Below are 144,179 nucleotides of genomic sequence, written 5' to 3'. Positions count from 1 at the left end.
GGGGAGTAGGGGGACATTTCAGGACATCTAGCAGGGAGCTGCTGGAGAGATTCAGATTGAGGAGACAGAAGTATATACATACTAATTTCATACCAACGTACAGGGGGTTTGCAAAAAAGGATCCTTCAAAAGAGGGTTAGAAGGATCTACCAGAGGAAGGAAGAAAAACTAGGACAGAATGCTTTTATAAAGATTCAAGGAGAGAAAGTGTTTCAAAAAGGACAGAATGGCTGTGGTGTCAAATGCTATGCAGAAGTCAGTTAAGATAAGAAGCCGAACAAGTCCCATTGGATTTTGCAGTGAGGATGTTGCTGGTGACCTTGGCCAAAGCACTTTCAGTAAAATGCACGGGGCTGAACCCAGATGCAGGGGGTTGAGGAGTGAATGGGAAATAAGGAACTGGAGATAGTGGATGCAGACAGTTCTTTTAAGAAGAATGTTAGTGGAAGGGAGGGTAAAGATAAGGCAGATGCCAGAGGAAGATGGAAGACTGAGGGACAATTTAATGTTTTAAATTTAATACAGGTGAGACTTGAGCGTGTTAAACACTGGTGATGTGAACTAATTAGTGGAGAGATGAAGTTTGCAGATACTGAAGGCAGGGGGTTCAGTCAGTAGAGGGGCATCCCTGAAAAAGTGGAAGATGGATCTGCAGTATTGGCTAAGGGACTGGAGAATGGCTTCAGTGTCAGGAATGCTTTCAACTGCAAACAACAGAATACCCAACTACTCATCCTGCCTCACTCAAGCAGAGGTTTATTTTTCTCACGTGACAGTATTTTTCTCAGCTAAGCAATTGCTGGCATGGCTCCAGCAGTCAGTGATGTCAGTACTAAGGGGGTGAACATCCCTATATTCGTCTTGGCCTTTCCGCTGTGAGCAAGGCAAAAAAAAAAAAAGAGGGAAGGGATGGTGTTGGCTACACTTGGTCCCATAGTAATCACTAAAGTGTATCCAGAGGCCTCCAGGAGACGTCCGCGTACATCTCATTGGCCAGTGCTGTGTCACTTGACCGCGCCCCTCTACAAAGAAGCCTGGGGGCACTTTCCCATCCTCAGGTGGAAGGGGTCACGGGAGACAGGACTTGGGAATGGCAGTCAGATCGGCCAAATGTTCTACCACGGAGCAAGGGCAGTTTTTATCAGTTTGAGAACATGTAGATGGAAGACTTGCCATCTGATGTTTCTGTTTGTTTTGAACTTGGAAATGAGGTCGTCTGCTCAGAGAGTAATGGAACATTTGCAAGTGGTGAGAATAGGAAACGCCCTCTTTGGAGATTTAGAGATACTGGGGACTGGGGATTTCTGAGCAACTCTGAGGCTCAGTTGAGATTAGAGACCCTGGAGTCCCAGGGCACTACTGGAGGATTGTGTGACTTCTCATTAAGTGACGACGGGACAGGAGGAATGTTATTCTTCCCTGTGTATCACATATTTGATGCATATAAAGTGATTGCCCTATTTAATCATTTTTATTTTGAATTCTGCTTATATGAAATGCATATGGTTACTCTTTTTAAATTTTTAAGATTATGCTGTATAAATCATTACCTCCCTGTAGGTATGTCTGTTATAGATTTACCTACCGATGTTGGAGGAGGTTAATAACATATACATTCCTGTGGATTTTTTTTCCAGCTTTTTATTTTGATAGTTTTCAGATATATAGAAAACTTTAAAGACTAGTAGAATGAATATCTTTATCACTAATTAACACGTTCCCACATTTTCTCCTTTCTCTGTCTCTTTGTCCTTTCTCTCTCTCTCTCTCTACACACACACACACACACACACACACACACACCCTGCACACTTTTTTTCCTGAATCATTTGAAACTATAAGTTGTAGACAGTGAGACACTTCAGCCCTAAACACTTCCGCATGCATCTCCTAGTAATTGGGACAACCTCCTGTGTGACCACAGCGGCACAATTGCACCCTGGAGAATTACCATTAATGTCATCGTCTGATCTTCAGTATGTGTTTACATTTCCCGGTTGTCGTCAAACTGTCATTCAACCCAAATAGTCTAAAGGAAAATATCTGAAAACGATTGTTATTTGTTAAATTACTTTAGCAGATTTTGAATTGCCTTTTAGCAGTTGGTTTAATGTTGAAATTTTGTTGCCAGGTGTCGGGGCTTCCTTACAATCTTTGTAGGTTTTCATTTTATTTATTTATAATTTAATTTATTTTGGGGGGGAGGTAATTTACTTATTTAATTTCTTTATTTTTAGAGGCGGTACTGGGGATTGAACCCAGGACCTCATGCCTGCTAAACATGCGCTCTACCACTGAGCTATACCCTCCCCCACCCTAGGTTTTCATTTTAGATGCATACATATATATATCTAAAACCTACATCTATATCTTTCCAGTATCCTTCTGCTTCCCAGTTTAATGATCCACCGTTCCATCCTCCATTTTTGACTATGGATGAGTATTGTGTGTTAGATGTAAGTTATCAACATTGTCTCTTCAACCAAATAATTAAAGCCTATACGTGAGTGTATATTACAAACAGCTACTTCTATTGTTCGAATGATAAATGTGATTTAATATCTGCCCAAGTGGATAAAGTAGCTATTTAATGGTTATATTAGAACTATTAATAAAATCTAACCCAGCACTTGAGAGGAAGGCATTTCACAGATAAAATCAATTTATGTAACATTGAAAATACTAGTGGTTAATGTCCCCTAGATGAAGGACACTGTAGAAAACACTGGGTTTTCCTAAATATAATAAAAACATAACTCCTTATCAAGGAACTGGACTTTCTAAAACAACATGGAAATGAACATGTAAATAAAAGAACTGATTAAAAAATGGAGCCTGTACATTCAGGCTGTCTGCCAAATGCAGAACTGAAATTGAGGATATTTAAACAGGCACAAGTGCCTTGACTTGCATTGTCTCCATTGAGTTTTCACTTTTGTCTGTTCTTCCCATTTTCTTTGCTATTTCTCCTTTCTCACTGCCTCTCAGTGTTGGAGAGGCCCTGGGTGCACACTGGGCCAGCCCCACCTCTCTAGCTGTGTACCCCTTAAGCTGAGGGATTCTTAACCTGGAGTCCACAGTCCAGGCCTCAGTGGTCTTGAAAGGGAAACACTTCTTTATTTTCACGAACCTCTAAATGAACTTTGCATTTCCTGCCATTGCAAGCATAGACAACCAGACTACAGTAATGTTAGATGTATCTGTGACTTCAGTAAAAAATTGCAGATATTTTTATCTCATTTAGCTGTTACAGAGATCTTGAAATATTTATGCTCATGACTTCTTTGAAGTGACTGTAATTATTATGCTCACTGTTAGATTCCATTATTTAGTTATTAATAAAAAAGATTATTTTACCATAGTGTTAACTTTTAAAATATTTTGATGGCGTATTTTATTGTAATTGGATTTCTTTATACCAATTATATACATGAAAATATATTTTAAATATACTTTATTTTATTCATTTAAAATGTCATTCAGGGAAGGAATCTGGGGGTTTTAACTGACTTTCAAAGGAGTTCACGGCACAAAAGCTTTTTAAGAGTCCATACCCTAAATTGTCTCTAATCGCACAGCTTTCAATGTTATGGAAAATTCTTGCCTCCCAATTTATATTTCTTGCCGCAACCTCCCTTTTCCAGCCACTAAACTCATATCTTCAGCTGCCTGCTCAGCATTTCCTCCTGGATGTCTAATTATTACCTCCAACCCACTGTGTCAGAAACCAAGCTCTCAGGTGTCACTCAGAACCTCTTTTATAGTCTTCTCCCCTCAGTAAAGGGCAACACCATTTTTCTAGTTGCTCAGGCCAAAACCCGTGGAGTCACCGTACACTCTTCTCTTCCATGAGCCACATTGATCTAGTGGCAGTTTCACTGACTGTATCATTTAATGTACGTAGGCGCTAACCACTTCTTACCAGCTCCACACTGTCCATCCTGGTCCAAGCGATCACCTTCTCCTGCCTGGATTTTTGCAGCAGTGTCCTAACAGCACTCACGACTTCCACCGCTGCCCACCCAACCCACAGCGTAGACGTGTTCACACGTACATGCATACACATACACACACACACACACACACACACACACACACGTGATCAAAACAGCAGCAAGGATGATCCTGTTAAGACATACTTTAATCAGATTATGTTGCTTCTCTCTTTGGAACTCTCCAGTGGCTTTCCTACTCAAAGGAAAAGCCAAGCCTTTACAATGATCCATGAGGCCCCCATCATTTGGCCCCTGACTAACTCCGTGACCCCGAGTCCCACCGCACACCCCTCATTCCACTCCCACCACTTCTTGTCATTCCTCCCATACACCAAGCGTGCTTGCACCTCGTGGGCTTGGCGTTTGGCGTTTGCTGTTCCCTCTGCCTGCGTGGAGTCTACCACACTCATTGCCTTTTTGGTGCTTTATTTTTCCCATGGCACTATTATGACCTGAGAAATTAATTATGAATTACAAACTAATTGCTTTTTTTGTTGTTGTTTGGTTGGTTTTGCTTGTTTATATTTTTTGGGGGGAGGGGAGGTAATTAGGTTTGTTTGTTTGTTTGTTTATTTATTTAATGGAGGTACTGGGAATTGAACCTAGGACCTCATGCATGCTAGGCATGCGCTCTACCACAGAGCTATACCCTCCCTCCCAAATTAATTGCTTTTTTTTGCCTTTCTTCCACCATCAGAAGAAGGTTCCGTGCAGGCAAGGACTTCGGTCTCTCTTGACCACCGTTGTATCCTTAATGGCTACAGCAATGCCAGCCCCTATAGATACTCAGTAAATATTTGTTGAATAAATCATTTCTTCTCTTCCACACAGATTTTTCACTATCTCTAGGATATGAAGAATATGAAGGTTTTAAAATAAATTATTACTGTTTTAAATCATAGTTGTTAATTGGGAACACACTTCCATATTAACATTTTACTCAGCTCTACATTCAAGTATAGTGTTTCCATAAATAGGATTTATTTTTTCAGGCCAACTATTTTTCGCTTAAAGCTATGGTATAGGACCTTAATTGGGGTCTTATTAAGAAAAGTTTTAGATAGGGTCCTGGGTTCAATCCCTAGTACCTCCACTTAAAAAATACATACATACATACATAAATAAACCTAGTTACCTCTACATCCTGGTGGAAAAAGGAAGGAAGGAAGGAAGGAAGGAAGGAAGGAAGAAAGAAAGAAGGAAAGAAAGAAAGAAAGAAAGAAAGAAAGAAAGAAAGAAAGAAAGAAAGAAAGAAAGAAAGAAAGAAAAGAAAGAGAAAGAAAGAAAGGAAGAGAGAAAGAGAGAAAGAGAAAGAGAGAAAGAGAAAGAAAGAAAGAAAGAAAGAAAGAAAGAAAGAAAGAAAGAAAGAAAAGAAAGAAAGAAAGAAAGAAAGAAAGAAAGAAAGAAAGAAAGAAAGAAAGAAAGAAAGAAAGAAAAGGAAGGAAGGAAGGAAGGAAGAAAAGAAAGAAAGAGAAAGGAAGGAAGAAAGAAAAGAAGGAAGGCAAGAAAGAAGGAAGGAAGGAAAGGAAAGGAAAGAAGGAAGGAAGGAAGGTCTTAGATATTTGAATTAAAATTGGTGTCCTGAAAAATTAATTACATTTTAAGTTAAAGATAACCTCTAGAAATACAAAATTAAAAGAAAATCAGTTGTTATGATCAGCCCATTGCTATTTTAGAACTCTAGGCTGCTCACAGAATTATGTCCCAAGGGAAAAAAAAATGTAGTGAAGTCTTGTTCATTCTGAATTTTTCTGTGAACATAAAAAATGAGTTCCAATTTTGGCATTTTAGCATTTCTATTATAATTACAACAAGAAGCATTAGTGGCAGCTTGTGATATTCCCTGTGCTTTCCTTGATTCCAGCCTGCTCAAGCTAGAGCAAACCAGATAATTAGGTTCTGTTACTCTGTGATCTCTTCCAGTTCTAGTATTTTGTGATTAAATGGTATCAATGAGTAATGTGCCTTTGGAGAAACAGGATTATACACCCTTAAGAAAAAGCAATGTGCCTGCTTTTTGTTAGCTATTACTCATCCTCTTTGACATGAAAGTGCTAAAGTATAGCAAACTGTAAGATTCTTTGTATCTTTTCAGCCGGGCCCTATCAGTGCTGCCTCCAAGGCTAACCACTTCTTACCCACCATACTCTATGCTAAACTCCAGTCTGCGTCACTGTCCTCTCTGCCTGGGTTGTTTTGGAAGCCTGTTGATTTCTTAGTGTCGCTCACTGCCTTTGCAACCTTGCATCTTGTCTCTATGTAAGTTCCAGAGTGAGCTTCCCGCCATGTGGTTTTCCACGACCATTACAGCAGAATACAAACTCCTTCCATGGCCACAGAGCCCCTCTAGGGGACCCTGCCCATATCCCTGACCTCACCCTACCTCTCACCCCATGTTCCCTGCCTTCTTGCTGCTCCTCAGACACGCCAAGCTCAGGGCTCTTGTTCTTTCTCTTCTGTCCTGACGTCTTCTCATGAGTTAGGTCTCAGCTCAGATGGACCTCCCCAGAGAGACTGTCTTTAACACCACAACTGAAGCAGCAGCTCCCCTGTCACTCTCTAGCCTGTGACCCTACTTCCTGTTATCATAAAACTTACTCCTGCCTGCAGTTACATTATTTGTCATGCTTTTACCACCTTCTACAGTGTCAGCTCTTAGAAGACAAGTGATTGTTATCATGAACCACCAACTCCCAGCACCAAGAGTAGTGCCTGGCTCACAGCAGATGTGCAGCATATTTATGTTCAACGAATGGGGGAAGGAACTGGGTGCAAATGGCAGCAAAGTGCTAACTGGGAGAATGTATCACTCTAAGCCCTTAGTCTTTAATATGATGGCTAATTCTTATAATAAAATAATTCCATATAATTCATTATCTTGATGCAGATTAACAAGAAAAGATTTTAAGTGAGTGTCAAAACTCTAAAGAAAAGCCAGAAGTAGATTTTGGCAAATACACACACACACACACACACACACATACACATATGTATACACACACACACACATACACATACATATACACACATATATATTGCTTTACATTACATCCCTGTATTCATTTTTTTTATAACTGGAAGTTTGTATCTTTTGACTGCCTTCATCTCAGTCCTCGCCCACCCTCTCTGGTTATCACAAATCTGATCTCTTTTTCTGTGGTTGGTTGGTTGGTTGGTTTTTGAAGTATAATTGACCTACAACGCTATGTTAGTTCCTGTTATACAACATAGTGATTTGATTTTTCTGTGCATTTGAAACTGATCACCATGGGAAGACTCGTCACTAGCCATCACCATACAAAGATGTTACAGAGTTATTGACCACATTCCCTGCACTGTACATTTCATACCCGTGACTCATTTATTTTGCAGCCAGAAGTCTGTACCTCTTAAGTTTGTGCTCTCTTACTTTAGACACAGAGGAAGAATTGAATCGGCATGAGCACATACTGGAAATCATTCTTAGATAGATACATTTCTTAATAAGCAGTGCCAAACTTGTAAAGACCATAGTTGGTTGTCTATATTTTTGATTGTTCTAAATACTTTAAAATGTTAATGTGATATTTTTGCTTTTTGCCATTTCTATGTATTTTATTTGCAAACAATCATAGAACCCCACGTGACCTGGATAACAGGAGTGTGCGACGGGGACTTACTGTTGGGAGCTGAAGCAGAGTTCTCAAACTGTAGAGTATTTCACTAATAGGAGGAGAGTAAGACAGACCCGCTGTTGACCTTCATTTCACATGAAAATGACCGGAGTTTGACACCAAAATGACAGCTGGTTAAAACAGCTTGAGATTTCAAAGTGCTTGAGTATATATAAATATTATGACTGATCTCTCAAGTTTGTTGGAAAACACTTTAAGAAAGGTCCTTGGTTTAACAGTTGGCTACATTCTCCCCTTTTGTTTGGAGGGAAATATCCTTCCCCCTCCTCCAAAAAAAAAAAGTTTCATCTTCTGGACTTAAAGCAAGTAGAATAATTAAAAACATGTAGTTAAACTCTACAGAACCAAGACTGGAGGTTCATCCTGTGAATGTGAATGACCACCTTCTGCTCCAAATTAACTTTATGTAAAGAGATGCCAATAGCAATAGTATGTAGAAATATTTATTTTTGCTGCTTCCTTTTTTACAACGGAACCTGTTAGGGCAAGGAGAAGTCTCAGGGACCAACTGTATGTCATGACAGATCTTTCCTATAGTCTAGTCTCATGGTGTGCCAAAGGGCACACCTACTATCAAACCTATGCTCCTTAAAGTTATCTGAGCTTTTAAACAAAATCTCATTCAAGCTACTGTTTATGGTGAATATTACATAATATCTACTTGGGGTCTTCTGTGCAGTTTTCTGTGGACACGGAAAGCTTAGGATGACAGAGTGCAGCGAATAGGAAGCAAGAGTGATAAACAAAAGCCAGAATGATGTAGTTTTGTTAGTAGACAGACTAGATTATCAGCAGTGCAGAGTTCAGGCAGAAGCTTTCCCATGAAGCTTGTAATGTGTCTAAAAGACGTTCGCATCAGTTAATTCAAGAAAGTGGAGTCTGGCTAGAGCCATGTAATCAGAGTGAGTGCAGATCTGAGGGGCAGAGAAAAGGCAGGAAGTGAAAGAAGAGGGAGACGGCATGGCTGGCTTCGGCTGAGATGCACAATTTTACTTCTGTGTTTACTGAAAAAGATAGTGAGTCCACAAGGGACAGAATTTAAACAATACAATGGAAAGTAGAATGAGAATTGTCAGCTTCCCACCCCAACTCCCAGTCCCTGATTGCCCTCCAGAAGGTAACTCTTTCTTGTAAATCCTTCTATGTTCTATGTGTGGGAAGTTTATATGCATTTATATACAACTTCTTTTTGGAAAAAAAGTAGTATTATGTACAATGCCTCCATTTCTCACACAGATAGCATGCAAGTCATTGCTTTTTTAGTCTAATAGATTATATTTTCATTCTTCCTAATGTCCTCAGTTCCTTTTCACAACTACATTATATTCTGTCCTATAAATGGGACAGTCCCCTGTGATGGACATTTGAGTTGTTTCCAAGTCCTTTGATCCTATAAATGGTGCTTCAGCCATAGCCTTATATGTACGAGGTCATATGTTTTTATGTCTCTGCTCAAAATATTAAGTAGAGATGGAAAGACCAGAAAATAAAAAGTTGTCCTAAATAGATTGGACAGGCCTATTTATTCTGAGACCTAGAGAAACTAACATTAGGTGGTATTGACAAGAAAATAAAAGTTAACTAAGATTAATTGAGCTTCCTCGCTCTGTAAGTTGATGGGAGGCAAACAGCAACATGCTTTTTGGTATTTTGGTGCTCATCTTCACAAAAACAAAAGTTCAAAGTTAAAGTAGCTAATGAAAGTGAATAAGCAGCAAATATAATGATCATCATGTAAAGCCAGCTGTTCTTTCAAGGGAAAACAATCCATGGTCAGTAGATATTCACTTTCTAACCGCACAATACATTGTGCGTCCAAGCCCTCTCACCGTCTCCACCGCCACACCACAGGCACTTCGCGCAGGGCTTACTGCATGAGTTTCTCACTTGTCTCCCTGACTTCACCCTTGTCCCATTCAAGGCATTCCCGTGTGCAGCGGAGGTGATCTGCTCTCATTATAAGAGAAATACAAGCTACAAGGGGATGCCTTTGCCACCTCTTAGAGTGGCGAAGTTAAAAAATTCTGATCCTACATTTTGTTGCCAAGAAGTAGAGGATCATAGGCTTTCAACTCATCGGTGGGGGTACAAGTTAATTCACTCACTTTGGGGAACAATTTGGCAATATCCATCCAAATTAAATGTATATCGAGACTTGCTGGCCTGCCTGTTTATTTCTGGGAATTTAGCCTTCAGGTATCTCACAGAAGGGCAAAGTGATATATGCATATTCAATGTGGTACATATATATATACACACATACATACACATATGTGTGTGTGTATCTGCTAAACGTCCATCAATGGAGAACTGATTTAAAATAAAGAATGGTATGACCATGCAATAATATTATACTATGTAGCTTTTGGTCAGCTCTGAGCTGCTGTGAAAGGTGCTCCAAGATGGTTAAAGGAATAAAGTAAAATGCAAAACAATATGTATATTACAATTTTTGTTAAAAAAAAAAAGAAAGGAAGAAAGAAAGAAAGAAAGAAAGTTTGGTCTGGGACAGAACTGAGTAGTTGTAAGACAAGCATGGGAGAGAGGTGATTTTTAATGAATACCCTTTATTGAACTTGATACTGTATGTAGTTCACACATTCAAGAAGAAAATACTTTTCTTTTAAAGAGTGATCTTTAAAGAGTCAAAATATTGGGCCCAAGGCTTCTGTGCTTAGCATCTTTCTATGAGTTCCTTTGCGTTTAAGATTAAAACCCAGTCCAGGGTTTTAATGTCAGGAATGAGAGACTGCACGCACCTTCATGTATATTTCTCCTGTCGCCTGAAATGCTCACTTCCTTTGCTTATGCTCTTCTTTCATCTGTGACTTTCACGGAGAAAACGTCTCCAGTCTAAATTAGGCTCCCTTACTAGTCTCTCTCACAGAAGGATGAAATTATGTATTTATTTGTTCGGAGATCAGTGTCTGTCCTGTGCACCACTTTTTGCTCTACTAGGCTAGGGTAGCGGGAAAATCATTCTGTTAAGTCACAGGAGAGCTGAGTTCTGATCCTACCCCTGCAGAACTGTGGCCTGCAGCAAATCACTTCACTTCTCGGGGCTTCAGTTTTTTTCATTTGTAAAATGGGAAAACCACACTGGTTGATTTCTAAAGCCTTGTGATTGATGGTATTAGAATGCTATGAGTGTGTGGTAATCGTGTGAAATACACATAAATCTTGAATGCTGGTGTGTTCTTTCTTATAATGTGAAATACACCTAAATATTGCATGTCTGTGCTTTATGTTAATGAATGAAAGTTCAGTTAACTTCCTTCTTCAGAGTAACTTAACTTTATGATTACTCTTCCCAGTATAATTGTTTGATTCCTTCCTTACCTTTTACAAATATGTCAAATACCTAGATATCTAGCTAACGTTCCAAGATGGACTTACTATGCAGACAGGATACTCTAATATGCCAAACTCTAATTTTTTTCTTTTAATAATCTCCTTGCCATGTTTTTATCCAGCATCTTTGACTTGAGTTATTAGATCACATAGCTCTTTTCTCATTCCCGTTTTCATTAAATTATAAATCCACTAGATGGTGCATATGAGCAGAGATAAAGAGGAATTAGTTCATTTTTTTCTACTCTAGCTCAAGTTAAAAGTTTCTATTCAAGGGGAAGGCTAAAAATTTCTGATTACATTTTGGTTTTTAGAGCAAAGAAAAGATGTCTCCATCAAAAAAACATAACCATAGTGTGTGTGCTTAGCATGCACAAGGTCCTGGGTTCAATCCTCAGTAGCTTCATTAAACAAACAAACAAACAAACAAACAAACAAACAAATAAATAATCTAATTACCCTGTGTCCCCCCAAAATAACCAAAAATGATTTTCTTTAATAAAGTTTAAGATTTCTGTTGGCTATTAAAATAGTTGATTCTACAAATTGAATACTTGAACATTAGAAGAATGTTTCAAATAAATAAAATTTGACTCAATAAATGTGAGGGAACATTTTTGCCTTTTCCTCTCTTTCTGCTTTCTCAGATGTGAGAACATGATTCTCTTCTGTAAGAAGTTTTAATTGTCCAATTATTCCTCCATTCACTGACTCCTACTTAACAAATTCTGACCGTTGTTTCTCCTGTCATTTCTGAGAACTAACAGCGCCCTGTTGTATTAGAAAATTAATCCTTTGTTCCATGGGGCCACCTGGAGTTATAGTTTGCTACTTTAGCAAATCCTTTTATTATAAAAAGGAAAGTGTTCTAATTTTTCTTTTTCTTCTTTAGCGCCTGGTCTGATGGCAGTGGTTGGAGGACGTCCCAAGGTGTAAGTTTGCTGACTGTACGCTGGGGCGTCTTCTATCTGTCGTTCCCCTTGGCGCAGCTTTCTGGAGGGCGAGGGCAGGGCAGATCAGGGGTCCGCGGCCTGCCCTCCTGGCACATCTTGGTCACAAATGTCCTGAGACTCACGGGAGCCCTGCCAGGGTTCCTGAACAGTGAGCGGGCCTTATCTGAGAATCAACTTTGTTTTTCCTGGAGGAACCAGACAGGTGAACTGGTCCCAGGGTTAAAGTTCTCAGGAGATAAATGGCTTTTCTAAGGAATAGCATAAGGCGGAGGTAATCGATTCTTCCAATTGCTAATTTACAATGAGGGAAATTTGATTTGTTGACAAATGAAAGAGAATTCTTGGGCTTAACATAACACAATTAGAGGAACGTGACCACCTCCCTTAGGTTTCTCCTTCTCCTGCCAGAATCCCTCGTTCAGTTTCTCCTGGCACAGAAGACAGTTCTTTCTGTTTGTAGAAAGTCAAGCACGTTCTTGTACTTCGGTGGAATTTTCCAGGCTGCTTTGAGCTCTGTTCCTTTGGGATAAGGTATGGGGCAGTTAGATGACTGGCTCTCGGTATGTATTTGTGTCAGTTTAATCAGGAACGCGTGGCTTCTCTCTCTTTCTGTCTAAAAGTCAGATAGGGCTGAAAAAGAAGAAAAAGATAAGGCCTTGGAAGAATTGTCTGTCCTGTTTACTCTTTCCTCTCTACTCTCTCCTGAACCCACTTCGAGAAGGGCTTCACCGGCCACCCTTCCTCCAGAAGTGCCCCTCCTCAGGGTCTCCCACAACCTTTGTTTGGTTTCATACCGAAGTCCATTACTGTCACCGGAGCATTGTTTGATACGGAGCATTGTCTGACACTGCTAGTCACTCCTCTCCTCCTTGAAATACTTTCTTAACTTGGCTCCGAAGGTGCTGTGTCTTTTTTCTTTTTTAAAATTGATTAGAGTCATTTACGATGTGTCAGTTTCTGTGTAAAACAGTGTCCCGATCATACATATATATACATATATTCATTTTCGTATCCTTTTTTCATTAGAAGTTATTACAAGATACTGAATGTAGTTCCCTGTGCTATATGGAAGAAACTTGTTTTTTGTCTGTTTTTATGTATAGTGGTTAACATTTTTAATGATGGCCATTCTGATGGTGGGAGGGGGTGTACCTCACTGTAGTTTTGCATTTCTCTGATAATTAGCAATATTGAACATTTTTTCATGTGCCTGTTGGCCATTTGTATGTCTTCACTGGAGAATTGCTTGGTTAGGTCTTCTGCTCATTTTTGGATTGGGTTGTTTGTTTTTTGTTATTGAGTTGTATGAGCTGTCTGTATATTCTGGAAATTAAACCTTTTGCCAGTTGCTTCATTTGCAAATATTTTCTCCCATTCCATAGGTTGTCATTTTGTTTTGCTTATGGTTTCCTTTGCTGTGCAAAAGCTTCTAGGTTTGATTAGGTCCCATTTGTTTATTCTTGCTTTTATTTCAATGGCACTGTGTTTCCGTGGGGGTCTCTCACCTCCTCGTCTGATCCTCCTCCATCCCCTTTGCTGAATCTTCCTCTTCCTCCCTGACTTCTAAACATGGTGGCGCCTCAAGACATAGTCTTTGCACCTCTCTTCTCTTCCAGCGACACATACTGCCCCATGGTCTCATCTTGTCTTTAACCTTCAGATACCACCTGTATGCTAACGGCTTTCACATGTATTTCTCCAGCTTCTCTGTCTCCCTTAACCCTCAACCTCATATATCAGTTTTTTACTTAACAACTCCACTTTGGAGGCCTAGGAAACACTTCAATTTTAACACACTGCAAACTGAAGCCCATCCCACTGCCATCCAACCAAGTCCCCCTCTTCTCAGTAAATGACAACTTCAAGCCAAAAACCTTTGTGTCATCCCTGCCTGCTCCCTTTTCTCGTGCCTTATCTACAATCCATCAGCAATAGTTCCACGCCTGTGTCTTCAAAACATGTCAAAAATCTGCGCCCTGATGACCCCCACCGTGGTCACCCTGATTGCAGCCACTACCCCCTTGGTTATTGCAATAATCTCCTAACTCATGTCCCTGTTTCTACTTCCCACAATCATTGATTCCCGAAAGAAGGTCATCCTTTAAAGGTGTTAAGCCGGACAATGTCTGTCCTTTGCTCCAAGTCCTTCATCTCACGTAAAGTAAAAGCCAAAGTCCTTCAAATGGTGTAGCGGGCTCTGCCCAGGCCCCGATGTCCCCTCCGACCATCTCCCAGGCACTCGCTCTGCTTCAGCTGCCCTGCCCTCCTTTCCAAGCTGCCGGAATGTCTTTGCCCTTTCTCCTCCCTCTGACTCAGGGGTTCACGGCCCTCTGCCTCACTTCAGGTCTTAGCTCAAAGGTCGAATCTCAAAGAGTACAACCTGGCCACACTATTTAATTTTGCCTAAAATCTTTGAACACCTCCTGTCCCCGTTCTGTGCTTCATTAGTCTTGAGGGCACCTGACATCTGTTTTACCTGTTTTCTTCATTATTATACTTCATTATTATACTCTCTGCCACCCCCACCCACCCCCGCAACACACACCCTTAAATATAAGCCCCTTGAGGGCAGAAAATTCTGTTTATTTGCATTCATGGTGGTGCCCTTAACACTGGAGGGGTGCCTGCCACAGAGTAGGCCTGCAATAGATATTTGTAAAATTAATGCATGATTAAAAAAAGTTTGAAATGGATACCCTCTTGTGCTAGGATGGAAACATTCTAAGAGCCAAAACTGTGAGATTGGATGAACTTTTGCACGTTTGGTTGACTGTTCAGCAAATACTAATAGATCATCTACGCTGTGCCAGGCCTCGTCTGGGACTAAGCACAGAGAGGTGGGCAAAACATGGCCCTGTGCTCATAAAATGCCCTCCGCTTGAAATTCTATTTTGCATACAGAAAAGATATAAATAATAATATATATTCTTTCTATCAGAAACATGAAGGATAATGAGTTCTCGTGTGCCCACGTTATACCCAAAGAAATAAAATATTATCAGTGCAGGTAAGTCCTCATTTTACTTTTCTCCAATTGCATCTCCTTCCTTGCTGGGGTAACTGCTATCCTGAATTTGGGACTCATCCTTCCCATGCAATTTTTTTAATTCTTACTTTTATTGAAGTGTAGTCGGTTTACAATGTTAGTTTCAGGTGTACAGCAAAGTGATTCAGTTATGCATATACATGCATTTTTTTCAGGTTCTTTTCCATTACAGCTCATTACAGGATATTGAATATAGTTCCCTGTGCTATACAGTAGGTCCTTATTGTTTATTTTATATATAGTAGTTTGTATCTGTACATCCCAAATTCCTAAACCCATGCATTTTTAAAATGCTTTTGTTATACATTGACCCCTACACCACACATATTATTGTTATGTTTAAATGGTGTCAAAACACAGGTCTTGAGGGGGAGGGTAAAGCTCAGTGGTAGAGCACAGGCCTAGCATGCATGAGGTCCTGGGTTCAATCCCCAGTACCTCCATTAAATAAATAAACCTAGTTACCTCCTCCTCCCAGAAAAGAAACCAAAACCCACAGGTCTTTTTTTTTTCCTCAGTATTATTGTGCTATTCATCTATGTCCATACGTGTAACCATTCACTTACTCTGCTGGATAACATTCCAGTTACTTATCCATTCCCTTGTTCATGGACGTATAGATTGTTTCCAGGTTTTTGATATTATAAATGTGATTGCCTTAACATTCTAGACCAATAGAAATTTCTGCCCGGATGGAAATGTCTTGTATCTGTACTCTACAGTACTGCAGCCACTAGCCACATATGGCTCCTGAGCATTTAGAATATGGCTAGTGTGACTCTGGGACCTAACTTTTAACTACTTAATTTTAATGAATGTGGTTAATGACCACTGTATTGGAGACCACAGTTCTGGACTATGTTTGTCTCTTTGGGTTCATATGAGAATTTATCTAGGGCAGTAATTCTCAATACTGAGACACTCAGTGTACTCATAACAAATATATTTTGTATCACCTCTTTTACTATCTTGAAATGAAATTTGTAAGTAATTTAACTCATTTGCACACATTTAGAAAAATCAAATATATTTATTGTGATATAAAGTAGAAATACAAGAAAGCTAATAAATCAAATAACAGGTATTTCAATACATCAATGGCCACAGATACTTAGCAGTGCATTAGGAGACAAACTGAAGTCATCTGCAAATGCAGACTAGCAGAGGCTCGTGATATTGGAAACTCAAACCTCGAAAGTGATGTTGCTATTGGTGATGTGAAAAACTCTTGATAAGTTTCTGAGCAAGATGAAATACAGTCTTCCCTTTACTAGAAGTTGCATCCCTGGAAAATTTATATATATTAAAATCTTACAAAAATATTTTGGTATTTATACCTAAAACAAAGTTATGTTATAGTCTTAGATAAACGGGTTTCTCATCTGCATGAGTGTTCTAGTAGAACCTCTGAAGTCATGGAGGACCTTGGACAGTTCTTTTTTGAATGGAATGAGCCTTCAAGGTGCAGGACAAATGGGATACCTTGCTCCCACCTACTACCTGACAGTAAACTCTCCATCATTCTTTTTTTTTTTTTAATTTTAAAAATTTTCTTTTTTTTTCTTTTCTTGGGGGAGGTTAATTAGGTTTACTTATTTATTTATTATTTATTTTTATTTTTTTGAGGAGGTCCTGGGGATGGAACCCAGGACCCTGTTCATGCTAATCATGCACTCTACCACTTAAGCTATACCCTCCCTTATATCACTCTTATGAACAAAAATGCCCCCCTGTGTGGCCCCAGTCCTGTTGAATCCTACTGGGACATGTCTGGCACCAAATTACTGGGTCTTAAGAGATGAGCATCTTCAGCTTTATGTAATATATGCTTGTTCTCCAAAGTAACTTCTAATTACACCAAGTTCTCTGAAGTGTTTAGACCAAATTACACTCCTACCAGCAGGATATGAAATTTACCATTTCTCCATGCAGTTTTTACCTCTAAAGTTGCACTTTTCCTAGGTTACAGCTTTGTTGACCTCAACAAAGTTAGTTAGCTGCGGAAAAACATAACTTAGCTGTGCTCTAACTCTCTGTATGCTTCCAACCAAAGTAGGGCGTCTCCTCCCTTTCTCAGGAAGCCCAGAGCAGCATACCTGCTAACCTGAATGCAGGGAAGAGTCTTCTGCCATTTTGCCCACTGTACCTCTGGCAAGAAGTCCGTTACTGGTCCTTGCTCCTCTCCACTAACCCTGAGGATAAATATTCCCGTCTCCTATCAGCCCTTTCCTCAGATTCCAAGGGGGTCTGGTAGGAGTCCCCTGGGTATTAAGAATTTGCACTAAAAAAAGAAATCTTGAAACCAGACTCTCAGGTTTCATAGAGCAAATGCAGAATGAAGTAAATGGAGCCAAGTCCACTATTACGGAGTGATAATGACCTGACCTTTACACCTCTGACTACAACTATAAAGCAATCTACTGCTGTAATGGCAAAATGCTCCACACTCAGTGGCTCACAATAATAGGCATTTATTCTCAAGCACATGGTCAACTGCAGCTAGACTGACATAGGCTTAGCTGGGATGGGCAGTTCTGTTCCAAGTTGTGGGTTGGTTGGGCTGTGACATGGGTTCAGGTCTGCTCCACATTTTTCATTCTGGGGCTCCAGGGCGGAGGCCACCAAGGCTTGCTCTTCCCCAGCAGATCACTAGAACACAAGAGCCTGAGTCCAACACTCAAGCATATTTAGAGCTGCTGTTGGTATCACACCTCTGATTTCCCAGTGGCCAAAGCATGTGGCATGGCCAAGCCCAAAGACCAGAAAACATACTTCATTCCAAGAGAGAGGTGGAGGGGGCTGAGTATTTGCTGAGCAATAACCTGATCCAACCCAAAGCAGCAACCCTTTTTGTAATCAAATAGTCTGTGATCAATAGAATTTTTTGGGTTTTATGGCCAAAACACAGCAAATATATCAAAGTTAATATCAAGAATTAACAGAATAACAACTAGAACTGAGCACACATGCTCTTTCTGTCATACCAAGCGCACACACTCCGCCCACAGAGCCATTGTCTCCTTACTCCTCCTTCATGACAGAAGACAGAGCTGTTTGGTTTGGAGCATGGCCTCAAGTGTTTCTCCAGGGGCAAAAAATGGGGAAAGAAACCTCAGTTCTCCCTGCATCTTCCCCCTCTGCCAGATCAATCAGAATCAGCGCTCTCCATTGAATTTAAGAAACTTTTCTTGTTTCTCTCCCTTAAATGAATCAACTTCATAAGTTAAAAAGATGTTTGCCACTATATATAAAAATAGATTTTAAAAAACCAAATTTCTTCTGTATAGCACAGAGAACTATATTCAATATCTTATAATAACCTTTAATGAAAAAGAATATGAAAATGAATATATGTATGCATATGCATGACTGGGACATTGCTGTACACCAGAAACTGACACATTGTAACTGACTGTATTTCAATTAAAAAAAAAGTCCATATCTTCATGTAAATACTATATAGTATTGAAAAGGCTTAGTATATACTTTATGTAGCTGAACAACTTACAGTGATATTCAATAACATGCTTGAATCTCACAAACACACTGTTAAATAAAATAGGTCAGGAACAAAAGTTGATGTACTCTAATTCTGTTTATATAAACTTCAAAAGTCAGGCAAAAATAAACTAGTGTTTTGAGATGCACATTTCAGTGGAAGACTATAAAGAAAAGCAAGGAAATGGTTTTCATAAAAGTCAGGATAGTGATTACCTGTATTGATGATGGTGGTGATTGGCAGAAGCAGGAGGAAACCTTCTCAGGTAACGTTGGAGGTGACTACGTAGGTATTGTTTTGTGATAAATCATCAAACTGCATGTTTGTTCTTTGAACTTTTCTCTATAAGTATTATATTCTCTATAAAAGGTTGTAATGTCTAATAATCTCAAGATATTTGGTCCCATCAACTTAATCTTTACATGCCATAAAATTTAATAAGATATTTTAGCTCTAATTTCAACTCTTAGTTAATGCAGCCCACAAATGTTCAATGCCTTCTCTGTATTTCTGTTTGTTACTTTTGTGGGTTTTTCTTCTAATTGTTGTCTGTCCACTTTGCATAAGTAGATTTCCTTCCTACCATTTTATTTGTGATTAAGGTTAGACTTAAACGTTACGTCACAACAAAAGGTCATTCATCTCTGTCCATGCCTAAAAATGGTGCCCTAGCTCCTCTCAGACTTCTTTTAGATACCACTAGGTACTCACGTCATCCTAAGACTGGGTAAAGGATGCACTGGTGAAAATCCTTAGGTCGTACTAGAAAAACAACTTCAACATTTGTCGACCCACTAATGTTTGGTCTTTATGTATATAAAGACACTTTTGTTTGTTCGTTTGTTTTGGTTTTGGTTTGTTTGTTTTTTTGGAGGAGGTAATTAGGTATTATTATTATTATTATTATTATTATTATTATTTTACTTATTTAGTGGAGGTACTGGGGATCAAACCCATGACCTTCTGCATGCTAAGCATGTGCTCCATCATTGACCTATACCTTCCCACACAAAGACACTTTGTAATGAAGGAATCTCAGTTAAACAAGAAACAGATCAGCATATATGTCAACATATAACTAGATGGAGGTGAGAAGGGCATGACAAGTGAGCAGAGGTCTGTGGAAACCCCTTCCCTCTTTTCTGGGCCCCCGGATTTGTAAGCCTAATGTTTTTTGTCACTTCTTTTGCATTATATTTCTAAGTCTCCTGTTCTAAAACCATTTTTCTTCCTTTATCCCCCCAAAAAGTTTAAGGTAGGAGAGACTCATTAATCTGCTTTGATAGCATCTTAATTATACTTTCAAGCATGCGTAGTATGGATGGTTTAGAGAGAGGTTAGTCTTGATCAGTCTCCTTAACTACTCTTGACCCTTGAAAAACCAGAGTTTGAACTGCACAGATCCACTTACATGCAGATGTTTTTCTATAGTAAATACTACTGTACTGAACAATCCATGGCTGGTTGAATCCATGGATGCAGAACTAGCAGATATAGATCGAAAGTGCATGAGGGTCTGAGAGACTAGGGCACAATCGAGGAAGCACAAGTAATTGAGTGTGTAAGGTTCAGGTCAGAAGAATTGGGAAAGGAGTCAGGAGAGCTGAACGGGGGCCTTGGGGTCAAGCTATGCAGGCAGTGGGAGTTACTGAAGGATATGAAGGATGCACAGACCATGATGCCCCTTGGCAGCAGGAAGGAGGATATTTTGGAGGGGAAGGAGATGGTTAGCAATCATGAGAAGGGATGAGAAGGAGAGAAGGAAGGAAGTGAGGCTGTTAGATTCAAGAGATATTTACGACATAGTTTAGATGGAGCTTGTTGACTGGATATGAGGGGTGAGAGAGTAGTGGTAGGAAGTCGGCAAAGAAAAGCAGGGCTGGAGAGGGGTATGGGGGAGACTCCCAGGCTGTGTTCTGGGGGCTCGGGAGGACGGAGACCATGAATTAGAAGCTCCGGTGCCCAAGGCTGAACGACTTACCTCGTGTGACTTCAGGAGCACAGAGGACTGGATTGATCCACACATGGGTAAGGACTGCAGAAGGACAAAGGCGCAAGAGGAGCAAGAAGTTGGAGGTACTGTTTAAAGAGCCAGGTTGGAGTTGTTGAATCAGAGCGAGGTGGGAAAGGAAGCAAAAGCAGAAGGTCTAATGTGTGCAGCAAAGAATAGGGCCTGAGATCCAATTCGCGTGGATACGCAGGTATAATTGGAGTGGTGAGGAGAATAGGAGCTTGTGGGAAGAAAGCTGAACCGGATGGTTTAAGATTTTACAGGTGGAAGGGATGAGTTGCTGATCTCTGTGCTGAGATGCAGGCCATGGGAGCTGAAGAAGCCAAGGTGCTAGGTATCGGAAGGGTGGTTCATGTGAGCCTTAAAGAGGCAGACTTTGGATGGAGAGGAAAATCATAAGCCATGTTCCCAAATCTCTGATGCACACGAGCACTAAGAAGGGCTGGAGGATAGTACCAGTGAGAGGCCCAAGTTTTAAAGAAGGATTTTCACAGGAGATCGGAGGAATACCGAGTGGGCGCATGCCAACTGTATTTAGCGTTTACTGTGTGCCGGGTTCTGTTCCAAGTACTTTACATGAGCTAAACTTATTCAATTCTCACCTATGGCATAAGTCCTATTATTACCCCCCATTTTACAAAGGAGAAAACTGAGGCTCTGAGATATTTAATGATTTGCTCAAGGTACCTAGTCATAGTCCCAGTCCAGGCAATTAGGCTCCAAAGTGCACACCCTGGCCCATGTCACTGTCCTGCTGGTTCTGCCGGATGGACCCGGCCAGTCCCTGTGGTTACGTGGAAGATTCAAGAACAAACAGCCTCCACTTCAGAGTGCGGGGAGGAGGTAGTGTCTGGGGCGGGGAGCCATTCAAAAGAGGCAGAACAGGACTGGTCCTTGATAGCATCAACTCCTTTATGTTTTCTGGAATCTATTTCATTTAGTACTTAAAGGTAACAGTGTGCCTTTGAACTGTGTGTTAATATGTAAACTGCCTCGGGCCTTTCTAGAAGTGGGTGTGGTAGACTTTTAAACTAGATGGTTACATTAATTATTAACTACAAGTGCTCAATTACATAAAGGAATTCATTTGCATCTTTCTGAGAACTTATACACATTCTGACTAGAGTGGCAGAAAAGACGCTAAAACATGCAATCTTGAAAAAAAAAGTAGTTCTCTTTTTTTCCTCTGGCATCAGTAAGCTTTATTGCAGGCCAGTTTATTTGGGGTTCATGACTACCTGTTGGGAGAAATTCTCCTTTTTTCGTTTTTTCTTTTTGTTACCTACCAGATCCTAACTATCTTAAAAATCAAGAGCCCAAGGATGTAAGAAGGCATTATAATCCAAGAAAGAAGCGTATTTTGCTTGGCTCATATTAAGTTTTATTTATTATCTTAGAATTAAGGCCCAAAGAGTCTTTGCATAAAATACTAATGCTATAAAGTACTGAGAAACCAACTTCCTCATCTTACGAAGCTACTTCTTTTCATGAAAACTGTGGCTCTGAGAAGTGTAGACATGAGGAAAATATGGATTTATACAAAAGGAAATTTACAGTGTAATTATAAACTGGACCATGGACTTCTAATTGGAAGTCTGCATCTCATAATTACATTTAGAAACTCTGGTTCATACAAAATAGGTTCTTTCAAATGTGATTCAGATTTAATTTGGAAATTCAGCTACTGAAATGAAGCTTACGGCAAAAAGTTTATACTCATCATGAATGTGGTTATGGGTGGTTTAATCCAAATTCAGAGTGGATCCATCCAATGTGAGTCTCCAGCAGGCCATTTGAAAAAATAAATGATTTTTTTTTCATCTCCAAAGATTCAGAGGGGGAGGTTTGGAAAAGATGCTGCTAACTCTTCAAGGTAGCTGTTCTTAATGCATCTAAAATAGCTGGAAGTTTGGTAGCCCAAATAGTCCTACACAAGGGGAGAGAAGAGAAACTGGAGAATTGTCAGTCCTTTCCTTCTACTACAGTCTTACTCTTTGGAAAACAAAATATTTTGTGAAGTCAGAGAGTAAAGCAAAAGAAAAGGCAGTGAAATTCAACACAGACCAGCTTATCTGATGCTTTTTTCCGTGTGCAGTCTGCGAGGCTCTGCGTTCCCTGCTAAACTACGTCTATATGGTGGAGGTGGTGAGAGAGGCAGGTAGACAGAAGTGTAAGTTACAGTCTTTCCTCTCAGATTATATGCGTGTGCGTATAGTTTTGCCACTTATGTACATATTTCTAAACAATCTATTATTTACTTTTGCATAATTTTGAACTTCATGCGGACTCGAGCTGTTTGTTTTCTTCTGTAACTTGTTTTTCTCACTCAAAATTATCTTCTGAGGTTTATCAGTGTTGAGGCAGGTAGCGAGCGATTACTCATTCATTTTTCATAACTCTAGAACATTCTATTTAATGGATATGCTATAGTTTACAAACTTATTTTTGTTGTAGAAGAACACTGCAACTCTTACAGGTTTTTGTTTACTTGTTTGTCCTTTCTGCTCTTAACAAACAAAGCTGCTTGGAACAGCACTGCATATCTCCCGGTACTAGTGAACAGAAGTTTCTCTAGGTATTTACCTTGAAGTCAACGTCTTGAGTCATTGGGTTTGTGCAGCTTTATTGGCTAATGCCAACTTGTTTTCCATGGTACTAATTTACACTCACCCTGCAATATATGAGTGAAAGTTTGCCCAACACTTGGCATTATCCAACTTTTAATTATTGCCAGTGTGATTGATGCAAAGTAGTATTTCATGTCGTTTTAATGTGCATTTCCCATATGTTTATACCCAGTCCTGTTGCCCTCCTGGGAACTAACCATTTGCATCATTCACCCATTTTTTTTCTCTTGGGTTGTCTGTCTTTTTCTTACAGATCTGAGTTCTTTGAGTTCTTTTTTGACTTCCATAGAGCCTGGAAACTAATCCTTTGCTAGGTATATGCATCACATATAATTTCTTCCCAGGTTATGACTTTATGGGCTTTATTGATGAACAGAATTATTCATTTTAATATAGTTCATTTCATCAAAGTTTTTCTTTATGATTTGCTCTGGGTGTCTTTTTAACAAAACTCTTACTTATTTTGAGGTCATTTATTCCCCTATATTTCCTTCTAAAATTTTTAAAGTTTTGCCTTTCGTATTTATGTTCTTAGTCCAACTTGAATTTTTTCATGCATTCTAATAAAATTTTTTAATTATCTCTGCAGTTTTCATTATTATTTTCTAGATTCTGTTTGTTCCCTTTTTACTCATGAGAGGTACAGTTTTAAATTTCCAAATGTACTTTCTTATGTATTATTTTGTTATTGGTTTCCAACCTTATTATGTTATGGTTAAACAATGACACAATAGATACTGAATTTTTTGAAATTTGTTGAAATTTGTCTTATACCTTAGTATGTGTTTAGTTTCCTAGATATTTCTTGTATGCTTAAAAATAATATGTATTCCTCTAATTGGTAGGTGCAAAATTATATGTGTATATATATAGTATATATTATATATACATACATACATATATACACATGTAGCCATTAATTCAAGCTTGCTGATGTATTGTCTAGATCTTCTATGTTCTGACTTTTTTTTTGGCTATTTGACCTATTGTGTTATATTGTATTGTGTTGTATTGGGACTGTTTTACAATATTATACCAACAGTGGTGGATTTTTCAGTTTCTCATAGTAGTTATTTCAGTTTTTCTTTGTATATTTTGAAGTTATGTTATGAAATACACACAAGTTTCAAACTTACAAATTTAACATTTTTCATTATGTAGAAATTATTTTTCTTTCTTTTTTTAAAAAAATTCCTTTTCTGTATCTATGAATGCTTTTCTTTTGCTAAGTATATTTTGTAAAAATTAATATATCTACATTATCTAACTTTTATTAGTATATATTTAGTAAAAGTTTTAAATGCTTTTGCTTTTGTGTCATTAGGCTTTAAATGGGATTATTGTAAACAACTGAATTTGTATGTTTGTTTGATTCCAAGTGATAACATTTGTCTTTTAATTGCAGTAGTCAGTTTACACATATTGTGTTTGTCGATATAGTCTGATGTATTTCCATCATATTTTGGCTATTTGTTGCACCCTTTCTGTTTTGATTTTGGTTCTTTTTTTTTTGTTTGTTTGTTTGTTTTGTCTTTTCTTTTTTGTGTTCTTTTGGGTTAACTGAATGTTTAATTGACATTACTGAATGCTGGTGAGGACGTGGAGCAACAGGAACTCTCATTTGTTGCTGGTGAGAATGCACAAAGGTACACCTACTTTGGAAGATAGTTTGGCAGTTTGTTACAAAACCAGACATACTTTTACCATACGATCCAACAATCGTGTTACTTGATAGTTAATGCAAATGAATTGAAAGCTTATATCCACACAAAATCCTGCACACAGTTGTTTATGGCAGCTTTATTCATAACTGCCAAGACTTGGAAGCAACCAAGATATCCATCAATAAGTGAACAGATAAATAAACTGTGGTATATCAGACAATGAAATATTGTTACCAGTCAAGCCATGAAAAGACATGGAGGAATCTTAAATGCATATTACTAAATGAAATGAGCCAATCTGTAAAGGCTGCATACTGAATAATTACAACTATATGACATTTTGGAGAAGCCGAAACTATAAGGACAGTAGAAAGATCACTGGTTGCCAGGGTTAGGGAGAAGGGAAGAATGAATAGGTGAAACACAGGATTTTTAAGGCAGTAAAAATACTCCGTATGATAGTATAATGATATACACATGTCGTAAGACATACGTCCAAACTCATAGAATGTATGAGACCAAGAGAGAACCCTAATGTAAACTACTGGGTGATGATGTTCATCCTTGGTACTAATGATACAAGTCTGGTGGGTGATGCTGATAGTGGGGAAGGCTGTGTATGTGGAAAGGTAAAGGGTAAATGGAACCTCCCTGTATGTGTTACTCAATTTTGCTGTGAACCTAAAACTCTCCTAAAAAATGAAGGCTTAAAAAATGAGTCTATATTTGTTTGAGTGATAATTTTACTAGGAATATTTGTAGGCTGAATGTTGTAGCACTTGATTTTTCCACTATAGCTCCTGAAAAATCAGCTGTCAGTTTGGCAGTCCTTGAGTGATAAGGCCTCTTCTCTTTCCTGGCTTCTCTTTGTCTTTGGTCTTCTCCAGTTTCACCCTGTTGTGTAGCTATCCATTCCTTCTTACCTTGTTTTGGATTCATTGGATTCTTATATCAGAGAACTTGTTTTTTCAATCATTCTGAAAACTTGTAAGCCACTATCTCTTTAAACAGTTTCTTTCCCCTTTCTATTTTCTCCTTAAACTCCAAATGGAAGTATGTGAGACTTCTGCTCTTCTCAAAAACAAGCTTCTTAGAATTACTCCATCTTTGTCAAAGGCCATAGAAAATATACCCTGTGTAGGAGTTTCTGGATTTGTCTTTATAATCCACTAAGTGATGGATTATAACCGTGACCTTCCCAAATTGCCCTCTGTTGTGAAAAGCAAATTGCTTAGAGTTTGAGAAAGTACAATAACAGAATATAATCTTTTTCATTGATGAATTCATTGGCAGGATTCTTGGCAGCTTGACTTTTGGCAATATGGCTGCCAAGTTTTCAGTTATCTGTAATATCATAGAAACTAGATCATTATCAAGATGATCCAATCTCATTGACCATAGAAAATGATGGAAATGTTCCATGATGGAAAAGGAGTGCATGGCATCACCAGCCAATGTCATCTGCAGATTTTTTTATGCAGTTATTAGAAATTTGGGTCATAACAATTTGACATGAGTCAATGTATGGCATGAGTATAAAGCTAATTTTTTAAAAGGGATTTACAACTTACTTTAATCATTTGCTTTAAAGAAGCCTCCTCTTCACCTGTTAATGAAAAGACTGAGGCTCTTAATCTTCTCATCAGCCACTGTGAAGTCAAAAACAATAGGGCAATGGATTATAAACTAATTCATAGATATCAAAGATGGAGATCTGGCAACACTTGAAAGATAGTTTATCAGAGTAAATAGTCAATGCCTCTGCCTCTGCATATTTCTTAACATTTGGAAGAAGCATATCCTGAATGAGAATCCGTAGGTAAGTACCTGGTGATAGCACTCAGTATGGCTGCATCCATTTTTGCCTGATCACCTTGTAAAATAAGTGAAACCTATTATTTCAGGAGAGCTTAGTTTTGCCCAGAGCTTGCAATGGTGAGAAGCATGAACAAGTCGTGAATTGTCTGTACATCAAAATGCCAGCAGCACAGTTAATTAGTTACTTTCACCTTGGTAACCTTAGAGAAGGAAAACTAAGCAGTAATTTTAAGCAGGCTGGACAGGATGGGAGGAGGATGAAGATGCCATCTGTGTTGCCATCTGTGCAGATGGAACATCTTGGTATTTATTGCCTGCCTACTCTGTGCAGCTTGGTTCCAGTCCTCATAGAACTTGCACTGGGCATGAAAAAGATCAAGAGTAACTGCTTTGCAAATCAAGTAAATAAATCTTACATTTGGCACAACAATTACTGAGTGTTTATATATTGCAGGCACTGGCTGTCTAAGCATTAGGACACAAAGGAAAAGGAAATATGGTTCCACCCACATATAACCATATAAATGAATGCAGTCAGTTCAAAAAAAACATGCTATTCTAGGTTCCCTGCCACCATGTGAGTTGACTGTGCATTGGTGTATGAGCCAGGCTCAACACACCTGATAAAAAAACGAAGCAGATGTTGCTTTTGACACAAAAAGCTCCATTGTGAGGCCCTGGCACCTGAGAACAGGTATGCCTCAGATCTGATTCAATTTTTGGAGGATGGCGTAAGGAAGCTGGAAATGCTTTTCCAGGGAGCTGTGCTGGTGACGCAGCCACCAGTCATCAATTCTCAAGAAACAAAGAGTCTTTGATTCCAGCGTCAGTCGCAGGTCCACACTTGTTGGTGCTCTTCAACTTAGTTTGCCCCAGACTAGTAGCTAGAGTTCATTGTCACTCTCTCTTCATTAACAGCAAGCAGAAGTTACTCCAGAGAGAGGAATGCTTGCCAGAGCAGAAGAAAAGAGAAGTTGGAAGCAGGTTATGTTTTTTGTTTGTTTTTTGTTTTTTTGTTTTTTTGCACTAAACGGAGTGGCAGAACAGTATGCTCCATGTAGTTCCACAAAATCTTCAAAAATAGAACGTCTAATGTGAGAGTAAAGAATTTACCAATTTGTATTCCAACTAAGCTAGAAGAGAAGTACTTGCTCGTAAAATCTCACACACCCCGATCATTTCCTGGCTTAAAGATAATATTTTTCAGGTTAATATCCATATTAATGGAGAACATGTTGAAACCTTTCAGGAAGATCTCACCTTTAGCCTGGACACATTGGCTCCACCAAACTTACCCAAAATAGATGATGACTCGAAAGGTATGTTCATTATCTCTATCTGGTATTTTCTGCCAAAGCAGTTATTCTCTCCATTTTTCATTATCTATTCTGTCTCCCAGTGTGTTTTTTGTGTGTCTATGAAGATGATATGACAAGTATGTAGCACACCATGGCAGGGAGTACTAGTGTGGTTTACCTGAGGTCAGGGCGTGGTAATGTCTCCCCAGAGGGGGAAGGAAAAGACTCCAGTTCTTGTCATACTCGAAAGAAAAGAATTCTGATCGGAGACAAAGGTGTGTAGTGAAAGAATGTTGTGACACAGCTCCAAGAATTCCTTTAAGGTGAAGGTTTTCTTTCAGCAGGCATCATTTCCTCTGGGATATCTTCATCCTTTTAATCACAATCACTTCTTCACTAATGTTGATAAGTTTGCCTTTACCAATTTTCTCTGGCTGCACATCTGGTCTTTCAAGTATTGACAGTGTCAGCATTCCTACTGTCAGCTCTCTCTTCTATAATTCCTTTACAGCTGATCTGAATTTTACTTCCCTGGTATCATACGTCCTTTCTTTGCTACACTTTCATCTTTCTTGGCCAGTTCTCTCTCTCTCAGTGATCTATTTTTATAAAATGCCCTGTGGATTTGTCACTGAGAGACAGGGAGGCAACACAACTGCACACTTTGGGTGTGTGCATGAACTGAATAATAATCTTGCAATTACATCCAGTTGATACATCTTGGTAACTGAAATTGGAACCATGCTGTCAGGGGACTGGTGAGTAAAAGTAGATTTATTCAGAAAGATGTACACTATACAGACCAAGTGCAGGCCATCTCAGAAGGCCAGGGAGGCCATGAGGTGTGTGTGGGGGGTGGTTAAAGTAAAAGTAGATACATAGAGTGCGGACCATCTCAGAAGGCAAGAAAGAGGGAGTGACCATGAGGTGAGGGGTTGTTGATTTTTATATCTAACAAGTGGGAGGATTATTCCAATTACTTTAGAAAAGAAGTGGGGATTCCCAGGAATTGGACCACCGCCCTCTCTTCAGCCTTTCATGGTTACCCTCTGAACTGTCATGGCGCCCGTGGGTATGTCATTAACCATGAGAGTACGTTATAATGTGTTTAATGAAAATCAAAGTCCACTGGAGGTTGACTCTCCTGCCATCTTGGGCCTCAAGGTCTATTGGGAGTTGACTTCTCTGCCATCTTGGTGCTAATTGCTGTGTCATTCCTTTAGTGGCTGTGCCCTGTCCCCTTCCTTCCTGTCTCAGTATTATAATGCACTTCTATGAATCGGTCTTTTGCTAAGAGCGCCCTTTATGGAAACTTCTTTTCTCTAATGTTCTATATGTATATATTTTTTGCTGTTTTATTTATTTATTTTTTTTTCATTTTACATTGTTTATAGAGTAATAGTCATTTTACAATGTTGTGTCAAATTCTAGTGTAGAGCACAATTTTTCAGTTATATATGAACACGTATATATTCATTGTCACTTTTTTTTTTTTCGCTATGAGCTACCACAAGATCTTGTATATATTTCCCTGTGCTATACAGTATAATCTGGTTTATCTATTCTGCATTTTAAAATCCCAGTCTGTCCCTTCCTACCCCCACCCCCTTGGCAACCACAAATTTGTATTCTATGTCAATGAGTCTGTTTCTGTTTTGTATTTCTATCTTGGGTTTTTTGGGCTTTTTTAGATTCTTCATATGAGCGATCTCATATGGTATTTTTCTTTCTCTTTCTGGCTTACTTCACTTAGAATGACATTCTCCAGGACCATCCATGTTGCTGCAAATGGCGTTATGTTGTCAGTTTTTGTGGCTGAGTAGTGTTCCATCATATAAGTATACCACATCTTCTTTATCCAGTCATCTGTTGATGGACATTTAGGTTGCTTCCATGTCTTGACTATTGTAAATAGTGCTGCTATGAACATTGGGGTGCAGGTGTCATTTTGAAGTAGGGTTCCTTCTGGATGTATGCTCAGGAGCGGGATTCCTGGGGCATACAATAAGTCTATTCCTAGTCTTTTGAGGAATCTCCATACTGTTTTCCACAGAGGCTTTCCTTGCTTCCCTCTCCCACTCTTAATGATTTAGATGTCTTCTTTTACAATTTTGTGTTTATTCTTTTTGTAATTCATGGCAGTTATCTTCTTTCCAGTTATGAGTTTCTCATTTTTGTAGCATCCTGCTTCTTCTCTATTTAGAGTAGACCTGTCAGTATTTCTTTTAGCATGGGTTTAGTGTTGCTAAACTCTTTTTAGTTTTTGCTTGTCTGTGAAGTTCTTTTTCTCTCCTTCTATTCTAAAGGATAGCCTTGCTGGATAGAGTATCCTAGGCTGCATCTTTTTTTTTCATTCAGGACTTTGAATATATCTTGCCACTCCCTTCTGGCCTGTAGTGTTTGTGTAGAGAAATCAGCAGAGAGCCTTATGGGGGTTCCCTTGTAACCCACTCTTTGTTTTTCTCTTGCTGCCTTTAGGATCATTTCTTTATCCTTGACTCTTGCCATCTTGATTATGATATGTCTTAGTGTGGGTCTGTTTGAGTTCTTCCTGTTTGGGACCCTCTGAGCCTCCTGTACTTGGATATCTGATTCTTTTAGGTTTGGGAAGTTTTCAGTCATGATTTCTTCAAATATTTTTTCAATCCCCTTTGTTCTTTCTTCCCCTTCTTGAACCCCTGTTATGCGTAGATTGGCACACTTTATATTATCCCATAGGTCCCTTATATTGTTTTCATTGTTTTTTTATTTGTTTTCCTCTCAGCTGTTCTGATTGGGTGCTTTCTGTTGTCCTGTCTTCTAGGTCACTTATTCGTTCCTCTGCATTATCTAGCCTGCTTTGTATAGCCCTTAGGTCAGATCTCATCTCAGCAAATGAGTTGACTAATTCTACTTGGTTCTTCTTTATAGCTTCTATTTCATTTTTGACATGTTTTATATCTCTAAACACTATTTCTTTTAGTTCCTTCAGTACTTTGTTCACTCCTTTTTTGAAATCTTGATCTAGTAGGTCATCAGTGTCTATTTCCTTGATCGTGCTGTCAGGGGATTTCTCTTGATCTTTTAATTGGGAGTGGTTCCTCTGCTTCTTCATATTGCTCATATCTCTCTGGCACTGTCGCTTAAGGAGTATCAGTTATCTAGTTCTCCTGCAGACGGTGTGCTCTTAATGATTTTATCAAGAGGTCTTTGTCTTCACCCTGTTTTGCGTACTCAGCTTGCTGTTTCCAGAGGCCCTCTGTTGGTGCCTTCGTCTGTGCTGCTCCCAGTGTCTGTGGGCTAGCAGATCGCGCCCTCTCCCAACACTGGGTTAGGTGCTGAGCTCTTACCCGGTGGGCGGGCATGCCACTCCCCCTCCCGATGCCGCAGTCAGATGCTGCACTCTGGCGAGGCAGGTGGGCTGATCGTGCCCCCCTCCCAGCACTGTGGTCAGGTGCTGCATGCCTGCCAGGAAGGCGGGGGGCCGCCTGCCCTCTCCCGGTGCAGGTCGCTCCGCTGCTCTGTGCAGCTGCCCTCTCTGCCTCTGGTGGGCGCTCCATAGGCGGCTCGGGAAAGACCATGAAATGGCCCCACCCCTGCTCCATGCCAAATCTCAGCTCCTTGTTTGTCTTGGTGGCTCAAGTTCTCTGAACAGAAAGATCCTATCGGCCTCGGGTTGTAAACAAATCTCAATCTTGCCTAGGAGGTTGTGGAGCCCCCTGGTGCAGATTCAGGTCTCGGCCCCGCCCCCGCCCGGGCGCTGCGCACAGGAGGAGATGGCCGCTGTGGCTGCGCCCTGCCTCTCTTCTTGCAAGAAGCACCAGTAATGGCGGCGCAGGTCTGAGGAGACAAAGGCTGTGGCGCCCCTCCCCCCAGGGCACATCAGGCGTGTTGCTTTGCTTTTTTTCGCAATTTATGGGGAACCAAGGTTGTTCTGCTCCGTATCCCCTCCCAGCCATGCCGTGCAGCCCCCTGCAGTCCCCCAGGGCCGCCTCAGTGCAGCCGTCCCAGTCCTCCGCCAGGCTCGGGCCACCTGGCCCGGCCCCAGCGGCCGGCTCATGTCTCGGGCTGGGTGTTGCGGGGACCCTTTGTGCCCATTTAACTCAGTTCTGTCGGTCAAGGGGTGCTCGGGACAGATCTGAGCCTCGGAGGCTCCCCCTCAGTCCCACTGGCCTCTCTGTTGGAGGGGGGAGACCCAGCGGACGAGCGCCAGTCCTCCTTTGCCGGTCCCGCACTGTTTTGCTTTTTCTTCTTTTTTCCTTTTCTCCTACCAGATTTTTGGCATCTTTGTCTTTCGAAGAGGCCAATGCTCTGTCGGAGTTCAGCAGGTGCCCTGGTTGGCTGAGTGGGCCCGTAGGTGTGAGTTTTGGTGCATTTGTGGGAGAGGGTGAGCTACAAGCGTCCTTCTACTCCCCATCTTGCTTCTCCCTCTAATGTTCTTTAAATAGGACAATACCTCATTATTATCATCATATTTCTGTTTTTCCTCATTCATACTTATTTCCTATGTATATTTTAAAGAATATCTTCTTATTCTTAAAACTCCTTTCTCCTTCTTTTCCTCTTCAGAAATTATTGGATCCTTTCCTTTTCTCCTTAGAATAACGTCCCTGGTTCTTTCTCCTTTTTAATCTCATAAAATGTCATTCATTCATCTCTTTCCTGAAATCCCAAGAATAGCCAGACTATTTTTTCAATAAATGGACTGTAAAAACCATTGTTCTATAGTAAAAACAATATATAAAAACCAGAGTGGACCTAAACCTCTATCGTCTAGTAAATTTGTAAGCTTAAAAGAACTCAAGTGTACAAACTCCTTTTAAAGGTACTCATGTCTGCTCTCTTATGAACACCCACTGCACTGATGCCCTGTCTCCACCTGGCAGGCCATCTGCGTAATGGCCATAGTTTATGTGTATGTGCCTCACCGTCACCCACTGCGGTTATTTGAGCTGTCTGAGCTGAAGTGACCTAAAGGAATGGTTTGGTCAATCTTCCATTCCTGATAATAAGAGAGAAGAGTTTGTATTGGCCAAAAATTGAGACATTTATACCTGCTAATTTTTACTCAGAAAAAAAGAATTTAGTCCCTACCATTCCCTAGAACATCAGTGGTGGGTGAGAATAGAGGAGTGAGCCTGATGGTCAAGGTTCTTGACCTCTAAAATTTAGAGTCTTTAGAAGTCAACATCCTAACATCCTTCATTTTCTGTTGTGTCAATCTTCTGTCTCTTCTTCGCAAGTTACAACTATACATCAAATGCTTAGTTTGGAAAAGTAAAGGAATGAAAGTAAATTTTCTTAGAATTTCTTAATACCCCTTGAGATAATTATAGTTGACAGGTAAAATAAAGAATGTCTTATAAAATATGAATTTCAGATAAACAATGAATAATTTTTAGTATAAATATGCCCCATGCAATATTTAGATATGCCCTAAATTAGACATACCTAAATCTGGCCACCCTGAATTAGAGAAACAGGACATCAACAAAACGGGGAGAATGACGTTCATCAGCAGGAGATTCACTCTGATGGCAACGATTTGTCAATGGTATCCCCTAGACCCCTCTGTCTCTCCCATCCCCACCTGACACACAGTATCCTCAGTGAATCAGAGTAAGATACTTCCAATTATCATCATCTTGATTGACATTCAGTACATGTGCTTGTTAATGTGATGTTTTATGTACAACAGGTGTCATAGCCCAGCTTCCCCTCTACTACTCACACCTGAAAAAAATTTCCAACTGCTCAAGCCATAGAAGATTACTTCCAGCATATTCTGCATAAAGAACAGCCTGAAGGGAATTCAGTACTAAGGTATGGTTCAACTTCAGTGACTGAATTACCACAACTATATTTGAGACTTACAAATATTTGAGGGCGTCGACTTTGAATTAGGAGATCAATAGTTTTATTTTGATTCTAGGGCTTTTATCTTTTGCCCACATTATGGGAGAAACAAAAAAGCAGAAGGCATGATCTTTATCCTTCAAAATGAATGGGCCATCTTACTAAATTGGCACTCTTTGTACATCTGTTAGATTGGCAAGATTTGGGGCATCTAGAGGTCAATACAGAACCCTTTGATACATGCTAAACTGGGTAGTCTAGATACTAACCCGGGCGATGGGAGAGAGCTGTGTGACGTCGGCGAGGGAAAAACTTGATGGCCCTTTAAATGCTGCTTCCGTTTCAGAATTTTAATACAATTGAATCATATGCCAGAGAATATTTATTCATGAAATGTAAATTTCTTTTGGTTGCTCACTCTAAGTGAAATGTAAATAGTCTACCTTTTTTAAAATTCAAAAGTTTTTAAATATATAAAAATATATTAAAATTATGAGATAGCATATACATGTTAAAACTCTGTATATTTATCGTTTGACTTGTTATGTTGTTTGCTTTAGTGATGATTAACATTTCCAATGAAAAATACACTATACAGTTTTTCTTTTAATTAGATGATGATTTCATTATTATTTAGCTTCTTTTCATTTTCTGATAGCTGACTTTTAGAAATTCATACATCTTAACAGTTTAATCTAAGACTAGAGGATTGGAATAAACAATCAGCAGATAATTTATTTACTGTCCAAAATCAGCCATCAAAATGTTCAAAGCTAAAGGTGGTATAATAGATGCTACTACTTCTATATAAATAATCTTTTCTGTAGCCTTGATTTTGGAATGTGGTCCTACCTAAAAACATTGCAAGTTTCCTTTCCTTTAGTTCGTTAACATTCTATGCCTGACTAAAAGCAACAGTGAGGCTCTACATTATTTTTGGCACTGCTTCACCCCCAAATTAAGCCAGTTGGCACTCCCTCACACTCTAGGTGGGTTTTATGAAGTGCTCTGGCTTACGTTTGATGTTTGAAAATGTCAAATCAGTAGCTGTTAGCGCCGGAACGCGCTGCTGCAGTTTGATAAACAACCTTTAGAAGGCAGAGCATTGCAGTTTTTGCAAGAGTTTTGGGAAGACAGGCAGGGACCAAAATCATCAGTGTTTTGAGTGAGAGGAGAGTTTAAATGGGCTGGGCTTGCAACTGAAGAGTCATGGGGCAAGGCTCAGCAGAGGACTGTGGTGCAGTAGACCCAGTCAGAACAGGGCGAAGCTGTTGGCAGGTTGAAACCTACCATCTTAGCCAAATAGGGAGGGCTGAGAACATTATCAGATGAGTTAGCAGCCTACCAAGAATTTCTTAAGGAACAGAAAACAGCCAGATAAGCAGAGGCTGAGGTCTAGCCTCGAGCTATTACTATTACTTCCTGTAAGCGGTTTCCATGAGCTCTATTAAACTTAGACCTTCTCTCTCTCTGGGCAGACACAAGCCTTCTATGTTCATATTTGTTGGACTCTGTTTGTTGGGACAGATCAGCAGCTATATTTTCACTCCCTAGCCCTGAGTCGTGTTTGTGCAGAAAAGCAGTGCTCTTCCCAGAGACCTGAGCAGGGCCTGTCTTCCAGGCTGAGTCCTCTGATTGCCTTTTTAGCCTCCTTTGTGGGGCTTTTACTCTGGCCTCTCCCCACCCCCACATCCCGGGCCAAGGGCCAGGCTTATAAAACCAGGCTTTGGATCAGGGCTTACACATACATTGCCTATAAAAATGTCTCTGAATCGGCAATAATTAATCTCCTGTGCAACTGTATGTGGCTCTGAAATGCTGTGTGTGCTTAGCAATTGCTCTAACTGGAAACAGATCTGTGGAGGTTGGTCAGGGATGGTATAAATATCCTCAGTCAGTGGGAGAAAAACATCTAGGAATATTTCTGTTACTGTCTCTTTAATAAAGCTTTTAAAACTACTGAACTCTGATCTTGGGTTTCTAAGTGTTACTGTATCCAGTGTGATTTGATTCCATTGTAATGTCAGGCCATCTAATGTCAGATAAGTGACTTTCAACTCAGGGCATTCAGAAATTCATGGGAGTGTTTTTTTTTTAAGTTATTACTACAATTTTATTTTATTTTTTAACACCTTTACTGTGGTTTGGTTCCTCTACGGTAAACTACACGTACTTCGGATGTACACTTTGATGAATTTTGATAGATGTATACGCCAATGAAACCACCACCACAATCAAGGTAGCTCACATTTCCGTCACTCCCCAAGAGGTGGAATTTTTCAAATTCCCAATTTATCCCTTCCCACCCAATGGGAGTGTCTTTTTGGGTTATCACAATGAGAGGGGAAACAATACTGGCACTGAGTGGACAGGAGCCAGTGATGCTAAACTTCCTGTAATACACAAGACAGTCCTGCAAAACCTGGAGGAACCTCACATAACATTCCCACAGCACACCAGTGGTTGACAACACTTGTAGTGCACTCTAGTTGACTCGCAGCTGCGTTCCCACTAGTTACTGTCGCAGACATTTTTGGTTCTCAGAACCACTCAGTTACTGCCGTAATTTCGCATTCTTATTTTCTCAGACTCTTCATATCATTCAACAGAAACTTTGTCAAATTCCCTCCATGTGTGCCCACCCTGTTCTCCTTCCTACCTTCTCAGAGAAAGAAAGCTTTCCAAGGGTAACAACGGCTCCACCCAAGGTGTTGGTCCCATCCATCCCAACTCAGTCTCTTGCATCTTCAGTGCATTGCCAGTCCCTTCTTCCCTTGAGAAAAGTGCCTGGGGGTGGGGTGTGAGGGGCGTATAGCTCAGTGGCAGAACACCTGCTTAGCATGCACGAGGTCCTGGGTTCAATCCCCAGTACTTCTGTTAGCAATAAACTTTTAAAAATAAAATAAATGCAATAAAGCAAGCAAAGTTTTTTTTTATTTAATTGCTTGATTTTTCTATCCCAAATACCAAATAAAAGTAAAAACAAAAACTCTTAAACCTGCTACTTAGCCCCTCAAATTAACATTGCATTTTATTTCTTCATCATCCACTGGCTCCTAAGACACTCATGATCTGGTTTCCAGTCCCCGGTTCTGTTCCCTTGAGGATTTCCTCCATGGTCTGTTGCCCGACCACTCACTCTTCAAATTCCTTGCATTTTTCTGCAAAACTGGATCCTTGATATGCCTCTGACAGAAGGTCATTCCTTCTCCCATTGCTTCCGTGGCCTCTTGAAGTTCCCGAGAAGACTAGGGGCAACCAACACCATACGGGCATCTTCCTGCGCTCCGTGGTAACATTTCCATCTCTGTGCCTGCGTAGGATCCTGGCTGTTTCATCTTCCAGGCTCCTTTTCCTCATCCTTTTCCCATACCGCAGATACAGGATTGGCTGCACTCCACTCACTGTACTTAGCCTTCTTCTCAATTAGGTGAATGATCTGCAAACCTACACACCTAACTAACCATAAACCTTCAGTTGAACTCCAGGCCAGAATGCCAGCTGCCTGACAGGTAACTCCACCCAATAGTTCACTATCACTCCTTAAATTTAACAAAATAAAATCTACAACGTTTTAATGTGTTTCTCTTATAGCACTTTAAGTTTGGGGATTATTTTTATGGGTGACTGTCTCTATGACCATCCTAGGGGCTCTAGGATGTGAAGACAACAATGGTTTCTTATTTAATCTCTGCTCTAGAATCTAGTGTTTTAGAAATGTTAATTGGATAGTAAAGAAATTGATGATTGAGTGAAGACTTAAAGGTCCTTTGGAAAATAGACTGTGTCCGTCATATCTGTGGTCCAATACTGAGCACACTGCTCGGCACGTTGTAGGAACCATACAAATATTTTTTGAGTTAATCTGTCTCCTTGTCTTCCAACGCCAGCTTCTACTATTTTCTTTCCTACCAATGTCAGTGATACTACCACTTTCCTAGTTGCCCAAGTTGCAAAGCTCAATCTTTTCCGATCTTTCTCTGGTCATCAAATCCAGTAAGTCACCAAGGCTGATAAATCTCCCTCAAAGATTTGAAATATTCCATTTTATGTCATTTCCACTGTCACCGTGCCGGTGTGCGCATCCCCATAGACCAGTATTTTCCAGTCTGCTATCAAGTACTCTGTCAGAGGTTAATAGAGGTATACTAAACAAACACACACAAATCAAGAACTGGCTGAACAGGACCAAAGGAGCCTGGGAGGTAGATACTAGGGGTCAGTTGAAGAATCTCCTTCCAATTAGCAGCCTCTCCGAAACTTTAATTGGCTAAATATATATTTCAAATACCATTAAAAGGCAATATAATTTATTATATAGCATTTTTCAGAATTATTTTACCATTGAAGCATTTTTCTGATATTACACAAATTTCTGTCTCCTGAAAAAGAGTTCCACATAGAGCCTAAGTTTGGGAAATATAGACCCCAAACTACCATAATAGCATCCTGGTTGCTCTCTTCGACTTCAGCTCATCTTTTTTTCCCCTCAAATCCATCATTAAAAAGAATGCCTAAACTAGTCTTCTTGAAACCCAGCTCCAATAGATTATTCTCTTGTTTACCACCCAGCCCCTAAAAAATAGGAGATTCTTAATGGCGCCTAATGATTTACCTAATAAATGTTCCAAACATCTAATTCTTTAGCATGGTACAATGGACAGGATAAATTAGATAGTAATGCTGCATTAGCAAGCAATTCATAAATCTCAGTGGATTAAAACAACATTTTTTTTTTTGCTCATGTTGTGTTCATCATATGTCAGCAGGAAGACTGCTCAGTTTTAGTGGCTCAGGAACTCAGGCTGATGGACTCATGCCAGAGGGAAGAGAGAGCTCTGGAGTGTCTTGAACTGGCAATGAAATACTTAAACCAGGAAATGACACGGGTCACTTCTACTTAAAACTTAGTGGCCAGAACTAGTCATATGATCCCATCTCAACACAAGAGGGACAGGAAGTGCAATTGTTACCCCAAAAGAAGGGAAATGACTGCAGTTCTTGTCATACCCAAAAGATAAGAATTCAGATGGGAGACAAAGCGTTGTGTAGCAAAATATTTTAAAGGCTTGATTAGCAAAGGGAAGTACCCCTCCAAGAATGGGAGGCGGGCTGATCCAAGGGGGTGTAGCGATGGTCTTTGTTTGCTCCCTTCTCTTATACCCTCGCTTAGCAGTGGTCTCTTGATTGACAGCTCTTGCCCCTGGAGTGCTCAGTCATGCTCATCCCCTTTTGCAAATGTCTTTACCCGTGATGCACACAGAAAAACCCATGGGGGCCTAACCTGCAATGCCGATTATATTACAATGAGCACTGGGTCATGTCTGGTTAGGTCCTTGTCACTACTGCACAGTGGTGGCTGTCAGGTTCCAACCAGATTCTTGCTAGCACTCGTTTAGAGAAAGCAAAGCCCCTTTATGCTGGAGGCGGGCCTACTGCTATCTTCTGGACCCTTCTCCCTCTCCTCCACCTTATCTGCCCAGTGCCCCCGACTTATCTAACTACCTAACGCAATTATATGCCCCAAAAGAGGGCTTATGTTGAACCAAAATATTTGGCAAGTGACACTAACGACTACCACACATAGCATTCTTACTCTCTATAAGCTTCTCTGATCTATCTTGGTTTATTTATTTTATTATTCACCCTACATTTCAGTCAACTGAGGTCATTTCTTCGATTCATTCAATAACCAGTAAATATTTATCGTGTACCTACAGTGTGTTGGGCTCTGTGATCAGACTGGAAAAACAACTGTGAACAAGCCCCAGGGAGGGAGACAGACAATGCAGAGTTGATTCCATGACTGAGAGATGAGGGTCCCCCAGGACTAGAGGCTCCCAGGGGCTGAGCACCAAACCCCAGCCTCGTGTGTATGGTAGCAGACCGGCAGGGAGCAGGTGGAAGCAAAGGTGAGAGAGACCCAATTGAATCAACGTGCTGAGATGGAGGAGAGGGGGTGGCCCTGTGAGAAGGAGGGAATGAGAGAAAGGGCACTTCAGGCTCAGGGGACAGAGAGGGAATTTGCAAGTAGGATAGAGAAACCGATGAGGCTGAGGACGGGAACCTTGGTCAGGACGTGGTGAGCCTCTTTGCTGCACTACAGAACACCGACCTTAAAAGCCCCAAAAGGTAAGCTGGGCTTTCCCAGGTCCGTGTTTCGGATCTCACTATTTCTAACAACCTGTCCTTTTCCATCCATCTTCTCACAACCAAATACTCACAACCACCTTTACTAACCCTAGTTCAAATGATTCTCTCCTTGTGAACGGTCCTTAATTCTTCCAAGCGAAGAAATCTCCATTTTTCACTGTTTAATTGCTTTCTGCCTTGCTTTGGCTTGTCTGCCGATCTTGTAGTAAAGTTGCTGGCTCTCCTTTCTGGCACCATCACCTTCTTGAAGGATTGGGAGTATGTTTTGTTCTTCATCCATCCTGTCCTTACATTCTTTCCTGCTGGGCAGCAACACATAGTTGATCCTCAATAAATATTTGTGACTCTTAGATCACTTTTTCATAGATGTTTAGTATCAATTTGTAGCTCATGTTTAGTACTGAAGAGAATATTTTTTCAATAAGAAAATATCTTTAGTGAAGGAAATCTTTAAATGTATTCACTTCTTTTTTGAGAGAGTTTGGGGGGGGTCACTATAAAATACTTCAAACTGTTAAATTGTGTAATTGGGGGAATGACGTTTTGAAAATGGAAAGTAAAGCCATTAGAGGAAAGGTTAGAAAATTTTATTTAATTTGTAGGAGGAAATTATAAGGATTAAGTTATGATGTCTTAGTTCCTAAAGTTTTACTTTTTAAGTTTCATTTTTGTGTGGGTGGAAAGATACATTCCACTGGTTTTTTTCACACACATTGTGAATATCATTTATAAACAGTTATGTAATTAAATAAAAGTATTTTAGGAAAATATACATTTTCCATGTTTCTACTTTTTTTTTTTTTAGTTTTCTGCCTTTAAAGAAAAACTCTTCTGTCCCCAAGGAAATTAATTTGCATCGAATGAAGGTATTTTGTCACAAAAAGCAAGCTTTATATATATTCTGTTGCTCTTGCATTTCTGTTTCAGTGAATATTCAATATTTGAGTAAAGTAATAAAGTGCATTCCCTAAGAATGTAATAGTTTCTTAAATATTCAGCATTAAATGAAGTTTAATCTTGTGTGTGTAGATTTATGCCCACATATTGGTTTCCTGAGGAGATTTTACTAAAACAGATGATATCCTAAAGTCCAAATCACCCACCCACTCTTTACCTTAAATATTGAAGCAGATGTAATATATTCATTGATCTCTAAGGATGTCCATAAAGTTCCTACTAGTTCCTCGCCACCCTCTCACACTGCCCCCTTTGTTATCTGTAGGATGTCCTGAGAATAGAGCCATTGCACTAGGGACTGAAAAACTAATTACCCTGTGTAATTCCAATTTTGTGCTCATTAACAACCTGCCCTAATCAGTTGGGCATTTGGGCTAAATAGCACCAGCAGCATGGGGTGCTGAATTTAAATACTACCCCAGAATACAATAATTAAAAAATAATATGGTTATTATCAATATTTGGATAATCATGGAAATTTGCTACCAGATTCTAGGAAATGTGTAGACCTAGAAAAGCAATTTCTGATTTTGTTAACTAGAGAACCATGTGGCTACCACATGGCTTACCTTCTGATCAGTGATACCGCAACCCACCCACCTCCCTCAACATACACACACACACATGCATGCAGTGCTGAAATTTTCCTGAGAACAAAGACTCTGGTTTGTCATTCTTCCTGATAAATTCATCATAGTGGAGTAATTGGGACATAATGTTTCCTATCAGTACTGGAGAACACCACACAAAACATCTCTGACTATATTTGAATAACTTAATGTTTAGATTGACTTCTAAAGCTGCTAGGATTGTCTTTGTGTAGCATCATTTCCTAGGTGTGCTCAATCACAATGAAATTGTGAAAGTCGGAATACATTTAAATTCAAGATTTTTATTTTGGGGGTAAATAAACTTGGAGAAAAACATCTACTTTCCTGGGGGCCATTTGGTAACTTCACTAAGAAAGAAGGAGTAAATTGTTTCTAGTTGCTTTGAGCGAACCCATATGGTGCCAATCATTACCAACACTGGCCAACCAGAGGGCTGAATTTCACTAGCATTTTTGGGATTTCGTCTGATCATCTGTTGCTGCTATGGCTAATTCTATGCAGAGACATTTTCTTTCTTGTGTTTTCATTTAATACTTTCCAGAGACTACCTATAAACAGTTGATAATGTTCTATTTTTCCATATAATTCACTAATAATAATTTAGCCAAACAGGAAATTCTCCTGGACGTCTGATCTCTAGTGAATACTGAAACCGAGCTCAGCATATTGAAGGAAGCAATTAAGAAGGCACCCCATTGTGTCTAGGTATGCTAGGTCAGCCAAAACAGAGGAGCTTTCTGTTTTTACGAGCTTTTGTCAAATTTAAAGTATGTTACATTTTAAAAGAAAAATTTAAAAGAATTTGTTAGGAGCAATGCTACTCTATAAACATTTATTTTTTAAAATTATTCTTCACGTAATTTGAAGATGACTTTTTTGAAACGAATGACTTAGATATGCCAATAAAAGTACCTCTTCAATTTGCACACAAAAAAAGTAATAAAAACCATAGGTATTTTCTAGCTAATTATATATACACACACTATAGTATGTGTGTGTAAGTGTGTGTGTACATGCTATACATCATACCAGTCACGTGATGATCATTAATTGTGAAAGACTGCAAAGGTCTCCTGTTTCATCCCTGTACTCAGTGGGCGCTCCTCTATTCCCCTGGAACATGGTAGCTAATGCGCATTCTGACCTTTGGCTCTTCCACTGGTTTCTCTCCGGTGCAGCCCCGGTCATGACTAGCCCTTGTACCGGGTCCACCACTTACCAAGCGCAGCTGCGCTTTTCACGTACTGACTCATGGAACCCTCACAGCGACTCCCTCACCCATCACCTCCCAACTCCTTTTCCTTCTTCCACTCCTCATTGAACTCAACTGATTTTTCATAGAATCTCTTCTCTTGCTTCCTATAGTCTCGTATTCAGACTTATTTCTTCTTCTTTTTTTCTGACCTAGTTCCCTCTTTGTGTCACTAGTTTATCTTCCTGACATATTTTTCCTCCTCTCCATCACATTTTTTTTTTAGTACTTTCACTTTTCCTAAAACCCTTTTCCCAGCAGTGAGCTTTCAGGGTGCGTGCTCAGCAGAGGTTCACGTTCCCATTGCAGGGTGGGTGTGGGGTGGAGGGAGGCAGACGGGCAGGCTGGGTGCCTGGGAAGTCACTCACAATGACAGGGCAGAGTGCCAGTTTGAGTTCAGAGAGAAGTAGTCAGTCAGATTGCTCGTCAGATTAGCAATCTCATGGGAAATAAAAACATACCTTCTCTAATGAGTCAGTCAAGTACTCACCCTTCCTGGTGAAGAGCTTAAGAAACGAGCTTGCATCAGAGTCACAGATAATTTTATACAGACCATAGTAAAGATCCTTGTCGGAAGTAGCATGTTAACCCCAGCACAGTGTCCTGTATGTAGAAGGACTTCGTGAATGTATATTGAGCTGTATCAATGCATTCAATGGGTCTTACTTACTTAGTGGAAGTCTATTTGACCCCTTCAGGGTTTTTCAGCACTTATGAATTCACTTATTCCTCCTCACAACCTTTTTATGATACCAGGTGGGAAGTACAGCACACAATGATGAAATAATTTACCTAAGGGCATAGTAGTCGAGCCAGATTCAAACCCAAGCAGGCTAGCTCCGCAGTCTGTGCTGTGGACCACTCTGCTCCATCACCTCACCTCACCAGAGGAACGCCTGCCACAGGCTTCCTCTCTGCAACCAGGAGTCAGACGTTCGCCTGTGTATTATTTCTTTTTGCAGAGTTGGGCATTTATGCTTCCGAGGTATAATGGGACGTGAGGTGCATGCGGGTTTGAGGCTTTGCCTTGATCCAGCGCTGATGTGCTTAAAGTGATCCAGATTTTAATAGTGTGAGTATCTTAAGCTTAGTTTGCTGCTAGTTTGAACAGGAGACGAACTTCTGTTTTTCAAGAATCTGGTAAAATATTTTTGTGGGTTTTAAATATTAAGATTAGTACCTTGATTCTTAGTTATCTGAAGTTTAGTGATCTGTTTCAGTAAATAAATTGTTAATCTCATTCACAGCTTCTCTCTCTGCACCATTCCTCTCTTGCATTAGTTGGACACTGATACTTCTAAAGTATGATGGGTTGTGTGGTACTGAGACAGGAAGGAAGGGGGCAGGGCACAGTCATTAAAGGAATAACGCAGCATTTAGCACCAAGATGGTGGAAAAGTCAACTCCCAATAGACCTGGGGGCCCAGGATGGTGGGAGATTTGACTTCCAGTAGACCTTGAGCTTCATTATAGGCTCATTGTGCTATATTAGCATGGTAAATGACACTCCCGCAGATGCCATGACAGTTCTTTTTTTTTTAAATTTTTTTTGACTTATGGTAGATTTATTTAGAGAGATACATACTGCATAGAGTGCAGGCTGTTTCAGAAGGTGAGAGAGAGGCCACAAGGTGTCAGGGTTGGGTGCTCAGGTTAAAGTAAAAGTAGGTACATACTCCACAGACAGAGTGCAGGCTGTCTCCAAAGAGGAGGGAGTGAAAAGGGGAGGCCAGGCATGGTGTTGCCAGCTTTTATGGGCTCAGCAGTTTCATATGCTAACAAGTGGGAGGACCATTCTCACTACCCTGGGGAAGGGGTGGGGATTCCCAAGAACTGGGCCACTGTCCACTCTTTGACCTTTTATGGTCAACCTCGAAGCTGGTCCTGACATTTCTGAGGCTGACCATAAAAGGTCAAAAATTGGGCGTTGGCCCAATTCCTGGGAATTCCTGCCCCTTCCCGAAAGTAGTTGGAATAATCCTCCTACTCATTAGCATAGGAAATTACCAAGCCCATAAAAACTAACAACCCCACACCTCATGGTCGCTCTCTCTCTTGCCTTCTGAGACGGCCTACACTCTGTCTATGGAGTGTACGCCTCTCTGAACAAATCTACCTTTATTCAACTATGGTTCACTCTTGAATTCTTTCCTGCATGAAGCCAAGGACCCTCACTTGGTGGGACTTGTCTCAGGGACTCAACCAAGACCTGGGACATGGCCATCCTCTCACGCCCCATGTTTTCCGGTATCACTACATGTGGGTTTGGGGCTTTGCCCTGACCTAGCACTGATGTGCTTAAAGTGATTCCACCTTACATAATATGAATCAATCTCGGCTAATATTTCCTCCTTCTTTGAGCTTCTAAAGGATCTTATATTATTCTCTTGTCACAGACTGCCCTGGATTGTTATGGAATACTAGTACTTGTCTGTATTTGTCCATAAATCAAAAAATAAATGAAAGAAGCCTGGGGAGAATTCTGTATCACCTGAAATTCACAAGCAGACTTATGTGTGAATATAATTTCAGTTATTATGGAAATATGATTAATAATGGTTCTTATATAACTTTGAATCTCATTAGGTCCACATTCCGCCTGGCTATATGTACATAGAAAAAAAATGAGTCAAATTTATATTAACAATCATCAGCTTACAAAGGAAATAGTAACCTAGGGCAGGTTCTCTTATTTAAAATTAATTTTTGCTTGAAATAACAACATTTAGAAATTGCTCTTAAATATGGCCTTTCTTCATTTGAGTAATAAGGAAGGTATTTAATACTATGTAAAATTGGTAACTGAAATTGCACAGTTAAAAAAAAATCAAAGACTAGTTTCAGTTCCTCGAAGGTAAAAAGTTTGAGAGGGAAAAAAAAAATCTGGTACCAATCTTTTGATTAACACAATATATCCTGCGTGTAGACATCAAAACAAAATGAAAAAAATTATTTTCAAGACATCGATGATGAAACTGTCTTCTATCAGTCTTATAGAAGTCTTATATGTATAAATAATTTTTATACATCCTTGCATAGCTTCAATTATATTCACTGGTTTCCATGTTATTATTCAATAAATTAACCAAAGCACTGTTTAAAATATCGTAAGTAAAGGAAAATATTTTGTTACTAGATGACAGTGAATTTACCTCCAAGCAATTCAGCTACCTTTCCCTTTTCATTCAGTTTCCCCATTTTTGCCTTGCTCCTTTCACAGATACACATCTTGGTCCCAATAGCCTGTTTCACGCTGCCCTAGACAGTGTGGATCTTCTCTGAACAATTTCCATTCATGCACACATGGACAGAAATACACACATATATAAAATAGTCCATTAGTCCATACTATTATATGATATGTGTGTGTGCGTACTGTTGGGCCCTCTGATGTCCTTAAAGTCCAACGGCCTCCCACTCCTGGGCTCTCAGACATCTGCCTGTGATCCCTCAACAGATAAAGTACATTCTTTACTGGGCATGTTTCCCCTAACAAACTAAAAGCCCTAGGTAATGCCTAATCTCGCCATAGCTCAGGCTGGCTTGGTTCCGCACACCTTAGAGTCATAAACCCCACCGCCCTTCACAGACTCTAAACTTCTTGCATCACCTGCAACCAGACTTGCGCACAAACCAATCAGGCACCTTGTGACCAGACCCTTATAAAATAGCCCAACTACCAGCCCTCGGTGCTCACACAGACACCTCTCTTCTGTGTGGCCCGCTGCTGTCTATGGCAGCATGCCCCAAAAAACTCCTTTCTATTCCCATACTTTATCTCTGGTAAATTCTTTTATCAACCCACATGTCATGGACCAGCCACCCTATTGTGTCCCACAACACATACATATATATTTTTCCCACATTCTAAGTGCAATGAACACTGGACAGAAGATACAATATAACTTTGTGTTATGATCTTTAGTACATCTTCCCTGTGAACAATTTCACTTTCAGAATACTGCCTATTGAGATATTCTGACTTCAGCATACACTTCATGGTATCTGATCAAAGGCTCAAAGGCCAAAAAAAAAAAAAAAAATCAGAGGAAAAAAAAAATTCATCCTGATACCGGCCTCATGATTTACACCATATAAGCCATGTGTATAGACGTCTTGCTTGCTACCACCAGAACAGGTAATAAGATGTTTAAATTACACTTTAAAAGAAGATCAAGATACTTTTCAAACAAATGACAATAAAATTAGCCAAGCTTGGATCTGAGTATCAGAGAGAACTGTGAAGAAAAAATGAACAAAAAAGAAAGATGAAATAATAACAAAAGATGAAACATTTTAGAAACAACTAACATATTGAGTATAAATTTTGGGGAATTTGAATAAAATTGGCTGTGTTTCATTTAAAAAAAGAGATAATCTAAAAGTGAATATATTATTAAACAAATCACAGTTTATCAAGTTTTTAAAGTATATGCTTTACAGAATAAAAGAGCGTCTTTATCAAATGCCTATGAGATATATCTATCAGTCTTCTTATCTGTGTCATACGTTAAATCTCTGTTGTTTATAATTTTGTGTTCGAAAAAATCACCTAATTCTCTACCTTCCATTGACCACATTATTAATGCCGGTATTCAATCCACCAAATCGGTGTTTACTTACAATGTGTATTGTTTACATTCTGTTACCTCGGATTCAATTTTGCAGTTGTACTGTGAACATTCTATAAAACATCTGCCCTAATACTACAGAGCTCTCAGTTCAGAATGAGGAATAAAATAGGAGGGAAGTCTTTCTGGATAACTACTTAGTGAAACATATTTGTCTTTATTTCAGTGAGTGTTGTTTTAGAGGATTTGAAGACCAGAGAGCAAGAGAAAAAATTTAGTATCTCAATGTTTAAGAAAATAGTTCATATACGGCTTAATCTTAAAGCGAAAGAGGATTTGTATTCTATAGATTAAAGAGAACCATCCTTTGAGGTAAAGAAAGTTTTTATCTTATTATCATGGCCCAGAACCAGCTGACACCGGATACTGTGGAGCTGGGTTCAAATACACCGGGGTCATCCTAGGAAGGAACTATAGTCAGTAACCTTAGCTCAGTCCAGTGTATCGCTTAGGCTTAAATTTTACAAATTATTTTGAAACCTTGCTATATTTATGTCTTCTTACATACAATTGACAACTGATGGGGGCTATGAATTTTTAATAAATGTGTTGTTAAAATATCTGTTTATTGGGAGTATCTCTTGGGTTCTTACATATGTGCATGTGGTAGGGGGAGGGTGGGCGGTGGGTGGTTGACCATTAGGACGGCACCCTCAAGCTCAGCTGGCCGCGGTACCTTCCGGCAATGACCCGAGGACTGGCAGAATTGTAAGGAAGAACGAGATTCAGTGGTTCTCAAGATGTGAGGCCCCCCTGCCTCAGAATCCGCAGGGGTGCTTGTTAGAATAAAGATCCTGGCTCCACCCCAGACCCACTGGCTTGGAAGCTCTCAAGATGGGGCTCAGGAACCCGCTTTGTACAGAGCTCTTAAAGTGATTCTGAGGCATCTAATATAGGAAAAATCTTCTCAGTAGAATTTGCCTGAAGTGAAATTTTAAAAATGGAATGTTCTTTATGCTCCTCCACATTTCTTTCATCATCAATATCTCAAATTGAAATATGTAAGAAATCACAGAAATAATTTTATTTAGTCTGCACCTTAAATGGCTAGAACTATATAAATTATGCTCAGTTCAGCATCTCTGTAGTTCTGCTGTCTTTCAATCCACCTTTTGGACCACCTGAAGCTCACCAAGTCATCCTAAGCTACAGTCGTCAGATAAAGGAAAAAATTGTGAAGTTGATAAAAACAGCTCACATCTTCAGCTGTGATTCTTGTCTAAGCCAGTAACCTGCAGGTATCACTGGTGAAATTAAAATACTGTAACCATATGGTGAATCACTAGCAGAAAGAAGATATTATTTCAGTTCTTTTATATGTTCAATTTACTTAGATGTTTATCGGTGTATTATGCTCTGTGTGTGATTCTTACTTTCCTCTTAAAACTTGCCTTCTCTATTGTTTTCTTGCAACGAGTACATTCCTATATAAGCATAAAGCATTTCTGCTTCAGGAACTGTCTCTCTTTTGCACACATTAACCTTTTTCGTGTGTTCTTCACCTAGCATTCATCTACCAAATAATACGTTTTACTTGAAACTGTGTCCCCTTAGTATGTGTTTTTGAAATTTCTTAATTGATAAGACAATATCAACTAAAATCTCATTTACCCGAATCATTTAAATAGAAGTCACTTTTTAAAAATGAGTGACATGAAAATTAGTAACTATAATAGAATCCGCTAAACACTTCAGTGCGTTTCTGTTTGTTTTGTTCAACAGGGCAAAGTGCTTGCACAAGTGGTACTGGACTTTCAGATAAAAGATCTTCCTGATTTAAAGTGATTAGTAGGTGGATAAAAGAGCTTTGGCATTGGGAAACTTATTGTTTCTCAGTACAACTGCAAAATTGAATCCGAGGTAAAAGAATGTAGAAAACACACATTATAAGTAAACACCAATTTAGTGGACTGAATACTGTCATTAATAACGTGGTCACTGGAAAGTAGAAGAGAACAGGTGATTTTTTTTAACACAAAATTATAAACAACAAAGATTTAACATATGACACAAATGAGAAGATGATAGATATATCTCATAGGCATTTGATAAAGATGTTCTTTTATTCTGTAAAGCATATACTTTAAAAACTTGATAAACTGTGATTTGTTTAATAATATATTCACTTTAAGAGTTTTAAATGAAACATAGCCAATTTTATTCAAGTTATCCAAAATTTATACTCACTATGTTAATTGTTTCTAAAATGTTTCACCTTTTATTATTTCATCTTTCTTTTTTTTTTTTTTCATTTTTTCTTCACAGTTCTCTCTGATACTCAGACCCAAGCTTGGCAAATTTTATTGTCATTTGTTTGAAGAGTATTTTGCTCTTCTTTTAATGTGTAAGTTAAACATCTTATTACCTGTTCTAAATAATCTTCATGCAAAAGTATACAAATTAAGTTCAGGTTCAAAGAAGCAGCCTATCAATTACTTATGCAATTTTTCACACATTTGTAGTATCCTCACACGGATTTTGAAAAAATAGAAAATATTTGAATATTTTAGCCTTCTCAGTAGGAAAGAGTTTGAAAGTTAATGGTACAGTGACCTAATACTTTGAACTCAAATTAAGTTCAAGGCTTGCTGTAAAACTATTTTCGCATTTTAGTCCAGGGGACTGACCACTTTAAATTTAACTATAAATATTTTCTGTTCCATAGTAAATAGTTTGGTAATAATTTTGAAGTGATTTGACATAATAAAAATGTGAGTATGGATTTTAATGAGTGATCCTATGAGCCTGATTTTCCCTAGTGTCCATCATAAATATGATTTCCTTTTCAGTACCTCACCACACCTCTAGTTCAATCTTAGAGACTGGCATCACTAAGGAATAGCTTATTGTTACTTAACAAATGAGGAGATAAAAGATTAATAAGCTCCTTGGATCATGGATGTAAAATTTACTATACATAAATGCTCTGAATAGGAATGGAATTCCAAACTCTCTCATTTTTCATTGAGATCTGCACCATATGCAAATAGCCTAGTGTTACGGTGTCAATTTCTTATACACCCATAAATTTGCATGAATCTCCTGGTTGCATCAAATCTTGGGGCATCCACGCAAACTTTGCCAACGGGTTGGTTTGAGGAGTTTCCTTCTTCAGAGTTTAGAGTACAAACAAAAGTGAGTGTCTTTTTGACTTCCACTTCCAAACGTGTCCAAAGCTACTTTTCTTAACCTGCTTCCCCTTTTCCTGACTCGGAGAACAAGAGCCCTTACCCACCACCAGTTCTAACTCTCCCACCTGGAGCTTTGATCCAATGGCTCCCCACCGCCTCTGGGACTGATTTCCCCTGAGCTATGTACTTGTTCTCTCCTCTGGTTTCCCTCCCTTTCGGGGTACAAATATCCTCATGTGTTCCCCATTAAAACAAACAAGAAGCAAGTAACAAGAAATCTTCCATTTGATCCCCTCTTTTTCCTTTTCTTTCTGCAGAACTTTTTGCAATCATCATCTCCATTTTTTGCCTAGTCCTTCCCTTTGCCTAACTCCTACTCTCTCCACCCTTTGCAGTCTGGCTCCCTGAAACTTCTGCAGCTCTAGGACCTTCCTTGTTGCCTCATCCAAGAGCCCCTGAACCCTCTTGCTAGCTCATCTGCTTTTGGCACTACTGACCACACCCTCCTATGAAGACTTTCTTCAGCCTCTCAGTTTTCCTCAAGCACCTTGATGACTCCTTAGTGCCGCCTTCCCTTTATGCTGAGCTCTGTCCCCACTGTCTCCTCCTCCTTTGCTGTGTGCCGCCCCTGGGCATTTTCATCTACCCCAAAGCCTTTACTACCCACCAGACACCTGTGCCTCCCACCTCTCTTTCTCTTGGCCAGACTCTTCTCCAGAGATCTTGTTTCCCCTACTTATCTGCCTACTAAACATCCCCATTTGAAAAGCTGTAGATGCTTGAAACTCAATATATCTCAGGTTGAACCCATTCTCTTCCTCCCATAAATCTATTCCTACTCCTTCCTTTCTCATCTTACTCTCTGTCCAGTTGCGCTAGCAAGAAACTTCAGAGTCCTGGTCCTGACATAGGAAAATGAATGCGGGACGAGAGGACAGCCATGTCCCAAGTCACAGATGAGTCCCTGGGATGTGCCCTGCCAAGTGTGGGTCCTTGGTTTCATGTAGGAAAGAATTCAGGAGCAAGCCACAAGTGAGTAAAGATAGATTTATTTAGAGAGATACATACTCCATGGACAGAGGCTGTCTCAGAAGGCAAGAGAAAGGCCATGAGGTGTAGGGGGTGGGTATTTAGTTTTAAAGTAAAAGTAAGTGCACACTCCATAGACAAGAGTGCGGACCGTCTCACCCAGAAAGGAGAGGCCACAGGGTGTGGGGTTGTTAGTTCTTATGGGCTTGGTAACTCCATATGCTAACAAGTGGGAGGATTGATTCAACTACTTTGGGGAAGGGGGTGGGGTTCCCCGGAACTGGGCCGTCACTCACCCTTTGACCTTTTATGGTCACCCTTAAAACTGCCCTGGCACCTGTGGGAGTGCCATATGGCATCCTAGTGTATTTCGGTGAGTGTATATTGAAGCTCAGCATCTACTGGGACTTGAATCTCCCACCATCTTGGTGCTGATTGCTGTGTCATTCTTTTAATGGCTGTGCCCTGTCCCCTTCCCTCCTGTCTCAGTCTCAGTTACTCCTCTTAGCACTCCTGCCACCACCACTGCATCCAGGTCACCAAACCTTGTCAGTCTATCTCCAGAAGTGTCTTTTAGATTTTGTCCCTGCCCCTCCATCACCTCTGCCTTGTCCTAGCTCCCTCCCCCTGTTTCAGCCTCTTTCCTAGACTACTAAGTGGACTTCTAACTGGTCTCTGCTTCCAGTGTCTCTCCTTCCTCCCTCCGATCCAGATCTCCTTGGTCCCCTACGTGAAGGCCTCCCCTGGCTCTCTGCTGCCTGCGGAATAACATCTGTGTGCCCGGAGCAGCGTAGGAGGCCTTCCCAGCCTGTCCCCTCAAGCCTCCCAGGTGGGGGCTCTAGCCTCTACTCTTATTTTTTTTCTTTTTCTTTTTTTTGATGTGGTGTATGGATCAAAGTCCATTTAAAAAAATTTGGCAGGGAAGCAATTAGATTTAGTTATTTTTTAATGGAGGCACCAGGGATTGAACCCAGGACCCTGTGCATACTAAGCATGCACTCTACCACTGAGCTACACCCTCCCTGAGCCTCTACTCTTGGAGAAGCATATGCCTTCTGTTCTGGTTGAGCTGCACTATGGCTCTTTGCCCAATATACCCAACAATTTTTAAGAATTTTGCTTTTGTTCATGTTTCCTTAGCCTTCCTGGCCTTTCGGCACTAACTTACCCCTACCGTGTGTGCCTGGCAAACCCCAACTCCTCATGGTGCAGCTCAGGTGCTACCCCATCTCTCACTTTCCCTGCCCCCGTTAGAATTAATTACTCCTTCATCAGTGTCCCGGCACCTTGAGAGCTCCTGCTCTTTTAGCACATCACACTGAACTGGGGCAGTTTATTTAGGTCTCCCCCCTCTCTAGCAGGTCCTGTGTTCCATTAGGGAGGGGACTGCATCTCATTTCCTGTTGTGTCTCTGAACCCACACACAACCTGAGTATTCAGTAAGTACTTATTGAGGAGGATCAGAGATTAGAATTCTCCCATCCCCATTTACAGAATTCCCTACTACCCTATGGACCTTTGCCGCCTCTTGCAAATTTACATGAGAGCAATCGATAATCAATAGATTGCTAAATGTGTTGCAGAATGAGAACTATCATGCAACCACCATTTCTTGAGTTCTTATTAGGCACTGCTCTTAAATAACATGTGCATATTTATTCTTTAATCCTTACCACAAACTTGTGAGGTCAGCATCATATTTATCACCATACTCATTTTAAAGAGGAGATAACTGAGACCAGAGGAGTTAAGTAACTTACCCAAGGTCACAGAGCTAAGTAGAAATGCCAGGATTTGAAGCCCAGCAACTTGGCTACAGAATAGAGTTTCTTAACAACTTCCCCATCTTGCTGTGTGCTGACCCACCCCACCCCTTGGTCTTTACTTATTTGGAAGAAACAAACATACGCTTCTTCAGGAACAGGCAGATGTTGTGACTCAGTACACTTTATCTATTTGGCTATTTGGGAAGATTTTACTGGTATAAATAATTTTTGATATATACATAATTTTAAAATAGTTAAATAAAATGTAAATTATGCTAATATTTTGTGATCATTATGACTTGCTTTACAAATCTTAATTTAGCTAGAGGGGAAATATTAAAATGCATTACTCTTGCCGTTCTCAAAGAAGTGTGGAATTTTAGAGTCAAAGAGATTTTGAAGGTCATTCAAAAAGATGACTCTTGGGTGCAGTGGCACGATGGAGCAATGCCTCTCCTGGAGCTGGGCCATCGCGTCAGCTGCCTTCGTTAAGGGCTCGCAGGACAGATGGATCTCTGCATCCATAATCCACAGCATCAAGAGAGACTGCAACAGCAGGCCGTTAATACAAAAGCAGATACTTCCAAAATGGCTATTACCAAGCACCACTCAGAAGTCAGTGATCCCTTCCATTCTTGTAGGGGTCTCCAGTCAGGTGTTCAATAGCTCTTAGCTCTTTTCCCAAGGCCATCAGAGCCTGGCTGATATTATGATGAGCATCTGGAACATAAACACAGCAGTCAGATCCTACAAGGGCACACATCCCGCCCTCTGAAGCTGTCAGAATATCAAGTGCCATACGATTTTGCAAAGCTAGCTTTCGCAGCTGATACACCTCATCATTAAGAAGGCCCAGGGCATTATGGGTCTCGTTAAATGCCCTGGCCATGTGCACTGCTGAAGCACTGATCTCTGCTTCTGTCCCTATGGTGGCTGCTTGGGGGGAAGAAAGAGCTAAGGGGTGACACCACCAAGGGGTGCGCCATACTCTGTGGCATGCCTCAAATGCTCCCCACTTACTTAGGCAGGTTTGTGAAGTAGGCAGTACCCACACGGGGAGAGGATGGCCATCCCCAAGTGCCTCCGCTGGTCCAGTGGTGGGGCAGATATGGTCGGCCTTACTGCCCACAGACCCAAAGGCTCCCACAAGAGACAAGCCAGGCTAAGGTGCCACTCCTCTTTCCCCTTTTCTCCCCCTTTGCTACTCAAGTAACATTATTGCACGGGCCAGATGGGATCCATCTGACATGGTCCCGTCTTTTTGAACTCTCAGCGCAAAAGGGGATGTGTGCCAGAGGCTTGACCATTTCAGCTGTCACCCAGCCGAGACTGTCCTATATGGAACATCCCATCCAGGGTGAGGGCGATTTATGCACACTCTCACCCCAGCAAGTATCCTCTTTTTGATTAAGTTCTGTTGTGGATTAGTATCATTCCACATTCTTAACGAAGTCCAATTAACCTCAGAGGCTGCTTTAATTTTCCATGGGAGCCCATTTGAGGCACTAACAGGCAACTCAGTGCAGATCCAGCAAGCCTAATGGTTAGCAATCATCGCACAAGTGTGTGCCCAGTCAACCAGGGTGTTAGTCCAAACAAACCTAAGGGCAAAAAGACAGGCTGTTAGTGGAATGAGCCCTGGTAGGTCCTGTCCCTCGGGCAAGATCCATGCCAATGTTTTATCAGCTGATAACTCAGTGGCTGGGAGCAGCAGCCTTCTTGAACTGGTATACCACACTCGCTTAGCCAAGAGAGGCTTCTGCAGGTTCAATATGCAGTAACAAAGAACTCCTAATAGGCCACACAGCCAACATAAAAGTCCCTTTTAGTACAGTGGATCGATCTGCCACCCCTGGGTGTGTTACCTCTACTCTGGAAGGCCATTGTCCTATAAATCACGGGGTTACTTGTAAATCAGCTTCTAGTCTGGCCCCCCTGGTGCTATAAGGGCTACCTGACGCATGTGGGGGGCCTGAATAGTCCAAGGCCCAGTCCACGTTAGGGTCTGCCCCTTCTCCACTCTGGTTGGCGCCGGCAGCAATATACTACATTGTCGCCCAAATCCAGGTTTCAGCAAAATATCCTTCACCTGGACTTGGATCTGTGTGGGTGCAGCGGCGTGATGGAGCAGCGCCTCTGCTGGAGCCGGGCCATCGTGTCAGCTGCGTTCATTAAGGGTTTGCAGGACGTCACATAGCCCTTTGGTCCATCCCTCCACAGTTGGCATTAGCTCGCAGCCTTGTTTCAGTGGGCCATTGTACTGTTCTATAATACCTGTGGCCTTGGGTTGTAAGGGATATGAAACCTCCCCACTCAGTATTCATGTCCGTGCCCACCTTTGCACTTGGCCTCCAGTAAAATGAGTTCCCCGTTCACCTGTAATCACTAGAGGACGTCCATACACCGCACAGAGGGGTACCAGCGCTTGCAACACAGCCCTCTGCTCCGGGTGTTGAACTGGATGGGCAGCCAACAGGCCTGCAGCAGTCTCTGCACAAGTGCCGGCATAACAATAGCCTTCAGAGCCGGGCAGCGGGCCAGCAATGTCCACTTGCCAGTGAGTTAGGGGGATCTGCCCTGCAATACCTGGCCTGAGGGGCCCGGGGGGCCGCCTGAGTGCACCTTAGAACATACCACACATTGCTCACAGGCATTGTGCACCTCTGCCAGGCTCCCTGGCAGTCCCCAGGTGCGCACAGAGGGCCACATTGTCTTTTGCCCCACATGCAGCAGGTGTCAGTGCAGCCATTATGTCGCATCACTTCTGGGGGCTCCATCTCCCGGGGCAGTCTCTAGCCATCGGAACTCTGCCAAGGTATCGGCCTCATCATTCCCTCGTGAGGCCAAAGTTTCAAGTCCAGTCACATGGAACACAGTCACCTGCTTTTGGTGACGTAACTCCCATAGGTCTTGCCACAAGTCTTGGCCCCACAAATGCCTATGCATGACGGACCATTTACTCAAATGACAGGTGGAAATCCACAGGGTCAGTCCTCTGCAGACTGCCCACCTGTCAGTGCAGACAGCAATGGTCGGCGACTCATTGGCTACAGCTAACAGTGCCGCACGTAGCTCTGCGCATCGACTGCTCTGGCCAGCCCCAGTATCACACCAAATGTTATCAGACTCAGGCTGGATGGCAACCGCCGTCCAAGTCGAGGGCTGCCCTCAACTTGAACCATCCGTATACCATGCATCTGCTGGCACAGGGGCCCTACCTTCTTGGCAGGGACTAGCTTCTGGCTCAGTCTTCAAAGGGGACTCAGTGGTGGGCGTGCTACCCACATAAGTCACCACCCCGAGCACCTCCTGGAGTTACGCATGCAAAGGGCTCATGGAAAGAACACTCTGCTGCTGTAAGTGTGCCCCCCATGTTGCCAGTGTAGGAGTTTGGGCTGCCCCACTTCGGGGCTTTGAGGTCCACTCTCTTATCCAAGCCGCTATGGGGTGGGTGGCGCAGGCATCACCAGCGTTGTGCCAGTTACACCCTCAGTAGCCAGCAAGGCCGCGCATACAGCAGCCAATTGTTTCTCCACGGGAGAGCACCGGCTCTCTGCTCCCTTCCATAGTTGGAACCAAAACCCTATGGGCTGTTGCAATGCTCTGAACATTGCCACATACCCCAGCCAAATCCCTCCGGAGCAACATGCACATCTAATTCACAGGCTTTGTGTAAATTTCCCTGGGGTAAGACTGTAAATGTCCACTGTTGTCCTTCCCAAGTGAAGGCAAATTGATCTTGACTCTCAGGGGCAATGCCAATTAAAAAGAAAGCATTTGCCAGATCAGCCACGAAATGATATGTGCCCAGCTCATGGCTTAGCCAATCCATCAATTTGGCCACCCAAGGCATTGTGGCATGCAGTGGAGGGACCACCTTGTTTAACTCCCAGTAGTCCACAGTCGTTCTCCAAGTAGCTTCGGGCTCACGCACTGGCCATGGAGGAGAACTGAATGGACTATGGGCTGGCGTAAAATACCCACCTTTTCTAATTCTGCAACAATGCCTGTAATTTCGTCATGTCCTCCCGGCAGTTTATAGTGTTTGGTGTTGGTGACCCGCCAGGGAACGGCAACTGCCTGGAGGGTGTTTCGCGTGTCCCCACTCTACTGCCTTCACTGCCCGTACTTGCAGCGGAACTCACCGGCCTGCAGCCACAGGCCGTGAGCACGTCTATGCCCAGTAGATGTTCTGGTACTGGGGACACATGAACTTTGTGTTCTCTAGGGGCCAATCGCCCTTTTGCTCCAAGGAGCAACTGTATAGCTTTCACCCGGATACTCTTCCCCCCATTGCCATCTATGTAGGCCCCTGGGCCTCGTCATGTAACAGAGCGCATTCAGCCCCCGTGCCCACCAAGGCCAATACTCGCTGCACGATGGTCGGGGACCACTAAATAGCAAGTTGTACATGCGGCCTCTGGTCCCCGTCTGCCCCCTGTAGGCAGGTTCCTCGGCCCGCATTCTATTCAAAGGCAAACAAAGCATTTCCTCCTCCCGGGGAAGCACGTGGTCCTCAGGGTGCACTGCTCTGGTCCCCTTGGACTCCTTGGTGCTTTTCACAGCAGGGGTACGCCTTCTCATGGAAATGGACCTCTGTTCCTCCCTCAGCTCCTGCCAGAACTCCAGTAAGTGGGCATTAAGTTTCCCATCTATCTTAGCTTAGTCTACACCAGCTCCGACAAGGTGTGCCCACATTCTGGGTACTAGTGACCTTGATGGGTTTCCCAGTCCTTTCAGCTCTCTTCCCGTTTGGTGGGTAACAGCTCGTACGCCCTTGTCCTGTCTGACAGCTTTCTACCTCGCCCAAACTTGTCATCATTGTGGTAGGGGTGATGGCAGGCTCTCCAGGACCCATAAATCTTCCTCCAGGGCTCAGATGCGGGCTTCCAAAGCCTCCTCCCTTTCCTGTAACTCTGAACCTTTGCCATCTCTCACAGTGAGGTTTTGGTTTCAGCCTGCGGGGCTGTGAGGAGCACCCGTCGCAAAGCCCTGGCTGCCATGTGTGTACGGGGCTTCTCTAGGGACTCCCCTACCTCCTATGGGGCCCTTTCCACCTGGGCAGGGGGACCGTCCACCTCTGGGCATCCCTTGGGTGGTGCCCAAGTAGAAAGGAGGTCCGCTACTGAGTCCCACACACTCGTCGGGGTTCACCCCTCAAGCCCACCCACCCTGGGGGTTTAGAGGGCTGCATACCGGTCCACGGCGAGTCCTGCCGACTACACCAAACGCACTGCAAATGCTCAAGGCCTGGCAGGTTCACGCGGGATGCCGGCAGACTGAAGAACACTCTCGGAGCCAGGGGTATCTCTGACATGCCCTTATTGCGAAGGAGTACACAGGCTTCGGTGGTGGTGGTGGGAAGTCCCACCCGCCTTACATATCAAGGCAAACAAAGCCGGCGTCAAGCCAACTACGATTGGCGCTCACCAGTGCACTTGATGCTGCAAGTCACGTTTATACAACGCTACGTGGGTCCTGCACACGCGGGATAGCACAGCTGGGTCACTGGGCACCGGATGTCTGACAAGGGAGCCGGAGTGACTCCATTTTCCCTACAGAGGCCCTCCTGTGTAGGCTGTGCACCCCTAATAATTTTGTCACCAGGTCTGTTTTTAGTGCAGATGGTTGCCACGTCTTTCTTCCATGTATGTTGGCTGCTCTCCATTTGAATGGGGCTGTGGCTGGTGGTGGTGTGACCAGAGCCTGCCCTGGCTGTGGAGGGGGGCCTCCTTTTTGTTCCGTGGTTGTCAAGCCCCGACAGGGGCTGGGTCTGTTCCCCTGTTCTTTGAATTAGAGACTGCCAGCCCCATTTCTGAGCTGTGGTGTTTGGTAGGCGGGGTTGGGCGCTGCAAGTACTCTGTCGAACCTGCCCTTATGCACGCTTTGGCCATGGACACGTCCTTGTGCTGCTCTGGTTTCCCCCACGTTCTTTGCCCTGAGAGCCACCAGTGCAGTTCCACTGACTTCTGGGTCGCACACCTGATCGTGGTGCACTGTTGGGGTCAGCGCTGTCCCCAGCACCAAAGGCCACTCCCGCGCTCGCCCCGCTGCGCGAACTCCACTCACTCGTTCCAGAGGCCCACAGGTCACGCCACCAGGTCTCGTTGCAGTGTCAGCGCGTTCCCAGCACCGGGTCCACGCCTGGTAGGCAGGCGGGCTCACAGAAAACAGGCCCCCCCAGCCCTGGCCCCCGCTGCGCGCAGAGCTCCACTCCTTGCTTGTTAGTCTTAGAGGCGCGGGTCCACAAAGGCACCTCCGGAGCAAAACGGTCCCCTCTGCCTGGGGCTGTAAGTAAATCTGTCCTGCCTATGAAGTTGCAGAGCCCTTGGGTACAGATTCAGGTTCCAACCCCACCTCGACCCTGGAGCTGCACCGGCGAATACGGTGGCTGTGGCCGAGCCCATCTCTCTCCTCCTGAGAGTGCGCCAGTGACGGTGCGGCGGGTCTTCAGAGACAAAGGCCACCACCCAGCCACGTTGCGCCCCTCCCCTCAACACGCACCAGCAGTGCTGCCTTCTTTTTTATTTTAAAAATTTTTTTTAAATGGGGAACCCAGGCTCTGTTCTATATACATTCCCAGCCACGGCACACAGCACACTCCAGTCCCCTGAGGCTGCCTCTGCACGGTGGGCCCCAGTCCTCCGCCCGCCTTGGGCAGCCAGTCCCTGCCCACCCCCACTGGCTCATCTAGTCTAGGGCTGGGGATCTCAGGGACATTTTAGGCCCATTTCACTTAGTTCTGTCAGCCAAGGGCTGCTGTGCACTGATCCAAGCCTCGGAGGCTCCCCCTCCATCCCCGCTGACCTCTCTGTTGGAGGGGAATCCCAGCATAAGAACGCTGTTCCTCCGTTGCCGCTCCCCCGCAACAGATTCCTCACTAATTTCCTTTTTTCTCCTTTTTTTTCCTCCTACCAGATTTGTGATGAATTTTGTCTTTTGAAGAAGGCGATGTTCTGTCAAAGTTCAGCAGGTGTTCTGAGTGAATGGGTGGGTCCGTGGATGTCTCTCTTGGTGGGAGAGGCTGAGATAAGAGTGCTCTTCTACTCTGCCATCTTGGCTGCTCTCTCACAATTTCAAAGATTTTTAATTCATCTTCAAAAAAAAAGTTTTGACTTTACTTTATTAATTCTGTGTAATCCAATTTCTATTCCACTCACATTCTTTACAGGGGAAGCCCGCGTGTTAAGAAAATGAAAGTAACTTCATGTAATCTGACATAAAGGCAAGTCATTGCAGAGGGCGACCAGGGTAAAAATAAGTGAACTTCATTGAAGCACAAAGTTTTGTGCCTACATTGGAGAACGCAGGCAGCCTGGTCCCTAAGGAGAGAGCTGCCCACTTGGAGTTCTCCCAATTAAGAAAAATGAGACAATTTAAAATGCAGTTTCCCTTTTTTATAGTTGTTTGAGCTGTTGAGGTGTAAATCAGCTTTAGCTGGACTACACTGAATTTTTTTTTGCCTGGGGTGGGTAAGAGTAAATGTAATTACAAAAATACCAGAATGATACATTTATTTCCTTTCAAGTTAATTTTAGAAATTAAAGACATGTTCTTCTTTTCAAAAATCAGTAATATACATTGCTACAAAAATTGATGAAACACAAATATTGTGTTTATATTATTTGAAATTTATGATTGAACGTATGTTATCAAAAAAGCCATTGATTTCCAGAACCAACTGTTGCCAAACTCCTGCTCAGTCTCTTCTCTCCTTCTTGTGTAATTACTGCTTCACTGGACTATGAGTGATTTCTTTTTTATTAATATTTTTTTAATTCAACGAGGCATTGCACTTTTTAAAGAAGTTATTGTGAATGCTGTTTAGATTTTCTAAATACCAGACAGTGATTTATCTTCTTTTTCTGGGAATTACTCCCTGTGAAAATTCCCCAAGAGCAACAGCTAAGACTATCTGAAGGGCCTGAGTAATTTGATTTTCATAGGCCCGTGGACCATGCACACTTGCAAGGGTTGAAAGAGCATCTCCGTCTACTCCAGCTCAAGACACTTTACAGATGAGGCCTCGTGACTCTCAGTGATCTCACAAACCATCAGCTATGAGTTGCAAAAGCTAAGACTGATGTTAAGAAAGTTCTGCATTCAGTTACCTGTCATTTCATCTTTACAATGTCTGTGTATTTAGAAAGGATTTTTGAAATATAACTAATAGCATGGCATTCACCACTGTTCCTGGTACTTCGCATTACTGGGGATCACCAGTGCTGACCTGTCTGGGGCATAGCAAAATCTGACTTCTCTGTACGGTTCCTGTATGAATACACTGGTGTGGTCATTACTTTTTGAATATGTAGCCAAAGGTTATTACTGTCACATTTGCTTTTGTTAACAAACCTGGGTCATCCAATATCCATGTTTACTGTTGCCTCACAATACTAAAATGAGAATCAAAAAGAAAGAAGGTGAATTTATAAGGTATCTGCTCCACGTTGTTAAGAAATGCCATGGCTTGTCATTTATTATTTGTATTTTAAACTGTAATGTGCTTTACTTGTCATGAGCATCTCAAAAATTTTAGTCACTCCTTGGTATTATGTCATTTGATCGTTTCTAAGATGGACTTTTGGGGGGTTTTGTATTCATGAGAGGCACCTTCAAATGGCAGGTTTTGTCTTTGTGTTTATGAACTGTAAAGGGCTTCCCTGGCATCCAGCAGCCAGAGGAGCAGAGATCTGCCTCTGCCTGCTGCGCTCACTTCCAAAGCACTCACGTACTTACTTCCTGCTCACCCCTGTGGCCCTGCGCTGAGACATCGGAGGGAGTCTGTGAGTAAAAGCATGCCTTTTGTCTACTCCGCATTCTTGGATGACTGTGCTGTCCAAGCAGAAAGAGAGAAGCACCTCTGCCTTACTCTGCTTCACTGATGCCTAACACAGATGATGTTAGAGATGATGTATCACTTTATGACCCTTGACACAATAGGTTTGATTCTGCTTAATCCTCAAAATTCTCCTCTGAAACATTCCCATTTTAGAGAGACGAAATGGAGGCTCAAAGTTGCCAATGACTGGTCTGAGTTTATTTAGCAATAAATGGCAACACCAGGCCTTACCCTCAGGGTTTCTGCCTCCTTCTCTTACATCACAGCTGCCTCAACCTGTTCTTAATTTATTAATAAACTGGATTCATTTGAGTCATGATTCTTTACAATATTAAATGTGAATTCCTTGTTTTGCTCCATGTTCTTAAGTTATGGTTGTCAAAAAACAACAACTAAATCCTGTCTGGCTGGAGCTGCTGCCTTTAACCTTTCTGAAGGACTAACTTTCCAGGGCAGGACTGGGGCCCTCATAATAAGGTGCTAGCCAGCCAGGAAGGAAGCTAGAAAAACCCCCTCCCAGGAGGTGATGGATTCCTGTCAGGAACACTCCGGGGAGCACTGGGTTAGGAGGCTCCATGAAAAGGTGTCTGTTCTTTTTCCTCTACCTCCGAAGGGTAGTTCAAAAGCCTTTATTCTCCATGCCCTGAGAGTCAGCTGGTTAGGGCCTCCATTTGTGTCCAGGGGGCCAGAACTGAGCATAGGCAGAGGAACTGAAGATAGACGGGTAGCGAGATCAGAGGAAAAACAAGTGTTAAGATGATCATAATGTCTGTGCCTGGTGATTTAATGATCTTAAAAAATATAAGAAAAACAACAAAATCATCCTAAAGGGGGACAATAATTCAAAAATACAAAGTTTAGAAAGCCAAGTGCACCAGGCTTAGGGAAAAGAAGGTGGTCTAAGAGGGAAGAAGTCTGAGACACCTCATTTAGGTTCCACTTCTGACTCTGTGCCCTCAGGCAGATGCCCAGCACCTGTGCCCTCCCCACCCCAGGCGCCCATTCCTGTGTCTAAGAGGGTGGAGGACTACTGGCCACTCAAGTGCTGGGGCCTTTCTGGTGAAGGTGTACTATTGACCAGAACCCTAACCAGACCTTTCTCACCATGGCAGTAAAATAACTTGGTGTTTAGCACTGGAACTCGTGGCACTAGAGGAGCATGGAAATAAAGTCCAAATTTAAAGAAAAGCTGTGGCGAACTGCATTCCCACTAGCAGTGTAGGAGGGTTCCCTTTTCTCCACACCCTCTCCAGCATTTATCATTGATGGACTTTTGAGCGATGGCCATTCTGACTGGTGTGAGGTGATACCTCATGGTAGTTTTGTTTTGCATTTCTCTGATAATTAGCGATATTGAGCATTTTTTTCATGTGCCTATTGGCCATTTGTAATGTCTTCATTGGAGAATTGCTTGTTTAGGTCTTCTGCCCATTTTCGTATTGGTTTTTTTTTTATTATTATTAAGTTGTATGAGCTGTTTTTATATTCTGAAAATTAAGCCCTTGTCAGTCTCATCTTTTGCAAATATTTTTTCCAGTTTGTAGGTTGTCCTTTTGTTTTGCTTATGGTTTCCTTTGCTGTGCAAAAGCTTTTGAGTTTAATTAGGTGCAGCTGTTATGGAAAACAGTATGGAGATTCCTCAAAAAACTAAAAATAGACTTATCATATGATCCAGCAATCCCACTCCTGGGCACATATCCAGAGGGAACTCTAATTCTAAAAGATACATGCACCCCAATGTTAATGGCAGCTCTGTATACCATAGCCAATACATGGAAACAATGTAAATGTCCATCAACAGATGACTGGATAAAGAAGTTGTGGTATAATTTATACAATGGAATACTACTCAGCCATAAAAAGAATAAAATAATGTCATTTGCAGCAACATGGATGGACCTAGAGATCATCATACTAAGTGAAGTAAGTCAGACAGAAAGACAAATATCATGTGATATCACTTATATGTGGAATCTTAAAAAAAAAAGACAAACTTATTTATAAAACAAAAACAGACTCACAGACATAAAAAACAAACTTAAGGTTACTGGGGGGTAAGGGGTGGGAAAAGATAAATTGGCAGTTCAAGATTTGTAGATACTGCTATATATAAAATAGATAAACAAGCTTATACTGTAGAGCACAGGGAACTATATTCAATATCTTTTAGTAGCCTATAATGAAAAAGAATATGAAAAAGAATATATATATGACTGAACTATTATGCTGTACACAAGAAATTGACATAACATTGTAAACTGACTATACACAAATATAAAAGAAAGAAAAAGAAGGAAAGAAAGAAAGAGAAAGAAAGAAAGGAAGGAAGGAGGGAAGGAAGGAAGGAAAGAAGGAAGGAAGAAAGGAAGGAAGGAAGAGGAAAAGCTCTGGGATCTAAGTTTAGGGTTGGATATTTCTCTGAGCTTCCAGGACTGGGCACAGCAGGTACTCAGTAAATGAATGGGTGACAGGTGGCTGAACTGATGGGAGGTCAGAATTCCCCAGTGGTGGTGGACCTGGGAGCAAAGAGCCTGCAGTTCAGTCCTGATCCACACTAACAAGGTGAGGAGACAGTTATAACCTCAGTTTCTTCTTGTGTAAAATGGAGACGACACCTGATAAGGTTATAAGGATTAAGTGAGAAAATGCTTATTAGTTTAGTGCTTCACACCCAGGAAGCCCAGGATATTGTGATCTTCTACTCCTCCGCAAAGGCATCTGAGGAAGAGGGAGTCTTCAGAGGTATGAAATCCACAGGTAGGAAGTCTGCTAGCCTTCCAGGCTTCTGCAGGACTCTTCCCCTTGTCCTTGAGGACAGGAACTCTTTCTTCTGGGACCCGCGATGGGATCTAGAGACAGGGGTGAAGCCTACAAGTTAGATGCCCCAATTTAAGCCTTCTTTGCGCAGAACCCCAACAGAACCTTGGCCGTAGGGAGAAACAGACCCCGGCCCGAGCAGAGCAGAGGGACCCACTCGCAGGTGGGGATGCTGCTGTCTTTCAACTTTGGACTTTGCGCTGGACGGTAGGGAAGCGGTGGCCAAGGAAAGAGCTGACAGTTGAGTGAAGCCCACATGTTGACCGGAAGGCCAGAACTCTCAGAATCTCCCCGCCAGATCTGGCGACTCATTCGAGTTCTTTCAGCCCATTTGTACACTGAAACTTGTTGCACGTAGCCACCTTTCCTACAATTGGGGAACAAGGGGTCTTTCTAGCCAGCCAGATTCACTTCTCGACCAATGACCGCTTCTGGTTTAGGAAGGAGAACGTTCTGGTGTTAGATTTCTCTTGGGCCTTTCCTTCTAATAGCCGTTGTCTTCTTTTAGTTTGGCTAAAATTGATTCAGGCAGGAAAATCTTAGTGGGAATGTGAGCTCATTAGTGTATACACATATTATTTATGAAGTGTGTCTCTAAGGAGCCATTAAAATGTGGCCGCTCAGCCATAGAAATACACATAATGCAGCCCTGAGAACGTGAAGAAGCGGCTTTTTGCAAGGGAAGATTTCAATGATTGCTGAAGTGTAAGGGAGGGGAGGGAATCAGTTCAGTCAACAAGAGCTCATTCGACGCTGCATTTTCTCAGCTGAAAGGCAGCCTAATCCTCGCTAAGCCCTCCTCGCTTAATAGGTTTGAGGAGATTTCAGAAACCGGACAAATGAAGATGTTCCACTGTCTCCTTTGAGTTTCCAGAAGCCGAATCCCCGGCAGGCAGGGCAGGAGGAGAGGGCTGCTTTGGGCAGTTTCATTGGGAAAATTAATTTATGTAATGGCATAATATTCTGGCTTGAAAATTGGGAGTTAACCCTGGCAAACAAAAACTTTCAAGAAACTATGGAGACAGCCCCCGCCCCATTAATTTCCCAAGGCAGCAGAATCCCTACATCTTGAGCAAAGTACTCCGATTCATGCCTCATTTTAATCTCATCTCCGTTTTTTTTCAGAAGCGGCCAAAATAATTAACCTTACCTGGAAAGAAAGAAAAACCAAACGTAAATCAGCTTGGCGTCGCCCACCTCTCCCAAAACGCCGTGGGAGTGCGGCCATCGAGGAGGGTCTCTAGGCGACTGCTCCGTAATATTTTCCTTTTTATCTGAAAAAAGACCTCTGTGGAGCCGTGAGCAGTTCCTCATGCTTTTTGTCCCCCCCGCACATTCGCCGGGTGCAGACGGTCGCAGGCATTACAGGCCGGGTTAGTGACCACTGGAGACGGAAATCGCTAATTACCGAGTCGCCTTTGATCTGCCCGGGCCGTTTGGCCTGTGACCCTGGAGGCTCCGGTGTCCGCGCTTTCCCAGAACTGGACCAGACCAGCGCGTCCTGAGCCTAAGGGCCCGACGTCGGTCTGGATCAGGCTTCTACGACTGCCCGGAGTTCCAGTCCATCCGCTGAGCTGGTGGGCTGCCGGTCGCTAACGAGCGCCTGCGTGCGGAGCGGTTTGATTCGTTTAAGCTACTCGCTAACTGCGCTTTTCTTTAAATTTTGGGATAAGACTGGGGAGATAAATGTCTTAAAAGATTTCCACGTGCATCGCCTCTCTCCCCTTCCCCACCTTCCTCTTTCGATCCGTTTGTGGGGAATGGAGTTTTCTTCTCTTTGCTGGGACTGTAGTGTGATTCGAAATCGTTTGGGAAATGAACAAAAGTCACCAGCAAGCGGGGCGACTGGGACAGAGCGCTGAGGGCAGACAGGGGGTGGGAGCAAAGGCCGGGCCTCGGAGGATAATGGGGAGCCGGCTTCCTCCCCGTCTGGTCTCCAGGGTCCCCTTCATCTTCCAGGTAAGATGAATGTCCCTTCATCCATCATCCGCAGGGAGCCCCTCCCCCAGGCGGGCGAAGAATCTGCTCGCTGACGAAACCTATTAGCCCCGCACTGGGCGGCTTTGTGGAGGCAAGCGAGGCTCTCCATTGTGGCCTTTGTCCGAGGAATTCAAGCATTTACATAATGTGTTATCGCGGAACTCTGCGCTGGGTCGGGACACCAAGTGCGGAGCCCAGGGCGGACGTCGTGACCGCAGCTCCCGGGCCCGGGCGCTCCCCAGGGCCCCTCGCCGGTGCACCTGGGGCCCGCCGCAGGCGCTCGGGCAAGGAACGCAGTGCCTCTTCCTTCCTCGGCCACCTCGGAGGGCTGCGCTTTAAAAGGGAGCAGCAAAGTTTCGGTGGGTGAACCGAAGCTGGGTCCATGTGACCCTAAAGTCGAAGAAATAAAATTTCGACATCAATCCGGCTCTCCGGGAGGACGTTGGGCGCTTCGCCGTTTTACTCGCTGACCGTTGGGAGCGGTGCGCTCAACGGTCACTGGTGCCTCGGAGCGCCGAGGCGCCTGGGGTTCCGATGGCTCGCGGGGTCGCTCCCTACCCGCGCGCCAGCCCAAAGCAAGCGTCCTTCGGGACTTTTAAAGGGTAGAAAGTTGCGCGATGTGCGGGACCACCGCTCTCCGGAGTTTAGGAGGGAGTCTGCAGGCTTTCGAGGCGCTCACACTTCTCAGAGTTAATGCAAACATTTGAGTAACACTTGTTCTCCGGGTATCCAACCTTTTAGAGGGAGGTGATTGTGCTCAGAAATCTCGTTTCAGGGGAATTTCCACCAAAAACGTCCCAGAAAGTGCCCAGAGCGTGCCCCACTCTAGACAGGTGCAGGATCTTTTGTGCGGCCACGCTCGGCCTCTATTCTCCAAACACGGCCGCGTAGAGGCGGGAAGTGCTAAAGTCTCGAATGCGACAGGAAGCCTGAGCTTGTAAAGGGGTCGCGGGGCGGAACCCCAGAAGCCGAGAGGCTGCTGGTTGCTTGCAAAGAGCCTCGAGTACCGGCCGTCCCCGCGGCGCTCCGCGCTCGCCGCCGGCGCCCAATCAGCGCTCTCGCTGGGTTTGTGACGGCGTTCAGCCCCGCCCCCTCGACGGCAATAAAAGGCCTTAGAGAATTCGCCACGCAGAGCACCGCGCGCGGCCCTGCGCCCCGGCCCGGCCACCAGGTGCTGGTCCCCGCCTGCTGCCTGCGGCGCGGGTCCCACTGTCCAGCCACCAGCCGCCGCCGCCGCCAGTTCCTTACCCTTCTCAGTCCGCAGTGCGGTTCGGCCAAGCCAATCTCCAGGCTTCTCCCTCTCCCTTTTTTCTCGCCCTCCCTCCTCCGCAGCCGGCTTGCCCCGCGGCCCGGAGCGGCTGGCTGGCAGGTGAGCAGCGGCGCAGCGCCCTGTCTCGCCAGCTCACCTTGCCAGTCCCGGCCGGCGCCCGAGGGGCGGCAGTCCCCCTAAAACTCTCTTTTCCCTGCAGGATGAAGAACCCGATGCTGGAGGCGGTGTCCCTAGTGCTGGAGAAGCTGCTCCTTATCTCCAACTTCAAGCTCTTCAGTTCGGGCACCCCGGATGAGAACAAGGCAAGGACCACTTACAGTGTAAACTCTTTCCTCCGCGGCGACGTGCTGGAGGTGCCCCGGACCAACTTCACACACTATGGCATCTACCTGGGCGACAACCGTGTCGCCCACATGATGCCGGACATCCTGTTGGCCCTGACCGACGACAAGGGGCTCACGCAGAAGGTGGTCTCTAACAAGCGTCTCGTCCTGGGCGTCATTGTCAAGGTGGCCAGCATCCGCGTGGACACGGTGGAGGATTTTGCCTACGGTGCCGACATCCTGGTCAATCACCTGGACAAGTCCCTCAAGAAAAAGGCGCTGCTCAACGAAGAGGTGGCTCAGAGGGCGGAGAAGCTGCTGGGCACGACTTCCTACAGCCTACTGTGGAACAACTGCGAGCACTTCGTGACCTACTGCAGGTTCGGCACCGCCATCAGCCCCCAGTCGGACAAGGTACGACGCGTGACTCGCCGGTGGGCTCGGTGAGGACGCCCCCTCCCATCCCTAACCTTTTCTCTCCCCTGGGTTTGAGCAGGGATTGAGTTCTAGACTTAGGAAGGAGTCCTCTGATCTTCCTCGGGGAGGCCAAGTGAATACATAAGTGGCAACGTGCCTTGCAGGATATCTCGAAATGCACAGTGAAAGAGTGTGGCAGTGCAGTACAGTTGCCAGCGATGCCAGAGAGCTGCCCAGTTATTGCTGCGGAAGTCATCATGGTGTCCCCCAGCGTAGCTGAAATATGACAAAGGGCAGGTAAATGGGACAGTCACAGAAAATCTGTCACCCTGTGCTTGCAACTTTACCCAAGAATTGCAGTTGGAAGGAAAGTGTCCAGAGTTTATATCTAATCTATAACACTGTATAGTACAAATGTTGCCCCTTTAAAATAAGGACGCATGCAGTTTCCCCCTAAGCTGCAGAGAGTGAATTTCCTTTGCTTAATAATAAACTACCAAGATTCCCATTAAGAAGACCTCCCAGGTAGATCCCTTCCTCCTGTGTCTGGGCTTCAGAGAAGTCTTTTCCTTGGTATTCTGAATTCTTTCAGTATTGGCTTTAATCCCCATCTAGACTTCCTCATTGTTAAGCATCCTTTACCCACTAGTCCCACAGATAGGTTAGTTTGTTTACAGGTTCCCCAGAGATCAAAACAATTGATTTTCAAGAAGAGCCATTAAATGTTGGAAGGTCGTTTTTATGGCTACTTTAAAAAGGAAAAAAAAAAGTTCGAATTTAAGATGATTACATTAGGTACAAACCCAAAGGAAAAACAGTGGATTTTTATTAACTTTTGAAACCTCTTCACTTGTAAAGTTAACATTTTAAGCCTGCAACTTCATTTGCAATTGGAAGCTTTCTCAGCCTTCCCTGCAGTGGCTAAAGAGGTATTGTTAATGTGTGCCCTTCACTGTGAAAACCTGGGCAATCACAAAAGAAGCTTCAGATTTTACTCTTCATCTTAGATATTTTGGGACCAAAGAATCTGAGGCCATGTAACCAATTTTCTATTGCTCTACATCTTAATTTTTGGACCCATATAGGAAAATCTTTCCTCTGTGGCAGAGCAGGAAAGTATAATGCTTGTATACATCAGTGTCTAAAACTCTATAGATTATTTATAAAGCCGCGTGAGACTCAATCTAGGAATTATTTTCTAAGTAAAATAAAAATACAATTAGAGCACTGTGCAGTGATTCAAGACTCACAGCTCCAGTCCAGGCCTGTCTAGAAATGAACTTCACCACATTTACAAACACTGGCTCCAAAAGTGTTCAAAAGGAAACACGTCAGATTTACTCAGGACCCAAAGCAAATCATTTCTCTAAGGAAAAACAGTATTTCTATCCCGTAATTAGGAGTTACCCTTTCATGGAACACATATAGCACTGTATTACATACTTCTACCAAAACACACACACACACACACACACACACACACACACACAACAGTACAAGTGCTTTCTTAAGGTAGTAAAATATTTAATCTGCATAAACAACTAGCTGGAGTAGTTTTTCATCTTTGGAAAGTTTGGAAGGTTTCACAGAAGTAGAGAAGTGTTTTAATTGCTATTTGCTGCATAGCACCTCTTGTGAAGTTGAGTTTTTGTCCTCGCTTTGAATGGTCTAACAAACAGCTTGGCCACAGAGTAGATTTCCTGGGGAGGGGGGAGAAAAAAATCCCCATCCCAAATATTCCAATTCTAAGGAGTGTTTTTGAACATGCCCTAAGAGAAGTAGGTCATTAATACTGAAGGAGGACTGGTTTCTATTTTTCAGAAGCATAAGGAATGACCTGATTCTGGGACGAATTGTGGAGTTCTCCATATATACAGCTATTATCAGCTCAACAGGAGAGTTGCAGAGTTGCCTCTTAAATCTGAGTTTGTGAAAACTCTCAAAAACGCTTTCCCTCATGAAAACACTGCAATTAATATAAACATGAACTCGGAGAGAATCTTATTTTTTTGTAGTGATGCTCTTTTTTTTTTTATAAGTTTAGAAATCAAAAAATTAAACTTTTATATTACTGTTAAAAATTTCAGTGTTTTGTAAACTATAAAGCCCTTTAATTAGTAACTATTACTATTCCTTATCCTTTTTTTTTTTTTCCTTTGCTGGTTTTCATTGCCAAAATAAATGCACAGACCCCTTTTAATTTCTGGGGATTCAGTGCTCCAAAGTGCCCTTACAGGCTTCTTAACACCTAGAAATACAAGACATTTTCCTACCTTTGAGAGATGCCTCCTGCACTGACAGCCAAGTGAACAAGACTAGGACATTCGAAATGAGATGCTCCTTGGGAAAATCTTTTGGGGAAGAGAGAGCCCAGAATGATACTGTGTAGGCCTTAATTAAAAATTATTGGGAAAAAAGATAAAGGAAGCATGACTGTATCAAGACGATATTCTCATTTACTTCAGTGTATACCTTCCCATTAATTGCTAAGCAACTTTCTCATTGTCCTGAAAACTTCATTCAGTTTCATTCTCATCACTTTTAAGATGGTGTGTTTGTAACTCAATGTCTTGTTAGTTTAGTTTAAAAGAGACAAATCATATAGTTGACATATAAAAAGAATGACATCTGGATAACCAACAGGAAATTTTGTATTTGTTGAGATACTGTATAAAGTACGGACAGGGACAACTTTACTGTGAAGATGGTGTGTTAAAATATATTGAACTTGTGCATTCTATCCATTAAGAATTTGGAAACCTAGCTGTCCAGGACTAAACAGGCCACTATAGGAGACCCTAAAAGCGTATAATGTCATGTCTAGAAAAGGAGCTTAAAACTCATATCAAAATGGAGTAATTAATTGCTACATTCTGCCCTGACAGTGAGGAGGTAGAGATAATTGTCAACTAATATAGCAGTCATAATAATCATTGTAATACCTTACATTTATACAGCGTGCAGATGAGTACAGAGGACTTCTGCAAAAAAGGTCTCATTCGATCCTCATAATAACCTCAGTATTCCCATTGCAGGAGCAGAGGGTAGTATGGACAGGTTAAATGGTTAGATGATCCAGAACTCAACCATAGCTATCTTCTCTGGAAATTAGTTTTCTAAGGAAGAAAAATTACACACATTAGAAGAATGCATTCCTCAGGGGTAAGGATCATGTTTAATTTATCTGTATTTGCAGCAGTCAATTTTGTGTCACATAACTGATTGTGAACATAACCTATTTTGGCAGGGAATGGGGTATGACAACCAAATCAGACTTTGTGTGCCTTTCGGTTTTGAGACTGATGAGAAAGTTATCATCATGAGTGTTACCAAACTGTAGGCTGGTGAGTTGTGGGAATTGAATTCACCAGGAATGATACACTAAATTCGATTTGCTCATTTAACCTTAGAATATGTTATTGTTATCGAGAGGCAGTTTAATATGGTTTTTAACCTTTAATCCTGAATAACTTTTATGTACTTACATTTTCTAGTTTCCTATAAATGTCCTATCTTTTCAAAGACAACTTTCAGGATTAACCTAGTAGCCTAAGTATCATTTCAGCTACTATGGGATGTGGCATCAAGAAACTGAACTATTAAGTAACATCTTAAATTCTTTCCTAAGATGTGAGAGAAATCTCCTCTGTCTGGCAGACAGAAAATAGCTGGGGAAACTCTGCTCTGCTGTTTGGGATAGGTGACTCTTCTTCAGTTTAGCCACCTTTTCTAATATTCTTACATTTTATTTTCCAGTTTTGTGAGAATGTGAAGATAATTATTCGCGATCAGAGAAGCGTTCTTGCTTCGGCAGTCTTGGGATTGGCGTCTATAGTCTGTCTGGGCATGGCATCATATACTACCCTTCCTGCAATTTTTATTCCATTCTGCTTATGGATGGCTGGCTAACTTCATGCCCCCATGTCAGTGTGTATTCGGTGTGTAGATACGTTCATATTTGTAGAGCACAAATCAGTATATGCATAGTCGAGAAAAATGCGACTGTAACACTGTGTTCCGGATAAAAATGTGATTAAGAATCACGCCAAGTGCTTACCATGTAAGCCCAAGAACAAAAGGCTTTCTGAATCTTCTCAGGCAGTTCCATTTTAAAGCATTGTGCAAATCTTCGAAACGCAACAACTTCTGATAGAATGCGTCGTTACAAGAAAACCAGCCCCTAAGATGATGGCCACAGGAGATAATTTGTGTTATTATTATTGTTTTCTCTCCTGTAATCATTGCTCTTCTCTGTTACGCCTGAATTTGAAGATTGGAAAATTTATTGAATAAGATCACTAAGTTTATTGTAAATTTATGTTGCTTCATTGAAAAATTTGTATTAAACTCAAAAGAATTTCCCTTACTCAGATGAAAACATGTTTGATGATTGGCCAAAAACAAAATCACAATTTTTTTTTCATGTATTATGTATAATTTCCAGTAAGTCAAGAATAATTTCATTACTTGAAACCATATTGGCAAAGTTAAGGTTTAATGATAAAGTAGTTGACCAGAACTATAGAAATCTGTGTTTTAGCTATTAGCGCTGCAGTATTATTTGATTTGGCTTTACTTAATAGGAGTCCTGGCATTCTTTTTTTTTCTTCCCCCTTTTATGTGTCACTATAGTTCCTTTAAACCACTCTGAGAGGAAAATGAATATAGGATTGAAGTAATCTGGGTACTTGGAGTGTGTGCGTGCCAATTAAATATACAGATATCCACATACACTCAGGCTGATGAAAGACAAGCTTAGTTCTTGATGGCTTTCTTATCATACAAGTGTGGTTAGTGTAAAGCATTGGTAGATGTGAACGTGAAGGCACGTTCCATCCATTCACTTAGGCTCTTGCACCCCCGGTGTAACTTGCATGTTTGTCATTGGATGATTTATCTTTTAAAGCACTTACTACTGTACCGTAGAATTTCTAAAAGCCCTGAGATTTGTTTTCTAGTCAGGCTTCTCCATTTTCACTGCTAAGTCAGTACGGTTTACATCCTTAAAAGAACGACGCTTCAGCAGTATATAAAACCCAAACAAGTGGGACCAAAGGAAATAACTGTTAAGAATAATTTTTTAGTGTCTTAATGCCACCAGGCATGTAAGTTGATTACACAGAGGCCGTTTTCATATCAGAGTTGTGATGTAGCAGTGTTCAAGCCAGCATGTAAGCACGTTTGCAAAATGACCAAATTCTAGAAATTAAACCACAAGCTAGACCTACATTCAAGTATTAAATGCTTTATAAAGTATCAAGAATCACAAGATAATGAGTCACATAATGAGTAGTATGAGGAGGGTGGAGTTGGTCACTCAGTAATCCAATCAGAATAAATTTAAGAGCAGATATTAGTGTATCTGATGGTTTATCACCACTAATTTACCTACCACGAATGTAGTGAGAGTTTAATAATAATTAACCTTTGTGTTTAATCATTTAAATGTTTTAAATAATTAAAACATAAAATGGCAATACCACAGGATAAAGTGTTCGATGGGCCTATTCCAGACATTGAAAATTATTTTTAGTGTGTCTACGTTACAAACAACCACTGTGAGACTCCACTGTATTAGTGGTTTTTCACTTCCTGTATATTATCCAGCAATTGTTTAAATAAATTCATTTAAAAAAATGGTGTACTCATAAATAATTAACACCCTTTGGGGCAGACTTTAGTGTTGCAGATAACAAAAACCACTGTCTGGTGTTAAATTTGTGTTCAAAGACCATGATCCTTCATTAAAAGCCAAAGGAAGTACTTAAGGTTGGAGTGAACATAGCTAGTCCTGACTCGCTTCGTATCCTCAAAGCCAGATTCAATTCATCCTTCATTTGTGTGCTCATTATGTGTCAGACCCTGACCTGGTGCAATTTCATGGTCTGCAGTTAATATCAATTTTTAAGGACTTATATTAGCGTAAATGCAGTGCTATGGGAACAGAGGCAGAAGAAATGAACTCTTCCTGAAGGGCAGGAGAAGTCAGGGTGAAGCAGGCAGTGCTAGCGTTAGGCTGCGTGGTCTCATTAAATGGATGTGTTTCACTACGTGTGGGAAGAGGGAACCGGAAAGGAGGGGGTTTTTGTGATTAAATGTTCCCACGACACTAGAATTTGTTGACCTTCTTAGGAGGAAAAGAGAGTTTTCATTTCGTCGTGCTCAGTGGGATCAGTTGTTTAACAAGGTAGGGGAAGAAGCGTATATAGAGCCTTGATCACGGTTAGAAAAGAAACCTTGAGCCGTGACTGCGTCTCTAATGAATCTCTCTGGGCTTCATTCGTTAAGATTCACACCAGTGGTCCTTCAAATCCCTTATATTTCTAAAATTCGATTGTAACTTGTGAAGCGATAATCAAGTCGTGTCTGATGCAGTTTTTGGTTGTTTATTTTGTTCTTTGCTGTGCCTAGCTAAAGGCTGACTAGGGCTCATTGGGGCTAAGATGAAATGCCGCACGTGTCAGGTACTATGCAGGCGCTGGTAATGAAAAGATGAACGAGATGTGGACCTTTTTCTCAAAGTTTATGGTCTCACAGACATAAAAGTACTGTTAAGACTTTCTGCAGTTCAGCTGATTAAAGGCACAGGAAAAAAAAAACTGGTTGATTGTCACTAATAAGGCCAAAATTATAGGCACTGTGCTAAGACTTGAAAAATGGGAGTGTTTTCTAAAAGGACAGATTTAGGGCAGGACATTCTGTGCCTTGGGGACAGCATGAGCAAATGTGTGAAAGTCGCCCCCACCACACCTTGGCACATACGTGGGAGGTACTTCACTCTTCAGTGACTGAAAGCATGAAAAAACTGCATGGGGCATCCAGGCAAATGCAAGTGGTTTCAGAGGTGAGAGCATGGCCAGGCTGATGAGGAGAGATTCCGGAAAAGGAGAGCAGTGATCAGGGGGTTCAAGGCTTGTGTAGATCAAGAAGTTCGGATTTTATGAACAGGTAATGGAGATTCAGGATTCAGAGCGGTAATTCTCAAGAGCATGGAGGAAGGCTATGGGTGGGGTGTGGGTCAAGACAGAACAAGGGGATCTTAAGAGACTAGTTATGGCCCTCAGTCTCTCAAACAGTGGACTGTAATTGTAAGAATGGAGAGCAAACTGGTCAAAGAAACATCAGGAGACTTTAGCTAAATACTTCTTTTTGACTCATGAATAACTCTTGCTGGAGTGTCAGAGAGGAGTTGTGTATCCTTTCCTCTAGAAAGTTGGTTCCTGAAAAATAAATAAATGTGGTGACCATGTGGATATTGGATGTTCTAGCTCTTTGTTCTGCTAGATATGTTTTTTTCAAAGGACAAGCCAAGAAGTATGGATTTCTTGTTTAAAAAATTATTTGTTTCAGAATATAGATCTATTTCATATTTTTCCATTTTCTATTTCATACCTTGATTGTCAAGTATCAAAAATGTTTTCCAATGATATCAAAGTTTATGCCAATGGCAAAAGTCTTATTATAGATGAGAAGTATCTAAGAAATGATGATTGCTAATCTTCTGTTTTATATGATCTATTTAGAGACTTTTATCTAGATCTGTCAGCTCAACTAATTTTATATTTGATATACATGCATGTTTAATAAAATCAGTTTTGCATACTGTCCTCTCTTGCCTCTGAGTTTGAAATACATAAAAGTAGGTAACACTTTTTTTGAACACAGTAACCTGGAAGTTTTTGCTTCTTGGAGCTTTCTCTGCTGAACGGAGTTTTATATATTTAAAATTAAACTTTTTGTGGAGCTACCTTCAGATTGATATAATCTGTGTTATCCACATCTTGAAGCCTACCTTGACTATGGAAAAAGGTTCTGTGTCCTATTAAATAACAAATCCTTCTCTGTTCCACAAAATCAGGCAATGACAACAAATAATCAGAGCCACGGGCATGAAATCTCTAACCAGATGTGTAATGTTACCAAGGCAGCCTGTGGCTCTACACTGGCCACGAGTGGGGTGGGGTGGGGACGGGTGGGGACGAGGTATCAGTAGGAGCAAGTCCCAGGCCAGTTCTGAAATGCATTCACAGCATGACAAGGACCACAGAAGTTCCTGGGCTGAACCCTTAAACATCTCATCACAGTTCCGCTGTGGAAAATCAGACACAGTTTGAGATACTTTGTGATTATGCAAATAATTCGATCCAGAGCCAAAGCTTGACTCCAGCTTGCTTTCCACTATAACCACATCAGCTCCCTGAGGTCTCCCATAACTTGGACAAGCTTTCCTTCAGTGAATGTATTAATTTCTTGCAGACCCTCTGCGTAGTCCAAGCAGGGCCACACAAGAATGAAATAGTTAGGATCTCAGTCCGGTAGTTCCTCAATCTAGGGAGAAAGAATAGCAAGTAAATCAATTTCAAAACAATGATAAGCTTGTACAGGTGTCAGAAGAACAGGAGCTAAGACCTGTCTACTGGGGGCAGTCAAGGAGAGGGATGGCACAGAAGTCTTCCTTGACACCTTAACTGAGCCGTAAAGAACACAAGTCTTTACAGTGAGAGAGGATTCCCTCTTCCGGGCCATTGCAGGCACCTGGAGCAGTGAATACAAAGGGACAGAGTCCTGAGAGCCCTCTTGTAGTTGGATTGCTGCTAGTCAGTAAGAATAATCATCTGTGTTTATGTCACTGCATTGAGAGAAAGATGCCCAGTGCTGTTACAGAGAACACACCGTTCCTTTGAGGAAGGACGACTCTGCTCAGGTGATGCTGGAGACAGGAGGCAAGATCACAGAGGACTTTACACTGACAGTCTTGAGTGGAAAATGTTTCCTAAACTTTCCAAAGGTAAGTCTAATAAGCACGCGATTTTTGTGAAAAGCATAAATATGGGTGAAATTTGGTTGTGAGGAAGAGAAACAGACGTTTTATGGCTAGAGGTTTATTTAGGGATACATGAAAAAGTGGGAGGTTAATTTTTTTTCATGGCGATACTGGGGATTGAACCCAGGACCTCGTGCATACCGAGCATGCACTCCACCACGTTAGCAACACCCTAGCCACCTGCCCCCACATTGAGCTTTGAACTGCTACTCCTCTGCCTGCCTACCGACTGCTACTAACTCTCAGTGTGCCATTGCTTCTGCTGCCCTATAACTGTCTTTACACCTCTACTTTGTGTTTCTTCCACTTCTGCTCCACATGCCGCATCCCTGTCTCTCTAAAACTGCCAAAGGATCTGATTAGGCTGACTAGTTTAGATGCACTATCGGTGCTCACAGTGAACAAAGTTCTCTAGCCAGGCTGCCTTATGGGGCATTGAACACTCTCCTATCCTTTAGGTCAGATATGGTCTGACCAGGTGACCCCCTTGGGTCAGCAATCAGTTGTTGTTAAGTTGCACGACCATGGGCTTCAAGGCACGCAGAAGCTACTCTAAAGGAGCTACTTGCAGCTGATTTTCCTTTGAAGACGACTACTGGTCAGTTTAAATGGGAGAGGACTACCTGGTTATCACCTTAGAGAGCTCATTCTGTAACAATATAGAGAATAGATTGAATGAGGAGACTTAACTCAAAGGACATACATTCTATTACCAAAATGTAGGAGAGAAATGATGGAGACTGGATGTAAGTCAGTGGCAGTGGGGACAGAGAGGAGAGAATGGAGTGATTTGACGGGTGAGAAAGAGGGAGGGTGTTTCATACACAATGCAACCAAGAAAACAGAAATCATTCTAACTATTGTCTGGCAAGATATGTGTGTATATGTGTAATGCCTTGGATTCCCCCCTCCTCTCACCCAGTCTCTTATGAGAGCCTCACATTGGCCAACTAAGCCAGAAAGCAGCTGTCAGGAGAGCCTGGGAAACAGCCTGCTGGAAAAACCAAGACATGTATCTGAGGGATAACAGGCAAAGATGGTGCACCGATAAATATAACTGGTTGCATTGTGCCATCCTACGGGAGTTAGCCTTGGGAAAGGCAGGATGAGCCTGGTCTTGGATATACAAAGTCTGAGTCGCGGAGGGTCCTGTTGGTAGAAATACAGAGTAAACAATTGGAAATTTGAGTCTCCTGCTCGAGACAGAGCTCAGGGATGGAGATATCTTTGGTAGTTTTCACAGTGGTGGTTGAAGCTGAGGCTATAAATTGGACGATCCTGGGGCCTTTGGACTCTGACATATCCTTTAGGTCAGATACCATCAGAGCAGGTGACCTCCCTGGGCCAATCAGTTGTTGCCAAGCTGCATGACCATGAGCTCCAAGGCACACTGGAGCTACTCTAAAGGAGATATTTTTAAAATAAAATGTACTGATGGGAGACTGAACTCGCAAACCAATAAGAGGGAGAAAGAAAGACCAAGAAAGTTCCAGAAAGAGACTGAGGAATAATGATGCAAAAGGCTAGAGTGGACCAGGAGAAACTGGGAGGAAGCCACAGAGTGGGGAGCTTTAGAAGGTAAGTGTATGAATAGCATCAAGATTAGAAGAGAGGACTGAGCAGTGTTCATGTTGGATTTGACAAAGAAACTGAGCAACCTTACTTCATAAGTATCCTACTAATGCTACATACTGGGGTGTTGGGGAGGTTAGGGGAGACAGCAGACTGTAGGTTAAAATGTAAATGGGAAATGAGTGTAGGCTTCTGTTTGTAGTAGTTTGGTGCGAAAAGGAAGGAAACAAAGCACAAAGACTCAGAAAACAGTAGAATATCTGACATCTCTTTTTTTCATTTTGGCATTGCTTGGAATGAAACATACCGTCAACTGCTTCATGCCTCATTTACGAATATAAATCACAAGTTCACTTTCACAATTGTTTTCTGAGGGACAAATACTCTATTTGCAATCTTATCAGAAGAGCACATTTCTTTCAGAACAGTGATTAGTGTCAGAGGGTCAGTCAAATCAATGAACATTCCCATTTCTCCTGGCTTTTTTGAAAAGAACATGTATTCAGATAGAAAATCTAGCAGGGTCAGGAGAAATGGGAAGGAGTAGAAATAGAGTAAGAAGCTGCATGGGACTCTAGAGTCTTGGGCTCTTATTCCAACAACCTGTCAAGGGAACTTCATTTCCATTCTTCTCTTTCACAGAATGATGGAGCAGAGATCAAGACACAGGGCAGGACTCAGGTTCAAAGGCTTTGGGAAACTCTTTGAGCAGCTTGACCCCAAAAGTTTCTCAGATTCTCTACAAATGTGTGTTAGCATTCTTGAGAAAATCTCCTTGTTTATACTGAGGCAGACAATGAGTTGAACTTCCAAAGCTTATCAGATAGACAGCTTTTGTTGGCAAAGCATGGCTCAGCCTGCAGCCGCCTCCAAGGATCTGTGCAGGTTGAAGAAGCAGAGATGGAGGCTCCATGTTGGTCCAGACACCTGATCTGACCAGGTGTCACACTGCTGGGTGGAAACCAAAGAGGCAGCAACTGCTGCACACTTGACCAACATCATTTATTTCCTTTCTAAGACTCCCTTAACTCTCCCTCCAAACCCCACCTCTGCACGTGAATCTCTCTCCACTTCACCTCTGGCAAGTCATGGACAAATGACTACCCAGGAATTCAACGATGGTAAAGTCTTTTCATTTCATGCTACACCTAATTTTTCCTGTGTAAAAAAAATAATAAATAGAAACCTCAATTAAAAAGAGTTGGGAAACCAGAAGGGGGAGCTCTCACACCCTGTGAAGGTAGCCAACCTCACTAGGAGGAAGAAAGACTCTTCTTTCCTGGCAAGGACTCAGCCAATGAAAAGCCATAGACTCTGTTTACCAAAGCCCTCCCAACTTCCTTTTCCCATCTATAAAAGAGTTAGCCTCTCCAATTTTGGGGGGGGGGGGAATGGGAGAGGTAATTAAGTCTATTTAAGATTTTTTTTTTTTTTTTTGATGGAGGTACTTGGGATTGAGCCCAGGACCTTGTGCATGCTAAGCGTGGGCTCTACCACTGAGCTATACCCTCCCCTTCCCTCCATTTTTGCAGAGGACTTTCACATGTCTCACCATGGTTGCAGACCCCGAATTGCAATTCTCTGCTGATCCTGATTAAACCCATCTTTGCTGGAAAAATATCTGGCAGTCTATTTCCAGTCAATACCTGGCTGAGGATTTAAAGTGACAATAACATTTGCAACATTTATTTTTAAAACTTACAGAGGAATCTAAGACAGAGGACAAGATGGGAGAAAATCTGAACATGAAGAGAAAAGAGGACATGGATGGAAAGCACCAGGACAATCTGTTTGAGGGACTAGCTTCTCTGTAGGTGAACAGCGCCACCTACGCTCTCCTTTGCTGCAGGGCCTGGTACATCTCTCTCTAGCTCGGAGCTCTCCACTTTCCTAGTGCTCATTCTTGTGACCACTCTGGAAATAAGTGCTATCCCTTTGATCCCAGAGTTAGCTTCACACCCAGATATCAGGGCAAAGTAAGAAAACCAGAAAAGGTCAACTTTTATCTTCCCCCTCCCCCTAACGCCACCCCTTTGCTTGGCTCTTTTCGTAGCCAGGTTCAAAGAACTTTTATAGACGGCCTCCTAAGTTAGGACAATCAGATGTGTTCCTAAGCACACATTTTGCCTGGTATGAGGGAGACATGGTGGGGTTGGGGAGGTCTCTCCCAGAAACCCAGAATCTGTGAAAAAAATTAATAAACAGAAACCTAAATAGAGTTAGGAGAGCAGAAATGGGGAGCCCTCATGCCCTCTGATTACCAACCACACCTGGTAACCTTACCGCCACTCCACAGTTACACTTGCAGGCTTAGGATACTGACAACTTCCTGAAGGCAACTGACTTATTCCAACAGCAGATAATTCAGATTCTGCTCCATCCCTTTCCTTTGGCTCACAGGTATGGAGCGTCCATTATATTCTAGGCATTGAACTTGGCAGAGGGGCTACAGAGGTGGAAAATAAAAGTTTCTACTCTCAAGGTGAAGGTATGTTGCGACCATAGTATTAGAACTGAGTCAAAAGTCACTTTTGCATTCGTTATTTTGTAAAAGGCTTTCACATACGTTCACTCATTTAATTATTATCTTTTAATGGAGAAATTGAACTTATAAATACTGAGTGACTTGGTTTTTAACCACTAAAGTGTTATTCTTGTTTTACTGTCAAGGAAAACAAGGCTAAGCAGATTAAATGTTCAAGATCCTGTAGTCAGCAGTGTGGTGTCAAGACTCAAACTTTGGTATTTTTTACTCTAAATTCGGCATTATTTCACACTGCCCTATTTGTGGGCAACCACGCAAATGAGGTCATCAGTTGCCTTCATACTATATCTAGCCAGTGGTCACTCAACATGAGGAGGGGAACATTTACTTTCATTTACCTGTGCTTTTTGGCTGTAGAGATTGAATTTGAGTTCAACATAATGTAACAGTTCTTAACCTTAAATCCTCACCCAAGGAAGTGATATGGAAAGGTAAGGTGGCCCCTGCGCCTGGAATATGACAGCTGAGCTGACACAGCTGACGTCAGGTTTTAGTTTTGTTAAGGTATCCGTGCAAATTGCACCCAGGTACACCAGATGTTATTCAAGCTTGGCAGTCCTCTGATGGAGTCTGGTGGCTGACACCAGGGAACACTGTATACTCCATAGTGAACTGTTTACAAAGCAGCCTCCTTTTTGTGAAGCAATGCCGAGTTGGCATTAAGAGGAAACCAAAGCCTGTCATAATACTCATAAGTGCGTCCCTCTACGACCTGCATGTTGGTACACACACGGATGCCCAGCAGCCCCCCAAGCTAGGCATCTTGGTGTTTGAGACTATCCTCCAGGTGTATGAATAGTCATTTCTGGGCAACGAAGTTTCACATACCAAGTCACAGCCCTGGAACTCAGCTGGGTGAATACTGAAAAGCTGAGAGACAGGGGTGGCAAGTGGACCGTCCTGTCTCTTCACAAAAGGCAAGGAGCAAATCCTTCTCAAACAAACCTACTGTGGGCCTATTGTGGGTGGTGGAATCCCAGACGATGATGGGCCGGGGTTACAGATCGAAGGATGTTATTTACATGTGTGACACCTGCAGTATTGTTGATTCAGCAGAAATCTGTCTTGGTCATTTTTTCAGATCAGACAGGATGAATTATTCTCCTATGTCTAGTTCTAAACATTTTTCCTCTAGTCTCTACCACTTGTGAACCAAGCCCTGGAACCCCTGCTGAAGCAGCCATTGAGAAGCCAAGACAGAGCTGACTGTGGGGTGTGAAGGATGAGGCCCTACAGTGGACATCAGTCCAGGAGATGGGACTGCCGGGTGGGAGCAGGTGGGCCAAGGGTTTCAGGATGACCCTGTCCAAGGCCAGGGGGTTGGCCTCCTCTCACAAAGCCTCCCGGCTTCACGTGGACCTGCTGGGTGCCTGTTAAGTGCATGACTGAATGTTTGCAACAGCGTGAGGAAACAAAATGAAGCTCACAATGGAGTGCCCTCTCCTGAGTGTGGGTGACCATGTGGATGTGGGCCCAGCAGCTCCCTTTATCTGTGATTCTAAAATGGGGGTGGGTGCTGGGGCCAAGCTCAAAGGCTGAGTGAACCCCGAAACACCTCACACTGCAGGCCAGATCACTGTGCTGGCCTTATTGCCAGCAGGACCGTCTTGCTCCCCAATTAAACTACAAGTTCTTTTCTTCTGTATAGCACAGAGAACTCTATTCAATATCTTGTAATAACCTTTAATGAAAAGAATATGAAAACAAATATAGATGTGTATGTGTATGACTGAGACGTTATGCTGTGCGTCAGAAATTGACACACTGTAACTAACTATACTTCACTAAAAAACAAAAACAAAAAACTATAAGCTCTTTTAAAGTGGTTCTAAATATGTGTAGTTTACTGTACAGGAATCATACCATAATAAAGGTATTAAATTAAAAAAAATAAAAAAAAATAGTGTTTCTAAGTGTCTAGGACAGTGCTCAATAAATTCTAAAGAATGTGTACAATTTCACTGTCCCCCAGGATTTTTTTTCCCGTCGACAGGCAGCCAAAGTATGAACGGTCTCTTGTTTCTCAAAGGACTTACATTCAGACATCTACGCAGCCATTTTTTAAAAATTTAATTTAATTTTTTCTTTTTATCTTCCTCCGTTCAACAAGTATGCTTTGAGCACACGGTGCAAGGAAGGCGCTGTGTCTTTATTCGCTAGGGATGTAGAAGACGAGGCCCCTGAGCCTCCTCTCCACCAGGGGCCGCCGAGGGCAGCTCTGCGCTGCCTCTCCTAGTGTCCTGGCTGGTCGCAGTGATGGGTGACATGGCTCAGGCTGTGGTTTGTAAACCACATGCACAAACATGGCACTTATCCCTTTCCATTGTAAATTTCCTGTTTATTCCTTTGCTTGTCTCCACAGACCATCACATCTCATGGTTGAAAATCCTCATTCTTAGGACTTGGCTCTGGGTTTGAGGTGCAAATACTCTTTCCTTTCTCTGTCTCTCTAAATTTCTTCTGTTGCCCAGATAACTGACCTACGAAACAAAAACAAAAACAAAAACAGTTTTGGTATGCACCAGTTTGAGGTGTTTCTGACTGGCTCTACAGGTACAATGGCTTTCCAAGATGTGGGCCTGTTGCCCACCTGGCTACCACAGAGGCACCCAGAGGTGGCCTCACAAGTCAACACGATGCACAGATTGTCCAAATAACTTTATTCCTCAATTTAATAGGAATGAAACTGATTTCTAGCTAATGGAAATGTGACTCTTGTTTAATCCTCTGATTTTTCTGTTGTTTTGTAAACGTTATCACCTTGATTTGCTGTTTCTCATCATAATTTCACTCTCGCTCTACGATTCTATTCAGTCTTCACTGGGGAGCCTTTGTGAGAAAATGAAAACATCTGGCTTTGAGTCTTGCTCTGGACCAGCTGGAGTCCGACAAATTCTCATTCTTCATCTTCTGAGGTATAAATGGGGGAAAATATGACTGACTATCAAGATCATCATGAAGGTTAGAGGAAAAGTGTGTTGAGCCCCCCCTAGTGGACTTGGCGTGTTAGATAAGCTTAATCAATGTTAACCAAGGGGCCATATTAGTATGCCTCTTCCACACTCTTGAGCCGCATTTCTAGGAGGCTTACAGTCCTTCTGGTATCTACACATCAATTCTTTCAGTTCATGATTTTAAAGGGGTTCTTGGATCCTCCAGCTTGTGCACCACGATTTAGCTCTCAGAAACCAAGCAGGTGCAGGGTCTTCCTGCTGCGGTGCCTGTGTGGAGCGGGGACAGTGGGGTTGGGGCAGCCGCAGGAGGTGTTCACGCTGCAGAGTAGCCAGCTCCAGGGCCCGGATGGGTCAGTCCCTTTGTCCATTCGAATGATATGGCCCAGCTGCTGACCTTTTGGAAATCCCAGTAGTGGCCAGACTGGCCTGCCTGACAGCAACTGGTTGTGCTGGCTCCTTTCCGTCAAGGACTTCACGAAGAGAAAGGGCTACTGGAAGTGTGGAGCTTTTCACATAGAAGCCAGGTAACAGGAAAGTTCGTTTGGAAGCTGCCATTGAAAGGAGGGAGGGAAAATGGAAGTGTGGCCTTAACGCAGGGGCCAGGAATACAAACCAGAGCTCCTGCTATAAATAAATACCTCTTTTTCTAAAATTGGAACCTGGGAAAGCGGAAATAAGTGTTCAGTTGTAGTTACCAATCATACTGGTATCAATTACCAATCATATTGAGAAAGACTCTGGCTTTACAGGCTTCAAGAGCCCCCTCACCTGAGGGGATGATTCAATTGTGACCAGTTTGTGAGGTGAGTGTCTGTGTGGGAGGTGCTCAGTATTTATTCTAAATATTTGGAAATAATAATCCGTGTATAATAATATGGCAGTACTCAGCCAACCGAAGTCTTTTATTAACACCCACACCTCCTTTCCTAGCATTCTTGAGACATAAATTTTCTTATCGCGATATCCATCTCATTAGGCTGATGACCTGATGACCTGTTGAGTGATGTTTGGGCAAGGACGTCACTAGCGGAGGCAGGTAAGAGATGCCAGCTGGAAGCGAGGTGAAAAGGAGAGGAAGGGGAAGCAGGGCCACTGGTGGCGCCCTGAGGAACCTGTGCAGCCTCCTACCCGGAGGGGAGCCTCGTTCCTTCTCTAAATGTACTCTGTGCACAATGGATGTAATTAACTGTTTTCACTGTTTCCCCCTTGCCTCTCTCAGTAGCCTTCTGAAGTGAGGATGTGTGCAGGAAACAGAAGGGAAACCCTATTTTTTAAAAATTTGTAGGTGGGAAAAAGGGCTCCCACCCCCACCATGTCTAGAAACTTCAGGCCTGTCCTTTCCACCTTGAATGCCACCTTCAGTCTTCCTAGTGACTAAGTTGTGTCTCTGGAGCCTAGGTACCAGCCACAGATGGGAGACATCAGGCACAGACAACAGAGTAGCTGTGTGTATTCATTTTGAAGGGGGCACTAACTTGCTGGAACTGATCACTGTGATGGTGATGACCGTGCTCTTGGTGACGTTGACGGTGATGGTAATAAGCAAACAGCCATCTCTGCCCATGATCAGAAGCTTACTAGGACTAAGGACTGGACTCAGCTCTTTTCATCTGTCTCACTTAATCTTCTCAAAAACTCTCTGAGATAAGTACTACTTTTATCTCCAGAAAAGACGGATTCTTCCAGTGCGCATGATCTCATACTTGATGATGCTTAATTCCAACAATTTAAGAAAATTAATAGTGTACCCAAGAGTACAAGAGAGGATATTTAAACTACTTGAGACAATTATGTGAAGGATCCCAAATATTTCCAAAGCAGCCATCTACTCACATCATTTGCTTGCTAATATGCTCAGGTAAATCACTCTAATGTATTCATTAAATCTGTTCTCAAAAGAATTCGTTCAGTCAGTATCTTATCACTCAAGTTTCTGTTTAAATATTTATTATCAACCTGGACATATAAAACATTTGAATTTTTCTTAAATTAAGATAAAAGCTTTCAATATCTTGTAGTAACCTAAAAGAATATGAAAATGAATATACGTATGCATATCAATGACTGAAACATTATGCTGGCCACCAGAAATTGACAACATTGTAAACTGACTATAGTTCAATTAAAAAAATATAAACAAACAAACTCAAAAAAAGCTAAAAGCTTCTTTCCCCCTTTTGATCTGAATTAGTGAGTAGTGAGGCAAGTGTCTACTGTAAAGATAAATCTAGTATTATATCTTCACTAAGTGCAACACTATTCTGGCCAACCTCGTGTTAAACTTAGGTGACAGTGTTCACCCCATAGGTAGGAGGCTGACCCATCCAGGGTAAGTGGTATCTAGATTTTTTTTAACTTTGCATTTACATATGACAAAGGGATGCATTCAGACAAGATAAATGGTGCATAACCAACTAACATACTCCTTGTTGAAACTAACCACAACACATAATTCTTCGGCTTATTGCTATTATCTCTCTTTCTTTTATGGCAGGTGAAGGCTTTCTTTAGTGAGTGGTTGATCTACACAATTGTCGAGGCCGCTGTGTACAGACTATGGAGGGGAAACTTTATTTCATGGTCTCTCCCTCCTTGGACAGCTTCCAGGAGCTTCGCCTTGGCCACCGGGTGGCTCCCCAGGGCACTCTCAGTTTTCCCGCGCTCTGCCCTGGGGTCTCAGCCTGGTCATCCCGGGGCTTCCTGTGGGTGTTGTCTGTCTTAAGCTTGCGATGTGTACTTGAGAATCCCCCTGCTCTTGGACACCCCCCCCTTCCCCTTGCAGGTACGGGCTGTGATACAGGTGGGGTCACTTGTCTTAGAGCCCTGGTGTCCTCTGAACATCGGTCAAAGAGTTCTCATCCCTCATCCAGGTTACCTTCTTGGATATTCGAGTGCCTTGTGCCCATGTGCCTGCCCTTTGGAGCCCCGAAAAGGACAGTCACAGGCTTGTGGGTGATCAGGCCATCTTTGACGGGCTCTGCATCTGCCACGGGAGCTGGCATTGGCTATTTCACTAGTCACCTTGGGGTCCAACCAGACCTTTTTGCCAGATGCCGCAGGCGAGCCTCTTCTGAAGCCTGGTTACTCTCTTGGCTGTGGCCCAAGCACCGAAAGAAAAATAAGTTACTAAATTTTTTTCTCTTAAAAAATACCCTCTTTTTTTTCTTTTCACAAAATAATTTTACAAGCCCACTGTGGCAAGACAAAATATCACCTGTAATCTGTCTGTTAATGTTACACAGGAACATTTTTCTTTCAGTAAAACTGGAACTCTCTATTTGCCATCAAAAACGACAGTGTTTCCCATGATGTGAATATTCCTGTGTAACAGAATTTTTAATGACTACAAAGTCGTCCACAATTTATTTAATCAATCCTGGAGTTTTAAATATTTTTCTAGCTGTGTAACTTCTCTCTTCCACATCTGAAAAATGAAGTCAATACTCATGCCAACTTTAAGGATTGTTATGAGAATTAAATGAATTAATTCACATGCTAAGTCTTAGAACAGTGCTGATTGATAATTCCTATCTAGACCATGACCACCATCAAGGCAAAGATCTTGTCTACCTTGTTCAATATAGTATCTCTAGGGTCTAATTCTCAACTTGACTCAGAGGAGCCATTCAACAAATGGGGTGGTAGTGTTGGTTTTACTAGTATTGGTGACAGACTTAAACTCTCAATAAATATTTGGTGAATAAATTAATTAACATCCTTTTACTTATATACTGACAGACAACTATTTTAAAATAATTCTATATGTTAGGAAACTCTGTAATAAATTCCAGGGTAAGACATTTTGTTTTTAAATGCTAAGAACTTTTTCATTGCCAGCTGGAATTTCAGTGAGTCTGTCTTAATGCTAGGAGCAGCATTTTCCAACAAGTGTTCAATGGGTGTGCCTCAGGTTATTAATAGGTATTATATGAACCTGTTGTGAGTAAATAAGTTTGTTAAACCTTAGGTTAAAAATAATTAAACAGTTATCTTTCCCACAGAATATCTCTGAACTTTTAATAAGTGCACTGAGAATTTCTAAAAAGCGATGGAGTAGGTGGTGTTTCTCAAGTTAATTTGATCACATAACTTTTTTCATGGAGCATTTTCTGGTTCAAGCATTGTACTGAAAGCAGTTTGGGAATTCAAGGATGCTTTTGAAATATGGCTATCCCTGTTTTATAAACAAGGCATACGGAGAGTAGCCCATGTGAAAGGGATGAATACGAGGTGGATGCTATGCTGGACACTTTGCATGTAGTGTCTATGGCAATCTCTGACGCAGCTTAGCAAAAACATAGGTGTCCACATTTTGGGTGTCTGTAGCATTATACCTCCTAGACCCCTTTGTTGGTAGCACCACATGACCAGTCCCAGCTACCAAAATGTGATTGGAAAGGACATAAGTCAGTCTGCATTGCTTAACACTATCTATAATACTGTAGTCGATTAACAAAATAATTGGATGACTGGATTTTTTAAACTGAAAAGGTGAAATCAGGGGTCAGATGATCAGCACAGCTGTATCATTACTGATGGAGGATGTTACTGAAAGATGAGTTACTAGCATTGCCTATTCTGATGTTTAGTGCAGTTCTATACTAGAAGGCTACATCAAATTAATTTGGTGACTAGCATATTGATTCCTTTTTCTTCTTTTTTTTTTTTTGGTGGGGGAGGTTAATTAGGTTTATTTGTTTGTTTGCTTTATTTTAATGGAGGTACTGGGGATTGAACCCAGGACCTCTTGCATGCTAAGCATGCACTCTACCACTGAGCTACACCCGCCTCTCCTTTTCTTTTTTAAAATTATTTTCATTTTTAAAGTTGAGTTATAATCGACATAACATTATGTTAGTTTCAGGTGTACAACGTAATGATTTAATATTTGTATATAATGCAAAATGATCACCACAGTAAGTCTAATTAAAATCTACCTCCATTTATAGTTATAATTTTTTTCCTTGTGATGAGTACTTTTTAAGATCTGCTCTCACCAACTTTCAAATATACAACACAGTATTATTAACTATAGTCATTGTGCTATACATTACGTATCACATCCCCATGACTTATTTATTTTATAACTGCAAGTTTGTACCTTTTGACCCCCTTCATCCTTTCGCCCATCCCTCACCCCCTGCCTCTGGGAAACACTAATCTGTTTTCTGTATCTGTAAGCTTCTTTTTCTTTTCTTTTCTTTTCTTTTTTCTTCCCTTTCCTTCCTTTTCCTTCCTTCCTTCCCTTTCTTCCTTTCTTTTTCTTTCTTTTCTTTCTTTCCTTTCTTTCTTCTTTCCTTCCTTCCTTTCCACACATGAGTAAGGTCATATGATATTCATCTTTCTCTGTGTGACTTATTCACTTAGCATAATATCCTCAAGTTTCAACCATCTTGTCACAAATGCTGAGATTTCATTCTTTTTTATAGCTGATTAATATTCCATTGTGTGTGGGAGTGTGGCTACTACATTTTTTTCCCATTATAATAGCCATCTTTATTTGTAAAAATCCAGATATAAAATGCATTCTTTCAGTCTTTCTGAGTTTTCCTTTTTACAAAAGCGGAGGCACATAAAAACCTTCCCTGCTGTCATTCCCACAAACGGATGTTTCTCAGGCAGCCCTCCCAGTTTCTTTATCCATTCATCCATCAACAATTAGGTTGTTTCCATGCCTTGAGGCCATGTAAAGTGAGGCCTTAGTTACGGGTTTACTCCCTGTATAGACCCTTTATCTATGTATAGAGATCTCTATTTCTGATTTGCTGCCTTAGAAAGATAGATTTAATCATGGGAGGTACACTTACTGGATGTAAAGATGTGCTGGTGTAACCTATCACTGAAATTGAAAAAAAAGCACTCTTCTACTTTATAATCCCACAGTTTTTTAATTTCCCACAGTTATTCACCTTTCTGGCATTTACAGAGCTCACCTTCTGTTTTCTCCCTCATCAACAAGTATCTTTCAACTTTTGTCTTCCTGTCAGTCAAAATCACCTCTATATATCTTCTTTCTTCTGATTCGTTTGGATCACCTTTCCCATAAACTTGCAAATAAACTTACAACAAACCTAATTTGGGATCTGTTCTTGAAAAATAATTCAAGTTGTTCTAAGTGTTTTTAAAGATCCTCTTCTCTAGGAGCCTTGAAAAATGTTAAAGGTCATTCCTTTAATTTTACATGTAGTAATTTATAGGCTGTGGGTAATAAAAGATTTGGAAGGAATCTGACCAAAAGGACATACAATGTACTTATCAGAGGGGTTATTAAATAACGCTGTCTTATCTAAAACAGGGTTCTATGGCCTGATTCTAATGTCTGTTGAGAAGCTTTTGTTTGGTTGGTTTCCTTTATATGTGGAGGGAAAGAGAAAGGAAACAAGAAAATTGGAAACGTAAAACAACCCTTCAGTCTACTTTCAAGAACATCTTTTGTACCTTGCAAGATAACATCTCCCCCTAGTGACATTTTAAGGATTCTGCAGCAACTTCTAGAAAAAAATGATTGAGGTTTCCAGACCAATATGTCTAATACACTTTCAGCTAGTTTAACCTTAAGCATGTGTATTTAGGATTAATTACTTCGAATTGAGACGGCACAATCACGAAAGTTAAGAATGTGGGGAATCTTTTTTTGGAGAAATAAAAGAGAAGCCAGAAGTAATAATAAATATGATAGAATGATTATCACCCTTGTAGTTCTTAAATTGGAGAAATTACACGTTAAAAAAAAAAGATAAGGAGGTATATTCTATCAGTCTAGCTTGTTGCTTTACTTTGAATGCATGCAGCCTAGATAAATGAGATTAGTATTGACTGACTGAAGGCGGAGTGTTTAGGGAAGAGTATTTGCTGAGCTTTCAGTGTGCACTGGGTATTATGCCACTTCTTTCTGGACACACTTTGGGACAGTATAACATTGTGGTTATGACTGCAGGTTTCAGAGCCAAACTTGGGCCACTTACTTACTGTATGACCTTAAATAAACTATGTAAGCGTTACGTGTCTCAGTTTCCCCATCTGTAAAGTGGGGCTAGGATGTTTGCCAAAGTTACTGTGAGAACTAAATGAATTGTGTGAAAATCCCTTAAGGTTGTTTCTGCACATAGTAAGTGCTCATTATTAAGATAATCATTAAAACCTCACAATCCCTATTTTAAACTGGGGCTTAGAGAAGTTATTTATTTGTCTAAGATGTCACAATCGAAATGGTAAATAAGGATTTGAGCCCAGATGTGTATGACTCCAAACTTCTTGCTAATTCCTCACTGCTGGAGTATGATTAAGTGTATATATATATATATATATATATATATATATATATATAAAGTATATATATATATATATATAGAGAGAGAGAGAGAGAGAGGGAGGGAGGGAGGGAGGGAGGGAGGGAGAGATAGACACACACACCTCTTAGCAAAGAAAACTTAAGACATTCATTAGTGCCTAGAACTAATAGAGACAACAAACTGAAATCACACGTTAGTGTAGAAGAAAGCTCCTTAAGGTTGGGAATTAGGGGGCCTGTGTTACTGTGTAATTCTGGATTATTCTGGGTATCAAGTTCCTTCTTTGTTAAAGGAGAAGCTACTTGATCTAGGTTCTTCCCAGTTCTAAAATTCTGTAGGTCTGCAGAGTTGGTTCCGGAAAGTCGTCTTTTTCTTCCCTTGTCTGCCATTTAATCCCAAGCTCGATTTTAAAAGGAGGCAACATTCAGGGTTATGTGAGTAGAATGGCACCCAGCCATATCCATGAAAGCTGGTTTTACACAAGCATACAACCTGGTGGTCAAGCAGACCACCACCAAATCACTCTCCACACTGATTCGTGTTAGAGTCCAGCCTATTACTAGGTCTCCTGATTCCTCCCATTTTATTAGGCATAAAAACCATTTAATCTGTATACATCTAGTCCTATTTGCAAATCTGCCTTTTAGCCTTATACCCAGTCACCCCTATTTAAAGTCCGTATTTAAAAAGGTCCATAATATTATATGACTGTCTTGGGTCAAGCTAGCAGTTTAAAACTTGAAAACTCTGAGAAAAAGGACTTTTACAGTGTATCCATATTCCCCCCAAGTAAGAGAAGTACGGAAGTTCAAATCGCAGTTCTCGTGTTTGAACGCCTTAACAAAACTCGCAGGTCTCTCTTCTGGGATCAGTCTCTGTCCCCCCGCCCCCTAAAACTCGCTCTTCTCGCCCCAATTGGCTAAAGAGTCTGTCACTCCAAGCACTTTTTTCTCCCCTCCCAAGAGCCATTCCCAGATTTAAGCCTTGGCCCCGCCCACTCCCCTGCCCTCATCCCCGGGGCCGGTCACTGATTGGCCGGGGCGCCACTCCGCGTGGGGCTGCCTAGGTCCCCTGCGCGCGGCGCCCGCTGGGAGCCCAGGCTAGGCGCGAGGACCGCGCGAGCTCCTCCTCGCGAGCCCCCTCCCTCCTGCGCCGACCCCCCGCTCTTGACCGACTGGTCCCCGAAACGGTGGCGGCGGTTTGTGGTCGTTGGTCCCAGGGATTTTGGACCAACCTTGGAAGACCCGAAGGGGTGAGGAGGGGATGGGGGCCGCGGGGTCGCTGCCAAACCGCTGGTAACGGTTGGAGACCGTGCCTCCTGGCCGCAAGAAGCCCTGTCCGACCCGCTGTCACGGCAATTACGCAGAGGGGACTCACGCCCGGCTGGAGACGGTGTCCGCCGGCGGCGTGCGTCCTCTCTCCTAGCCCCGTCGAGCAGCGGGAGCACAGGTGCCTTTGGCAGCTGGGCTTCCCGCCCCGGGAGCATCTTTTGACCTGACAGCCCCTGCAGTCGCCGCTGGCGCCGCGTGGCCCGGCCGGCCGTCTGGCCCCAGCTCCGCGTCCCGTCGGGGCCCCTAGGCGGCTGCTTCCGCCCCGCGGCGCCCTGCCCTCTCTCCGCCTTATTTCCGCCCTCCCCCGCCGCCTTCCGGCCGCTTCCCACCTGCTGCGCTCCATGTTCTCCTAACACTCTTGCTCCGTCGACCGCCGCAGGTCCAGGCCGCCCGCCTGCCCTCCCGGCCCTGCGGCCCTTGTCGGGCCTCGCGTCCTGTCTGGAGGCTCTGGAACGACGCCCCGACTGCTGGGTGAGGTTTGACATTCACGTCGTCGTTTCATCGCGTCCAACGGGGATGAGCCTCGAACTTTCCTCCATGTCCTTGACTCTCTCTTCTTTTCCTCTCCTGGTGCTCCCTTGCACCGGTGTCCGGTGTTGACGTGGCGGCCTGCGGGTGGAGGGGACGATAACTGGCCGTCTGCCCCGCGACACGCGGCGCGCAGCCATGGACGGGAGCACACGCAATACTGCCGTTTTTGTTTCCTAGCACCAGGCGGTTTTAATTACTAATTTAAAAAATATTTTCTTTGGGGCAGTGGACGGACTACTGAACCTGGAGTCAGGAGACCTGGGATTTCATCCTGGCATCGGTATTAATTCTGAGATCCTTGTGAAGCTGCTTGATTTATTTGGGCACCAGCTCATATGTGAATTTAGTTTAGCTAAGATTGCTGTTTCTTTAATCTCGCTCTCTTTACATTCTGGATATTCTGTAGTCTTTATCGTATATGGCGATTTTAATATGGACCAGTATCACAGAGGGATCATCAGCAGGTGCTTTTTTAAGACTTGGCTTCTTTTACAAGTCTGTTTGCGTTTGAGGATGGCTATAGAATCATGAAGCAAGGTATCCTGCGTGTATAAGTAGACTAACATATAAATAATATTCGCGTGCTGATAGAATTTTGGTTATTTAAGTAATAGGAAGATATTTTCAAGAATCACTACAATGTGTAGTTGAGGAGTTGGACAGACTTCCACTTAGAGCCTTTCGAAATTAAAGCTCATCATGGGCTCATTAATGGTGGACTCCTTTCCAGGGTACACGTTTAAAACATTCTGTTTTAAAATTAGTTTGTTTGCAATTATTTGCTATTACAGACATAAAGATTATTAAATATTAGCAATGCCTTAGTTTCTGCTTAATCGCTAATTTTCATTTAAGAGAGTGGAGTATTGGACTTGAACATTATTGCCAAAGATTATAATACTTACCAACACTTGCTGTATAAAAGATATATTTTACTGAAATATAAGCATTACTGGATATATTAGGAGGTAAGAATTTTTACTAACAAGAATATGCCCAATTTAATGGACCGAAATTAGGTCTCATATTTTTAATGGTGTCACTTTTGTTATTAGGAAACTTAGACATGCTGGTTTAAGGAGGGTTTGTGACTACAAATCATGTAATTGGTGTAAAATCTGGACAGATTTGCGTATTAATGCTGGGTGTTGTTTCGCATTTTATTTTACTACCTGATGGTGAAGCAAGAAAATGAGGGAGGAAAATATGATCTTTGTGTTCAAATTGTGACAGATTTCAGATGACAGATTATAGAAGACCTTTCATAAACAGTAGCGGTGTGTAATTGTGTAGTGTTGTATTAGAGTTTTGGTTCTGTTGTGGATCGCTTTATCCTAAGTTCAAAGAGCACACTACATTGCTATATTCTAAGTGATATCTTAAAAATTTATTATTACAATTATTTTTAAAGTAGTTCAATTTTTAAGTCTTTTCTAAATTTAAATTTGCCTTCCACAGCATTACTACAGGTTATGAAACACCAAGTACTAAAGCTTTTTAAAACTATATCTTTAACTTCTAGGAATAAAAATGTCTCATTCTTTAACAAAAGTAATTAAAAATGAAATTCAGTTGATCCATCTATACCCTTTTATTTTGAAATAATGTTAGAATTACACATCCGTATACTTTTGATTAATCCTTCTCATTTTCCAGCCACGTTGCTGTAGTGCAGTCTGTTAACTGAAATGAATTGTTGCTAAAAAACCTCCACTGACCTGGCAAGCATAGTCTCAGTGTACCATACTCACTGACAACTGAGCAAGTTGGGAATGTAATGCCATGTAATTTAAGGATGCCTTGAAGATCTAAATGTGCTTTCTATAAATGTATTTTGATATCTTAAGAATTAATGTTTTTTCACCATTACATTCAGTTCTTAAAAATCATAGTAAAATTTATAAAGTGTTCCTTTTCACATCATAAATTTTTACAGTAATTCAGAAGATGAAGTTTCAATTTAAGTAGTTTGAACACAGCTGACACAAATTTCTTTAGATAAATGATTCTCATTTATATTTTGCTAAAATTGTGCTTATCATTTTTTCATTAATATATTTTCTGTTTTGAAAGGCAGTCAGAATCTGAAAATTTATATTTTTGTTAATCCTTCACATTAATGAAGATAGAGTTTGCATTTCAAGGTAAAGGCTTGATTCAGATTGCTGCTGGAGTGGGGAGGGTATAGCACATGCTTAGCATGCCCAAGGCCCTGGATTCAACCCCCAGTGCCTCCATTTAAAAAAGTATTAAATAAATAAACCTAATTAGCTCACACCCCCTGCCCCCCCCCAAAAAAAACCCCCAGATTGCTGCTGGAATGTCTATCCTGTGATTGACTATGCTATATTAGCCTTCTGTTTTATATCTTAGTGGTTTTTTTTTTCTTTTTTGTTTTAGTTTTCAAACTGAGATGGAAAGGAACCTTTAAAAGTCTAAAGTTTGGGAAAAAAGATTTTCAGTGAAAGCTAGAGATTATATGTGCTGCAACAACTTTCAATCTACCCTTCCTTTTTTTTTTTTTTTTGCTTGCATAAACCATGTATGCCATTCTCTTCCATTGGACCCTTCTTCTCTTACTGAGGTTCCCTGGGTCAGCAGGGTAAGGAAGAAAGTTTGTAAAACACTTAGGACTGTGACTCCACAGCTGAAAGTGGCAGAGAACTAATTGGGCCTGGAAGCTTCAGTTGGTATGTCAGCTTTGTCATAATGTGTAGGATGGCTCTGCTTTGGAATTTTGGTAACTCTCAAATTGATTCTGGAAATTTTGAGGTAAATATATTGTATGTCTGTTTTAGATTGGATTTGTACTTCTCTGGTTGAGGCTCTTGAATTCTGACTCTTTTAGAAATATATCTTGGGTAAATTAAATATAGTCTTAATGTTAGATATTTTTAAACTTTCTTAATTTTGAATTAGATAGTTGTATATGTGACTTTTGTTTTGGAGGCTTTAAGATAAGAACATATTCCTTTTTAAAGATAGGATGGGATTGGTGACTCTCTAGTGTATCTTATACTTCTGTAATTACAAGTTTTTATATTTTGATTGAGATTTCTTGAAATATACTAAATATAGCATATGTTTCTATTATTTCTCTAGTTAAAAGAGTCTTTAATGTGGGGACTGGCCTGTTATTTCAACATGAGACTCTAAATAATGTCCTTAAAAATATAACTTTAGAAACACGGATTAACCCAAAGTTTGTCATAAAGTAGTTGCAGGGGTGGGTTGGGTCTCAGAAATCAGCCATTTAGAGCAGGCTATGCATTACAGTTTTAACAACAACAAAAAAAAGTCCAGAACTTTTTTAGATAAAATGGAATCAGAAGCCATATTTATCTGTAGCTTTCATAGGCAGTAAGCTGCATGTGTAAGGTAGCATATTTAGTTCTAGAGTCTTTTTCCCTCATCCTTTTTCCTACAGGATGTTTTAAAAATGGAAACCTCACACTTTCCTATTCTCCACATTGTATCAACATGGTGCCTTCAGTGTAATGGGCCAGTATGATGTCCTGTGGGATGTTCAGGCCTCTAAGGTCCCTCTAGACTAAATGATGGAAGAGAGCCAGAGTTTATAAATCTGTGACAGTGTGAGCCCCATGTCTTTTCAGTTACTAGTTTTGTGACCTTAAGCAAATTTCTTTACCTTATTTACTCTTGATTTTCCTGTGTATAAAGTTGAAAGTGGTTTAAGGTCCAGTTGCAGTTCTAATATTTTCTTAATGTAAAGTCTTCAGGGATGGTATAATGGCAAAACCTAGAATAAAAATAATCTTAAATGGAAAAGGGTAGTTTATCATTTAGAATGTGTTTAATTTTAAAGGAATGATAGTAGAAAAATTGCTTTTATTTAAAGACAAGAGGCTGGTTAACTAATCTTTACCTCATAAATGATTCTGATTGTCAAAGAGTAACATTTCTTTTATTAGAATCTGTTAATAATACATTGATTTATTTATTGGATTTGTTGTCACATAAATGAAATATGTCCCTGAAGTAGTGTAAGGTACACAGTTAGCTGAATATACAGACTTAAGACTTTTCCTTTGATACGACTTCTTTCCTATTTCCTAGTTCTGCCATTTAATAAATAAATGAGACCAGTTAATTAGAAGAATCCAAAAACTATATAAAGAGAAATGAGACAATACCTGCCCTGATGAAATGAACATGGAAGGAGGAATTCAGGAAAAGCTGGAGTGCTTTTCACCTTTCTTAGAGATGGGCCATTACAATATAGCTTTATTATTATTATTTTAAAGTTTCTTTAGAATGTCACATATATCTATTCTACTAATGTGAATATATTTTTAAAATGAATTATCAGGACCCAAATTATGTTAATACGTGGATGTTGTATTTCATTGTTAAGGATGACAGGATGTTGACTCAATGTTGAATACTGTTACTATTCACTGATCAGACCCTGGCAGTTTTCAGTTGTTTTCTGATTATATATGGAAAGGTAGCTCTTAAATAAGCTTGCAAATATTAAAGTTGTATCTTGGAAGAAGGGGCTAAGTTAGGTCCTCTCACTGAAAGGGCACAAGTGGTAAGAGATCAGGGGGGAGAGGAGGAAGAAGTGGTGGGTTGAACCTAAAAAGGTGAAATTCAGTATGATTCTAAAATCATACTGATTTGTGGGGTTGTTTTTTTTTTGACAGTATGCTTAATTTGCACTGTCAATATCATGCAGCTGTGCAGAACACTGATGTCTTTCTCGGTACTGATGGGCTTTCCCATTTTGGCCATCATACTTTTAAAGGAAAAAGAGGATAGTGAGAGAACATGAAACAGTACCATATAAGAAGCAGTTAGCACACCATTTTCCAAATGGTTCTATAGAAAGTTAATAAAGGCACCAAGGAAAATTAGGGTATCATACTGAAATGTTTGGGAAACAATAAGTTAGACAAAGCTCTAAAAGGTTTATTTTAACTAAAACTTTTCATGGCCTTACGTATGTTGGTGTGCACTGTGGTATTCTTAAGAGGGAGGTATAGTGATTCTCGGATGTATTTAGGCATAGAACACATCTTTGAGGCCTATCTGTTAATAGCTCCTGGAATAATCATTTTAGAGACATCATTTTAGGAAATACTGGATTAAAGAAACTGGTAGTGTTTAGCCTGGAGAAGAGGAGAATCGTTTTTCAAATGCAGTTACATGAAAGAGACATGTTCAGTTTGACCAGAAAGATAAAATCAGGACCTACAGGTGAAAGTTACAAGGAAAGAGATTATAATCCACTAAAAGGAAAAACTTTCTTGAAGAGTTAACCAAAATAATGTTGCTCTTGAGGATAGTGAGTTTGTTGTAAGAATTCGAGAATAAGATGTGTGACTGCTTTGCAGCAGTGTTATAAAGAAGACGTAAACAGCAGGGGTGGTTGATTTAGGTGATTTTTAAGGTTTCTAATAAATTTGAAATTATTAGGGGTTTTCCAAAAAATTTTTGTTGATGACTTCTTTCCCTCTAAGTTTATACAGTGTTTTTTTAAATCATACTGTAGTTTTTCAAAGAAGGCATGAATAATTGATTAGTTCTTTTAACCTTTTTTTAAAAAAACTATTGTGAACAAAATCTGGATTTAGGTATTGGTGTTGTAGTTTCTAAGTTATATCATCTAAGGTAAATTATATCACTTTTTGGAGATTCAGATTATTAAGTATCTAACATGAGGTTAATGTAAAGCAGGGGTTTAGGAGTTCAATATTTAAGCATACAGGTCTCTAATTTGAATAACTGTTCAACCAATTTACAAGCACTATAACTATCTCTCTTAGTCTCAGTTTATTATTTTTAATTGGAAAAGAATACTTCTCTGACAGGGTAAGTACTAAATGAGATAATGTATATAAAGTGCCTGTCGTCATTCAGGGCATATAATGTACTAAATAAATGAATGTGGAAATAAACATAAAATGGAATTTCACTGATTAGGAAAGTAAAGGTGAGAGTGAAGTGACTTGTCAGAGGTCTCTTGACTGAGAACTAGCACTCAGATCTTCTCTCACCCAAGTCCATTATTTCAGTTAAATCATAATGTTCCTCCCTCCTTGTCTGATTCATTGCACATTAATCATATGTCAGGGAGTGCAGAGATTTAGAAATGAAAGACTAGACCCTTGTTAATGTCTGTCGGGGGTTGGGGAGGAGGAGGCAGAGGGAGTGACAGCCCAGCACCCTGAGGTGGGCTCTGTGATAGCTGTACAAACAAAGGAGCGCAGTACCTAGCTTAGCATCGAGAAGGGAGGCTCAGGGAGGGCTTGCGGGGGGAAATAACAGGAGTGGGACAGGCAAAGAATGTGAGGAAGGACTGTGGGAGCAGCCTGTGCAAAGGCTGGTATATGAGAACATGGCACATGTTTGAAATTGCAACTAGGTAAGTACTGTTGTTGACATATAGTAAGAAATGAAGTTGGAGAGGTAGGCTGGGCCAGATTATGAAAGGACCTTTATACCTTTTTCCCCCCCAAGAGTTTAGGTTTTATCTTTAAGGAATAGTGGGGAATCCCTGAAAGAGCATTATGCTCTTAATACACATAGCAGTAGCACATGCTCTCGATATTCCCAGAAAAGTGACAAGTCAAGGTCCCTTGACTCTTTATTCCTACTTACCAATGGTAACTACTTAAAAAGTTCCTTGTACATTTTCCCAAAATTTTTGTATGCCTTCATTTTTGTATTCACAAGCATCTGTGAATGTATACATATATTTCTTTAAACCAAACACACAATTGATAAATAGTAAATGTATTGTTCTCCAACTTACTGTCTGTCGTGATATTTCTTGAATATTTTTCCATATCTGCACACATAGATCTGTGATGTTCCTTATAATATTCCATTGTGTAGTTATACCATAATTTTTGAATCAGTCCTCTATTGGCAGACAACTAGACATTTTCTAAATTTTTAATTTTGCATATGATGTTGCAGTGAACATGCTTGTGCATTTATCTTTATATACTTGTGCAACTTTATCTGCAGGTTAGTTTCTTAGTAAATGAATTACTAAGGTTTGTACATTTTAGAATTTGATAAACATTACCAAATTTTCTCAAAAAGTCATTCTGACTTAATGCATACCTGCTAAAAGTGCATGAAATCATGTTAAGGTTTTTTCTGAATTTTCCGTTACATTCTTCATCCAACAAATAATTACTGAGTTCATGCTGCGCACCAAGCACTACGGTGGATAATAGGGAAAGTGTTCAAGGCAGGTGGCATCTCTGCTCTTATGCAACCCAGAGTTTAAACCACAGAAAATCTGCAGGCATTTTGTTTGGTCTGTATAGTTTTGGTTACTGTTTTTATAATTGAATTAATTTCCAGTTTTTAACCCTGCAGTATTCTGTTTTCAGGGAACCATGAACCTCTCGTAGCAATAATGCTCTCTAAAATGCAGGCTTAAAACATAGAAGGCTCCTAACTTGGTGATGTTAACTCTTCCCTGGATTGTAAGTCCTTTCAAGGCAGGATCTATGCTTGAACTCTGTACTACATTTTGGAAGGGATGTTAAAAGCCACATGGTCCAGCAGTGCACCCTTTTCTTGAATCTCTACAGCATGTCCAACCTGTGTTTGAATACTTCGGTTTGGCGGGAAGCTACCTTCTGTTCAGCCTTTCCAACTTTGTGCATTTTCCTCTGCTTAATAGAAAGTTACACTGAGGTGTACTCTGCCCCTGACACCCCCCACCCATGGTGGTAGTTCTACCCCTTAGGGTCATCAACATGATTTAAAATCCAGTTAAGTGACTCGGACTTAAAAAACATTCACTGAATGTGTAGAGAACCAAACTAAATTGAGACTTTGACTCACTAAGTTTTGGAATTGGGATTTGGATGAAATATACCCTGGGTTAAGTTTGAACATAATTTTCCACCAGGTTACATTAGTCATGCCGTTTTTATGCCTGTGAGTACTTGCACGTGTAAATGGAAATAACATTTATGTAGCTTTGATATGTAAATGTGGCTCCTTGACTCTCAAGTTTTAAAAATTGAGAGATTTCACATAAAAATCTGCAGACTTCTGGCTTCTCTTGAAAAATTGGAATGTTTAGCGTAACTGGGCAGACTGGGTTTCCTTATGGTGACAGTGTGCTAGAACTGAGCCACCACTGCCCTTTTCCAATGGCTTTCTACGTACACACAGTGCATAGCACTTCTCAGAGTCTTGTACTGGACCTTTTCTTTTCACACACTTAGCATTTCTTGCCATGACCTTGTAGGCATTTGAGTTGGTCATTTAGTGGATTTTCAAACTTAACACGTCCAAAATTGAACTCTGCTCTTAGCTTTAAAAAATCTGTCCTATCTCAGCCTTCCTCACCTCCCTGCTTCTCATTGCTCAGGGCAAAACTTTCGGGTTATCCTTGACTTCTCTGTTTATCTCCTATCCAGTCTGTCAGAAAATTCTCTTGGGTATACCTTCAAAATATTCTCATTTCAGAGACTGCTGCTTTTCTGCTCCACCTCAGGCTTTCTGGTCCACACCACCTTCATTTCTCACCTGAATTTTAGTCGTAATCTTCTAATTGGTCTCCCTGTCTCTGCCTTTGCTCTTCTACTGACATTGCAATACAGTAGCCAGAAGATCCTTTTAAAATGAAAGATTGTATTACTCTTGTAGTCAAAATCTACAGCCTCATTTTACTCAGAATAAAAGCGTAAGTCCTTGGTCACCTAACTTAGCAGGTGTGTGCAGTGTGGCAGCTTGTTACCTCGCTGACTTCATCTCCTGTCCTCCTCCCGGCTTCGCCGTACTGGTTCCCTTCTGTACCTTACCCGTGCCGTGCACCCTTCTGTCTTTGGGCCTCCATCCTCATCTTCCCATTCGTGTGCAGTGCTCTTCCCAGGTAACTGCGATGGCTAGGTTCCTTAGTTCTTTGCTCAAATGTTACCTTCTCAGTGAGGCCTATGCTGGTTATCTGTTTAAAATTGTACCCTGTTTTCTGCAAACCTCTTCCCCACCCATGTACTCCATCTCGGCTCTTTTTCCTCCTACATCTTTTAACATATTATTTACGTATTACTTTTATTATCGTTTATTTCCTCCACTGGGGTAAGCTATGCAAGGGAGGAATTTTGGTCTTTTGCTTACTGATGTGTCTCAAACATAAGGAATAATGCCTGGCATACAGTTGATGCTTATTAAACATTCATTGAATAAATGAATTTGAGTTTGCAGTCCCTGGTCAACAGTTTGTCTTTCTTATTGTTCTATTAATCAATTGGTTATACAACAGTATTATTTTATTATAAGTTAATATTAATTATATATTTTTACTATGTTAATTAGATAGTAAATGCATTTATAGTGCTTATATGAAAAATACTACTTTGAGCCTTTTATACTTAATCCTGATAATAACCCTGTGAGGTAGAAACTGTACCCACTTTTTAGAGATAAACTGAGGCCAAACTTGCCCACAGTCACAGCTAGTAAGGGCGAGGAACCAGGGTTCACATTTAAGCAGTTGTTTGGGTACCTGAGTTCGCTCTTAATTATGACACCATGCTGTTCTTTTTATTTTAAGGAAATTAGCCTTTTACTATGTGTATTGCAGATCTATTTTCCTTGCTTATAATTTTGTCTTAGTTTTGTGGTATTTTTTGCCTTCCAAAATAGCTAATACATATATAGTAAAAATGAGTAATATTTTTCTTTGAGGCTTTAAAAATTTTTTTTAGAAGAGCCTTCTTGATTCTAAGATAAAAAAATAAATTTACTCACTTTTCCCATTAGTTTTTATTTGTAGGAGAAGCTTAATATAGTCAGATGCATATTTTATATCCCCTTGACAATATTGTGGAGATTTTGTTTGACGGGCACAAGGCTAAAACCTGAACAGTGGTTAGGATCCTAGTATAGTTGATCCTCTGATCCGCCATTCTGTATCTGCAGATTCAACCAATCTTGGATTGAAAACATTTGGGAAAAAAAATTTCCAGGAAGTTCCCAAAACTTAAATTTGCCACATGCTGGAAACTATGTAGCATTTGCATTGTATTTACTGCTATTTACATAGCATTTACCTTGTATTAGGTATTATATGTGATCTGCAAATGATTTAAAGTACATGGGGAGATGTGCATAGGTTATATGCTAATACTGTGCTATTTTATATGAGACTTGTGCATGCACAGGAGTCTGGGACCAGTCCCCTGTGGATGCTGAGTAATGAGGAGTGATTGTACTAATTCAAGTAAGAAATAATTATCTGAGAACAGGCTGTGGGGATAGACAGGAAAAAAATTGATTTCAAGAAATATTTAGAAGAGCAAATAAGCAGGTCTTTGTGACTGGTTAGCTGTGAATCAAAGGAGGGACTCAGGGTTAAGTCCAAGTTTCTGGATGTGACAGTTTGAAGGAGAGGGAGTATGTATGCTGTGGTGCCATTTATTGATTGGATGAGCTAACGGAGATAAGATAAAACAGGAAGGAACAGATTTGAAAGATAAAATGACATTCAGTTTTGGATATGTTGAATTTGAGATGCCTATTGAAAATCTCATTCTCAGTGCTTGTTAGGCAGACTTAGTAGGCAGTTTGAGTGATGATTCAGCTTAATAAATGACTCATAGCTTATTAAAGAACTCTGGACTGCTGAATTTAAGGAAATGAGGCAGATGGCAGGTGGAAACTCTATGGGGGCGTGAGCCACTTTCTCCTGCCTTGTTTTCTTCAGAATTACATCACTGAATGCAATAGGATAGCTTGGGAGGACCTTTAAGACTGTAAAAAGATGGTGCTGTGTGTATGCTGCGGATCTGTTTGTAGCTGTATTCATCGTCACTCAAAGTTCAGGTATTTTAAAGCTAGGAGGGACTTTCAAGGTCACCTGATTTTGGCGATGGCAGTTTGTCGTTTCTGAACACTTTGTTACTCCTGCTGCTTGCTGTTTTTCTTCTCTCCCTTACACTAACTTCTGTTTTCCCACTTTCATTTTTATTGTTCCTTTTCCCTTTTCACTTTTGCCCCCCCCCCCCGCCCCATTCTCGTAGCTTAGGCCTTCTAAAGGTACTGCTTAATTCATCAGAGATATTAAAAGAGATTTCCAGCTTCCACTGTAGAGAACTTTGGGGGCAGGGCTGCAGTGATCACCAAATGCTGCAGCCACAGCTATGCTTGGTTTTCTGCAACTCACAGAACTGCTTCATGGATTCTGGTGCTCCATGTCATGAACACAGCTTTTAAACTTTGCTTTAGGAACTGCAACCATGAATGAAGAAAACATAGAGGGAACAAATGGATGCAGTAAAGTCCGAACTGGTACTCAGAATGAAGCGGCATTACTTGCTTTGATGGAAAAGACTGGTTACAACATGGTTCAAGAAAATGGGCAGAGGAAATTTGGTGGTCCTCCTCCAGGTGTGGATTTGTTTATGTTCAAAAAAATTGAATCTTTAATGTGGCCATTTACATTAGGTATATATATTTCCACAACTATCCCCAAAAATAGCTCTTTCCTTGTAACCACTTTCAGACCGTAGCAATCATTTTTACTGTTATGAGGGAAATGAGGTATAGCCATGTCTTTCCTTTACATATTTCCAACTCTGCTCTTGGTTTAAGAAGCGGTTGAGAAAGAAGTCAGGATGGGGCCAGTGGGGAAAGGGCACTCTGGCTATTAAAGGGGAGGTCATTTGGGGAAGAATTTGAAAGAGCAGTGAGTAGAGGAGTGGTGTTTTTACTAGATGCAAACCAGATGCAAACAGGTTATAATGTTTCGCCTTTGTACCAAAAGCCAGTGCAATTTCTTCACTCAAAATCTTCCAGTTAACTTTCCATAAGACTTAATACACAGTCTTGGCCTCTGGCTACATCCATGGCCACATTGCCTGTCATTTCACTCCTCCCTCAAGTGTGCATTTCCCGTAGACACCAACATGCTCTGTGTTGTTCTAATACACAAAACACTTGCTTTTTCTTTTTATTTCCAATGTATTCTCAAGGCTCATTTCCCTTCATTCAGGCCTCTGCTTAAACCTCACGTGCTTAGAGATTTACCTGACTACCAAAAGTATCAACCCTTCTGTGGCCTTATGTTTCTTCATAGTGCCCATTGTTCATTGTCTCCTTTCTCTGTTGAAGATGAGCTTCATGAGGGAAAGGGATTCTATTTTGTTCACTGTTGTATGTTTACTGTTGTATCCTCAACACTTATAATAGTGCGTGGCACGTAGAAGGCTCACAGTAAATTAGGGGAATGGATGATTGAATAGTGAACATAAATATCTTATTAGAATTTGTTTTTTTTGTCTTCAGGTTGGGAAGGTCCGCCTCCACCTAGAGGCTGTGAAGTTTTTGTAGGAAAAATACCTCGTGATATGTATGAAGATGAGTTAGTTCCTGTATTTGAAAGAGCTGGGAAGATATATGAATTTCGACTTATGATGGAATTTAGTGGTGAAAATCGAGGTTATGCTTTTGTGATGTATACTACGAAAGAAGAAGCCCAGTTAGCCATCAGAATTCTTAATAATTATGAGATTCGACCAGGGAAGTTTATTGGTGTGTGTGTAAGCTTGGATAACTGCAGATTATTCATTGGAGCTATTCCAAAGGAAAAGAAGAAGGAAGAAATTTTGGATGAAATGAAGAAAGTTACAGAAGGAGTTGTAGATGTCATCGTTTATCCAAGTGCAACTGATAAAACCAAAAATCGGGGTTTTGCATTTGTTGAATATGAATCTCACAGAGCTGCTGCTATGGCTAGGAGAAAGCTAATTCCAGGTAAACGTATCCTTTAAAGGTTATGTTTCCATGTTCACCTTACTATACATGCGGAAAAATGACAGTACCCAGTACCTCATAGATCAATATTATGAAAATATGTAGTACCCTTAAAGAGGAATAAAGATTAAGGAAGTAAAATAAATCAAATGATTCTAAAAGACATGAAGTAGTTTCTATAAAATGAGTGATTATTTATAATACTTTACTCGTTTACTTTCCTGGATGTATACACTTTTACTGAGCTGTTAATTGTTGTTTGATGACAGTCCAAAGGACAGTACCTGATTTTTCTAATAAAGGTCTTCCTCTTGACTCTTAAAATTCTGGCTGGGTTCACCTTAGAAAAAATTTTTGTGTAAGTAGGAGAGTGAATGCTTAACCACAAATATAGTTGATATGTATTTGAGCCTATGCCTTTTTTGGAGAAACAGTTTTAGTTAATTTTGACTTTGTTTTAATTGTCTTCAGATTAATTTCTTCTTCTTTACAGGCACCTTCCAGCTCTGGGGCCATACTATCCAGGTGGACTGGGCTGACCCAGAGAAAGAGGTTGATGAGGAAACCATGCAGAGAGTTAAGGTTCTCTATGTACGAAATTTAATGATCTCAACTACAGAGGAAACAATTAAAGCCGAATTCAATAAATTCAAACCTGGTGCAGTTGAACGAGTAAAGAAACTTAGAGATTATGCTTTTGTTCACTTTTTCAACCGAGATGATGCCGTGTCTGCTATGTCTGTTATGAATGGAAAATGCATTGATGGAGCAAGTATTGAGGTAACACTGGCAAAACCAGTAAATAAAGAAAACACTTGGAGACAGCATCTTAATGGTCAGATTAGCCCCAATTCTGAAAACCTGATTGTGTTTGCTAACAAAGAAGAGAGCTACCCAAAAACTCTAGGCAAGCCACTAACTCTCCCAGCTCGTCTCAATGGCCAGCATAGCCCAAGCCCCACTGAAATTGAAAGATGCGCTTACCCATTTTATCCTGGAACAAAGCTTACTCCAATTAGTATGTATTCTTTAAAATCTAATCATTTCAATTCTGCAGTAATGCATTTGGATTATTACTGCAACAAAAATAATTGGGCACCACCAGAATATTATTTATATTCAACAACAAGTCAAGATGGGAAAGTACTCTTGGTGTATAAAATTGTCATTCCTGCTATTGCAAATGGATCCCAGAGTTACTTCATGCCAGACAAACTCTGCACTACGTTAGAAGATGCAAAGGAACTGGCGGCCCAGTTTACATTACTTCATTTGGGTAAGTTTAAAAATATTTTAAATAATATTGTAGAATATGAAATTAGGAAATACTGTAGGTTATTTATACATTTATTTCTTTTGAACTCAACATTAGTGGTGAGTATTTAACATGAATTTTACCTCAATTTTAGGAATTTGTGGAAAATTTTGTTGAGACTGTTCTTCTGTGTAATCTTCCTGTATCTAGCTTTTTAAACATTATTTACTTGGTGTGGGGGAAACATTTGGATTTGGTTGACTTTGGAATTCACAATCCTGTTTCATCAATTTATTGTTTTCATAATGACTGATCCTCATTTGCAATAATAATTTCTATATAAGTTATGGGATTTTTTTTCTTAAACCAGTTTATAAAGTGTTCCTGCATATTTGATGAAGTCTACACAATAATATATTTTTGAAGGCAGGGATAGGGATTTGGTGAAATCAGAGGCATTTCAGATGGGTCATGTGTAGACGTAGCCTTATGCTCACCAATCTGGAAATTTGTCATTACTGCTCATGAAAGACAAAAAACATCATTAAGAGATGTTTATGAGCATTCTCGTTAATGTCATGCTTTAAAAAAAGTTTCTCTAAAGCATTTGAGGGCTAATTAAGAAAGCTTTGGGCCACATGCTAACTAAATATTTGGCATTGTGAAGGAAGAGAATGTCTCTCTGACATTTTCCTGCTGCCTATTGTTTTACTGTTATGTTGGCCTCTCCCCTTACCCCTTCCCACTCCTGCCCCACACCAGTTTATCTCACTTTTTTAATGCAGCTGTAGATTTCCGTTGGTTATTACTTTGTGCCCAAAATAATATTAGAAGAATAATGCCCTCTTGAAAATAACAATAGAAAGGAAAATTCTCCTACGAAGGATTATAATTGTTTCTTGATTATAATTGTCAAACTTGTAGCTTAAAATTGGTTTGTTGTATAGTTTCAGGATCTTACTACTGACACTTATATCTACTTAAAATTGATATTCTCAGTTGTTAAGAAAAGGTAATCCAAAAGGAAAAACATTGGTAAAGGGAGACTAGTTTTTATACATTGTATAGACTTCTTCCCATCATGGCCACTCCCTTGGTATTATGCATATCTTAAGGAGATTCTGATTTGGACCTGGCATCAGAATTTTAGGGCTGAAGGGAGGGCTTTCTGCAAGAAGCTTTTCAGCAGTGTCCTCAGTTATTAGTTTGGAAATATTTGGGAATTTCACAATCATCTAAGTTAGTAAATTCTTAGGTATGATTTCCATTAATAAACAAAATAGAAGCCTTCCATTTTCTTTTAATAAAGGCAGTCCAAGTTAAAGATAAAATTAGGTGGATAGCAAGTGATACACATTAAGGTTCTTAGAGAAGAATGGATCAAATTACTCTTTTGGAGTAGAATATTATGTATTCAGTTGCTGAGCAAGATACTTGTGTGTGATCTAACTTGGTGATGCTGAAACATTTTATTTCTATCTACTCGTTCCCTTACAAATTTAACTTAAATTTTCAAGATTCTTAAAACAGTCTTTCTAGTTTATTTTATGTCACATTTTCTGTTTAGACATGGTTAACCATCTACTTTTAATTCCATTATTAAGATGTTTTTTAGGACCATAGTTAACTCCTACTCACCTATAGTTCTGAAAGAAAAGCCATTTACAGTTCCTTTATTCCTAACTTCATTATCTTCATTAGGGATACAGTTAGCTTCAATAAAGGAAATTCTAAGGGTGCACAGGCAGTTTGCTTTAGTCATCTATTTCAGATTTTATTAACATTACATCACAACTGCTAATAATAAGAAATTGAACAATTTGTGTTTTATATATTTTTTCAGTTTTAATTCACCATCAGAGACAAGAGCTAAGATCTAAATATAAGCCAAAAATTTCAATGACTAGGGCTGGTAAACACAAGGCCTAAGACCTTGTCTGCAGACGGTAACACAAAAATCCTTATTGTGATTGACTAGAAATATGAGTGAAGTTTGAGTTAGGAGGCAACTGAGGAGGAAGAGAAAAAATTTAGGGCAGTGAGAGAATCAGAGATCAGGGGTCTGGGACGCTGTGATAAGAAAACAAAAATACAACGTTCAGAAATCATGAAAATAGCAGGAACTGTAGACAGCCAAGAGGTTACATATTGCCACACGGCAGGTTAAGAGTAGACCAAAACCTGTGGCAGTGTTTTGGCTTGCTTTCTCCTTCTGTTAATTTTGGATCCTCTGGGCTTCAAAGAGCTGATGCCTTTTTAGGTACAGTTCCTTTTAGATAAAGGTTGCAGGGTTTCTTTGGGTGGCTCCGGGTTGAGATGAGTTGGTGGTAGTGGTGTGTTCTTAGAGGGGAAGAGGTGCTGTGTCATTGATATCCTGCATGTTTCAAGCATTGGATTTTTCTGAGATCTTGAGAGGTTGTTACTGGTTCCTTGAGGTCCTCATATGGAATTCATAAAGTATTAAATCATCTTTTGGCTCTATTTTCTTGAAGAGTTTGCATCTGGTTTTCTAGATAGTGAATTTAACTACTACTCTAAGGTGTTTTCTTTGGGTATAGTGAGTTTTTTTTTTTTTAAATTTGCTTTGACACCCTTCTGTTACCCTCTCAGTTTTGATGCTATTTCGAGCATTACTATTAAGTCTTACCTTGATGATCTTTGACTATTACATGTAACAGAAATAGTCATTTACCTTTTTATTTCAGAGCTCTTTAAGAATGTGTCTTTACTATTCACATTGTTTTGTCATTACTATGCCCATTTTTCAAGTTTGAGGGAAAAATTAGACTTTATTTAGTTAAATGAGTATCATTGGTGTTGAGGAAAATAGAATTTTTTTCAAGGGCTAGCGGGCATCTATATTATATAAGTACTAAAAATCAGAGTACCTCTGGTCACCATGTAGGGCTCTTACCAGAATCCTAAGTGTACTTGATGTGTAGTAGTGTACAGCACCTTGAAATCAAATTTAAAATATTTAGGGTTTTTATTTTTTTGGTCCATTTATAGTGAGCTCTGCTTTAAGCAAAATATTTTAAGAAAAGCTGATTGCTGGGGTTAATGCCAAAAATTGAACCCTCATTTTTTTTTTTAACTTTAAATATAGACCTTCGTAATATCAGAAAACAACCTCCCTAACCGCACTGGAAACTCATCACCTAGCCAACAGGATAAGAAATTGTGTATCGCCTTGCTGTATTAGGAACCTGTAATAAGTGGGATCTCAGTGGGTTTGATGGGTAGAATGTAGACGTAGGGGCTAGGAGACGTACTATACTAAATATTTGATGTGTGGAAACATCTTGGGTCATTCAATATCACATTTTTTAAAATAAGCCTTTTCTGTTTCATAATTTTGTATCTGTTTAATAACGGATCAGACTGTCGGTGTGAGTAATCCTACCTTCCCTAAAACTTAGCCTCTGTATTGAATTGGAGCCTTCCAGTATTGCCACTCTTTCCGCTGGAAGATTCTTCGCTGTCTAAGAGTGGAGTGAGCAAATCAAGAAGATAAAGGAAAGTCCAGGAGAATACTTACTGGGAGGAGGGAGGTAGCCTTAGTGTGTGTTGATAATTCACCTTGTTAAATGATTTATTAACAAACAATTGTAGGCGAGGCATTTCTTTTCTCATTTCTGTGTTTTTTTTTAATACTGATGCAAGTGGTAGTTTTTAGTTTAATGACCACCTAAAACTTTTTAAACAGGGGGAAAGATTCTCTGTCACAAACCAGCTTGTGCCACTGAATTGATTTCATCTGACTTTTTTGCTGTTGTTTTAGCCATAACTGATGAAATTTAATTAAAGAACAAATCTTTTTTGAATGCCTCTCATTATGTTCATTGTCCTTTCCTAAGCAATCTGAAGCTAAAGATAAATAAAACATTGTTTTGGCTCTTAAGGAGTCTCAGTCTACTGAAGAAGGCAGACCCACAAACTCTATGCATAGCTTCTTTTGAGAGTATAGAAGTGCACCCTCCCACTTCATCTGAGTTGCGAACCTTGAGGTGAGATTATGGGCAGAGAGGGGCACAACATGAGCAAATACCTATTAGAAGAACAGCATGGTGGTGGCCTAATGGCAGACAGTTCTGGATAGTGTTCGCTTTGGTGATTTCAGTCAGATTTTCAGGATTAGAAATTTGAAAGATGTGGACTTTAGTTAATTGAAATTTCATCAGTCCTGCTTTTTTAAAACTTTGCAAATATATGTATATTTTTAATACAACTTGCTGACTGTGCTTGCTTGGCCTCTGAGCAAGTACTTTTTTTCTAGATGAACCCAGTCTGATTTTTGTGAACCATTTTATGTGCGAATATTCATCTTTTTAATATCGTCTGTACTTTCTTTATTTCAATATTCATTTTGTAGCTAACTTGTGTGTTGCTTCTTATATTTGACTTTGTAATGACATACATACCTCATCAGAATCTTTAATGTTTTTCTGGTCATTTTGTGCTAAAATATTAAGTATACTTGTATTCTAAGCATGATAGCCATTATATTTGCTATCCCTTTAATATCATTTAAATATTAGGGAACTAAGTTTTGTTTTCTGTTACCCCTTGTAACTTGGTTGAAAGTTATGAAATAGACATAGCAGAATGAAGATGTACTGTTCTGAGAAGTTTAAATCTGAAAAATAATTGGTGCTTTTTTTCTTATGAGCTAGCATTATTTCCAGATTGATGGGCAGAAACGCAAAAATAAAATGCTGCTTTTAAAAAATTGCCAATAAATTGCTTTGAAACAGAAACTTTCTCTAAATTTTTTTTAATTTAAGGAATAGGTTTGAGACACTTAAACTAAATACAATATAATGATTACATTATAATTAAAGTTTTAAATTATACATAATTAGAAGAAAAATATTTTTAGAAAGTTACGCTTTTCTTTCTAATTTTCTAACTTTCATATTTTTCCAAACATTTTAAAAAACAAAAATAATTTGCTGAATTTGCTTTAATTCATCTAGTTGAGTAGGACAAGCATGAACAATTTATACATTAATTTGTTTTCATATGACCATCCAGTAGGATGAAAATTCCATTAACTCAACTCTGTCTTTGAACCTCTGAGAGGGCACAGTTCATGAAAATGTATTTCCGTTACTTTTCTGAAAGATCATCATCTGGTATTACTCATAATTCTTAATCTTACTAACATTTGTATTAATGGACTGTAATTATTGTGGATAATATTGTGGGTAATATTACTACTACTACAGTGAGAGAAGCAGCTTAATAGAGTAATGAGTAATCAAGTAAAAGTAAAAGAACCTGTAGTCTCAGCTGCCCACAAACTATAACCTCAGAATAGCAAATGGATCATTTAGTCTTTGTGGACCTCAATGCATTCATCTCTAAAATATCAGGGTTTTACTGGGTGAGCTCCAGGGGCACTTTTGTCCCCCAAATTTACGGTTTTGTTTAAAATAAAAAATATCTATGAAGCACCAAAATAGTAGTTTTTTTTTTTCACATGTACCAAGATATTTGAATTCAAATAGTTTAAAATCAAAGAGCTGCTTTTGCAGGAATTAATTCTTTTCTCGATTTAACCTTCCTTCCTTTATACAATTCAAAGTCTTATATCTGCTTCACAGCAGAACAACTGGATAAGAAAAATGAGAGGGTCAGTTACCTATTTCATTTTCGTCATGACAAATAATTGCTTTTTTATTTCCTTCCCTGAATTTGTCATTGATTATAATCAAAACCAAGATTTTATTTAAAAAACAAGCTAATTACTTAACAGTTTGGAAATTAGTTTTCTCTTTGTAACAGAGAATCTAGGAAAATAATGTATATTAAAACATACCATGTGACCAGTATTTGTTCGATAGGTAAGTTGTTAATAATTAGTTATCTGATTTCATTTACTTTAGACATTTATTTAGTCATGCTTGACCCTTTATTCTATAATTTCTTGGTATCTTTGGCTAATACATTCCTAAAATACTTGTTCTAGTATACTGGTTTTAATAGTAGCTATTGCTTTTTAATTTATAAATTTAATGTCATTTTTATTTAATATTTTAAAAAATCATGTTTATACATTCTTTCCTCTTGTATCAAAGACCACAGTAAATTTGCATATGTGTTGCATTCTTAGATGTCAGAAGCAATTCATAATTTTGCCACATGGTGTCACCTAAATATATATTTTAATGTGGCTTTAAAAGGAATTTCAATGTTATATTGATTTTCCTCTCCTCTAAGGCTTACTTACTTTGGGCCGTTTAGAGTCAGGGAAGTCTGTATAAGAACTTGTACTTAGTCTTAAGCCTGTCATGCCTTTATTTCTGCTCCCTATTTAATGTTTAGTACACAGTAGTTGCTTATGCTATACAATGAATGGGCTAGTGAATGGAGACAGATGTTTTAGAAAAATGGTTTTACTGTGATGGATTCATTCAAGTGATCATCTGCGCTTTTAACCACTTTAAGATTGTTCAGTGTCAGCTGCTTCCAGATCTTTTGGTTAAGATTAAATATATTATCTACTCTTATTAGTTAATTTCAAATCTGGCATCTATCTAGAGCAATTCAGCCTCTATCCTAGAGTAATAGATACATCCCCTATCGAAGATAGGTAAGTGCGTTACCTCTAAGAAGAGTACACTTCCCTCTGGAGATTCGAAACAAAAGAAAACAAAATAAAGAACTCTAATTTCCCCAATAAATTAGAAGCTCTAAATCACCAAAATGTTGACAACAACTTGGATTTTCTTGCTTCTTAAATTTGTAATATTTGGTTAAAGGTATATTAGTGACATGTGGACCATTACTTATAGCAAGTGATATTTGAGTTATAAAAATGGCCTCTCTGTGGATTTTTATATATATAATAATTCATATTTTAAGAAAATTATTTATTTGGCTTACTGTGTACCTTCCTGCATTGATTTTAGTAAATATAATCTTATATACTACACTGATAATGATTTCTACTGTAATTGTATTTATAACTTTAGGTTAAAAAGCATATAGGAATGCAATCATTAGAGAACATCAGTCTGTTGTAATTGTGTTGTCTGATAATTTGGTCTGAAACCCCTCATTTCTTTTGTGTTTAAACAGTATAGCTTGATTCTTATACACAAATTAATCAAGAATAAACAAAATTGAATAAATAAAAATTATAAACTAGGATGTACAACTCCAGCTTCTTTTATATAATAGTTAGCTATGTTCACTTAACTTCACTTTTTTTTTGCACATTTTGATTTCCTTTGTTATATTTTCTAAGGATGCTGTTATTAGAGATACTTGATTTTTTACTCTTTTTTTTTTAATGCTGTTTTGTAGACGGGTTGTTGTAAGACTATGAGCTCATAAAATTAATTTTTTCTTGTTGCCTTTATTTCAGCATACGTGTTCCAGTCTGCTTGTTTACTGGCCAGGTAGAGGGTAAACAGATTAGCAGCATATCTGCCATATGTGTGTATGGTTTTTTTTCTTCCACTACTATGTTGATTTTAGGTCCAAAGGTGACCAAATATGTAGTTATAAATTTATGAAAGTGCAAGTTTCCTCCACTATCCAAAGTGGAGCGTTCCTGTGAAACCTTTAGTAAGCCAAACTGGCATAAAGCAAAGAAGCAATTACCTTAGGACACATCTTGCTAACAGATACAATAAAGCAAGGTAAAGCACAGATGCTCAGAGACACAGTTCAAAGCTGTGATGATTTGATGCTAAGCCATGAGTGTATTTCTTGGGGAAGGAGCTTGGTGGCGCCAGTCTGGATGTTTGGGCTGCATAGTGCCTCTGTAATGAAATTACTGCAAAACAAATGTTGAATACTGTTTTTGCTTTTTGCCTCTTTTTGTAGAAGGGAAAATCCTATTCGGATTTCTTTTACTTAGTAGAAACAGGTAGTAATATAGGTCCTTTAGAAAAGTGAAGTGGCATAAAGAAAACTGGAAAAGTGGGGAATAGCTGTGTTGTAATTTGGGGCACAGAATTTGTAAGGTTCTAAGTGAGCCATTATGAGTCTTTGGAAAGCAGGTTTAAGATTGTTATTCTGCACTATAAAGTTACAGTTATTTACCAAGAACCAAATAATTCAAGCAGAGAAATGTTTATTAATTTAAATGTCTCATTTGTGTGAATTACGTGTCCCCATATGTTTCCTTGAGAAATCACAAATCAAGTTTCTTTGAGTGGTCAAGAATCCTTTGAGGGATTCCTAGATGTGAAGTTTAGATATGTCGAGCATGGATGTAATGATACCAGAGCTCTGGGAAGTTACTTCTTCTCTCACAAGAACTAGAGGGAAAGGGGAGATACTGAGCAAAAATAGGATTACTTGCCCTATGAAAGCACTCCCTTAGCTTCTGAAGGGGATTGATAAATATGATGAGATAGCTGTGTTTGTTTTCCTTTATTTCTTAATTTTTTTTCCTGTGATTTGCTGACATAAGGTTTTTAAGTTCTTGTGTTGAAATGCATCTGGGCTGTCTGTGATCTCTTCTCTTTTTGCAATCACCTTTTTCTCATTTTTGCATCAGTGTTTTTTTAAACCTCTCTTATTCGGACTTTGAAAAATCTCTGCACCTTTATTTATTTACTTTTATTTATTGTGGTTTATGCTATGGGCAGGGAGCTGCCAACTTAGTAAACCTGACTTGGGGAGGGGGATTAAGAGGCTTTCTTCACGACACGTCTAAGGCCTTGGTGAGGAGATTGATGTCAGGCGTGCTTTAATTTAAATTGGTAAATAAGGGAATTATTTCATTGCCTTAAGATTTTATGTGAAATTTTAGGCAATAATGATTTTTATTTTCAGTTCTTTCAATCTGATGTTCTATTTTGAAAGTTTTCACATGACAAGAAAATTTTCTATAATCAACTCACAAATATTTATATTTAGATAGGAGGTATGAATAAATTGAAACTAATCCAAACACAGTCGTCATATGTATTTATCCTTGAATGTTCTTTAAATATGTACTTCATTAATTCAGGGAACTTACATACATTCTAAAGCCCTATTATAAAACCCAACTTAGGAGAAAGGTGGAAAGATGTTTGACTTCCCCTCAGCTCAGTTTTTTAATGGGGAGAGATGGCATTGTCTCATATTGATGGAGCAGGCTGACCTAAGTAGAATATTAACCTTCCCTTTATCGTGTCTGTATCGTTTTACTGGTGATGGATGGGTTGGTTATCCACTTTCATCCTTCATCTCATGAAAGATACGAGGTGGCCTATTTAAAAATAATTAAAATACAAAAGAATTTAATGGAAGGAATTGAAGCAATGGGAAATTATGAGTAGGAAAATAAATCCAAGCAAAACTAAATATATTGTTTAGGGATGAATGAATATATGGTAAAACTATAAAGAACAGCAAGAGAATGATCAACACTTTAAAATTAGGATCATGATTACTTTAAGGGCTAGAAGGAGAAATTGAAAGGATGCAGGAGAGACTTCTAAGGTATTGATAATTTTCTATTTCTAAACCTGGGTGGTGAGTGTATGTTTTTATTTTTAAAATTATGTTATACATTCTTCTCTTTGTATATCGTGGTTTTATAATTAAATAAATAAGATGGCAAAGAATGAAAGCCGACCAACCAGGAGTAAAAACCTAATTATTTTGTCAAAACCAGAATAAGAGTCATTCTACTCCAGAGATTGTCAAATTACCACACAGTTGACCCTGGAACAACACAGGTTTGAATTGTGCAGTTCTGCTTATACACAGGTGTTTTTCTTAGTAAATGCTGCAGTACCACAGGATCCCAGGTTGGGTGCATCTGTGGATGTGGAGGGCCGACTGTAAGTTATGTGTGGGTTTTCTACTGTGTAGAGGCTCAGCGCTCCGACCTCTGTTTTGTTTAAGGGTTAACTGTAATTCAAGACAAAAATTAGAGTTATGTAGTATCCAGACCAAATAATTTTATTTTGCTCAGACTATATCTGGAATGTTTGGTTTTGGGAACCAGTATTTAATTAAACCTGGACAACTAGGGAGAACTTGGAAACTGTGCGATAAGGACAATGAACAGCTGAAGTATTTGGGTCTGTTTAGTCTGTAAATATTAATATAATATTTACAAGGGGAATATGATTGCTGTCTTCAAATGTTTGAAGAGCTGGCGTATGGAAGGGAGACTTCAATATGAAGCTCCAGGGGTTGGAATTAAGTCTAATAGAGGAAAGTTTCAGACAGGGAGATTATAATTTGATATAACCCAGAACCATGTGAGCTTTTAAACTACTGAAAGCTTTTTATCCCTCAGTTATGAAAGGAAAAAAAAAAAACCTTAAATTTTTTAGCATGTATTTTAAACCTGTTTTTTAAAATTGTGTTCAGGTATAATTGCCTTACAGTATTTTACTAGTTTCAAGTACACAACATAGTAATTTGATATTTTTATAGTTTATTCTCCATACTAAATTGTTATAAAATATTGATGTATTCCTTGTGCTGTACATTACATTTCTTTTAACTTAGTTATTTTATACCTAGTAGTTTTTGCCTCTTAAATCTGTTTATATTGTTAAATAAATGTATGGAAGATGGCAAGATTCCTTACTAGATTATTGTGGATCAGAATTATCTTCCTTAACACCACTTACTATTTTGATGCCTTCTGAAAAATTTGTCCTTTTGCAAGCTTTGATTTAAGAAAGTTTATGTTTAGAATCCTTATTCTTCTCATACGAATAGTTGTTTATTATTCACTCCTTTTTTAGGCTTTTCTGTTTTCATTTTCAGTTTATTGGCTGGCAGCTGGCTGGTTGTTAATCCTTATTAATGTGTGTGTGTTCATGAAACAAATACTTACTGAATACTGTGCTTTGTCTAGAGTCCTGAGGATCACTGTAGTGAGTGAGACACAGTTGATGCCTTCATAGAATGTTCATTCCACTGAGGGGGGAAATTGTTCAGTTACAATTCTGATAAACACTCTAAATTATGGGGTGTTAGGAGAAAGTATAATTGGATGACCTGACCTGATCTGAGATGAAAGGGTCAGGAAAAAGTACATGGCATTTTAGAGAGAATTTCAGTAAAAGGAAATTCAGTACTTTAAATTTAGTTCAGCATATAGGCAACATAGAATGAAAGAAGATAGCATTCTGAGCTAGATTTCGTGAATTCATATCCCAGCTTCATTACTTATTGGAAGAGTTGTTTAACCTGTCTGTACTTCAATTTCCTCATCTGTAAAGTGGAAATATTAACAGTACTTACCTCATAGGGTAATTTTATTAAATGGCTTAATTTTGTATATTAAAATACGCCATGTACATATTGAAGAATAATACTTGTTCAGAAAACAAACCCAAGACACCAGAGTTTCCAATCACTTATAATAATGAATATTATTAGTAATAAAAATAGTTAATATTCTTTGAGCACTTACTATATGTTAGGTACTATGCTAAATGCCTTTACATGGTACTACATTACTCTGTCAATTCTTTGAGGTAGGCATTATTTTAACGTCTACACTTTTTTTTTAACTGAAGTATAGTCAGTTATAATGTGTCAGTTTCTGGTGTACAGCATAGTGTCCCAGTCATATATATACATATATATATTCGTTTTTATATTCTTTTTCGTTAAAGTTATTACAAGATACTAAATATAGTTCCCTGTGCTATACAGAAGAAATTTGTTTTTTTAATCTATTTTTATATATAGTGGTTAAGATTTGCAAATCTCAAACTCCCAAATTTATCCCTTCCCACCCCCTTTCCCCCAGTAACCTTAAGATTGTTTACTATGTGGGTCTCTTTCTGTTTTGTAGATGAGTTCATTAGTGTCCTCTTTTTTCTTTTTCTTTTTAGATACACTTTATTTTTTTAAATAAATTCAGTAGCTTGAATAATTTGCCTAGAATTCTCCAGTTAGCTAAGAGGCTATGTTCTTAACTGCTGTAATATCACATGATTGCAGTAAAAAACTGACCTTTTCTAATGTTAAACATTTGATAACAGACTGTGAATTTGTGGGATATTATTTGCAAATTATTCTTCTAAAACTTAATATATAGTGAGATAGACTTTTGTTTCATACTTTACCTCCTTTTCAGAGACAGTTTTATGTTCCTTAGTCCTACAAGCCCACTTACCAGACCCCTCCCGTGTAGTGTGGATCCAGGACATCTGACTGAATCCTAAGTGAAGTTCTGAGTTACAGAGATCTTGCAGACATATCTTGTTTACAAGGAAGCTTTGAGATTTTTAAGTTTACTCTTGGGTAAGCATTACCAGCTGGTGGCATATGTGCCAAGGTGTCAGATACGTGGGTTTTTCTTTTTTTTCCCCTCCATCATATGCTAGGCAGAATTTCAAACTGGCAGAGTTTGTTTATGTCTGTTTCATGGTCACTTGTTGCTTGGTACTCTCATTTTGCTTTCTGATTATACTCCAGACATCTCAGTACATAATTCAGTTACATAATTTATCACTCCGATTATGTCTAACTATGCTTTTTCATTGTTACTTACTTGCTCAGGAACCTACACTGGCTTGCTGTTGTGATGTAGTCAAGTCTTCCGAACTCCACATTCTACTGTTCCCAATGCCCTGTTGCTTGGCCCCATTTGACCTAACCATAGACAGCACCTCTTGCTTTGATTATCTGAACTTGCCATGCTCGTTGGTTTTCCAAGCTTTTCCTAGTGCTGCTTACTCTGCTTGGAATATTCTTCTACTTTTATCTGCTAACCTCTTACATTAAGCTTTTCTTGGACATTGTAACTGAGAATGGCTTGTTTTTTATATTACCCAACAGTTTAGTAATTTTTATATTACTGTTTATTTACTGTTATAAAGTTTTGCTCCATCAGGATTATAAAGCCAAGGAACTTTGTACATATAGATATATTTTTAATTATTATGTCCTGCATTATACAGATCAGTACTGTCTGCTCCTTTAATACTGAGCATGTAGTGCTTTTCTAATAATTGAAAGTGATCTGCATGCTGGAAGGTTAAAAGGGAAAATTCTAAGGAAAGAAAGTTTGGCTGTACTTTGAACAGAAAGAAGAAAGGACTGAAAAAGAAATACCTGAGATATGGCGTTGGTAGGTACAGACACAGAACAAGTAAATGATGAATAGTGGTTAACAGGATGATACATATTTATGCTTCATGGACGTAGAAGTGATCAGTAGACAACTTTTTAAATGCTAATAAAATGAGTTTTAAAATGTGAAAGCCTCGAAAGTCTGACTGAAAGAAAGACTGAGTCATATGGGTTATGTTATATTGAGTATGTAGATACGTATTGTGTGTGTGTGTTTATATATAAGGATGAAACTTGGGTAGTGGAAGAATAGGAGATTATGGTTGTAGTAGTTGCTTTTAAACTGTCTGAGAAAACTTTCATGTTTTTATCTCTATCAACAATACATAATATAGAATATAATGAATCATATTATGTACAATATTATTTTATTGACCATTATGATAGCTTCTTAAGTTCATTACATAAGCCACAGTTACATTTAGTGCCATATATAACGTTTGTTAAGACTTCACAAATGGAGAATAATTGGCAATAGCTTATTGTATGTTATTTCTAAATTTAGTTTATATCAGCATTACATTTCTTTATTCTTCTACTCGGGTGTAGACTGAGAAGATGCTGTTCTTCCTTTCAGTTTTGTTTCCTAAAGGCAGGAAAAACCTTGAAATTCAGGATGCTGAAAATTCTGCTGTCTTATTTGGAATATGCTGGAATCCTGTGCATTTAGTTATTTTCTGTTTTCAAAAGAAGAAATAGTAGTATGACGCATTGAGAATCTGAAAAACAGTTTTTCATCTTCCATACCACTTACTTTAAAATCTATACGGAAATCTTCAAATTAAAACCAGTAAATTCTTCAAAGATACAGAATATACTTATAACATTTAGTTTTGAATGACTTTTAAAACTTCTTTACACCTTCATAGAACAAGTCACAGGTCTACAATATTGAAAACCAGACTCCTAATTAGTGGGAGTTATACCTAGTTTAGCTTCTGACTCTTATTCCTACATAGCAGAAGGCTAAACTAGTGCATCGAATGATTTCAGTTTTCAGAAAACAAGATCCTGTCTTGGATATTTGAAGTTTAATGTGTCCTATTCTTGACTTTATTCTTGAATTTTCAATATACCTTTTCTTTTCCCTGGTCTCCTTTGGTGCCTTTATTACTGAATAATCCCATTTGAAATAATTTATTGGAATATATTTAACAATCAGTGCTTTTTTAAAGAAATGAAACTAATAAATGGTAAATTAAACTGGATTAAAAGCGCTGGTTAGTAACCTTGTGTTTGTCGTTAAATTGAGATTCTGCTGATAGGTTTTACTTTTGTTTTGAGGATCATCACCATCTCTTCCATATATTAACAGAAATGTAGTTGTTGTGGATCAGTCATTTAAATTCCAGAATTTTTTTCCTGTTGAATTTGATTTCATTCTAATTAAAAATTAACAAAAAACTAATTCTAAAACTCCAGGTCCAGATGGTAGTATGTGAAGGCATTTAGGAGGGAAGACTTGCTCCATATTTAATAGTAATTCCGATTAGCATTTCTACTGAAAATCACCACTATAGTTTTTTTTCAGTTACCCAGAATCATTTTTCTTTTTATGTTATTCTATCTTGGCAATAACTTTATTATTTTAAGTGGGTTTATTTTTTATAATTATAAATGATAAACTGCTCATTTATGTGTATCACTACGATAGCTGTTCAGATTCCTCTTTTTTTTTTTGTGAACTTACTACATTACATGCAGAAAGTAAAGGGCACAATTCATTTGTGAAAGCTTTGTAAATTACCACAGAGGGATCACATCCATGTAACTACCAGGTGAAGACATAAAATATCAATACCCTAAAAGGCTCCTTTGTACCCCACTCAGATATTACCCTCTCTCCCCAAAGGAAGCTAGCCTTCTGACTTCTGTTTTTGAAATTTGTACAGCATTTTGTATACTTTTGTCTGGCTTATTTTGACATTATGTTTATGAGACTGGCCCATGTTGCTGCATGTAGCCGTTCTGTTCATTCACTCTCATTGGTATAAGTATTCCAATGAGATGTTTAATTTATTTGCTATTTCTATTGTCAGAAGTTCGAGGTACTTTCAGTTTGGGCTGTTGGAATAAGTATGCTGCGAAGGTTCTTGTACATGGTGTTTTTTTGGGGTGTTCATTTGCATGCATTTTTGTTGAGTACATAGATGTAGAAGTGATGGGTCATGTTTTTCAAACTTTAGTAGATCATGCCAGAATGATTATACCAATTTACAGTTTCCTAGCAGTACATGGGTTTCAGTTGTTCCACTTCCCTGCCAACATGTGGGTATTACCAGTCTTTTAAATTTTGAATATTCTGGTTAGTATATATTGCTGTCTCATTGAGATATAACTATATCACTGTTTAGTAATGATATTGAGCATCTTTTAATAGGATTATAGGAAATTAAGATACCCTCTTGATGAAGTCTCTGCTGTTTTAAATCTCTTGTCCCTTTATTGCATGGAGTTGCCTGTTTTTTTTCTTATTACTTAAGATTGTAGCCCTTTGTTGGATATATATTTGACAGATACCTTCTTCCACTTGGTGGCTTACCTTTCTGATCTCTTCACGATTCACTTGGAAAAGAACAGGAGCTCTTAATTTTAGTATGATTCAATTTATCCATCTTTTAAAGTTAGTACTGTTTGTGCCCTGCTTAAGAAATCTTTGCTTACCTTGAAGTGATGAAATATTCTCCTAATTATCTTTAAGAAATTTTTTTAATCTTTCAAATTTAGTGAGGTGTGAAAATTGTAGATATATATGTGTGTATACACACGTGCACACACACATAGCTGTGTTTGGTAGAGAATATCTTCCTTATCTTTTTTTCTTCTTCACAATTATCTTGACTCTTCTCAGCCCTTCTATTTCTATATGAATTTTACAATCACATTGTAAACTTATACCAAAAATCCTACTAGGAATTTGATTGGAATTGAATTGAATCTGTGGATCAGTTTGTGAAGAAATGACATTTTTATAGTATTGGGCCTTCTGATGCATGAAAATTATAGATTTCTCCATTTATTTAGGCCTTCTTTAATTTCTTTAAACATTCAGTAGTTTACTGTGTAAATATTTCCTACATCTTTTGTTAGATTTCTAGCTATTTAATGTTTTTCAATGCCACTATAAAATATGCCTTTTAATTTCGATTTCTAGTAGTTCCTGTTTATATGAATATAATTTAATTTTATATATGAAATAAAACTGTTTATTTGATCTAATGATTTGACTCTGCTTTGTTTTAAATTCTCTAAATACACAGTCACATCAAGTGCAAATAGCTTTTTTCTTCCTTTCTATTCCTACACTTTTCTTTTTTTTCTTGCCTATTTTACTGACTAGGACCACTAGTCCGGCATTGAATACGAAATGGTGATAGAACATATCCTTGTAAACATTCAGCATTTCTCCATTAAGGTATGATGTTTGCTGTGGTTTTTTATTATAGAAGCCCTTTATCACATTAAGGATAGTCCCTTCTATTCCTAGTTTGCTAAGAGTTTTTTTTTTTAAATGGGTAATAAATTTTATTAGATGCTTTTCTGTATCTATTTAGATAATTATATCATTTTTGTCTTACTATTTTAATGTGGTGAATTGCATTGTGTGATGTTTGAATGTGACATCAGTCTTGCATGTGAAATAAACCCGGTTTGGTCATGATACATTATCCTTTTTATGTAGTGCTAAATTTGAATTTTGATATTTTCTTTAGGATTTTTACATCTGGTGTTACATCTGTTATTCTCCCACAGTTCTGGAGGCAGGCAGTCAGACATTAAGGTGTTGTGGGGCCACGCCCCCTCTGAAGCTGATAGGGGAGAATTTCCTTGCTTCCGTTAGCTTTTCGCGTTTGCCAGCAGTCCTTTAGCTCGCTGGCTTGCAGATGCATTACTCCCAGCTCTGCCTCTGGTGGATATGGTCTTCTTCTCCCTGTCTGCCTCTGTGTCTTCACATGTTACTCTCCGCTCTCTGTTTCCCTGTTCCTGTAAGGATGTCAGTTGTATCAAGTTAAGGGTCCACCCTACTCCAGTCTGACCTCTTCTTAGCTAATTACATTTGCAATTACCCTGTTTCCAAATAAAGTCACATTTTGAGGTATTAGGACTTCAGCATATCTTTTTGGGGTACACAGTTCAATTCATATATTAGGGCAGGTCAGTAATCATCTTTAAATTTCTTTAGCTTTCATGATTTTTGGTCTGCTTATTCTGTTACTAGGAGAGGGTAATGAAAATCTTACACTATGACTACAGATTTATCTTTTCCTCCTTTTGAGTCTGTCAGATTTTGCTTTATATATTTGGAGGTTATGTATTAGGTGCATAGACATCTAGAATTGTCAAATTTTCTGGTGAAGTGTATCTTTTATCACTATACTATGTCATTTTATCTCTGTGATGCATTCCTGCCTCAAAGAATACTATTTCTGATATTAGCATAGACTTTTAAGCTTTCTTCTGGTTAGAGTTGCATATATATTTTTTTTCATTATTTAACTTTTCCTTTTCCTGCATCTTAGCCTTAAGATGAGCACAATATATAGTTAGGTTTTGTTGTTGTTGCCATTGCTTGTTTTTGCTGGGAGTCTGTGTTTTGAATGGTCAGCTTGCATTGAATGTACTTACTGACGTGCTTAGAATTAAGTCTCTTGTCTTGCCGTTTGCGTTCTATTCCTTGTCCCTGTTCTGTTTCCCGTTTCTCCTTTCTTGCCTTCTTTTGATGGATTCTTTCTTTGCCATTTTTGTTTTTCGTTTAGCTGTATTAGTCCTAGAATCTTTATTATACTTTTAGTGATTACCCTGGAGACTCCAAAGTGTATTCTTAACTTACTGAAGTCTAATATTAATTAGTGCTTTTATTCCATTCCAGACAGTGCAAGGACTTTAGTACACTTCAATTTTTAAAATTTTCTCTTCCAATTTGTATAGTGTCTTGATATTTCCATATGTCTTAAACCTATGTTTTAACTCCCTACATACCTAATTATAGTAGTATTTAGTTAATATATATTTGTATTCAATTACCATTTACATATTATTTCCTCTGCTCTTTATTTTCTCCTGTATCACTCAACTTCCACTATGATTATTTCTTTATTCTGTCAAAGAACATTCATTTGTGCTTTCTATGGTATGAATATGCTTATGGCAGATTACCTCAGTTTTGTTTGCCTGAGTCCGTCTTTAATTCATTTGCCTTTTGAAAGGGTATTTACTCGATTAGTAGTTACTTTCCTTCAGTTCTTTGAGATTATTAATTCCATTTACGTCTTCCCTCTTTGTTGTTCGTGTTGAGAAGTCAGCTGTAATTTGCTTATTACTCCAGTTCTGTTGTAAACTCTGCCCTCTCTGGCTACTTTCAATGTTTTCTTTTTATTTGTGATTTTCAGAAGTGTTACTAGATAGATTTATGTATAGTTTCTTAGTTTAACTTAATTGGGACTTTCATCACCTCTAAAATCTGTGGATCAATGTATATCACTTGTTTTAGAAAGTTCTAAACTATTCTGTTTTCATATATTGCTTTTATCCTGTTTTCTCTTTCCTTTCTATATGGTTCTCCAATGACACGTATGTTAAGATCTTCTTACTGTGGCCTACGTATCTATTATGTTCTTTATGTACTTCTCCATCCTTTTGTATATTTGATCTGCATATTTTCTTCATGCCTGTCTTTTGGTTCTTGAATTTTTTTCATCTGTGTCTCACATGATAAAGACATTCATTTGGAGTCATTTCTCAGTCCTAAAATTTCATTTGACTCTTTTTTATGATTTCCACTTTTCCTCCAAAATTTTTAGTCATATTTTTCACTTCCTTGAGCATATTATCATAATTACTTTAATATCCAGTTGTGAAAACATTACATTTCCTGTAAATGTGTTACTGTTGATTTTTGTTTCTGGTGGTTTTAGGGCATATTTTTTTTATCACTTTGTATGACTGGTTAGTTTTGACTGAATATCAGACACTGTATATGAAAAACGTGGAGATAATTTAAAAGCTAACATGCAGCAGCATGTTTATTCAGAGAGGTTTTATTTTTGCTTCAGAAAGGGAACCAAAGGATTGACAGTCCCAGATTGCCTTAATTCAGGCAGGGATTGAGAAGATTTGAATTTTACTTTAGTCATCATCAAAGTTGGTCCACTTCTGGATTAGTTTTGTTCGGGGTTCCAGACATGTCTCATCAGTAGCTCCTCAGCTCCAGTCTTTGTCCACCGGTCCTCAGAAATGTGTCTCTCTCTTGCCATCTTCCCTTGCCTCTCAGATCCCTCTTTGGAACTGGCCAATCCTTCTAAGGTAAACATAATTCCAAAGATACGCACACCTTGGTGGGTTTCCTTCTTGTCTAAGATCATAGCCCTGCAGTTGTCTGTCTTGGCCATTCCCAGCCCTTTCAGATAGGCAGCTCTGCTTTAATAACTGCCTGCATACTCTGGTTCTCATGGGGAGGGTTGATTAGTGTTACCTATTTCATGATGTGAAAATCAGAAAGTAATGTGACTATTTTTTTCTGCTGAGCTATAATCTTTAAGGTGGCTGTTCAAAAATCTACAGTTTTATGTGACTCATAAAACATTTTTCATTTGTTCATACTTACATGCAGTTTCTTAGCATAAATTTAGGTGTACATACCTACCAGAAAGCTGTAAGGCATGTGAAGAGAGAGCCACTGAAATGGATGGATGTCCAAAGTTGTCCTATATATGGTTAAGTTAGGCTTCGAGTAGACAAAGTTTAGCTTTTAATAAGCAAAATGTTTTTTTAAGTTTAGTATTATTTTGGCCATTAATTTCTTTTTAAGACAAAGCAAGGTTATTGGTTTTTTTTCAAATTCACTTACATATTTTGACTATCTGCTTATCAAAAACTGGGCAATCTCATTTGTTTTTAAAATCCTTTTCTTATGTTATTAGTAGAATAGTACTTCTTAGAAAAACAACTCATGAGGACTTATTTTGTATAGAAAGGTGTATTTATTTCTGTTAATGTATTAACTCATGATTTTCATTCCAACAACAAAAATACAGTTCTCTTTGTTCATCTTTGCAGAACTTTGGAAATAACTATTTATCACTTGTTTCTTTTCCTCTAAATTTATTTTCATATTTACTGATCAGAAAGTTTGTAACTAAAGTCATCAAGGATTCCATACACTTCCAAGACAGGGATAACATTAGTCTGCAGACTCAAATTTTTTTCTGTCTTCACTGCTTACAGACAGGGAACACAGTCTCTTCAGCCTGGACCTATGTAGAAGAATTTGGAGAAAATAAGCAGGTAAGAAAAAGTCTCAGGAATATTAAGTGATATGTTTAGTTTTCAAAAGCCAGTTATAAAGTATTCTTCTTACGGTTTTAAGAAGAAACATTTTAAATTGTCCAGTGAAACCTTGTGAAAATTTTTGATTATTACGGCTTTTTAATTATAGACTCATTAAGCAGTTTTAAAAGGTCAAACTGGTTTTCATATTTCAGTTCTTCTCAAAACTTTTAACATGTACATTGTGAGCCACAAAGATGGCAAACAGTATTTTACGGTAGATGTAGTTGGAATGAATGTATTATAAGTAGATTACCCAGAATTTCTCAAACTTACTTGAAAATTGAACCCTAATTTTTTTCAAACTTACTAAACCAAAATTATTATTGATACAATTTAGAATAAAAGTTCTGTTTATTAGGATTCGCTGTTTAGTTTTTCCAGCATGGTACTGAGAAGGATAGTTTTAGGAGGAAGTTAAAAGGTAGTTTATATTTTTAATGAAGATTATTACTATCCAAACTCCTTTTTATGTGTAGAGGCAAAAAATGTAGTCCCTTGGGTAGCAATCCACATGTTCCTGAGGAAGTTAATTCATCTTTCTCTGCCCCAATTTACTCCTTGTTAAAAAGAAAAATAATAGCACTTATCTTGTAAAGCTATTGTAAGGATTAAATAGTACCCATCTTGTAAAGTTATTTTTGACACTTAGTAAGTGCTCAGTAAAGACTAGCTGTTATTAATATAACTTACACTTCAGATACAAAGAAATACATTTATTATGCTTGAAACTTAAAACTGTTTAGATCTTAAATCTTAGCATAAAAATTCAAATATGTAATGATATGTTCCAAACTGCCTTTCCTACAAGTTCTTATAGTTCAGATTTTGAATTATGAGGACTAATTTTACTGATGGAAAAGAAACTTTGAAGAGAGTTGCTATCTTTCCTGAGGCTTTTATGTTCTCATCACTTTTGCTCAGATAGTTTTTCTGTTGAGCTACAGTTTTCGATCTGTACTGAAGCCTAGTTTACTACAGCTCAGATCATAATTTTCCCTTTCATAGGCTAGTCTTTTATACTCTCTTTCCAAACGGTATAGAAACTAGCATTAAAAGGAATCTGACATATGAATCTCTTAATACAGAGGTAGCAGACTGGAAGCTCTAGATATGGCTTGTTTGGTCTTGAGTTTTTTGAAAGGAACGCAACTAGGCTTCGTTTTGGTACAAATAGACACCTGTTGTTTTACGTTCGGTCCTTTTTGAGTTCTTTTTTTGGTTGTTACATCTTGGTCTCTGAAGGCATTTGAGTTTGTAATTGCTGTGCTTAACAGTTTAAGAATTTTTCTGATTTGTTTTTCATGTTTTCCCATTATATATTATCCCTATTAAAAGTTCTTCTGAAAATGGTTTGCAGAGTTTTTCAGTGAAATAACTGTTTCTGTGGTCAAGTGTGGGAAGACCCATGTACTGTATACTCCCCTTGGAAAATCATAATGCATGTTAGCATATTGAACAATTGTAATAGCAGTCTGCCTAGCTGTTAAGCCCGAACCCATCTTTCCTAAGATTTTCCCAAGATTTTTTTGGCTGAGGGATTTGTTTTGAGGTACTTGAATTGTGTGGTATATAGTTTGGAAAACACTTAAGGTAACCCAAAGAAACGCTTGGGATTTCTTTATAATTTTTTTGAGGTATAATTGAAATACAGTAAAATGCACATATTTGAAGTGTACCCTTTTGTCAGTTCTGCTTTATACATCTGTGAAATGACACCCATGATCAAGAAAATAAAGATTTCCGTCACCTCTACTATAACCCATTACTTCTCCTACCCTCTTTCCTAGGCAACCACTGAACTGATTGCTGTCACTGTAGTGACGTTAGTTTGCATTTGCTAGAGTTTCAAACCCTTGTTTTTGAAAATTTAAATTATAATCTTTAAATACTTTAGAATCAAACAGCTGTAATTTCTTAAAAATAAAAGCACAGATATCTGACAGTATATGTTTGTGATAATTGTTATAAAGTATCAAAGTTTCACAGTAAGGATTTATTGCTCTTTTAAAATTATATTGGAAAATACATTTTAAATTAAAAATAATTTACTTAAAAACAAAACCAGATGATTTTCTCCAAAATTGAATCTAAAAAAATATAATTACTCTAGTAAAAATAAAGAACTAACTAGAACTTTATAAGGAAGCAATTATAGACAGAAACTTTCTTTCTTATCCAGCTATCTGTTACTAAGACTATATACTCAAAGCCTCCTATAAATCGTCTTAAAACAATAATACTGACCTACGCTATTCTGTGGGCCTAGTCTTAAAAAAAAACATTGGTTACTTCAAGTCTACTGTTTGCCCTTTCCTGTCAGTCACCTGGTAGGAAAAGTAAGTAGAAAATAAAAATAATTTTTCAAAATTTAACTATCATAGTACCCTTTCCCAGTAAATGAGTAAAAATGCCACTGAATTTGGTAACACTAGTGTATTCTGACTGAAAGCATCACTTAAAAATTTTTAGTTACTGATTTAAAAATATTTCCTAGGTTATAAGATGCTTAATAATTAGCAGTTCTGAAAATTCTTTCCTCTCCTTTATCGTTAGCTCTTGATTTTCTATACTAGGACAGAAAGTACAAAATAATAAATGATGAATATTATTTGTATTCTAATATAGATGTTTTTTTCTCTGTGTTAAATCCAGCCATATTTTATGTTCTGGGTGTGTATAATAAATGCCGTTAAAAAATTTTTGTTTTCCAGATGAAATTCAGTGATTCAGTAAGTTACTGAGTTATTACAGTATGGCTATTTGAATGTTAGAAATGGAAATAATAAAGTGTGAAATTAATTTTTTTCAAAAATTTTCATAAAGATCTTACAGAAATTTAAAGAAATGTTTAAAATATGTATTAAAGGTATAGGAAAGGTATTTCATCAGTCAATATCAGATGCTTCACTCTCATACATTGGTGCTGGGAGTGCTTAAATGGTATACAGCTGCCTGGGAAACAGTTGGCAGTACCTCAAGAAGTGAAACCTAGAGTTTACCGTATGACCCAGCAACTCCATTCCTAGGTACTTAACTCAAGAGAATTAAAGTCACATGTCCACACAAAATCTGGTGCACATTATTCCTTAGCAGCATCATTCCTAACAGATGAATGGATAAACAAAATGTAGCCTCTTCATACAATGGGTATAAAAAGAATGAAGTTCTGATATATGCTATATGGATGAACCTTGAAAACGTTATGCTGAGAAGCCAGTTTAAAAAGACCACGTAAATTGTATGATTCCACTTATATGAAAAATCCAAAATAGGCAAATCTGTAGAAACAGAAATTAGTGGCTGTTGGGGCTGGAGGAGGGGGAATGGGGAGTGACTGCTGGTAGATACAGAGTTTCTGCTGAGGGTGATGAAAATGTTCTGGATAGTGGTGTTGGTTGCACATCTTTGAATATACTAAAAATCACTGAATTGGACATTTTAAAAGGTACATCAAAAAAGAAGGGGTGGATGTACAGGTGGAACTCTAGAGGGTGGAGCTAACAAAGGGAAAAAGTCCAATTATGAGGAATTTACTCTTTCATAGAAAATTTATTTAAAGAGTATGTGGTCAGAAACAAGCTAAAAGAAAAAGGGCCAAAATTAATATGAGAAGACGCTTTCATTGAATTCACTTTGAAGTCTCTATTAAGGGTTTTCTCCTTCTTTATGTGAAACAGAAAAGCAGCTAGAGAATCTGTGATATTTGGTCAATATGTGTAAGAGAATTAGAAACAAAAAATAAGACAAATATAGAGATAAATCAGCATGCGTCCATTGCTTAGATTTCCTTAAGGAACATTGTGGTGGTATTTGTCTCTTGTGTCGGACAGAGGAAGGGAGTAGTCCGCATTATAATCGCTAGAAGCGGGACTGGCGAGCGGCTGTGAATGTGCTGCAGGCCTCTGCACTGTTCTCCTGTCAGATGTGGTGCCACGGTTACCACTCACTTTCCTGCCCGTTCCAGACACAGCTTCAGGATTCTTTGGAATCCAGGGTCCTTTTAGCCTTTACTACTTGATTAGAGTTGGCACTGAAGTTTAAGCCTGTTTACTAGTCTTTACATAGATCAGTGTTAGTCTATGAAAATATTTGTTTTCATTCAAAATATAAATGTGAAATTTTAGAGGATTTGATCAAAATGCTGTCTCTAATAATTATATTAAAGCATTATAATGGAGCAAGTAATACAGTTTTTGCAAAAGGGTCTTTTCATCAAATGAAGTACTACATAAAAGTTTAGCATATAAAAGCAAAGGAATGCAGAGCTGGGTGGTTGAAATGGGAAGTGTGGGGGTGGGTAGGTGCAAACAAAAGCCAGGTAGCCTAAAGCACCATCTACTTTATTTCCATCCCCCTGCTTACGGCAACCTTTTGAGATAGTTTCTCTCAACTCAGTTTTGAGAAGATTGCCAAAGTAAAATGCTTGATCAAGTGGCAGTAATACTTTCCTAGGAACTGAGAGGCCTAATTTAACCATGGTGGTATGGAACACTTAGTCAGCCATTTTTTTGTCTATATCATTCTTCAGTGAAAAAGATGGTTTGAATTAGAGACTTCTAAGGACTCAACTCTTCTTCGTTTAATATTTTGATTTGGAAAATCTGATTAGCCGAAAGCTTTATTGATATCAACAATAAAAAGACAAAACCAATAAGAATGGTCAAAGGGCTTGAACAGATACTTCACTAAAGATGTTCAAATGATCACTCAACACATTATTGATCATAAGGGAAATCCAAATTAAAACCAAAATGAGATACCATTTCACATCACTGGAATAGCAGTGATTAAAAACACTGACGATATCAAATGTTGGTGAGGGTGTGGAGCAACTGGAACTCTCATATTTTATTGATGCGAGTGTAAAAATGGTCACATTAGAGCACTGTTTGGTAGTATATATCCCTACCCTATGACCCAGTAATTCTACTCTACTGTTTACCTCAGACAAATGAAAATAGATACCCACAAAAAGACTTGTATAAGAATGTGTATAACAGCCTTATTCATAATATTTAAAATTTAGAAACAACCCAGATCTTTATCAACAGGTAAATAGATAAAGGAATTATGGTGTATTCATACAGTGGAATACTATTCAACAATAAAAAGGAACAAACGACTGATACACACAACATGAATGAATCTTGGAAATTATGTTGAGAGGGAGAAGATAGACATAAAAATACTTTTAAGAAATACATTTTATATGAAGTCTAAGAATGGTCTATAAACTATGCTTATCGTGATAGAAATCAGAAAGTGGTTGCCTCCAACAGAAGGGCTCTTGACTGGAAAAGAATAATGGGAACGTCTAGATTGATGGATATGTTTTTTATCTTGTTTTGGGTGCTGGTTACATAGGTTTATATAGTTATCAGAACTCATTGAAATGAACACGTAGGATGTATGCATTTTATGATATGTAAATTGTTCCTTAATTTAAGAAGTGTTAGGCAGTTGAATAATTCCCAGTGTAAAACTTAAATTCTGAAACTGGCTCTGTATCGTTCCTTTAAGAAGGGGAAAGGGGAGTACAGAGCCCAGTCTAAGGCAGAAACAGTGGGTTTGAAGAGCTAAGGATGTTCATTGGGAAGGAAAACCAGGGGTGGGCTAGTAAGTATATGCTAGGAACTTTAATTCATTTATTGATTTGTTGTTTCATAGAAATCAGTGATGCTTTCTGAGTTTTACTGTCAGTGATACATAAATTGTATGTTAGAGGAAAACATGATTCATCAAGGTTTATCTCACTAGTTACTAAGTTTGATATGTATTCCTATTTTCAAATCACCCAGATATTTTTCTGAAATATTTAGATTCTTAGATTGTTAAAAAAAATTATTTTGAAATGCTTAAAAACATCAGAAGCAGTTTGTTTCCTAATCTTTGTAGTATTGGGGGGGGGTTTTCTCTTAATTTATTATCCTCTATGGATAAAGTCATCAAAGAGAACTTTTAATTTTATATTTTTGTTTACTCTCCTTAAAAATGTGAGAATACAGCAGTCCATTAATGTATTTCTTAAATATTTTTGTCTTTTTTAAGGCTCTTTTTAATTTTTTTTTTTAATTTACTTTGGGTGGGGAGGAGGGGGAGTTGATTAGGTTTCCTTTAGTGTATTTTAAAATGTTTACAGGAGGCGAATATCGGAGATACAAATTTTCAGACCTAATAAGCACTCTGCCGGTAGTCAGTTGTCTATCTTCTTTGTGAAATCTTCCTCAAAGGTCTCTCTATCCATGTTTCATGAATAAGCTGCATTAGCTCTTGAGGGGATAGAAACCTAAAGTAAAAGTGACTTCTCTGAAAGCTACGTTTCCCCACCTCCAGAAGTAACTATTTAAAGATCTGCTCTTCTAAATAATGTTGTCTATGAGCACACTGTTAAAATCTGAAAGAGCTAGTTGTATCATGTATATATGGCTGATAAAGAACTGACTGTATTTGTGCAATAATCTTTAGAAGAAGAGAATCCTTGAGTTATCCTACTTTGGATATTAGAAAGGCACATGGTATCAAAGTAATTCCTTACCCATTTCAAAAATACTGAAAATATTTTGAACTGGATGCCTTAAATGTATTTATGTCTTCTTGGAAAAAAGCTGCTTTTAATTAATCTTATCGTACCATTAATACAAATAAAAAGGTTAAAAATTATTTTAGTTGGTTTTACAATGCTAGAAATTAAACCTATATTTAACTGATTTTTAATTTTTCCATTTTTTTCTTAACTAGGTCCTTTCTGATGTTGCTTGAGCTTATTCTCCTGCAGTTGATCTCATTCCTGTTGGCTTAATATAAAGTCCATGACAACACTAAGTTAACGCTCACGTTTTAGGCCTCATTTATAGTACCAGGAAAATACAGAAAAAATTTTACCTGTACATTAGATGACTTAATTTCTTCCACTCCTAGAAACACCATAAGTTATATAAATAATCATTTTATAGTCATTTTCACACCCTTGGCTTACTCTACACTAAAGAACATAGTTGAGTTTTTGGAAAGTACAGGATTTACAGATTTGGTCTTTAATACTCACACACATCTATAAACATAATTAATGAAGCAAGAAATTATTGGTACAGAAGATGAATGTTTATTGTGGAACAGTAATATTTCAAATACTGTTTTAAAAAATTTGGTTTAATTTTGGGGTTTTCCTATACTATAAATTGATAATGGTTTCTTGAAGTTTATTTTATAAAAATGACTTACTTTACTGTTTTAAGGTACCAGTAGGATTCTAATGTTAAATTGGTTTGTTGAGTTGTATAAATGTTTATGTTAGTATTTAAATAATGAAATATTAGACAATATTTCAATCCAGGGGTGAATTTTTCTGCTGGTTTTATACCTAATGCAGTTTCAAAAAAGAAGCAAATATGAATTCACTGTTTTTTATCTTTTCTTCATGGACCACACCTTAGTGTCAGTACCAAATCTGAAAAGAGCTTCGTTGTGGATGGAAATCAGAGGCTCTCTTTCTCAGTGATCATAAAAAGACACAAAACAATTAATAGATATCTAAGAAATAGATACCTAAGAATGCATTTTAGTGAGATCTCTGAAGCACTGTGTCAGTGAGAGAAATGTAGTATTGACCGATGAGAATACCACGATTTGCAATACAGTGAATGCTGAAACAGCCTTTACCAGTAATACAGTATTATCAGGATTTTGAATGTTAGAACATTATGTTGAACTGTGATTATAGTTTTAATGCTTTGTCTATTTGAATTAAATTTGTAAGCATAAAGATGTGCAGCATAATTGTTCATGTATTTATTTACAGACTACAATTTCCGTCGCAGCTCGGTAAATAGTCTTTCCCCCGTTAGTGCTACCCTCTCTTCTGGGACTCCCAGCGTGCTTCCTTATACTTCAAGGCCTTGTTCTTATCCGAGCTATCCCTTGTCACCACCAGTGTCACTTGCTAATGGCAGCCATGTTGGACAGCGACTATATATCTCCAATCAGGCCTCATTCTTCTGAAGAAAAATATTGTAAACAGGAGTATGAAAGTTTCTTTGTAAAGCATGCAAATTAAAATACTGTTTCATTTTAGAATCGGGTTTGCACATTTGGTTTTAAAATGATAATTACATATTTATTTCAACATAGTAAACATCAGTCACAATTCAGAAAAACCTACAGTTGTAAAACTTGTACAAATGCTACGTTTAAAAAGTTACTCAGTGACTTTTCTTGATAAAGGAGTAACAAACGGCTATTCTTAAAATTTGGGGATTTTGAATACTTCTGATTCCTGAGTGGGTAATAGAACCCAGAAGTTTATGTTAAATTTTTGCATGGTAACTTTGCTAAATAGCATTTCACAAATATTAAAGCACTTGCAGACAGTGGTTACACTAGATTTGATTACCAAGGATCACTATCTGTATTAGAGTTTAGAACAATCATATAACCAGAAGCATCTAACTATTATGTAGAAAGGAATGAAGGGCAAAAAGATTAAGATGCAAATTTTATGCAGTACTGAAGAAAAAGCAATCTACCATTGTGGTCCTTGAAAATAACTATAAATATTTTTGTTAATTATTTGTTATAGAATAAATTGTAATTTTGCTGTTAATGTATTTGAGGTTTTTATAGTTACGCTTCATTTGTGTTTTTGATATTCACTGTATAGTTTGAGTAATAAGTGTTAACAAGTTTTTTAATGTTGAAATCATGTGTTGTTTAATTTTTGTACTTGAATTCAAATTCTTTGACATTAAATATGTGATGCTTCTAATATGCATATGTTTTATTTTTGTTTATTTGTATGCACAAAAAAAAATTAGCTCTCACAGTTGCCTTGACTTTCTAGGGATAATTTCCCTTACTTGGTACGCAGTTATAGACTCGGTGTCTTCATTGGGATCAAAGCAAAGGATACTGCAGAGAGAAAAATAAGTTTTGGGAAGCAGTAAAAAAAATCCTTTTCAGGATATTGAACCCAGTGACATTTCCCCCTTTTTCTTATGAATAGCTAATGAATCCAGGTCATTTTGACTGTTCAGTAGTTTAGTAGTGTCCATCTGTAATAAATTTCTAATGATGGTTTACATAATTGATGGAGACAAAAATCTGTCCATTCTTAGATACCAGATATTAAGTTTGTTGATCGACTCATTGTATAGCTGTATGGGACAGAGGATTTTTCATAAATAGAATATGAAATGGTTGCAAATATTTTTTTCAACTAAAGCTTTTTCTAGCAAGAAGTTATTGGGGAGTAATTAAATGTCTCCTTTTTCCCGTCCTGTGAAGAAGGCTCAGTCCATCTGACAATATGCATTACTTACCTGTCTAGGTTGCTGCCTGTGCTTTTCTAATTTAAATGAGCACAGACGCTGCACTTAACTAGCATTACTTATTTTCTGACACCTGAGTTTGCATTTTAATTACTGTGACTCACAGGTTCATATCACTCCTTCAGCAAACATACAGTGAGTGTGTGTCAGCGCTGTGGAAATAGCCTTGGGATGCAGAGATGACTCGGATTCCAGACTCGAAGAAAAACAGATTAATTTTAGTTTTTCATGGAAATGTTTGGAATGGCCCAAATCATAATTACAAGTTCCCACATAACTTTTTCACTTAAAACTATACAGTTAACCCTTGAACAATATGAGGTTTAACTGTGCACTCCCACTTATTCATGGATTTTTTCCAGTAAATCCATACTGCAGTCATACGCTATCCAGGGCTGGCTGAATCCGCCAGTATGGAACAGTGGATATGAGAATTTCAACTACATGGTGCGTTGGTACCCCTAATCCCAGTGTTCTTCAAGGTTCAGCTGTACATCTCAGAGAGCTTACCATCCACAGAGTGCATTTGGAGATAGATAGTTAACATGGGAAATGTATAAGCTTTGGCCTCAGGTTTGGTTACCACTTCTGCCAAGTAACAGCTCGTTTAACTTGTACACAGTTTTTAACCTCTGAGCCATACTTTCACTCTGTAAAATCATGATATAAATAAATCTTAACAATATGAAAGATAAAATGCTTGCAAAGTAGAGGACTCAAATGGTAGCTGATATTCTTTAGGTATAATTATATAAAGCATATAGTATTTATTTGTATTAGTTTTTCATTTCTTCTGTCCCCTTCAACCAGAAATAAATCATATCAAGCAGTGTCCCTTTTCTGTGATGTTGTGGCTGAGCAGTTAATTTTGTTCATACTGCTTATGATATTTCACTTGTCTTGTGAACATAGCTGCTATCTGCTGCTTTACTCTTCGTATAGACTGTATAATAAGAGACTGATCACAAGCCATTATTGGTAAGTTTCTTAGCTATATGGTATAGCTAATTGGGCAGGGAGACACTTCTAATGACAGCCCTTTGTCAAATTGTGCAACTTTGTGCAGGGGACTATGGCTGAGATGTGGTGTATGTTCTACTAAGTAGACCTGATCCATCTTGCATAAAATCCCTTGTAAACATAAAGATCAGAAAGTTTACGCAGAAAGTTTAACCTTGCCTCTCTTTTCTAGTTTTTCTTTTACAATATTGGAGTGTGAAAGATTTCCCTAACTGTGACTCAAAATCTAGGAGCCATAATAGAAAAAGTTTGGTAAGTCCGATTTAAAAAGGAAAGCCTGCGTGGCGAGAATACCATTGGGTTGTGTCAAAAGAAATGATAAACTTGAACAGTAACTGCGAATCATTTCACAAAGGGCTAATCTTTCAAGGTATCAATAAAAAGATCATCCACTCGAGAAAAATGGATAAAATGTATGAAGGCAGATGACAGATGTCCGGCCCTTAAACACAGAAAGATGCTTTATCTTACCCGTAAGGGAAATGCAAGCTAAAAGCTCAGATTTGCAGCCATTTGAAAGGTTCATAAATCATTGGGAAGCATTAAAGGAAACGGGCATTCTCATGCATTGCTGATAGGATTATAAATTGATATAATTCATACAGAAAGCTTTTTGGCAACTACCGTCCAAAGTTACAAATACTTAACTTGTTTGACCCAGCAGTCCTACTTCTGGGATATACTTGCATTTGTGTGCCAAGTGATATATATAAAAAATATACTCATTGAAATGCTGTTTGTAACCCAAATACCCATCATTAGGGGACTGATTAAATACAATAATACATTTATTGGTGCATAGTAAGAGGTTGTACAAAAGAGTAAAAACAGTCTTTATTCCTAACACAGAAAGAGATAAGTGAAAAAGAGCAAGGTTCAGAAGTATGTGTAAGATACTATGATGTGTTTTGGGTGAAGAGGTAAAAAACTTGTGCGTGCTTATATTTGCACACCAAAATGTGGAAGGATACGGAAAACTAATTGATTATGAAGAAAGCATGTGAGATCACACTTTAAAAGTTCTCTCTACTCAGTGCAATGAAATCAATTAATCTGTCATCTAAATTTGTTTTTAGGTAAAAAGACATATAAATGTTCTCAGAAACAAAATGAAGATCTCTAGTGGACCCTAATCTGAAGAAAAACACATTTGGAAAAGCTATACTGATCTATTTACTCAGTGACCAGTAGTTAATGGGTTTTAAGTAGGGAACTAGGGCAAAATAGACCCACGTGGTAAATACAGCAATGCGAGCTGCTATGTACTTCATCAGTTGTGACTCAACGGGTCCAGTGTACTGGAAATCTGTCACTACTTGTGTGTGTGGCACATAAAACCTCTGATCAGAAAAACAGGTAAGACCTCGGAGATCTGGAACAAAGCCATATTCTCTTAGGCAAATAATTCTCCTGAAATACAGCTCTTAGTGAGTGATTAGGGTTAGTAGAAACTGACCCTTATTAACTGAGTGTCGCTTCATTGCCAAGTGCGTGTTCAGCAGCACCGCTGTCAAGTGGAAACGGCATAAGGCAGTCTAAAGGACTCTCTGTGCCATGCTACTGTCCTTGCTCGTTCTCTTGTATTATAGGGGATTCTTAAAGTCAGTTGGCTAAGGGAAAAAGAATTGAAACCTAGCATCCTAAGAATAATGGAACTCACCAAAAACCAAATCTCTCTACACATTCTCTGGAAACTACAGAACAATATCAAAAGCAAATAGAGCCATACACGATCCACACTTTTAGCATAACTGAACAACTACAGTTTGCAAACTGTCTGTAAGTTAAGATATAGATATCAAATTCCAGAAGAGTTTTTAAATTATTATCAAGGTCAGTTTTACATATAACATTGTATTAGTTGCAGGTGTGTAACATAATGATTTGATATTTATGTATATTGTGAAATGATCACCACAATAAGTCTTAACACTCATCATCACACATTGTTATAATTTTTTCTTGTCATAAGAACTTTAAAGATCTATTCTTTTATCAACTTTCAAATGCACAATACAGTATTATTAACTATCATCACCATGCATACATCTCATGATTGATTTATTTTATGGCCTGAAGTTTGTATTTTTTGACCCCCCACTTTTATCCATTTCACCAATTCTCAGCCTCCATCTATTTGATTTTTGTATCTATGAGTTCCGATTTTTTGTTTATAGTTTTTTGCTTTTAGATTCCATGCACGAGATCATATAGTATTTACCTTTCTCTGTTTAACTTACTTCTCTTAGCATAATGCCCTGAAGGTTCATGTTGTCAGAAACGGCAAGATTTTCTTCTTTTTATAGCTGAATAGTTTGCCATTGTGTTTGTGTCTCTCTCTCTCACACACACACACACACACATACACACCCCACATTTTCTTACACATTTTTCCATTATTGGACACAGGTTATTTTCACATCTTGGCTTTCTTGGCTTTTTAAATAATGCTACAGTGAACATGGGGTATGGATATCTTTTCAAGATGGTGATTTTATTTCCTTCAGATAAACATCCAGAAGTGGCATTTCTGGATCATATGGTAGTTCTATTTTTAGTTCTATGAGGAACCTCTATACTGTTTTGTGTAGTGGCTGCAGCAATCTACTTTCGCACCAGTGATGCTCAAGTGTTCCCTTTCCTCCACATCCTCATCCACACTTGTTGTTTCTTGTCTTTTTGATAATAGCTGTTCTAACAGGCAAGAGGTGATAGCTTCTTGTGGGTTTGATTTGCATTCCTCTGATGATTGGTGATATTGAGCATCTTTTCATGTGCTTGTGACCATATGTATGTCTTCTTTGGAAAAGTGTTCAAATCTGCCAATTTCAAACTGGATTGTTTGCTTTTATTGATTTGTGTGAGTTCTTTGTATATTTTGGATATTGATCCCTTATCAGATATATGATTTGTAAATACTTTCTCCCATTTGGTAGGTTGCCTTTTCACTTTGTTGATGGTTTCCTTTGCTGTGCAGAAACTTTTTAATTTGATGTATCCCCACTTGTTTATTTGTGCTTCTGTTGCCTTTGCTTTTAGTGTCAAATCTAGAAGCTCATCACCAAGATCAATGTCAAGGAGCTTACTGCGTATGTTTCCTTCTAGGATTTTTATAGTTTCAGGTCTTAAGTTCAAGTCTGTAATTCATTTTGAGTTAGTTTTTGTGGATAGTAGACGGGTTGTGGAAACAGCAGACCAGGCCCCTCCCCCAGCCATTGTTAAGGCTGAGCACCTGGCCTCTGTTTTTAGCTGACAAAACAAAAGTGACTTAGAGGTTGCACAGACTAAAATATGAGCTGGAGAAGTTGAGGGGTTCGTGGTGAAGTGCAAAGCATGCATGGTTAGAGCCGTGGGGTTGTGGATGAATGTGGGGAGCAGAGAGGATGATCAGCACACGTTTGCTGTGTGTGGTGGGGCAGTAATGGTCCCGCACAGCACAGTGGGCAAGAGAGGGGTGAGGCTGTCTCCTCAGCCTCCAGCACCTTTTTCCTGCCTCGCCTTACTGCCAAAATTCTACCCGTTAAGGCTCAGCTCAGATATCGCTTTCTCCGAAAGCCCTTCCTGATTTCAAGTTTGGGCTTGATGTCTCTCCTCAGTTCATTGTTGGCATGTCTGTTTTACTGCTTAACCCTTCCGATTGGTTTGGAGCCAGCTGTGAACACGCCAGTCTCCGCTTGTAAGTGGGAATCACCTGATAGTTTTGCATCTTCCATTGAGGAGCACAGCCCCTAATGCACAGAAAGTGCTCAAGACGAATTAATTGATTTAGTTGGAAAGTGACTCAAATCCTATGCTGAAGCATCGGTGTGGTTAGTGGTAGACTTGAGAGCAGACTCGGGGTCCCTCTTAGTGCTTCACAGAGCACTTGCTAAGCACATTTTGCAAGGTCTGCTCTTACTGTCTGTGACTGCCTTTTCCTCCTGGCCTTGATTTTCTGTGTTTGATTTTATCTTACCTGATTGTAATAAATGTAGTTTTCATAAATTTTCTCAACCTTCATGGATTAAAGCAAAATACAAATAAATTTCAAAAAAAGTCTACTTACAATAAATAATGAATATGCACAACTTTTCTATTAAATGTGTCACACTGTGAAAAGGGGCCATTATAAAGGCAAATGATTGCTGCTAGATTCTCCAAGTGGTAGGACTACTCTCTCAGTGTTTCGAATGGGTCTTGAGAAATCTTCAGAAGAAAAGGAAGCCTGCTACATATGTTTTGAAGTTTGGTAATCTGTAGGGATGGTGTGATCAGCATTTTATAGAACTCTTCTCTCATTTTTGTGCTGCTTAAGTTTCTGAACAAGTCATCTTGAGACTTGTTCTTGGAACTATGGATGGGGCAAAAGCCAATGAATCCAGTATAGATAAGCGATTAAGGAAATAAACTCAACTGATTTCTGTAACAGGTAAAACTAAAGTCAGTCCAAGTGAAAGGACTAGATATTTAAGAAGGTTCAACTTTGCATATAAATTTAGTGAAATTACAGGGCTCTAGTGGGCATAAACAATTTCACTGAACTGACCTTTAACATGTGTTTCTTTTATACATCTTCTTGAGCTGAATTTTTAATTCAGGAAAGCAGAAGAAATCTTGACAGTTGGTCTGAAATTGCAAACCAGCCGCCATTTTTCATCGTCGTGAGTGAAGCTTTAGTTACCTAGTACAATTACTAATTATGTCAATTCAAGCTTCAGAGAAAGCAGTGCTCTCAGCAGCCCATGTTAGTGCATACACAATTTCAAAAATTGGTTCTATGGTGTGTTTTTTTAAAGTAAAATCTCCTTTGGTGAACGTCTCACTCTTCAAAACATTTAACTTGTAAATATATAGCTGCACTGGCTTTCTCTTTACTGAAGGTATGTGTATAAGCAGATCTCCACGGTGTGTACAAAATGTGACAATAAAGTCATGAAGGATTATTGTAAACAATAGTTGTATTTGGATCTACTACTGTAGGGGCCATACAAGAAAAATTGATCTCATCATTTTGGTCACTTCTCATAGCCTCAAACATTCAAGTTTGTTCAACTCATCCATCCCATTACTTCCAAATGACTTCTAGATTTTTCAAGAATTCCATCCATTAGCAGTGGATTAATGCCATGGCTGGGACTACCTTGAAGACTGGATCTGTTTCTGACTCATCTTATTGAATAATGTGTTGTCTGGTTTGTGGCAGATGCTCAACAAGTGAAAAACTGCATCTGAAGACATTCCTCAGGAATTCCTAAACTACTTCAGTGCAGAGAACTTGTCTCCAATTTCTAAGATGTCATATAGCTCAGTACTTATGGCCCACAACTGAATATCATACATAAGAAACCACATTCCATTTTGAGCTGGAAATGAAAACTCATTTATAGAAGTATTTCTACAACATGTGGAAAATTTAGGTGGAAATGAGTCAGAGTCAAAACAATATAATACCCAAACTTTTCAGTACT

General features: G+C 39.5%; 2 protein-coding genes and 3 long non-coding RNA genes across 19 annotated transcripts; 3 read left to right on the top strand and 2 right to left on the bottom strand.

Moving 5' to 3' along the window:
• Positions 1–27,480: 27,480 nt before the first annotated feature.
• LOC116276592 (uncharacterized) lies at positions 27,481–66,217 on the top strand. Its single transcript, XR_012079487.1, has 4 exons — positions 27,481–27,622; positions 27,888–27,957; positions 33,614–33,738; positions 66,086–66,217. It is a non-coding gene; the product is annotated as an uncharacterized lncRNA (long non-coding RNA).
• LOC140700795 (uncharacterized) lies at positions 62,907–66,227 on the bottom strand. The gene is made up of 2 exons (XR_012079486.1): positions 66,111–66,227; positions 62,907–64,992 (listed from the first exon to the last, which is right to left on the bottom strand). It is a non-coding gene; the product is annotated as an uncharacterized lncRNA (long non-coding RNA).
• Positions 66,228–68,059: 1,832 nt separating this feature from the next.
• On the top strand, positions 68,060–76,557 carry LRAT (lecithin retinol acyltransferase). Of its 7 annotated transcripts, none has more exons than XR_012079479.1 (4): positions 68,060–68,111; positions 68,410–68,976; positions 69,115–69,247; positions 70,772–70,954. XR_012079479.1 is itself a non-coding variant. In XM_072975294.1 (4 exons), the coding sequence occupies exons 2-3, from the start codon at positions 68,411–68,413 to the stop codon at positions 69,235–69,237; spliced, it is 660 nt and encodes a 219-aa protein (XP_072831395.1). In that variant the 5' UTR covers positions 68,060–68,111; position 68,410; the 3' UTR covers positions 69,238–69,247; positions 72,707–72,790. The 7 variants fall into 7 exon arrangements, 6 of the variants coding, with proteins under 6 accessions (XP_072831395.1, XP_072831385.1, XP_031525983.1 ...); XM_072975294.1 differs by lacking the exon at positions 70,772–70,954 and adding an exon at positions 72,707–72,790 and having other exon boundaries at positions 68,410–68,947; XM_072975284.1 differs by having other exon boundaries at positions 68,410–68,947.
• Positions 76,558–83,944: 7,387 nt separating this feature from the next.
• LOC140700784 (uncharacterized) lies at positions 83,945–120,530 on the bottom strand. Of its 3 annotated transcripts, none has more exons than XR_012079470.1 (6): positions 120,480–120,530; positions 118,809–118,891; positions 102,523–102,609; positions 97,649–97,759; positions 93,798–94,077; positions 83,945–84,371 (listed from the first exon to the last, which is right to left on the bottom strand). It is a non-coding gene; the product is annotated as an uncharacterized lncRNA (long non-coding RNA). The 3 variants fall into 3 exon arrangements; XR_012079467.1 differs by lacking the exon at positions 120,480–120,530 and adding an exon at positions 120,102–120,467; XR_012079468.1 differs by lacking the exons at positions 102,523–102,609; positions 120,480–120,530 and adding an exon at positions 120,102–120,467.
• RBM46 (RNA binding motif protein 46) lies at positions 93,243–137,150 on the top strand. 7 transcript variants are annotated; one of them, XM_072975243.1, is made up of 6 exons: positions 93,243–93,389; positions 105,223–105,384; positions 106,282–106,749; positions 107,243–108,025; positions 128,285–128,344; positions 135,128–137,150. In XM_072975243.1, the coding sequence occupies exons 2-5, from the start codon at positions 105,234–105,236 to the stop codon at positions 128,338–128,340; spliced, it is 1,458 nt and encodes a 485-aa protein (XP_072831344.1). In that variant the 5' UTR covers positions 93,243–93,389; positions 105,223–105,233; the 3' UTR covers positions 128,341–128,344; positions 135,128–137,150. The 7 variants fall into 7 exon arrangements, with proteins under 7 accessions (XP_072831344.1, XP_072831323.1, XP_072831327.1 ...); XM_031670133.2 differs by lacking the exon at positions 93,243–93,389 and adding an exon at positions 96,115–96,143 and having other exon boundaries at positions 136,188–136,274; XM_072975231.1 differs by lacking the exon at positions 93,243–93,389 and adding an exon at positions 96,115–96,143 and having other exon boundaries at positions 135,128–136,151.
• The last annotated feature ends 7,029 nt before the right edge of the window (positions 137,151–144,179 follow it).

This window comes from Vicugna pacos, chromosome 2 (assembly GCF_048564905.1).
Source record: "Vicugna pacos chromosome 2, VicPac4, whole genome shotgun sequence".
NCBI classification, from domain to species: domain Eukaryota; kingdom Metazoa; phylum Chordata; class Mammalia; order Artiodactyla; family Camelidae; genus Vicugna; species Vicugna pacos.
Note: the sequence above shows the minus strand (reverse complement) of the source record. Positions and strands in the feature narration are given on the sequence as shown.

What these genes read in the sequence shown, in the direction of transcription:
- LRAT (XM_031670123.2), top strand. Translation starts at nt 68,411, where the DNA reads ATGAAGAACCCGATGCTGGAGGCGGTGTCCCTAGTGCTGGAGAAGCTG. An exon ending in TCAGCCCCCAGTCGGACAAG is followed by an intron (nt 68,948 to 72,706) that starts GTACGACGCGTG and finishes TTTATTTTCCAG; the next exon opens with TTTTGTGAGAATGTGAAGAT.
- RBM46 (XM_072975222.1), top strand. Translation starts at nt 105,234, where the DNA reads ATGAATGAAGAAAACATAGAGGGAACAAATGGATGCAGTAAAGTCCGA. An exon ending in ATTTGGTGGTCCTCCTCCAG is followed by an intron (nt 105,385 to 106,281) that starts GTGTGGATTTGT and finishes TTTTGTCTTCAG; the next exon opens with GTTGGGAAGGTCCGCCTCCA. An exon ending in TAGGAGAAAGCTAATTCCAG is followed by an intron (nt 106,750 to 107,242) that starts GTAAACGTATCC and finishes TCTTCTTTACAG; the next exon opens with GCACCTTCCAGCTCTGGGGC.